The sequence below is a fragment of the Hesperophylax consimilis genome, chromosome 16 (assembly GCF_061612785.1).
Source record: "Hesperophylax consimilis isolate HC1 chromosome 16, BYU_Hcon_1.0, whole genome shotgun sequence".
NCBI lineage: Eukaryota > Metazoa > Arthropoda > Insecta > Trichoptera > Limnephilidae > Hesperophylax > Hesperophylax consimilis.
In genome coordinates, this window is record NC_142851.1 from 10,554,051 (window position 1) to 10,698,229 (window position 144,179).

Genomic DNA, 144,179 nt, shown 5'->3' on the forward strand with positions numbered 1-144,179 from the left:
TTAAATCTTCCACATATTTTAACGGTATATTATTAGTGAAAATACCCCATTGAATAGAAAACAGAGTACTTGTTAAGTTACAATATAGTAAAATTAATATTGAAGTAAATAGAGAGCCTTCCAAATAGTATTAAGGCTAACTTTTGATATTATCTGTGGTCAAATTTCGATGTATAATAACATTTCTCAGAAGAACTGTAAATTCTCTTTAAATCATCATGATTTTCATGAAAAGGGTTTTATTCAAAATGTATTCTGTATTCTTTGCATAGCAACAACTAGAATCGTGGGGTTTCTTTTGATTGTACATGCACAGTCGACCTTCGTTCCCCGTATTTATAAACGGTGAGACATGGCGATCACGTAGTTCGTATGCACCCCTAATGAAGTTGTAGCAGTTTTAATGGCAGCGATCCCCTTTGACGATTGTCATAAAGCAGAGATTTAACGACAAACTTAATTGTGTAACCTTTCCGTGGCCTTAATACAAATAAAAGGCCGATTCACGCCCTAATAGTCCGCTTTCGAACCAGGGACAACGGTGATTGAACGATTGCCTAGAGCGTTCAGTCAACAAATGTACTCCGACCTTACTACGATTTTGTGATTTTGGAATCAATAAAACATTATTGCCTTCTTTCTAAACGACGCGAAATAATTTGCTTTTTTATTTGATCGGAAAGTATTAAAAAAGATTTCTCGCGTGTAACGAGGTAATGTGATTTATTTGTTTTTATACGGTTATTTGTTGTACATGTTAAATAAAATTAACGACAGAAATTGTGAAATGATAAAACAATCTTAGGAATTATTTTTATACGTATTTAATCTAAAACTACATATATGTATATAATTATGTATGTATATAATTACATTTAAATTGGTTTAATATTTTCTTTATATTTTCAACAAATTATTTTATTTCAAACACGACTCATTTAATAACCCTGCATAAAACATTTGAGTAAAAATCTTCATCAATCACCATAAATTAAAATCGTTCACACGCACCTAGATATATGAATATGATAAAAAATTATATGAATTCGTTATTTTTAATATCGTAAGTATTGTTTTCCATATCAAATCGGCGTGCAAACTTTCGAATGAATAAATACTGAAAATATTAAGCATACATCAATCTCATTATAAAACGCATTAGAACTTGGGCATATTATAGAAAAATGCCCGATCATCCATTCAATATTCGAAACCAAACACTCGCCGCTTTTTTTAAATACCCGCCATCTCAGCATTTGCAAACGAGCGTTCAATCCGCGCTCTCATTACTTGAATGTATTTGGCAACATCGAACGAATATTACGGCTTGCCCGTTAGTCCGTTAGCCCGTTAGAGCGGCGGAGGCTCCGCCGCAACGGCCGTTAGCCGCTAGCTTAACGGCCGCTAGCAAAGTCCAACTATGACGATACATCATGCGCCAGCTGAATGGATTCAGGAACAGGCAGCTACCGTTGTTGGCATGCCATGACTAAAAGGACGCTGTACGGAATTGTTCTAGATGTAAAGCACTTTGGCTGAACGAACTTTTATTCGAGTTTTTGCTGCCCTTGATAATGAGGAGCTTGGGTTTTTTGTGCTGGGTTTTAATGGATGCGGGTCACTTGAGACGAGATGCTGCTGTAACGAAACGAAGCTTACTAGGGAGTTTATTCAAAGTTCACTGAAACTATATACCCCTTTTTGCCATTATTTTTGGAATTGCCGTGCAAGAATTTATCCACATTTATTAATTTATTGACCGCCCGCGGGGCTTTTATAAACACACTACAAGTCGAATTTTGTACATAATGCAAAAATAACATATATATGTACCTATAATACGTGATTAATCAGTAAGAACAATAAATTATATGGTATTATGCTATAAACACAAAACAGAATTATATTACCAGTTTTATTTAAAAAGCAATTAATTTTGCGTTAATGCTTGACGGAGATGTTTTGAACATACCAAAAAGCTCTGTATATGTATTGGAAGTTCGACAAAATCGCGCTAGTGGTGAGTGATATTAATAGTTGTGCTTTTTTTTTTCATAGTGGAAAAGGTGGTGGAGTTCAGTAGATTTAACAGGGACACCGATATTTATAACACTTAACGTTTGAGGGCAATCTGTGAAGTTATTCAGTAATTCATAAAGTATAAGAATATCATTAATCGTTCTACAAATAGAAAGTCATGGGAAATGGACGAAGCAATCGTAAGCTTTATACGCAGTCTACAATTGGACATTAATGTTTTGTAACATATATCAATCACAAGTTGTTTTAACTTGTATTGAACATATCTTAGAAACTTCCTTTGTACTTTCTCCAAACGGTTTAAGTTACAAGTATTAATAAGTGACCACACAGAACATTCAAAGCTAATGCTCCTTGTGATCATCGTGAAACTTTAAACACTTTACTCCTTTCTATTTCCTACTATTTTCTGCCTCATAACATACCCCAATGGGGATGCCTTAATCTCACTGGCGCAGACCGGAGCAGTTAGGTATGGTAATCACATTAAAAATTATAATTTATTCTCAAATTAAAAGCGGTTTCGTCTATCATTGGTTAATTGTTTCATAAGTCCGTGGTGCTACGAATAAAACAAATTGGAGTGATTAATAATGCTCTGGAAAGTAAATATTGTTTTAACTCAAATACGATATAAGTCAGACAATGTGTGATAATTTCATAATATTCGGTTTAGTTAAGAAAAAATATTAGACGTACTCCCATTTGAGCTTTGATGCCAGGAAAATTGATTTGTAGGGAAGCCGGATTTAGGTCAAGGATCACACAATTCCATCGGGTAATTTCTCATTTAACCAATATCTTGCGGTTGGTAATCACAATCACTTGTTTGTCCGTCCGAATCGGTCTGCAAAACAATCGTCTAGTTTCCCACAGGGGTTGGGGCTAATCCTCACTTTACTCAGCAGATTTCATCCTAAGATTAAACCTAACCAAGTTGAGGCCTAATTGTGACAGGGTAGGCCCGAACTTCCTTCATTAATATTTAGTAGTTTTGCCCGAGTTACAAGGGAAATTAGCTGCTGGTAATAAGACACTTTCCCAACTGGAGTGTTTGTATAATGGACTATATTAAGTAGAGTAAAACAGAACAAAACATTTAGCCGCAGAGATTCAACTTAATGAATGACTGTATTGAGAAAGTGACCCCTAAATGCTTGGCAAAAAACCAATCCGTTTCTGTTATCGAAGGATGAATTTGCCGCGAAATTAATTGTGAGGTTGAATATTGAAATATTATTTTACATTATTTGACTATTATCTATGATCTCATTTAGGGGGAAGAACAGAACTTATAAAATACATCATGGTTGTTTTATCATTATCTTTCTCCTAGACTACCTACTTTAATGTTATAAGATTTTCTTAACCTTAAGCCCCCGCACACCCAATTTCTACTGATTTATAACAATTTTCTCGTTAACCTTTTATGTTTTAAGTTCGAAAATAAAAAAATGTCGTTTTTGAAGACAATATCCATACATTTGTTATATGCCGAAACCTAAATTATATGAAATTCCATCGATAGAAAAAAATCGCAAAGTAAGCTCCGAAAATTATTTAAAACTCGTTTTGTTCTGTTATTTAATATGTTATAGGCATGAAAAAAAAACACAGTGTATCTTTTAATGGAACTAAAGTATTTATCAAGAGATTATTGCTCTATTTCAAACGAGTAGTGTTTTATTAAATATTTTCACTATTTTCGCTTCATTAAAATCGTTTTTTTTACTTTTAGCACGTTCCCTCAACATTCGTATTTACAGTACTCCCTTTCAAACTCCCTTTCAAACCATCTTTGAACACTTACTACGGATGCACCGCGTCGAATCGGGTCGTTAACAATAACAATCATTATATAGATAGTGATAAGGTATAAATTCCCGTTCAACACCAGCCATGATTTAAGCAAGAAAAAAACTCCGCCAAAAATTGATATCGCGTGATGCGAAGTTCAGGCACAAATATTTTAATGATTTACTAAAATCTTCAATACATACAATAAAACCGTAACCGAAAATGGGTTCGTTCGTAGGAGATTTTCATATTTAAAGCAGTTTTGATAGGCCTGTTCCCTTATTTTTTTCTAAGCTTATGAAAAGGTTTAGCAAAAAGATCATTTAAAAGGCCAGGGTGCGTTATATTCGTACTTGTAGTATTTAATTAAAACATCTAAAATATTTCCAAACGATCAAATTTTCTAACCAAAAACACATGATTTTGCATTACTGCCGAGTGCTTCGCCTTAAACCCTTTTAAATATAATTTATATCTTACCAATGCCAGCATAGTAAAAATAATAATAATATCTTTATTTAGGAAAATTTACACATTACAACTATACATACATATTATGGTGTACATGGATTTGTAACTTTTATATATAAGGTTATACAGAAAAATACAGACATAATATTGTGAAGATAAAAAGAAAATAAAAGTACAGTTGAGGTTTCTCAAATACCGCCTCACTAGGCTAGCCTGTGTTGAGGCAGAATTTTTCGTGTTAGTTCCTAATACCTTTGAATATACCAATACTTGTATTAAGATGTATTCGCTCAATAATGTGGTGACTTCAATAACTACGAATTCGGGTGAATGCACCTGTGAAGTCCCTATTCTTATTTATGATCCAAATTTTTACATTATCTTTGAAATTTTTTTGTGAATCATATTGTTTTATGCTGTCTGGAAGAATATTTTAGAGTCTTGTCGCAAAGTATTTAAAGTTTCGTTGACCAAACGTAGTATGTGTTATCGGTATTTGTAGTAAGTTTTTGTTGTTGCTACGAGTACATCGTGTATTTGAACTTTTTTCGTAGTGATTATGTATATTTGAGTATAGTATAGCATGGAATGTAATCATAAAAATATGAATTTGTAATGACTGTCAATTGTAAATGTAATTAATTATTTCAATCGAAAGAGTCTAGTTTTAAGCCATAATTTTAAGGCATGTTATTGCAGTATTGTTTATTATTACTCGGTCATAAACTTATGTTTTTTTTTTATTTATCTTAGAAGAAAAATCCTGTCAGGCCCATCTTTGGGCATGCTGTGCGTAGGGTCTTCTTAGGGAATGTTCTGGGAAAGATAAAGGTATGAAGGGTGGGCAGTAATCTGAGGCTCAATGTCTACGGGAATGACGAACGTATGAATCTTATCCTTCCACCGCAGCATGAGGCGAAGGGTCGAAGGAAGGGAGAGGTCTAAAGGTCTCTCTCAACCAGCCTCTCCTGATCTAACCCGCCACGCCTTGGGTGGGCAAACGAATCCACCGATAAGACCTAGACAAACCTGCTAAGTCACTAAACGTAGCAAACCACTTGAGGTGACTTATGGCAGGGGTGTTGGTTATCCAATTAATGGTTCCTGGGGCAGCGGTACCCATACCAACGGTAACCATACACTGATTATTAATCTTAATTGTAAGTCATTCATAATAAGTCTTAACTTTAAAAAGTTATAGTTATACGTCTAATTAACAGTGTGTAGGTTGTATACATAAATGAATCTGTGAGTTTCCCTTGATGTTATTTCCTTGCAAAAAAGGGCGCTATAAAAATGAACCATATTAAATATTATTATAATTACAGATATTTATGATGTTAGACTTCAAATAACTCGATCCTTTAAAAATAACCCTTTACTGCAACGGAATTAACAAATAAACTTATACTTTGTCCATATGTCTATATTATTTAAAAATTACATAGGTAGGTATATCAAATAAATAAACATTGTTAAAATAGACAAAACATGGAACAGTACAGGAAAAAAAATTAAAAGATAACGTTCATAACTCCGAATCGAACCCACGTTTTCTTGTCTTACCGCGGCAGGTGTCTTAAACTACTCGACCATTGGGACCTATTTATTAAAAAATCAGAATTAACAATATCATCTTGCAACTAAGATCCTGGGTTCGATTCTTAGTTGTGACTGTTATCTTTTTATTTTTCTGTGTCTTGTTCTGTTTCATGTTTCATTTGGATTTGTTAGTATTATCTTCTTCTTCAATGATATTATAATGACAGATTTAACCTTCAAAATTAGTTTAAAAGAATAAATTGTTCATAAACAATCATTAGATTCAATCGTTTTATGTTCAAACGTGTACGTATAAATGTACAAAGACAATGAGTTAATGACATATTATTTATTAGTTAAGCAGATGGTTGCCAAAGCTTATTTTTAATTACTAAAAGTTTTACTTCAACAACTGCAGTGGCTACAGAGTTTTGTCGAAATTTAGTAATGAGAAACTCCAGTAAACAAGTTTTCTTTTTTTAACAAAATTTATCTCTAACTAAAGCTCGAATTTAAAATTCATTTTCAAATCACATTTTCATAAAAGTAATTTCCATATATTTTAAAATAATTTAAAGTTTTCATTCATCATAGAGAGGGGCACGATATGCATAGCTATCTGCAATTTTAAACCCATAATATCATGACGATTTTCAATTTTGCCGATCTTTAGTGTAATTTCAGATAATTGCGGGAGTAAAAATAACAATTTAAAAATATAAAACTGTGTGTTAAAAAAGACTACCTATCAATTTATGCTGCTTATAAAAACTGTCCTCATTGTTCAACAGCTCGACTGTACAATTATGTGCCAGCCTCTGTGTTTCCTCCCCCCCACACCATGGGTCTCTTTAATACCCAGGCTCACATCTTCCTTTTCATCGTCACGATATCTTCAAACTTTCCTGAGAGAACTTTTTTTCCTCCGGGCCTCCTGCGTGGAGTTAACATAGCAAAACAAATAAATGAAAAAAATTCAGAATTAAAAATCATAATGAGCAATTGAGCATGCATTTTATTTTATTGCAATTGGCTTTGCCTTTGAACCTACGGGTCCCGGGTTCAGCGAGATAGTCCGGGGCCACCCCTTGTCAGATGAGTAATGCAGCCAGTTCCGTTTCCACATCTCGTATCCCACCTTCCCCCTGCTTCTCTCTCAACCTTTTCCGCTTCCCGGCTTGCTTTTTTCTGCGCTGAGCCTGCAACCATCAGGGGTGCCCGATCTTTTATTTTTCGTTAATTCAAAATTATTAATTTGTATGTAGAAGTCCACAAATAACTTACAGCAGTGAAGCATTAGAGAAGTTAAATCACAACTTTGTATTTAATAATATAACAGTTAAAATTTATGGCTAATAATTTGAAGTTAATTTTTACGTGGATTAGTTGCAAAATTAGTGGGTAAACACTGTAATTTTTAACATCTATTTAAATATCTCTGATAATTGGATGATGTCACAGCAGTTAAAATACAAAAATAATGTTGATGCTACCCGATCGGTATTTGGCTAAGTTAGTAGAGTTGTTGACTCCAGTTCCTGGGTAGTAAGGTACAATCCTCAATGAAACCAATTTTTTTTATAGTTTTAAAATAGACGTATAATAGTAAAAAAAAATTATACATTGATGTTTTGATTCGAGCCCCTGGAGAAGAATCAGTTAAAAAAATGTTTTTTTCTCTTTTAAATTGACCACTTTCTGGCTCAAACAAGTTTGAAATAGAAAATAGATGTATTATAGTAAAAAAAACTTTGTTTTTTACAGTTTCATTTTTTATCTTTTGTAGACGCAATCAAGCGATTAATTACGATTAATTACGATTTTTTTCGAAAGGCAGAACAGCCGTAACGCTAAAGAATGAATAATGAAGCAGAAAATATCGTTGATTTTTACTGAGAAACCATTTTATCTCTTTTTATAAAACTTGTAAAGACTTAATGAAATCTTTACGAAACTTAAAGAAATCTTCAAAAACAATTAATTAGAAAGATTGTACAATATTACTTTATCGTGTAAGTCATCTTGGCACGCCAATGGCGCATAGCCCCCAACTCCCCAACCCCCCTGACCCCACGAACAACTCCACCTCCCCAACTATTTCACCTTTATTGCTCACTTATTTTTCTTTTACATTTGCGGTGAATTGCCAACTTGTTACCGGTATAACGTGTGGCCCAATTTAAAGCGCAGTTTTTAATGTTTCACGATCTCGCAGTGGTATTGTTGCACTGTATTCGAGTGCCTTGTACCTATTATGCTGTACTCTTTTCACCGGATTTAAAAGTGAAGTGGGAATAAGTGGCGCACTATTGTGGAAATTGTATAAGTGCTCTTTCGATTCACTCAGGTGGTACTATGAATGTTTTCTCGAACATTTGATAGCCAATTAGGTTATCCTTAAAATGTTGAGAAAACTCGTATATGTAGTTCTTCATATTTAGTCGAAAGAATTTTCCTAGACATTGTTAGAATGGACAAAATATTGTTAGAATGAACCAAATAATGTACAAATAGCTTAGCAGAGAGCAGTTGGGATTATTGTGCGGTATTCATAAAAAAATAATACCTCCTTCATCATCAGTTTACCAGATGCACATCTGTGCTTTTAGTTGGTAGTCATAATATGGAGGAAAGACAAATCTGCAAGTTTTTCTATTTTTTTATGTTTCTTTTACAAAAGTTATAAAATTTTCTATCTCGATTGTGCAAAAGGATAAACTCGTATCTATCTATCTAGCAGTAGTCTACATTAAAAGTTCGAGAAATCCATCTGCGATTGACTGAATTATCAATGTGGCAGAAAAACGTGCCGATTCTAACTTCTGCTATTAAAATAGATTCTTATTTTTCCATTGACGTAGATACTTATTTTAAACACATATAAAATGTCAAATAAACATTTTATTAGTTATATTAAAATAAGAATAATTTCCGTCTTTATTTTTATTTTTAAAATTGTTAATGGAATTATAGACACCCCTGTTTTATTAAGCAAAATCTCGTTCAACATACCAACTAGAACGATTTGATCGAAAATTCTTTTTAATTCAAATACCAATATCAGTACGAAGCCATTTAGATACTCGCTTACTTACTTAGATTAAGCAGTTGGTAATAATTTCATGGAAATAGTAGATGTGTTCAACTGTATGGAATATAGATACAAGAAGGCTATAATAACATGCCTCAATAAAATTCATAATCAAGCTTAACAAAATACTATTCTTCGGCATTGAATTTATATATAACTTTTTTAAAAAATTTTTAGAAAATTTTTTTTCTTTATTACTGTTGCACTAAACACGTATATCAAATATTTTTTAAAACCCATATAAGAGTAAACTATTAATGTATCTTTGCGAACGGTGCTTGAGGCAAAACGTGACATTTGAAATATCAACACGAAAACAAAACGGCAAAAGAATCAATTTACAATATTTTAATAAAAATCAACACCTTCAGAGCTACATTTTTGATTACAACGAAAAAATTCACCAAATATATCGGTCGGAGGACTCGATCGAAATCTTATTTTTGCTTTCCTGAACAATTTCGAAATTAACAGATAGGCCCTTTCGTCATATTTCCAATGACATTGACAGGCTGACTGACCTCCACCAAACTCCACCACACAAAGAATAAAATAAAAGAACATTATTAACTTGAACTAGAAGTGTGTATATTTTTTTACTTCGTACTTGGGAAGCGGAATTCTTGTAAAATAATTTATGGCAAAAAACTGCAAAAACAATTAGTTTCACAGCACCAAACAAATTATCGTGCTCAATAAATCATCCGCCACGGGATCACGCCGGCACCGGCCAACGCGCAATATAAATATCATATAAAATCCTTAAGCAACCCTCGGATATCGGCGGCCTCACGTGGACCATTAGCCCGGGCAATTAGGTGAATGTTCTATTATTATACTTATAAAATGATAAATAACCCGGGAGCGTTAACCATTTTATTTTCTAGTTCTTGTTCGCCACTTTTCTCTGTTAAGTGTTGCGAACAGTTGTGTGGAGATTCCACGAATGGTCAGAGCACGAAAAGTAAACTGTTTTTCACGCGATTCGGGTAGATCTAAGTGATTGATACATTTTCATTTGAATTATAAAACTACATTCGAAATCTAGCTGCGGTTTATTACTGTTAACTCTTTGAAGTACTGTGGTTTCAAAATTCGGCCACCTTGAAAATAAATAATTATGCTAAAACGGCCATCTATTGACAAGTTTTTTAAATGCCATGTGAGACATAGATTATCTACTATTTAGTTTCCAATAGCGATAATAGGTGGCTTTGCACGGTTTGGTTATGTGTTTGACAATTGCCAGCGAATTGTGGTTTTTTGTGATCTCCGACTTTAAAGTGAAATATAACGGTATGTATTTCGAATTTTTGTCCATTTCTTATGAATTCTAGTGCCCTTGTATTTCATTTGTTGAATTATCAATAAGAAATGTCTATAAATATAGTATTTTTTTGTGAAATCGAAATTTTTTGGTGGTTTTGCTTTTCGACCACCGTACTTGATGTAATTTTTTTAGTCTTACAACATGGTTATTCTGATTTTATAATTTTACAGATACACCATGCCGAAGAAAGGTCTTCGCCAAGAAGAAATCGCAGGAATACTTTTAGAAGAGATACCTTCTGATGATGACAGTTGTTATGGGTGCTCAGACAATGAGGAAGAGGATCTACAGGAGGAGCATCTAGCAAATGTCACAGTTAGGGCCTCTTCGGACGATGATGATGATGATGAACTGCCTCTATCTTGTGTGAGGAATCAAATCCCGGCGTCTTCTTCATCTACCACACTCGATGACCCTATAGCAGGCACATCCAGCCCTTCTGGTTCACAATCACCATCTACTTTTGATGTTCATCTTTCGCGTACGCGTAACCGACCAGTATCGTCTTCTCCATCTGCCCAGTATAGTCCTAATATCTCAATGTCCGTTTTGTCATCCACCGCTGCTGTTCCAGGCACAACTGCATCTACACCTGTCATACCTGCGATTATAGTCGTGCCTAAATGGAGCCGTACGTTCAATACCGCCTTCCCTGGTGAATTCCGTGAAGAAACAGGACTACATAATGACTTTCTTACGATGGAAAATCCCACACCTTTGGAAATTTTTCTGAAATTTTGGACTCCTAGTTTGATTGAAAATATCTGCTTCCAGACCAATCTATACGCACAACAAGTCGGGAAAAATCACCAACCTACAACCGTTCAGGAAATTAAAAAATTCATTGCACTAAATTTAGTAATGGGAATTAAAAAATCCCCCAGTTATAGAGACTATTGGTCATCGTCCCCTGATTTACACGACCCCTATATTTCAAGATTTATGACAGTCCATAGGTTTGGCTGGCTGTTGTCAAACCTTCATCTCAACGACAATTCATTGATGCCTGCTAGAGGTCAACTTAATTTCGATAAATTATATAAAATAAGGCCTTTGTTGAACTGCTTGTCAGACACCTTTGATCGAAATTACAAGCCATCACCTACTTTGGCAATTGACGAGAGCATGGTCAAATTCAAAGGCCGCAGCACATTGAAGCAATACATGCCCAAAAAACCCATTAAAAGAGGCTATAAGATCTGGATGATGTGTGCAGAAAATGGATACAACTTAAAATTTGAAATATACACAGGAAAAATTGGTGACTACGCTGAGTCTAACTTAGGGCCAAGAGTTGTCTTAAATTTTTGTCAATCTATTCAAGGTCGTAACTACACAGTTTACTTTGATAATTATTTTAATTGCTACCCCCTACAAAAACAGCTGAAAGATATGAATATTCGCTCATGTGGAACTGTCCAATCAACCAGAAAATATTTGCCTAAGATGAAGGATGATAAAAACCTAAAAAGAGGTGAATATGACTGGTACGTGAGTGATACAGGAATTTCCATGATAAAATGGAGAGATAGAAGAGCTGTACACCTCCTTTCAAACTTTCACAACCCAAAGGATGCCATGCATGTCAACCGTAAAGAGAAAACTGGTGAGATCACAAGGGTGCCATGTCCGTTGGCTCTAAATAATTATAACAACTGCATGAATTATGTGGACAAGTTTGATCAAAAGAAGGCGGTTTACTCGATAAACAGAAAGTCTAAAAAATGGTGGCATGGTTTATTTTTCCACTTTTTAGATGCAACAATTGTAAATTCTTACATTGTTTACACAGAGCTCTGCAAGTTGGGTAAGGCTGACAAAGACAATCCATTGAGGCTCAAAGATTTCAGGAGGCAAGTTTACAGAGGACTTTTGGCTGAAGAGGAGCTGAAATGCACCAAAAAGCGTGGGTCCACATCGGAGATGGTGGAAATTAAGAGACATAAGCCTTACGTGGACCCTGAAATACGTCTGAAAAATAGCGCCCACCGGCCAGAACATACTACTTCACGTCGTTGTGCGAATTGTAGTACAAAAGACAGGCCCATACGTTCCAACTGGATATGTTGTGTTTGCAAAGTACCCCTTTGTGTAAAAAAAGATAAAAACTGTTTTGAAAATTTCCACAATTAGTCATATAAAATGGCCTTTTTTTATTTCTAATAAACTTTTGATTTGAACCTAATATTTTTTTCCCATGTGTACTGTGGTATAAAATTTTGACCACCTCATTCCTGAAAAGCCTTCAGTCCAATTTTTTTAAAAATATTTTTTCCTCGTTATTATAAGTGACATCAATTGATTAAAAAAAAAAAAGGTAAAAAATAAGAAAAAAAAGTTCGTACCTCAAGGAGTTAACTGGGTAAAACTAGAATGTAATTGTCATTTTATTTATCCAAAATATATATTATAGTAAAATAACTTTAATTTACAAAAAATTGTATATCACGAGTTATTGTGAAAATTTTCAAGTTTCCGGGAGGAGCATTTGAGGCAAAACACTTTTATTTTTATGTATGCATTTTTTGATGCCTGATGATTAAGCCTTGATCATTTGACTTGAATTAAATAGCACATAACTGTTTCAATCAATATAGAATTAAAAATAATTTATATTTTACATTATCTCCACTTACGAAGAAAATAATTTCTCCCCTGGCCTGTGACATCTTAAGAAATGATGTGTGGATGGTCTTTTATAGTAAAGGAAAGAGAGGAAGTAGTGGGAAGCAAAAAGGTATAAGGCTGGCCGCATACATACGTTTTCCGTATTCGATTTCCGAATTCGTTTTCCGTATTCGGACATCCGAATGCACGGAATCAGTAGAAAACACATTAACTGCCGCACACGTTCGTTTTAGTTCCGAACGGAACAAATTCCTTACGCACGTTCCGAATGCAAACCGGCGCGTTCGGAGAAACCGAATGGAAAAAACCTAATGACGTCATGTGGAACGCAGCTCTTGCATACATTTTGCTTGTGTGAACGCAAACGTTCGGAAATTTCCGTTCAGTAATTCAGTGTTGCCAACGGATCTTGACCTAATGTCGCCGTTTCTCATACATAAGGTAGCGTAAAGTAGCCGAATTTGCTGTTAAGTGGGACATGTTTAAAATTGATGTTTTTGAAGTAGCTTAATTGGCGACCAGTCGCCTTTTAGATTTTTTCGGCGCCGATTCTCACTCTGAGTAGCCTAAATGGCGATGTATCGCCCTTGTTGGCAACACTGGTACTGACGTTTATGCATTCCGAATGAAGAAAAACGAACGTTTGCGCTAGTCTCACGGAATTCCGAATACGGAAAACGAATTCGGAAATCGAATACGGAAAACGTATTTATGCGGCCAGCCTAAAGGGTGGTTTTTATGAATCTATCTCTTCCACTAAGGTGCAAGGCGATGGGTTGTGAGAGTTCTGCTAGATAAGTTAAAGGCCCGCCAAGCAGCAAGTGGGCGGACGCATCCGCCGCCAAGAACTAGGCAAACTTCAACTCATGAACACGGGCACCCCTGCTAAGTCACCATACGTAGCGAAACACTTGGAGTGACCTACGGCAGAGGTGTTACAGGCTGAGAGCATGCTACAACATTATAAACAAAATGACGACTAATATAATCCTCACTTACGACAGTTAAAAATAACAGTGGTTAAATCAAAATCCGACTTAATCACAATTTGAAATAATTTAACATTCAAGTAGCAATTTACAAAAGCATCAATTCGTATTTAATAATAAATAAAACATTTTCTCCAGAACGCTACATAACAACAATGGTACAAAAATAGTTTTGTCAAAAAGATTCTGCAAAATAAATTAATGTTAAAATCGATTGGTTGTTAAATCCTGCAAACAATTCATTTAAAGTTGAAGCATTGTTTTGATATAAAAACAATATTTTATACGGAAATCCTTTGCTGCAAAAATATTTTTAATATTTAGTGTAAAGTAAATTATTATTTTTTATGTGAATACCGCACAAGAATCCCAAATGCTCTCAGCCATCTGGAGTCAGTGAGACTATTGCATCCTCAATAGGGGTATGTTGTGAGGCTGAAGGTAGTAAGGAGGGGAAGGAGATTGGAAAAAGGAAATTGGGAGAGTACCTAGCTATTTAGGTCTGGTCACCAAACACGGCTAAAGCCATTTCAAGCAGAGTTTCTATTCTAAATGGTGGTCTTACACCAAGACAATGCCCAGACCATTTTTCACTCTTACTTACAGTATACTATACATTATTTTAAATGAATAAATTGTGATATAACATGAATAAAAATTACTTGCGCACGACGGGATTTAAGCCCGTGACTTTCGACTTGCTAGTCGAGAGCCTTACCCCTCAACCACGTAGGCCGACAAAAATTTTGAAATTTGTCCGTTGAATTTTTGAAAATATAATTTCAACAAATTCCAGGAATTTTCACTCTCCTGTTTTGTATGTGGATACCCACTAAGTACTGGCTCCTACTAACTATTGCTCACACTTCCCGGGTCTCCAGCGGCGCAGTCCTATTTTTGCTATTTTTCCCAAAACGAGTTTTGAGAGGCGAACATTTCCTATTTTAAGTTTTTTCACACACTCACCCTGTTCTCATTATCTTGCTGGTGCTACGTCATGTTCACAAAGAAATACAAATAAGCGTTGTATTATTTAAAATGCACATTTTTGTAAGCTTCCCGTTATTTTACTTTCAAACGTAACCGTGCCTTGTACCTACTGTCCATTTAAATTATGCAGGGCAAATATTGATTTTAAAAAACAAAAAGGATTAAATAACCAAAATTACGTGATTTCCACAAACGAATTATGCTTATTTGTTTAATGTATCACCTCAGAAGAGTTACTTTCTAATTTCTGTATAGTGTAAAGGCATGGTAACTATATCTCAACCCCGTTGGGCAGCATTGCGAAGCGGTTTAAGGTAGGGGATGTAAGAATGGTTTTATTAATGCTGGTCTTGAAGAGGCTTTTATTTTAAAATACTAGCAGATTTGCACAAAAATGAATCGAAGGAATGATCCGTTCTAATTAAACCAACATCGGCTGAGAACGGGTGTTCCACTTGCGTTCGTCGAGTTTCGCGTACGAACATCGGTATAGAGAGTGAATTTTGCTAGCTTCTTAGAGCAAGCTCCATTCATGTAACTGTATAATAGACTCAGCATGCCTACATTGCGCCTTTGCATTGGATATGGCATTCGATCTATTAATAAAAGGTTGTCAATCAGACAGACAACGATCCTTTGCACAGAATCAAGTCGGTATTTTGGGGTTCAGTCTAGAAGTGGTTCTCAAACTCAATAGTTGGACGTACTTAGATGTGTATAGAGATAGCAGCTGGTCGCTGTAGAGGCCAGATTAACTCGAGCTTCGAGATCGATACTTGAGCCTTTTAATCGTATCGTTAAATTATTACCTACTGTTTTTATCGTGTTGTGGATTCATCTTCATTATGATTATTGATCAACCATTATTATCGTATTGTCTTATTCGGGTCAGAGATTTATCCTTTCTGCAAGGCGCCTTCAGATGTCTCTGACCTATGCTACGTCAGCGGCCTAAGTTCATTGAGGGCCCTATCCTTGCACAGCCTATGCAGTCGCTTTCCCCAGCTTTCTCCGGGAGGCACCAGGTGAAGTGTTTCGAAAGAGAACAATAAACATTAATTGAAATGTTTTTTTCATTGATTGATCATTTCCATAACTGTTCAAACAAAAGACTTATCATTTACGCAACCAATGAATTGCTCGAGTTGCGTAAAACACTACTTAAAATCAGAAAGAATCGCACGTCATGCTGAATGCTCCCCGAATATCTCCAGCCTCGCTCAAGTGTGCAGTATGTATAAAATGTGTTTGAGCAGCCATATTTCAAAGTCAATATTGACGCGGAACAAATCTATCGCTGCCTGGAGACTGCGTCGGCACATTTTAGGAATACCACCACCCATTCCTCCCCGTTCAGGGCCAATTACAACTCCTAACGCATTCCCCGTGGCACGGAGCGCGTGTCTCTAGCAAACCTTCACTAGCTGAATGCCTGTTCTCTGTCCCTGCTCCCTTTCACCAAATTATGTCAACTGGCGATCGGATTCCTGGAAATGTTTGCCTTTGATTAAACATACAGATTTTCAACGATTTGCGGTTATCGTTTATCTAAATAAAACAAAACATTGTAAAAACGAAAAATTATAAGCGACGCCTAGATAATTTTGATTTTGATTTCTTAACCTCTAAGAGAGTATGGCCTCACCGTTGGCGTCCGAAATAAAATCTGCTCAAAGGAGTATGGACGCCCATGGTGTGTCGGTGCTTGTAGAAATCATTCTATCGAATTTATTCATAAAAAGGACATGCTAGTGACATCTCTTGACGAATTCCATAAATATGCCGAAGAAATATGTAGATTCCGTCTATTTATAACGGATCTACAGCGTTTTGAAAATACACGTGGTAATGGCGCGTCAGTTGCGTTGATTGTAAACATTTTATTGACAGTTCGCGAGCGTAAACGACATTTTTACCGATTTTGTTAGAGGTATTTGCATTGTTTTCGTGACACAAACACTTGAATGTTTCTGTGTTGTTATTACGTGTTAAATATGCGTATTATATCGCGAAATTAACAAATAATTTTGTGCGTTTGTGACATTACTGTGAATTGTGGATTTTTTAGTTGGTTTTGTGTATTGTGGGTCCTATTTTCGTGTATTGACGACAAGTTTCTTTTCCGTGAGATATTCTCTAACATTCTGTTTTAGTTTTGGATAATTTTGAGTGTTTTTATATATTATACTTTTCACATTGAAAGGTTGTGTGTTTTGTGGGTCCTATTTTCGTGCATTGACGACACATTTTTTTTCGTGTGATATTCTATAACAGACTTTTTTAGTGTTGGATAATTTTGTGTGTTTATATACTTTTCAAACTTTTCACATTGAATATGTCATTGAATATCACACCGAAAGGCCACCAGCATCTGAAGGAAGACGAGTAACAGATTGTCCTACTCGTCTAACTGAACGACATTTTATCAACCCGCTTCCACAAACAGAGACTCAGGGAAGGAAAACACGAAGGAAGTGCCATGTTTGTGGTCACACAGCCGTTCAGCCAAGGAAAAGAACAGAAACAAGATACATGTGTATTCAATGTAATGTGGCTTTGTGCTTATTTCCCTGTTTTGAGATATATCACACAAAAAAACAGTATTAGATTGTAGTTCTTCAGTGTAAAATGAAAATGTGAAAAATAGTTTTAGATGACATTTTTTAGTTTCTTTTGTGTAAAAAAGTAAGGTGTAAAAAGTTTATCCCATAAAAATTTAAAAAAAATTGAAAAAAAAAATTGTGTAAATAAAACTTTTTTTTTAGTGTAAATAAAACAAGTTCTATAGTGAAAACAACATTCGGATGAGGAAATATGGAAGTACAAAATAAAACTGAAATAAAAATTGGTAAGTAAATTTATGTTCTAGGTTGTACATTTTACGTGAACCGATGGTTGACAAAACATGAATCACATATTTTTTGTTATCGGATTAATTCGGTTATTTTGATATTTCTATATGTATTTCTTTAGCAAAGTTTGATTTTTATAACACATGCTATGAATATAATTTATAAAAAAATCAAATTTTGAAGGTAAAAAAAACTCACTCTACTGAACACTTTTTGCTCTCAGAAACTCACTCCCTTAGAGGTTAAACAAGAGAAAATAAGACGCACATTTTTTTGGACGCGAGGTCTACTGTTCACAGAACTATCAATTTTTATTTAGAATGCGTATTAGCTGCACGAATAACATGTACTATCCTTCCCTAAACACGAGTTATGCTCAATTAGGGAGGTATTAATTAAGAGGGTGAAATATATATATCATATACAAACCCTTATGCAGATCATTACAAATATCATACAGTTGTACACCGTCATTGGAAGGTTGGTATATATACTCGTACTATGTAATTTTCTTAATAATAAACCTCTGTCTGCTGTATACTTACTGATATTCTTTCTTACTTTAATCAATATGTATTATTCGTTATCATTCTGTTAATAAAAAAAATTAAAAACATTGTGCAAATAAAAAATAAAATAAATGTGTTCAAAAATTAGATTTTATAAGTTGTTTAGCGAAATTAAATTAAATCAGGGAAATCTTTTAAAAGTGCATTTGCGTTAGAATTAGCAAAACCTTTTTCTCAATTAAGCTTAGGTTTTCGGATGAACCTAAGATTTTGCAAAACTTTTTACTAGAATTCAGTCGCATTGGCTAACACATTACATTATAGACTACGTTTGTTAGGTGTATTGTGAGAATGAAATAGAAGGTATACTGCTTCTGCAGCTTATGCCAAATGCTTCAAAAGCGGCGGTGACCACTTGGAATCTCCCGTAGTCTTTGTGAGCTTACTGTCGATTTTCTCGAGTCTCGAGCTAATCCCTGCTGACGCTTTGCTCAACTTCAAGCTTATGGTTTGAATCCGTCCCTGGCCTCCACAGCGCCCCTCTTGCAATGTTCATTAAGAGAAAACATCAATAATAATAATATAATTATGGGTTTTCCAATAAGAGGTGTTATTTTGAATAGCCCGCTATTTCGGTAGATGTAACTTTTGAAGCTGTCATTTTTTGACATTTGACAATTAAAAACTACGCCATTAATAAAAATGGAACGATACATGCTTTAACGACGCAATGAAATTATTAAAATTCACTTGAGTGAATCAAATGCAAATCATCTTGAGTGATGAGGCCCATTTCCACCTCGGTGGCTTCGTTGACAAGCGAAATTGTCGCATCTGGGGCTTGGAAAACCCAAGAGTTATTGTTGAAAAGCCTGTATATCTTCAACGTGTGACTGTTTGGTGCGGTTTATGGTTTATGGTCCGGCGGAGTCATTGGGCTTTACCTTTTCGAAAATGAGGCTGGAGCAAAAGTTACGGTGAATGGATTGCGCTATCGAGAGATGATTAATGACTTTTTATAACCAGAATTAGATGGTATTGATTTGAACAATGTTTACTTTCAACAAAACGGCGCTATGTGCCACACAAGCAACGAAACCATTGATCTTTTACGATTGAATATCAAAATAACACCTCTTATTGGAAAACCCTGTATATTAATGTACACTCTTCTTCCAACCACAAACGCTTGTAATTAACATTCACGACGTTTTACGGCAGGGGTAGACAGATAGGACGGACCGCCAAACAACTCTATTATTCTCTCTTCTATTATTCTGACTCTTGACATGGCTCGACTCAAGTATCTGATTCATTTGATGGTGCCATGTCGGGCGTTCCCTATTTCTGCCACCATTCGCATTTGCGTCATATATTCTCCTCACACTCCTTTCTTCGCTCATTCGCTCTACATGCCCAAACCACCAAAGCGTCACCTTCTTAATCTTACTCATTACGCTTACATCAGCCTTGCACCTTTTGCGGATCTCCACATTTCTTATACGCTCATACATGGTTTTACCACACATACGCCTCAGGGATCTCATATCTACAGCATTCAGTCTACTTTCAAAAGTATAAAATAGATACTTTGGAATTTTTACTGAGAAACTTTTCTACAACTTTTTTGAAGGTTATAACCATCAATGTAATATATCACCGTAAAGATAACGGTCTCATCTGGTCTCATAATGGATTTATCTACTCGACCATTGAACCTAAATATTATGCGTCATATTTGTCGATTTAATACTTCAATTTCAGAATTAACAATCTTATAAATCATTGATCATTATTCCCACGAAGAAACAAAGTCAACATAAAAACAAGTAGAATGACTCTGTTGTTAGCAACTGGCACTTATATAAAATCTTATTATTTAAAGAAGGACAAGGATGAACAAAGTATTATGGCAATCTTCTGTCAATACACCAAGGAATTGAAAAACTTAATAGTTAACGTATCTCGAAGAATATTAAATATAAGTGGAGACTTATATTTAATCAAAAATATTTTAGTATGTACCGCCACGTAGTTCAATAATATAGAGCCAATATCTTACAAAGGTGCAACGGAAATCATACAATGATTTTTCTTTTTCTTTTAAGATCTTATTTTTATTTTATTTTATTAGGAACATTAACAGGTTTATAACATAACATGCATAGAGAGAGAGAAAAAATAAGTAAAAGAATTAGGTTACAACCCAATAACCAATGTTCACATCATGCAATAAAGATAAAGAAGGTTAAAAAGCAATAAACAAACAAAGAAAACAAAGAAAGGTTAAAAACAAAGAAATGTTAAAAACAAGGAAATAATAAGAGAAAATGTATATATATATATACACGTATAAACACGTACATACATATATATATACATACACATGCATATACACATATAAATACATACGTACACACATACATATACATAGTTGCATACATACATACGCATACATACATGCATACATACATACATACACACACGTACATTTGATATTAAATACAAATAATATGTAAGAGTGATAATGAATAAATGATGAATGTAATGTATTAAATTTAGAAAAGGGTTAATTATTACAATACTCTGTTAACAATTTTTTTAAAAGCTCCTAAGGTACACGACAGGATATCAGCATCAAAATAAGTTTTATTATAATGATTGCAAGTTCTTAGTTAGAAAGAATTTTGCCTGAGACTCGTTGAAGCAATTTCGATATGAAACAATGATTTGTCTCTAGTTTTCTTACTTGGGAATCTAATATTGATTGATGACAAAAGGGCTGGACAGTCAATATGACCACTCAAGACTTTGTGTAAGTAAATCATGTCCGCAGTGTCTCTCCTGCTTTTTAATGTTTTAAGTCCGTAGAGCTTGATAGAGCTTTCCATATCGTAATAACGTAATTGTCTCCTGAAGTTCAAGTGATGTACAAACTTTCTTTGAACAGCTTCAATGCGTTTTGTGTGAATGTTATAAAAAGCATTCCATATGGCAGAAGCGTACTCAAGATGACTACGGGCGTAGGAGTAATACAAAATTTTGAGTATATGGATATTGTTGAATTCCTTTCCAATACGGAATAAAAATCCTAACATGCTCAATGATTTCTTGACAATCTTATCCACATGTGCCTTGAATGAAAGTTTGTCGTCAATCAGTACACCGAGGTCTCGAATTTGTTTGACTTTTTTGAGTGGTTGACTGTTTGTAATATGGTAATTATATTCAATTTTATTTTTATTTTTTGTAAAGGTTATTACATAAAATTTGGCAGTATTCATGTGGAGATAGTTGACAGTACAATAATCATTAAGGCTATTAAGATCTTGTTGCAGTTTATGACATTCAGTAATAGAGTTAATAGAAAGAAATATTTTCATGTCATCAGCAAAAAGTAAAACTTTAGCATGGTTAAAGCATGACATTCTTGACGCCTATTTGATAATGTATTGTGGTAAGTGATAAAAATTAATTCTATATTACTTTCAATATTCTCGTTGTCTCTGTATCATGCAGTTATTCATCTATTTTAATAAAAATGTAGGTTTTGTTCGTTTGTTCAAAATTTTAAATCTCCGAAAGTTCTTCATCGAATGCATTGAAATTTTTACACAAAACGTTGCATTCGAATTCACGTGTGTTTTTATATACCTATATTATATAGATTCCACATGTGACAGGTAAAACAAGTGTTTTTATATACCTATATTATATAGATTCCACATGTGACAGGTAAAACAAGTGTTTTTATATACCTATATTATATAGATTCCACATGTGACAGGTAAAACAAGTGTTTTTATATACCTATATTATATAGATTCCACATGTGACAGGTAAAACAAGTGTTTTTATATACCTATATTATATAGATTCCACATGTGACAGGTAAAACAAGTGTTTTTATATACCTATATTATATAGATTCCACATGTGACAGGTAAAACAAGTGTTTTTATATACCTATATTATATAGATTCCACATGTGACAGGTAAAACAAGTGTTTTTATATACCTATATTATATAGATTCCACATGTGACAGGTAAAACAAGTGTTTTTATATACCTATATTATATAGATTCCACATGTGACAGGTAAAACAAGTGTTTTTATATACCTATATTATATAGATTCCACATGTGACAGGTAAAACAAGTGTTTTTATATACCTATATTATATAGATTCCACATGTGACAGGTAAAACAAGTGTTTTTATATACCTATATTATATAGATTCCACATGTGACAGGTAAAACAAGTGTTTTTATATACCTATATTATATAGATTCCACATGTGACAGGTAAAACAAGTGTTTTTATATACCTATATTATATAGATTCCACATGTGACAGGTAAAACAAGTGTTTTTATATACCTATATTATATAGATTCCACATGTGACAGGTAAAACAAGTGTTTTTATATACCTATATTATATAGATTCCACATGTGACAGGTAAAACAAGTTTTTTTAAACTGCACCATCTGTTGGACATACATGATTTTTTTGAAAAACAGCGACATTTGTTGGACCGAAAAGAAACATGCGCTATCGTTTCTCTATCTGCACATAATGAGCCACAGCAACGCTAATATAGCTAGTGCAAAATATAAAACTATGTAAAAGCCCATCAGGGCGTTTCCAATAATTAATTCAAAATAAAATATATTTTTCTAAGACGATTGATTATCTTGATCATTTGAATTCATAAAAGAATATTATGATTATGAGTCTAAAACTAGTCTATTTTCGACGCTTAATTGAAATATAAGTAGGTAAGAAATGAGTTATTATTTCAATTAAAAAAAAGGACAATGTCTCTGCTAGTATTTTGCTACCGACAAATCTCCAACGACAGAATTGCGCAGTGTTTTGATTTTCATTTGGAATAATAGCTCAGCGGTTTGTAAGAAATGTCGAACTATATTCTTAAAATTTCCAAAGCAGCTTTAGAAAATGAACTGAAATTGCTCAGCGCATTATAGCAATATTTGAAGCAATCCCTTCCAAGTCGAAGCAGATTACGTAGAACGAGATGCATTTTAAGCTTTTCGTCGTACCTTCTTACCGTCTGACTGCATTTTATTGCAGGGACGAGAAACTTATTTTCACTGCAGAGGATATTGGCAACTGTCGCAACTGACGAAACTTTCACGTTGGTATTCTGAATTGGTTGAAGGTCGAGCATCGTCGCGAGTTGTTTTAAATCGTGTTCCAAAGTCTACATCCATGAAGTCTAAAGTTCTATTCGAAAAACGAATTAAACTATACCATACAATGAAGGGTCACCATTATGATTCATTTGTATTAATTTTTAAGGGCAATCCTTCGTCTTAAAAAAATCCTTTTTAGATAGGGGAAAAGATACCAAAGCTTTTTGAGCACAAAAACGAGTCCTGAAAACAACTCGATCGAGGCTCCGTAGTAAGCGTTCAAAAAAAGAAGAAGATGGTTTGAAAGTAAATACGAATGTTAGAGGCAGTGCTCTAATATTGATAATCGATAATAAATGAGCGAAAATTATGAAAATATTTAATAAAATACAACTCGTTTAATACAGAACAAAAATCTCCCGACAAATGCCTAAGTTGCGCTTATTGATACACTCTGAATGTTTTCATAACTATAACATGTTAAATAAAAGAATAAAATGTGTTGTTAATAATTTTCGGAGCATACTTTGCAATTCTATCTGGGGAATTTCGTATAGTTACCGTTTCGACATTGCAAAAAGTATACTTTTTTTTGGAACTTAAGTGTTCAAGAGAAATATGTTTTAAATCGGTAGAAATTCGAAATGCGTGAGCTTAAGGATGCCTTCAGCGAGTCATAAGTGGACACACAACATTACAATATCAGATTGAAATGAATACTTCAATACTGACGGATAAATCAAAACATTACGAAATATGTTCCTTTGCAACTCGAATAATAAATATACCTTTAATTTTGAACAATTATACTGTCAAATTGGTATTCCTAATCTATTGCACCCTTAGGATGGCTATATGTGAAACAAAACAAATAAGTTTTTTTAAATTTTGAAATTAGAAGTTTTTTCTTAATGGATTGAATGAAGTGAGTGAATTGAATAAATCTTTAAAGTGGAAATCAACCCACTTCCCAACATCCGATCGAGCTGAAACTCGGCATAGACTGGTTTTCTATGAAAATGCATTATTGGTGGTACCAATGCACACACACGCATTTTTCTGAAATTGAATCACATTATATTTAATAAATAAAATTTTACAGCAGTTATTAAATGTAAAAACTGTCAGTAGATACTATTCAATTGGGATTTGGCTAAAGTTTTAGTGTTGTTTATTACACTCCCTGGGGAGTAAGGTTCAATCCTCAGTCAGGCCAAATAAAAATACATTTATTTTAGTAAAAAAACTTTTGTTTTTTATGTGTTGATTTTTTCATTTTCAATGCCAAAAATATGACAAATGTGAAAAGGATTCAATTATGTACATAAATCAAAATTTGCTCTAATATTTCTGCCGGAGGGTCTAGGTTTCGCAGTAAAACATAAAATCTTTTCGTTCTTTTACTAGCCAAACTTCCAGCACTTTACCAGGTACCTATATTTCTATTAATATTAATTCAAATGCCGAAGTTCAGAATGATTTTCGAAACCAACTGGGAGGGGCAAGAATCTTTATTTTTTAAAGTGAAATTGTCTAGATTCTGTATAATATTCCATTATAATTCGTCGTCTACATATTTTTCAAAGAAATTTTATTTGTGTTTATCGGTTTTCTACCTGCAGCAGTAAAGCCAAATTCGTAATACCTATCTAAAATCGGCATCACAACTTTTAGACCAGCAACGCCTTAAAAGACTGAAGTTAAATAACGGGAGCATTCCCTGGTTGGAAGATAACTAACAATTACACGGGTTCAATTAATAAATTTCTCTTATTAAGCAGCCCGTTGCGAATGAAAATAATATTTAAATTTAGTGTCAATTCCGCTCGAGTTTAAATTGGCTAATTTCTACTTGCCTTGCCAGGCAATCGAATCATTCAACTCCAGCCCGAATTTCCGATGAGATATTATTTGCAATATTAATGATCAAAATAATATTTCACCTTCCAACTTTGTAAGAAACGTCGGTAGGTACATATTAAGATGATCTCCGATTAGGAGTCGACTATATAACACTTTGTTTTAATTATATTAATTACTTTTAACGGACTGGTTAAGGACGTCAGTCATGAAATAGCTACCATTTTTAGTAAATATAATGGATTTAGGATTTTGTTATTTTGACATTTGAAAACCTCTTTGACAAATCTACACATGTAACTTCTTCAAAATTTATTTATACACACATTTTCTTCTTCTTGTTTGAAATATTGGTATATAGCCTATGAATATGAATAGTCCCTTACACAAAGAAAATTGAATTTGTGAAATTCACATTTATAAAAACCTTGTTAAACTACAAATTAACTTTAAACTCTAGTTAACATTACAGTAGATATTGTAAATTAGTTCATTTAGATTTAAAATATATTAAAAAAAAAATGTAAGTTATCTTTTTATTTTATTTACGCACACAATTATTTTTTTAGCGAATATAGGAAGGCATCTCCAACCAAATCGAGAATATGGATTTTATTAGAAACAGATCTATTTCTTAAAAACTGGGCTATCTAAATTGGGCTAATGGAATCTTCTTTATTGACCAACGATCCTTAACACATTATAAATATACATCCGAAAATTGTATGTAATGCTACTACATTGAAAAGTAACGCACTCCTTTTATAAACCAAGAAAAAATAAAATCTCTTTAAATGCTTTGGAGTGCAATATCTCTACTTACGAACATCTTTTTTGTCTGAACTTTACAAAATAAAATAAAATATAAAATTTAGTAGTATTATTGGTGCAGCGGGCATTTCTACCTTATCTCCATCTGCGTAAGGAGTGCGTGATTTCGCACGATTCCGAAAATTACACCCCAAGATGGATCGCCTTAACAGCTGTTAGCAGATCAATCGCCTTTAATACAGACGTGATGAAGGAATGTCTTTTTAGCGGGTATTAAAAAGGAGCCAGTACGAATGAAGTCGCCATAATCTTGGCGAACATGAGTAGAATACAGGTTCAAAGATAATTATTTGCAGTGGGCAGCACGAGTAAGAGTAGCTTCTCTGACGCATATTTTAGAAAACAGCCAACGATCAGTCAATTCTTAAAATGTAATCAGCATAATAGGATGGGGTGGTGCACCTGATACCTTTATTAAGCCCCTACAAATAATTCAAAAACACATAATTAAAGTCATATATAACAAAAATAAAACATTCTCGACCAACCTATTATACAAAGAATCTAAATTATTTAGCATTCGTAAATTATTTATATTACAAACAATGAAATATTTATTTAAAAACAAAAATAATTTCAAAATAAATGAAAACAGAATGAGCAAAAGAACAAATAATATATTTTACACCCCCCAAACAAATACTAAATTAATGCAGACACATAGCAGTTTCATCGGTCCTCGCACATTCAACCTTCTACCAATACAAACTCAAATGATAAATAAAACAATAGAATATGTTAAGGAGGTAAAATTATGGCTGAATGACGCAGATATTGAAACGCTTTTTATATAAATTTATTGATCCTTTCTACAACTCACTTGCTGAAACTTCATAAACTATTGTACATAATGTTTTCTTTTTACTTTTATAATAACTATAAACAAAAAAAAACTTTTTCTACTTTTATATATTATACTTAGGTACTTGAAATATAGTAATGGTTTTATATTACCCACACTCAGGCAGTGCCTTAGTGGGTTTTCATTTTTTGTGTATACAATTTTCTTAATATATATTATGTTATTATTTACTGTCTATTATTATGTATAATATATGTAAAGAAATGAAAATAAATAAAGTAAAAAAAAAAATCTAATTTAGAAGTTTTATTGTCGAAAAACTCTTCCTCCATTCCCTGAAGCTAAAGCTGAAGCTGGTAATGATATAGGTTTTCTAACTTTACTCGGTATATTCGGAGATACCGGGGGGAGTGGGAAAAGAGGATAAAAAACACACAATTCTATCATCTCACACTCCTTGCTTCGACTTACTTGTTAATACGATTCTTCATGTATCCTTGGTGCAGTACTTATTTGATTTATTCCATCGACCAATCTTTTCCATTAATATATCAAATGCATCTATGGAGTCATATATTTTAATCTCGGGCAGTTCTTTTATTTCTGAATATGAAATGGTTCTTGCTCATTGTTTTAGATGTCTTCATAATTCTATTAATATTTTTTTTATTTCAGACGTACCACCTTAGGTATCTCACATTCTTTTGCAAATTCTACCCCTCAATACCATAACATTAGGGTTGAGATCACATCTCCATTGCGCGATGCTTCATTTAAATACCAATACTATCTTACAAAATAAACACGTACACATAAATCATTTAAAAAAGACCCTGGTTTATGATAATGCTGAACTGAATGAATTAAAAAGACAGAAAAAAACATATCAATAAAAATGTCGAATTGATTCGCGAATCGAAATTTATGAACATTGCTACGCACCGAGTATCTTTGGGCATTTTCGAAGGAGAGGAGGTGTGCATAAATAAATTCAAAAATGTTTTCTTTAAAATGATTTGCTTGTAGAGACTACGGTGTCGTTGGAATGTATACTCTCCGAACATAATGTATGCCGTTGTCAGCTATGCATTATTTCCATAACGTCCGTGTTATGATAGAAGAGCCTAACCTCTAATTTTCGCAAGATTCAAGTATATTATTGTAGAATAAAACAAACTAATATTCAATAAATCTTTGTTAAATAGTAGTAAAACCTCTAAAAAAAGAACAATAGCAGTAGATTTTTTTTTTTAATTTACGCATTTTTCGAAAACTAAGGATTTTATTCCATGGGCTATATCATTTTAAATATATTGGAGACCATGCTGCTAAACTGCTCTCAGTCAATCACTGCAGAAGCTAGGTGGAAATTTGAGTGGCATTCGGTCGGCGACATGAGAAAATCCTATTACGTACGTGACCCAACTGAAAGACAGCTTGGGTACACACTGCCTCATGAACTGTGTTTCTCCATCAACAGGAAAAGGTGCTATCACAGCCACTGTGCCCACATGATGCATAAGTGGGGCGTTAAAAAATTGACTCGGTGTGATTGCGGTGCGAACCACCGAACATGTGGTTAACGAATACCTGGTCCATCAATTCCCTGATGGGATTGATGAGGTTCACAAAGCGACAACTAAGGCCTTAGATTAGTTCACAGTCCTAGATTTCTACCTCTGACCACCACAAATAGTTGTCATCTAACTAAATCAACTCCTGCAAACTTTTAACAATTGTTCACTTTAGAGTGTTCCACATTCATGGAAATATCATGTGTCCTTCGCTCTTTTGTTCATCTACTTCTTATTATAAAACTAATTGTATGAATTATTTTTATTATGGTAGCATTTGTTATTTATTTTATTTTTTTGCTAAAGATCTTTTTCTCTCTCTCAATTTTGAGTTCATTTGTCATGTGCGAACATGGAATTATGTTAGCACTTTTTAGATAATAACCTACATCCTACACCATCAATGATATCTTCTGTAGATAATTAGGTAACTGTCGTGTTCAGGTTTTAAACACTATTTTGCTGTTTGTTCTCTTTTGAACCCTGGACACTGACCTAAGCATTAAGTCAACAGATATTAGCCTTTGAAACGTGGTGATAATGTATATAGGCATATTCTCATCACACCATTAGCCAAAACCAATAATTTGTTGGGTTGTTCTTTATTAAATGAAGAATAGTAAATTGTACTAATTTTATAAATAAGAAAACTCCAACATGTTGTAGATACGACAAAGAAAGTAAAATACCATTGATAACCTGCACGGATGAAATTAACTGACTTAAAATACTGTTAATTTGTGAAAGATCTGTTCAAATTATTAGTTTCCAGTTTAAAACGGGACTGCAGGCCTTTAATGAATGTATTGACAGAGTTCTTTACAAAGTATCAGTTAAAAGCGAATGTTTTTTGAGGACGGTGGAATAAGTCACATAATTCAAATACTGTTATTGTTGCATTCCGTCATGATATTTGTTAGGAAAAGAATACATGCTCTAGATATACTCTGAATGACTATTTTTTTATCGGGAAATTGGCATGATATCAAGTTTTTAACAGTATCATTTTTTTCCATACAGTGGAAGATTGACGGAAGACGTATAAGAGAAATAATACGCCGTGTTTCATGACTTCTCGTGCTAGTGTAGTTACGCAGGGATTTCCTGATTTTTAAAAATGATTTATTTAATGAAATCCTACAGAGTAAAGATTGCCTTGATGCAAGCCAACCTAGGAGAGGGCATCTGGAGAAAAAAACACTCGAATATACTAACTAATTTAATATTTTATGCGATTACTCACAAACAAACTTAAAGGTTAATCATTTTAATAAAATGGGGATGACATTTACATCGTTAGTTTTTATTTAATTTTTACTTGGTCCTTTCCGTCTTCACACAGTTGAAATGACGTTGGTGCAGGGCTGTTCAACGTACAATGTGCATTTGTGCAGCCTTAGCTTTGCATTTCACGGTCGGCAAACCATGTCTGACCGCGTCCTTTATTTACTGCCGCACAAAGGAACCAGCAACACGGAATCTAGGATGCATTCTAATTTAATGCAACCGTAGATATATTTTATAAATGTATTATAAAATCACTTTTTTCGATAGAGTTACTTGCTGATTATGGGTATATTTCTGTAGCCGAAATAGAAGGTACTATAGGTGAAACTATTTATTTGTTTCTGAAAACATTGGTCAATTACCTACTGTTTTTTAGTGATTTCCGCACAGTATAGGCCCGGTAATCAGGCCGTATCGTCGCTATGTACGACTTTCCTCTCTCAATCTTTGCTAAACCGCTGAATAGTAAGACTTGTCAAATTTGACATTTACGTAAAAAATTGCTTACTTCCATCTTACTGAAATTAACGTAAATGCCTAATTTTATCAAAAATGACTATTTAAAACGAGTATCGTATATAGTCGATTAGTATGATGAACTTTATCAAAAAACAACCCATAAATTAACCCCGCCTAAAAGTAAACTACTGTCGTCGATATTTTGAAATATCGCGATAAAAATAAAAAGCATAGATATATCACTCACGTAGACAGTAATTTGATTTAATGAATTAAAAAGAAACATGTTCTTCCATTAATATTACAGACAATACATGTAATATTGGTGATATCTGGGCTAACGAACTGTATTTATTTATTACCCTATGCTTGCAATTTCAACCAAGCCGAGCTTAAAATCATCTGATATACTGGGCCATAGTCTCATCAGCCTTGAATTAATGCCATTTGGGTTATTTTGACAAGCTGAAAGGAAGGAGATATAGAAGAAGCTTAGTAAGTACCTGCTTATTCGAATCTGGTCACCAAACAAGCCAAAAGTCTCTTCAAACAATGCGTTATTTCAATCATTGAAATGTTTCGATTCTGAATAGCAGTCTTTCATCACGGCATTGCTGAGAGTTCTCTAAGAAAACTTACTGATGAAATTTCATTAATTTACTAAAAATCTGGTAAAATTAATTGTTTTTCTGTTACAAACGGGACTGAAAGCCTTTAACGAATGACCTCTCCAGCTGGTATCTCTCGATCCATTGTCTTACACCGCAGAGGAAGGGTTGGATTCATACGTCTGTCATGCACTCAATAAATATGTTATGAGGAATTCGAAAGGCGTGTTTTTAAAAATAATAATATTTTCGCATCTCTTCCATTATATTTATTCGGATAAAGCTACCTGCGTGAGCTCGTGTTCGGATATATTATGAATAACTATTTTTTTATAAGCAAATAGTTATGTAGTCACATTTTAACAGTATCTTGATTTTTAAAAAGCCGTAATCATATTATTTATCCGTGTAGGTAGATGTCATTATCAATTCTATTATCTTAGTATCTGCATTAAAACTTTTTGCGAAAACGATAGCGAAGTCATATAGGTATAACACGTTTCCAATACTTTTGTTATTTTTTTTTTGCCAACATTCAGAATTAGTATTTTCATACTGAACGTATTTTCAGTATTCAGTATTATCTGATAACCATACCCCGGTTATCAGAAAAACTTCAATGTTTTTTTTAACCTTCACCATACAACATCTCTCTGTTAACGACGCACGCTAGACGTGGCTTAAGGGTACGAAGCCCAAAATTGAGAAATATTTTGAGATTTCGCCCCGAGCAAGGCTAAGCCCCGTCAAATTCAAAGGGTTAAGGACCCAAGACCCAAACCTGCCTGAAACTTGAATCATCTTTCAGAGTTCCTGAAGAAAGGACCTTGAATATTCATTCCTGGCTGTATGCTTGATTTTGCGTACATTTTTATAGAAAGAGATCGTTAAATTCAGAACCTGAACTTTATTATGGAGTTAAAATTTCCTTTTTACATCATCACGTTAAAAACATAATAAATAAAATATAAAAAATGATTTGTTTAAAGTTTGAACACTGTCAATCGTTCTGATGGAACATTTCTTTGGGTGCAATCCAGAAATCAATCCAGCTGGTAAAATCAATATTTCCAATGCTTAAGAAACACCGAAGATTTTTAAAATTATAATTCTTGGGTTTTTCCCCGAGGGCAATTATTTTATTCAGAGCCTCCTGTGTGGAGCTAATCTATAAAAATGTCTTAAAAATAGTTAACACTTTCCAAAATCTTAACCGATACAGTACATTAAAAATAAACATAACCTCTTATTATTTCTCATTCAAGCCCTACCCTTTCCAAAAATGAACCCTTTCTCTATTTTTCCCTCTAGGGCATGTTACAGTTCAGTATATTTCAGTAAGTTTCTTTGCTGTGTCTACCCTATTTCTTCTTATATAACATATCAACGGCTATTATACGGACATTCATACGACAAACAAAATCCTAAGTGAACATAGCGACAGAAAATTAAAATCGTCAAAGAAAAACGTTGCTTTTTATTGTTAAAACAGAAAATTTATTTGCAGCGAAACATTTGAAGGCTTTGAACACATCTTTTGTCGTTTTAGTACTACGTTGAAGAAAACTCCCTACGGAACAACATCTAAAATAATGTTTAGAATTTCAATGTCTAATTTCTACAGATTCATAAGGAAAGTCTTCGCTTACATTTTCATTTGGATTCTGATTTTATTAATTAAGTTTACACAATGAATTGGGGTAGCTTATGAAAAGTTTTGTAAATCTAGGATATTTTTTTTACATTTTATTGGTATCTTCAAAGAGCGTCATTAAAACTACGTCATTAGCGACTCTCAAAAGAAAAATTGAAACATATAAAGTTTCTTCGCATCTTGGAATGCCATTGAATTTTTCTGATTTAAATTTTTGTTTGAAATTTGCTAATATTGTCTTCAATGATAAATTACAATTTGAGACTCTCATTTAGTTATTACAAAAATTAAATTATTGAATTACGCTTTAAAAAAATTACATTACGAAAATACTGACGAAAAAATTTTTTATTTCGTATTCGTCTCTTACAATTAAATTTTGATAATTTTCTTGTAAAAAAAATACAAACATCGTGGACTTTCTACAGTTTTAAACGATTTTTAAAAATTTAATTGAAAAATCTACAGGAAACACACCATGGCACGGTTTTAGGGAAATCAATAGAGCAAAAAAAAGTTGCTTCCGGTACCTACACGTGCGTACAATATACTACTGCCTCATTTCCAGCAAATACCCGGACCTTTCATTTACAGGCCGTCGCGCCTCTTTATTACTCTTGACGAATAGAAAATCTGATTTGCATCAATTGTATCACTCTCAACTCCTGACCCTCAACTTATCCGTGGCACCTCTTTCATATATATCTACGTAATGTAAGTCATATAGTATCTTATACTAGGGAAAGAGTAATATATCCATTTCGCAACAATAACTCCGTTAAGAAACATAAAAATTTGACGCATCGTAGCAAGCACTTGTCGAAATTAGGTCAAGATAGCTTTACACGCAACTGCCTTGATAATGGACACTGTAATGCTGTCCGAAACTTTGGTCAAATAAGGATGTAGTGCAGAACGGTGTAATACCCTTAAAATAAATCACTATAAAGATAGCTATTGTTTAATACCTACCTCTTTTTTAGTTAATACCGCACATATATACCAACAGTGCAGAGTCAATGAAACTATAGCATCACTTAATTTAACTTAATTAGGACTAGGTAACTAAGTATCTGTTCAAAAATCATAAATACTGAGACAAGTTTTAAAAATTCAAACTAAACAGTCATTTGTAGGGCACGCCGGGTATCGAACAAACAACCTCTGTTAAGTACCGAATACCGATAAATTATTTAACTTAAAGTTTGTAGTCTTTTTGCTTTGCGACACGTTAAAACATTTCCATCATATTTTTTAACATCGTTTCATTTATCATTTTAAAGATTTTCACTAAACATTCATTAAATTTATCATTATTTCCCATATTCAATACACCTTCGATGTCGGGAATTTTCATTGAGTAAGCTTTAACCATACGTTTTAAGAACCACTCAAACCAACGTGAACTTATTTCCCAAGAAATGGAGTTACATTATATGAACTTAATAATTAAAATCGTCAGAGCACTCCACTACTGCGATAAAATTAAATTCGCGTCGTCCACCTAACTATATAAAGCTCTAACAAGTTAGTAAATATCAAATCTTGGCTTTTAAAGAGCACACCGTCAGCAAACTTCTGATGCTAGTCCTCCTTTGGACTTATAAGTCTCGACGATTAAGAGAAACTTAAATCCGGCATGTCAACGCTTTGGAGTTGAAGCGCTCTGGAAAATCTCAGATTTATGAGTCCAGAGAGGCGACCCCTTTGGAGACAAAGCTCGGGCTAAAGGCAGATAAAGTCACACATTAAACTTTACTTTCCAGCTAAGTAAAACGTCATGTGATACGACTAGAAGAAACCGGTGACTGGAACAAAATACCTTGATGTGAAAATAACTGGACACAATGCTCTAAATACGTTTTTTATGTTAACATAACGTGTGATATAACTATGCAAGTACGCAATAGAATAAAACAAATAGAGTTGTTTTTAATTTCGTTGAAAGTTATGGTTATTTATATGGTTGCAATTTGTAATCATTTATAGTTAAGCCATAGCGCAGACATTTACAAAAAAAACAGTAAAGTTGTGATATTATGATTTTAAAGGGGATTTTAATTTTAAAATACATTAACAGTACACAAAAAAATATTTTAACGGGAACATTAAATTTACATTTGGTTGACAATGGTTCATAGATTTTGGTACAGACGTCACATGTTATTATAATAATACGACTATATTTTGATGTTTTTCGTCATTATACGCTAAATATTTTGATGGAGAAATAAAAGCAAGCAAATATCAGTTATTTGCAGTTCTTCCGTCTGAATTTGATTTAAATGTGAGAGATTTAAAAAATTAATAATAAATAACTTACTGTAGATACTTGGGTTCTTTAAGAACTAAATGCAAATGGCTGAAAGGCAATTTATGGTATATGGCGTATATACCAAAGTGTAAATTATTTTTTTCCGACAAGAGACAAATTCAATAATGATAAATACACCGGTTCTTTTGCTTATATGCCATGTTTGTTAATAAGATAACGTTTTCTTATGTAGGTATTCCAAAATAAATGGAATAAACCTTTGTTTTTTTCTTTAAATACTCACATGTCTGTTGGTACATAAGTCCAGGTTTCTCTGGACTGGAAACTTGACGACCTCCTAAAAGGTCACAGGTCATGACATATGAGCATTTGTGCCTACCCTCTACTAGAAATGTCTGACCTAAAAATGTCACGGGCTTAAAGTTTCCATTGTCCAGCATTGCTACAAAAGGTTATAAATACCAAAAGATTTCAATTTAACTTTCCACAAAGAGATTCTTCTTAGAATTATGGTTTTTTTGTATTTCGGTAGATTTCTTAAGGTTATTTAAAGTGATGACATCCAGTTTAAGTGAGGTTTTTAAAACTATAAATATTAAAATTCAAGTTTTTTCCACTTTGGTTGGACAGGATTCTATCTTCACTTAACCTCGTTCTGAGATATGAGGTGTCAAAGTTAGCGAAGAAGATTTTTCTCTATCTAACAATTCTGATTTTGAGGTGGAAGCTAGTGTTAAGTTTTCAGTTAATTATAAACGAAAAATATTTAAACAGGTCGAATACTAACCATTTTAGAACATAAACGTTCAGATAGAACACATACAACCGGGTAGGGCATAATAAGGTTTTAACTACGTTTTCCTAGTGCTATTCCAAGAAAGGGCCACGTTTTAAAAATTGTCTTTGCAAGCTTTGTCCCCTCAGAACATAGTAAGAAAATGTTAGAAACCTTATCAAAATAAAGTGGAAAACAACGCCTTTTAAAAAAAATCAGCTGTCAGATACAAACGCCAATTACAAAATGTTCAACGTGATTTTAGAACTTCGTCATAGAAATACAACACAGATAGAAACAAGCAAAAAAATGTTTTTATTTAAAGATCATTAGAATCTTGTTCAACTAAGGTAACGATTAATATGACACAGTCAAATTAAATCATACATTTGGTGAAGAAGAACAAACTTTTTTAAATATTGGAAATCTTCATAAAGCAGATAACTTTTAACACCTTTTTCATTTTTATTAAATATACATCAAATAAAATAAAGTTTTTATAAAGTTCTGCAAGTATTTTAGTTTTTTATTATTGTGGCAGCTGTTTCGGCGTTGAAAGTCATTTTCAAACTGCGGTTAGGCAACGCCAAGAAGAATTATTTATTATTAGGCGGGGATAAATAGAATCACATAATAAACAGAATAATAAAAAACTAAAATACTTGCAGAACTTTACAATAATAATGATAAATTTGATTTGTATTAAATAAATAAATGGAGTTCTACGAATTTAACACAAAAACAATTGATACATCCCACTTCTTTGTAATATCTGTTCAGTACTTTCGTGTTTTCAGTGTATATTATAATGTTCTCGTTTGGTGGGTTCGAGTGCGCAGGTGCAAATTCAAATTTAAAAAGTGAAAACGGATCCCTTACCCGGCGAGGATTACCCGACTTTGCCGGGCAATGTGTTCTCCCACGATTTCCCCCGGGTAATGCAAATAACAAAGAAGATATGTCGGCCATTACGGCCCGCGTATGTTCTCTGCCTTCCCCCGCGTGGAGAGGGGAAAGATGGGGAAATTTGGTTAGGATACCCGGGCCCCGGGTCCAACGGGACAATAGAATCGAAAATGTGACATTTTGATTAACTCTGTGAGCAAATTGAATATGTTTTTTAATGAGCCCTTACGCATCGGTAACGCTGGAGTCACCTCCTTAAAAAGGAGAGATTGTTTATTGAAACGATGAATTTGCCCGTTTGACTATTCCCCAATGGATTACTGATGGATTAGGCTTTCGATTCTTACGAAAAGCACCTGTTATCCAGGATTTAGTGGTACTTGGTTGCTTTATTATCTCGGCTCTGAAATAGCCTGATATAAAAAAGCAAAACTACAAGGGCGCCCACCAACGAGAGACTTTAGTCGCGGCGACAGTTCGAAACTATTCCAAAATTCATAAAAAAAGTGTGTAATTCTCCCTAGTTTATTTTCCCTTGTGTCGCGTCGCTCACGTGCGCATCTCCATATACCGTAATGGTTTGTATGCCAGCAACTATTGCAACGCATTCGTTGCCACGACTAAAGGCATACTTACATACAACTGCTTATATTATTCTTGTTAACGCAGAAAATATCCGGGATTTGCAACATTTAAGGGAGAGAATCCGCACTTCAATAATTGCAAGTGCTACTCCTGATATTCCCGATTCAGCGTATCGGGGATTTGATTCTCCAATCCAGATAGATTATCGCTTAGATTTTTGCCGTGTAACAGGGAAAACTTATCCAAATTGTCTAAGTATTATAAAAAAAAGATTTAATACACTTACTTATGTATTTCATTTTTAAATCACGGACACACTTTTGAATGACTCCGTAGATACATTATGTCGGTTTCCTTTGTCATATTACCTGGACAATATGTGTTCATAAATATACATCGTGGTATCCGAGCAATGCTCGGATAGCGTGCTTTTAGACACTTATTAAAAAGTAACTTTACATTATCCAAAAAAACACTGTTAATATTGACAGAAACACACTGATAGTGCAAATGGATACAAATTATTAAACTTGTTCCAACAGTGGTAGTAAAATTGTAGTAACGGATCATTGGTGCAAAAATGAACGCACAAATAATATGAAAGTAAAATAAAGTAAATAAAGCCGCGTAACTCTCTGTAAGTCAAATATTCTAAGAAATTCAAAACGTGTCGTTATAATGTTAACTGAGTACAAATATTACTAGTGATGAGCTGAAATAAGAGAGGAAAATTAAACTAAAACATGGGCTTTTATACAACCGCTCTGCTATCTGACTCGCTCTACATTGACAGTGTCAAGCATCTGACTTTATTGCCCCATAGGTATGATGAACCCTTTTGAAATCTACCTCTGAGAAATCGTTCGCAATAACCTTAAGGTATAACTGCTTACTTCTTAGCTTAATTTCATGAAACCAATCATAAATTCTAATAGTTTTAGGAACGACATTATTAAAATTAATGAATTATTACATTATTTGCAGGTTGACCCCTAACAGTGGAGTTGGGATGAATCTACAATCTGACCTTGATAAAGTTTGATAATTAAATATCTTATTATTAATGAATACTTGTCACGGGCAGACGCCGTGTTTGAAACGACCTTATACTATAGTTTAATATAATCGTTTTTACCCGAATAACCAGTGGGTTTGTGATTTATTGTGAAATGTGGGCAATATTAATCAATAATATAGGTTTATCTATAAGACGCTGTCTAGGATTGCATTTAGTTCGGGTTGAATCTTGCGATCATACATAAAGATAGTTGCCAATAAAAATGTGCGGTGAAAAAATGAAGACAACGTTGGTAGTTCTTATTCGAAGTATGATACAGTTAAAAGTGACCGATGAGGATAGGGTCCCATTAGCGCAGTTGGTAGAGCATTGTCCCGGAAAGACAAGGGTCCTGGGTTCGAGTCCCAGATGTGACCGTTTCCTTTTCTGATTTTTCTGTTTCAGATTTGCGTTTAAAAATCACTAATATTGTCTTCAATATTTAAAAATATTAATATGCTCTAGGATTGTAGTGAGAGGATTATAATTGATATAAGTCTTATTAACTTTATTGATATTCGTTATCCGGAAACGCTATTTTTACATTAGATAAAAATATCTTTTTATAGTTTTACTGCAACAAATTATTGAGTAAAACATCAAATTATAATATTTAATAACTGAGGAAAATATAAACGACTGAATCCGAAAGACTAAAGCCTTCGATGATTAAATTTGACAATTTGAGGTTTTACTCATTAAGTAGTTCTAAAAATAAAATAAAATAATATTCATCCTACACTTGTAAAAAAATCAATAGATGTCGCAAAATAAAATAAAAATGGATATATTTATCAAAAACACCATCTAAATTGAATCATTGCGATGCGAACGAAGATTTTCCTGATTTTTTTGTATCAAGAATTACTTATATATCCTCCAATTATTAAATATAAAAAAGATCACAGGCACACAATCTACAAAAATATTGCTTGATATAGAGACAAATATTTACTATTACATTTATTTATTTATTGGACTTTTACATACATAACATACATTTTTTTAAATAAAGTTCACGAGTGCCCAAAAGGCACAATAATCAAATAATTACAATAAAAAACATATACAGTTAAGTATTGTTGAATTTCTCCACTAATATTTGCTTTTTGGGGCAAGCAATGTCCCTGAAGTTAAATATGTCGACAGAGCAATTTTCATTTCTCTCACGAAACTATCTCTGAGAACAATAATTATACTTAAAACTAGTGCGAGAAGCACTACATTAAATGGAGTATAGAGCCTTATGGTGTATTTATTCGGTACGCGATAATTAATAGGTCAGGGCTGCCAAAACATAACAAATTTTTCTTCGCAGTGATAATTTGGGTAGTTGCAAACTGCATTAAATCATTAAAATTTATGAAATCAATTGGAATTAGTGATTTATACTTTTTGTGTCTTAAAAATTTATATTATGTTCTTTTTATTTTCACACGTAGGTTAATGAAAACTTACTTAATCCAAGTGATAGTATAAAATTTAATGATTTGATGCAATTACTTCAACTTTACGCACACTCAAGAATTGTACATTCATTGTCTCTGCGCACGAGATTCAAAATTTGTAATTTTTCTAAATATTAAAAAATGTTTGTAGCGTCTAATACTATTCTCAACTAAAACTAAAGATGGCGATGGAAATGCGAGCTTTAAATAGTTAGATTGACTTTGAATTTCCTAAAAGAAAAAGATTCCTAAAGATTTTTCTTAAAAATTAGAAAATTTAAAAATCGAAATTCATATGTCAAACGGCATATATTCTGATCTAGTAATGTGTAATTTCTATCACCTAAAAAATTCTAAAAATATAGTACTTAAAGATTCATATATCTTATACTGATTTATAAATGTGGAAATTCTAACTATACAATTGTAAATGTTCTCCAAAATGGCCTGGAAAGAATCTCAGACTTGTGATGTCCCGAAAGAAACCATTCATCTGTTCTGAATGCAATTATTAATGTTATCCAAATTGACCCTGGTAATAAATTACATCTTTGCGATTCTTTCAAGGATAAAGAAACCATCCTGTCACGTCGAATGCAATCAAAAATGTTCTCAAAACTTGTTTTGACAGCATCGCCATTCCATTGTAAGAATATTATGTACTAAATACACAATTTGGCTGTCTTGAAACGGGAATCCTTCCCAGTTGGACAAACAATATATATAAAAAGAAATAAAATGCTTGCAAATTCTATTAAATTTCCTAAGAAATGCTTTTTTGCTGATTGATTTAATATTGCTAACCGAAATTTTATAAGTTTTAAAAGAAAGTATTTTTATTTCCCTGTCCTTTTAAACTATTATTTTTGCTTTATTAGTCAAGAAGTACCAATGAATCACGTAGAGTCTATCGTTGTATCAAAAATATACTGTCTTTTATTAATTCAAATTACATTTTTCCGATCAAGGATATTTATTACATTTTGTATTTTTGGCGGAATTCTTCACACCTGTATATAGGCGGACTTTGACAGATTCAATGTATTTGAAGGGGTGTCAATACTGCCCGGGGCCAAGCCTTCCTGACGGCTATCAGTCTGTTATAAGGTTTAGGGTTAGGGTGATAAAAGGATGGCTCAGATAAATAACAAAGGCTGGAGAAGGGTGTACAAAAAGGATCACAACTGAATGGACGGAATGTCAAATGGAGTTCATGCATTGACATAAATATACAAGATTCGCCTACCACCCCAAAAAAGTTCGGACAGTACTGTTATTTTATCTATTCATTATATTATTATTTAGTCAACCATCACGTTTTGCCTATTATACCCGTGTAAATTATTAACATAATATTTTTTTGACTTCTGAATGCATTTTTTGATTCGGGAAATAAACAAAGAGAAGATTATCATCATTGTAAGAAGAGAACAGAAACATATTATGTAAAGTGTATTGTGAATGACTTATTATGAAATTATGGAGGCATTAGTTATATGCAAAAAAAATATTATTCGGAGGAAACCATGGTTCTATTATATTTATCTTATTATATTCGTTAATAACAAGATTCGAAAAATTCGTAAAACCTCCCAATCGTCTGGACCAAGTGAAACTATGGCATCACCCATTGGAGTATGTTGTATGACTGAAGTTTGTGGGGAGGGGAAGGAGATGGTAAAGTGGAAGGTGGGAGATTACCTGGCTATTCAGATCTGGTCACCAAAGCCATTTCAAGCAATGTTTCACTTCTGAATGGTGGTGTTACACCAGGGCGATACGTAGAGTATCGTCCACTCTGAAACGTGCCGGAAGTGTGCTATATATTATTTTAAATGAGTAAATTGTGAAATAACACAAAATGATCAAATAAAATTAAATTGTGCACGCAGGGATTTGAACCCGCGAATTTCGGCTTGCTATTCAAGAGCCTTACCCCTCGACCACGGAGGCCATCGAGTGGTAAAGCTATATATATATTCTGTAGGTATATGTAGAAAAAATGGGCACAATAATTGAAACGAAATGAATCTTATTTCCTTGGGTAACACCTAGCGCCATTTTATTCGTTGGGATTTAAGATTTCGTGATATGTGTGGATAGTGAGATTGATGGATCCACTATATATTACTTGCAAGACTTTTATAATCAAAATATTTTTCTTTATAGCCTTTTTATCAAAATGTATCTATATTATTTAGGTGGCAGCCGCCCGGCCTGTGATCGAGCGTCACCACCGATGGAATGCCTATCGACGTTTTATCTTTTAGCTATTTATACAAGTGTAGAGCTTATACAGGTTGTTAAGAGAACTCGTCAGAGTGATCAGTGACGACATGTGAGATAAATTTATTTTGAAAATATAAACTGCATAAAGTGTCACCGGATTACAAACTTTCGATGGCATTTTTTACTCCAAATAAAATCAGAAATCACTGGTTAACATACGATAAAGAAGAACACAAGAAATGCATTGTGGATGTGTTTCGTGGTCCAAATATTTGGCCAACCGAGCCATAAATTTCCAATACAAAACTGTTTTTCTCCATGATTACTAAATTCAAATGAGATGGAAATCTACTGCGTTAGGCGAGTTTAATGTAGACAGAGCGTTTACTCTCTACGGAAAATTTGTTTCCAATTAAATTTGTATGAAAAACCCTTCTATTTTTCTTCTTTATTCTATGCAGGTTAAAGTAAGTCAGGTATGTCTTTTAACACCCTGTATATTAATAATAAAGTGGCACTAGTAGATTGTAAGTTGTTAGCTTTTTTTGTCCGCGGCAAACATTGGTTACGCTCGTTTAAAAGTAATAATTCAGAGAAAAAAATCATGAATCAAATTCACTTATTTTATAAATAATTATTGTACGTATCACGCCATTACTCACCCCATTTTTAAAATGTTATAATTTATTGTTTACAATTCAATTTATTACTTTATTACCCCACTAGTTTTTCACTCAACTCTCACTACCTTTTTAGATTGAGATTATTATTATTTTGAAATCTAGTTCATTTTTATTTTTTACATTTTTATAGGGTATTTTTAAGTATTAGTTTGACATAACAAATATAGGTACCTACTAGTATTTAATTCAAAAACACGTGTGTAGAGGAAAATGACAAGAAACCTTTTGGAGTGAAATTCCACATGAATACGTTGCTCTTTGAACTGTGATAATAATAAATATGTGAGGGCAATTTCAAGTATAATATAACTCTGAAGTAGTTTGGTAAATTTTTTGTAGCAAAATATCCAACTGAATTTTTATTCATTTACTATAATTGATGTCAATTGTATAAAATGCTTATTTAATTCACCATTACCTGTAAAGCGGAAATTTGTTTTCTCAGGTAGGTTTTTTTTCTGTAAACCATAAACATTCTAAGGTTCATAAATGTCACAATATCAAATCATGAACCTTTGAAATATTTGAATATGTGTTTAAATTAAATTGCGAAGACGGTAAATTGTTAGTTTCATATTTTTCTTTTACTCTAAAAGATCTCAAAGTATGGCTTTATACAAACAGTATCAAAATACGACTGGAAAGTAAAATAAAACACGGAATCGAGTTCAATTTCAGAGTGGAAGTTACTCTCAGTATTGCCCTGGTAGACCAGCATTCGGAATTAAAACGTTGCTTAAAATGGCTTTGGCCGTGTTTGGTGACCAGATTTTAATAACCAGGTACATTCTTACCTTTCTCTTTCCCAACTCCTTCTCCTCCCATTTACTTTCAGTCTAACAACATACCCCAATTGGGGATTCCAGTCTGCTTGCTCCTAAGTGTCTAAGTGCCCACTGATACACTTTTCAATTTATTATTGTAAAGAGGATATCTACCAAAAAAATTGATTACCGGGCGAAACCGGTTAGTAATGAGAAGAAAAAATAATCATCAAAGTGCAAGATGTTGTCATAAAACAAATATGGCGAAATTGATATGGAAACAGAGGATTTATGCTTCCTTCCAAAAATTCAATTATCCATAAGCACCTTGGTTCTGATAAATTGACTTCAAATCTTGCCATCACAGTAGTTATTTGTCAGGGGGTCACCAGTGGGAAAGTTTTCTCATCCCCTTGTTCTGCAGTCTCCCCCCTAGAGCCTAAAGGCCCCCTGGGCCCGGCAATATACTGCCGAAGGGAGTAATATATTTCCACTAGAAAATACTGCGGTAGAATTTTCACAGTTCCGCGGAGCGCAGAGTTGTGTTTCTCCTTCGGTAACACGTTCTGCCCGGCTTTTTTAAATCAATGTATTTATTATTTATCTGCTAAAGGGTGGCTTGGCTTGATATTTCGTTTTTCGCACGTTTGGTGATTGGTAGGGTATTGAAGATTTATGGTCTGATTGTCACAGGAACCTACGTCATCTGCTGGCTTATTTATGTATTTATTTGATAGCATTTCTTACGATTATTGAAAACCTATTTTCACAATATTGATAAAATAATTATTATTATGATATATCGTCATCTTTCCCTTTCACAATCAAGTACAGTAATGTTTAAGTTGTTATAGTATCAATATTATTTCAAAACTTTTGTATCTGAGTCATCAAGGTGAATATGAATCTACGGCTATAGAACTATAGATTAATACGTTGTAGATACATAGGCATACAGGGTGATAATATAGTCTACTAAAATAGTTTTGAAATAACTCGGTAGGTGATAAAAATAAAAAAAAGTCATTCCAATATACACGCAGAATAATAATTACAGATAAATAAAATAATCGATTGATGTCTGTCAAAACGAACGGAAAAGTTATGAATTGTTAAAGGTAGTTAGTATTTATATGGATTCGATTTGAAAATATTATAAATACTACTTAATAGTCATTGAATAGCATGGACCTAAAAAGCTCCGGATATGGCATTAGTGCGATTTTGTATGAATGGCATTGAAGCCAAACCTAGGGTGAGGTGAAATTGGTTCCATGATAACTCAACATAGTGAAAATTCAACACACTTTTAAAAAATGATATAAAGTCATTAGAAACGATGAAAAAAACATTTAAAACTAACCTAACCTAACTTATTTAACCCAGTTAAAAAAGTTTTTGTTTCATCACTTTCCATGACTTTATATAACGTTTTAAAGCTGTGATCAATTATCATTTTGATGATTTATCCGGTCACCGGGGAAATTTCCTGCATGAAAAACTTTTGAAATTATTTGTAGGCAAAAAGGCGCATAATGAACGTTCATAATTTTATTTTTGTGTTTTTAATGCAGTTACAACAACTTATTATTTTTTATATATTTGATTAGACAAGAAATGGGATACGTCATTAAAAAATTTAAGTAGGTTTAATTTTTTTCGTACATCTTCCCTCTTCACACCGCAGCTTTAAATTGTTGACTAATAGCTCCGTCCAAAGCATTTTAGGTTCATACGAAATATGCGTTTTACTTAGCCTATGGATTATTGTTATTAATAAAAAGATACTTTTAATTTTGTGGTAGTAATGAAATGATCGGTTAAAGAAATGTGAAGCAATTACTTAATTGCTTGCACGAAAAAAATATAACACACTAATATGCTTTTTTCATTTTGTTGCAGTACCACCGCAGAAGATAATCCTCTCGGACGAGACAGGAGGCGAAAAGACTTCCGTAGTGGGTCCATTCCTGGAAGGAAGCAGACTAGTGTTGCGGTGTGACGTATATGGAGGTAAGCCGATATGTATTCTTATATGCGTATGTATGAGAAACCCATGGTTTTTCCTTTTTACCCTTTTATTTTTTATTTATTTATTTTTTTTTTTTTTTCATTTTTTTTTTAATAAATTTAAAATAAGTCAAATTTAATAATGTTATAATAATTATTAAGTTCTGCAAGTATTTCTGTTATTTTTACAGTTTTTAATGTGACAGCTGTTTTGGCTTTTGAGGCCATTATCAAACTTTTATTTTTCAGCCATATTTACGTAAGAGCCTTATTTATCGGCATTTTTTTAAATACGGTTATTTGTAGATAATAGAGACATCGAAGATTATTTAATCAAGCAAATAACAAAAAAAACTTTTATCACATAATATATTGAATTCCATAAAACGAAGATAAATAAAAACAGTTACGCTTTTGCTAAAAAAACATTGGCAAAAAAACTTTTTTTGAAGATGTAAAAAAAATTATCGTGATAGAGAATTTATTATTAACGTTGGTTTTAATAGCTAGTTCTTATTGCAAAGAGTAGACATAAATAACATTTCGGAGGGTTCTTTGTTTTAGATCGCGGGTAAAAAACGTCAGTTCCAGAAAGTACTTGATTATGTCCGCCCTGTTTGTTTCTGACAAGTTTATTTCCTTGTGTATCAAAAACAGTTGTTTGTCCGCAGGAATTAACTTTCAACCAATTCCTACATTTCGACTTTTCCTTACTGAAGGACTCTACATTGTAACTAAACCAATAACACATTTTAAACGTTTTTATTTTACTTTAAATAGTTTAATGAACATGTACAGTAGTAACATATGCGCGAATATAAAATAGCAATAAAAATAAGTACAATATAATAAAATACAGTGAACATAATATTTATTTTAAATATAAAAGCATTAAAATACATAACAATAAATATAAATACACAGACATAGGATTTGCCTTCGTGGATTTTTCGCAACACACCACTTTGTAATTTTATTTTTAAAACAACTGTTCATTATGTATCAAACTTTCAATAATGTTTATCATTATATTTTAATAGTAACAATTACATTTGTTACATTCTCGCAATAATTTTTTCTTTCCCTTTATTATGTTAATCAAAATATCGATACGTAATTTATGTAACTAGTTAAATTATTAATATTTTTATAAATACGTAAATAATGTCTTATCAAAACAAGTCATACTGTTAAATTGATTACTGAGAACAAACTTGTACGCGCTAAGCCAGCAAAGAGAATCAATCAATTATTTATTAATTTAATCTTGTGCTGAATTATTCAAAGTAAAATACACAGTAGGCTCTCATGCTGATTTATGGTCAAAGCGAATTTGTTAATCGGTAAACATGTCGTCAGGAATTAATCCGTGTGTCAATTACTATGACAAAAAGCAAACTGAACCATTTGCATTTGATAATTAATATTTGTGGATGCTTGGGACATTAATTTACATAGTAAACTTATATTTATACTTTTTACCTTTATATATATATATATATATAACGTATATATATATACCTTTTTTATAAAATATTTTCGCTAACCAACACATTTTGATAGATAGTCGAAGTGTTGCCCTGGTGAAAGACCATTGTAACGAGAATCGAAAAGTTGATTGAAACGAATTTGAACGTATAAAGGAAAATGAGTATTGCTGATTTATTAAATAATCTCGTCAAATTCATTCCTATTTTACTTTAAAAAAATAAACCTTTCTATTCATTCGTTAAAGGCCTGCAATACCGTTTTTAAAATGATTGCGAATAATTTGAAGGGATTCTTAATATATCAGGTTTACTATTTTTTTCCGTGCGCGACTAGTGACCGAACCTAAATAGTCAGGTACTTACCGACCTTCTTATTTTCCTTCCAGCCTCCCGAATTACCCCACTTGGGTATACCGTTGCCCCATTGACACAGAATAGCTGGAAGCAGTTGGGACTCTTGTAAAGTCATCATATAAAAGCCTGTTTGATTGCGACCAATCGATCCCTTCGACTGATTGACTGTTTCTTATTGCGTAATGCGTATTTTTTCCAATAACAATTTTTAGAAATATTTTATCGTATCTAACACAACGTCACAAATGTGGTCATATGAGAAGTAATTATTATCACATAAAGTCCTTGACTTTTTTTATTTCTTCCATTGTCAGACACTTAGAAGACTAAAGTGTTTTGCCTTCGGTATATTTATTTCCAGGCACAGTATTTGAGACCAAGAAATTATGACTTACGGTTTGTACGATATGTTTGTACGCGAAGATAATTTTTTCTTCCCAGTGTTTACGGCAAAACACATGTCTGCTGTTTATAGAATATTTAAGTATTTCTATTTTCATAAGAGGTTTTAATAATTAGTTAAGCTTTTGTTGAAATATGGCTATTTATTTCACTTCAGCAATTAAATGTTCATAAAAACAGTGAAATTGAAGGTAAAAAATATTCCAGGAAAAGCTCTAGGGGCAAAAATTGAAAGGGCTTGAACCATTACGTTTAAATTCCTTGAAATTTTAAATATTTTGTGTAATATTATGTAAAAAATGTAGTTCTACCCTAATTTTAAATAAAACTGAGTGGGATGTATTCCGGATAAGACAAAGAGCAGCAAAAACTTGATAATAAAATAAAATAGGTGGGAACATTTGTATTTTTAGCACTATACTTAACAAGTCATGTAAATAATGAACCTAAAGTAAGCAAATAAAATAAAATATTAATTATTTTCAATTTATCCGTTAAATGTTTTTCGTAAATGTCAAGTTGTCCTTTTTATATTTACAATATCATGATTATACAGTTTACAAAAAAACGTATATTTATAAATACAAGTTCTGCTATGTAATTATTATAATGATGTTAATATTCAAAGCTTTTAAAGCCAGTAAAGCACTTTACATCAGTAAAACATAAGGTATGTTCATTTTCATGTTTTGCTTTGTGTTTAGTATAAAATTGTGAACAGATTTTATATAATTCACAAGTATTAATTGCCTGTTCAGAATTATTAAATTGTAGTTCTATGAGTTCTGTAAATAGTAGACTTCGCCTCCAAAAAAGTGTATTTCTGTTTTTCTCTAATTTAATAGATATAAACTAAAGTTATTTTTTTACCCACAAGAGGCCAAGAAGAGCATAATTTCCATGAGTACCCATACCCGCCTCACAAATTAAAAATTGAAATGGAACAAACGGAAAAATTGACAGATGAAAGGCGAAACAGTCAAGTTATCTATCTATGATACAAATAACCACTCTATTTACTCTCGTTAAAACAGAATTTCTGATTTATTATTTTCTTCTTAACGCATAACCATCGATTCATTTATTTCAGTGTTCGGATTCAACGTGTATTGCCAAGAGCCCAGTTACCAAGAATACTCGGAAAGTGTTTGCTAAGCCACTTCATTTTAACTACACTTCTTAAATAAAAATGGGTTCGGTCGCATCTTGTAATCGAACCCAGCATTTTTGTCTACCTTGATAGTGCCTGTACTCGGCCATTGAGACCTATTTTTTAACATTTTTGTCGATATCATGTTATTTCGAGACATATATTTATATTGTGAGACAGAGATAATGGGATCGATTCCCCGTTGCGACCGTTACTTCTTTTATTTTCTGTGTATTTTACTGTTTCATCTCTCGTTTAAATTCATTAGTATTTTCTTTTTCTTTAATGATTAAATATTACCTTGATGGGTGTAAGTTATTCCGATTAAATCAAAAACAAGTATTTGTTTATGATTCAGCGTTTTTTTGACTACAGACTTCTCTACACAAAGTTTTGGGTACGTAAACAATAAACATTAAACACACTGTATTTAGTTTATTAAATATGATAATCTAATACGATTATGTATGGGTTTTCTTATCTTAACCAAGACATATTCCAACATATTCGGACCAAGTTCTTGTTCTAGAAAGTTTCCAGAATTTGGATGTGTTCTTTCCGTCGTAGCAAAGCTCCCTCTAAGCACACTTAGCTTAGCCAAGTTCCTAACCCTCTACGCTTCCACTGGAGCTGGTGTATTTGCTCTGCATCCCTTTGCCCGAGTAAGGGATTACTTTGGAATGAGTTGGCAAACAGGTTGTATGTTGAAGAAATTACGCTTTCAAGGTTCCCAAGTAATTTCAGACTTGATATTGTAAATATTTGTTTATGAAATTAAACAATTATTACTTTGTTTTAAAGAACCATTTTTAAATTATCGTTTTAAAATTTGTATCTACATTGAACAAAGAAGTCCTTGTTTAATTATCTTCAACAAAGGCAAGGACATTTATCGGACGACTTCATTGTTTTTATTAAACTTCTTTAATGTAAATGGCAAAACAAAAATGGACAAGACATTTAAAAAGTTTTTAAAGAAAGGTAAGCGTTGCTGACACATATATTTGTTTTCATCTTTTTTTTATAAATTACATAACTACACAGATTTGGAAGAGTTAACGTAAATTACTATAATAAATGTTAGTATGTCATGGAAACTAAAATTGCATGATTTCATTTCATATCAAAAAGTGGTGTTACAACCATTCAAAACATATTTGTACCAATATTCAAATTGAATTTTTTATAGCTTCATTAAAATGATGTTTTTTATAAAATAAATGCCTAATTCACATATATCCAAGAAATAAAAGTCTTAAGATGTGCAAGTAATGCGTTCAAAATTTAAAAGCAACTTAATTTTTTTTTGTTGAACAAATAAAAAGTGAAGTGACGTTTTTCGTGCGAATTTCTTAAATAAAACTACTGTCATTTTTTGTTTCATAATTCAGTGATTCACGTTTCGATAAAACATGTTTGTTGTAAGCTTTTTTTCAATTAATTAATATTGTTTGCAGAAAAGTCAACAGATGTCGCACATTAAAAATAAAAAATAAGATAGGTTTATCTAAAAAGACGCTGTCTGGATTGCATTTAGTTCGGGTTGAATCTTGCGATCATACATAAAGATAGTTGCCAATAAAAATGTGCGGTGTGAAAAAATGAAGACAATGTTAGTGGTTCTTATTCGAAGTATGGTACAGTTAAAAGTGACCGAGGGGAATAGGGTCCCATTAGCTCAGTTGGTAGAGCACTGTCCCGGAAAGACAAAGGTCCTGGGTTCGAGTCCCAGATGTGACCGTTTCCTTTTCTGATTTTTCTGTTTCAGATTTTCGTTTAGAAATCACTAATATTGTCTTGAATATTTAAATATTACAAATAAATATGATGAACATTTAAAATATCTTGGAAAAAATCCTAAGTTCGATGCGAAATTATTATTATTTCACAACAGAAACAACCTTCTTTGGCTGGTAAGCAATTTATATATCTTTCCAAGAAATACATTGTTAGTTTCTATATTACTAAGGTTATCACATCCACAGTCATTTATGAATAAAGCTTTCACCACGTTTATAATTAAGGCAGAAAATCAATAACTCTCCCTTTAATAGTCATTTAAAAAAACAATCTATTGATTGTGTTATTTGTACATTTAGCAAAGCAATCGCTGCAGAGTTTCTTGAAGCACTGCAGCGATGTTGGTATTCGAATAGACAGAAGTGGTATTTGGTAATTACCATCAAATACAAGAGTTTTATATCTGAAGAGAACAAGAAAATGTTGGAAAGCAGAATAACATTATTTTATATAACGCTTAATGAATGCCGCTCACCCATTATGCATTTAAAAAAATACACGGAATGGAACCACATGGGAAGTTAAGCCTTTCTTTATTATTCGAGATGTGTTTGTTGAAAATTCAGAGTTATTTGAGACAACCCGTATGTGGACAAGGTGAAGTTTTTAGAAGAAAAAAAATCCACCTTTGGGTTTCTAAGAAAGTTTTAAAATATATCTGAACTTGTTCAAGTTATTCATGAAACGATTTTTCTGTCGTTTTTCTTTTTCTAACTTGAAAGTTTTTTTTGATTGAGTTGAATTACTGAGAATTTTTTTGGGGGGGAACTTTGTCGATGGATCCCTTTTAAAAAGTCCATGATTTTTCGAAGAAGGTTAACGTTTTTTTTACTAAATTTATAATCGTATTATTTTACCCAGCTCTTTATTGATACAATGTTGGAAATAAATTCTCAGGCCTCCGGCATATTTTGTCAGAGTATTTTCTCTTTGTAATAAAATCCAAATATGTAGTTTTTAATATATAAAAATTTATAATGCAAACAAAAAAAATACGAAAGTTTTTACCTAACTAAAATGACCGATAAAATAAAAACACATACACGTGTTATTATAAAAATGTATTATAAGCGTTAACTTACTTTCTTGTTCTTTCATGTAAAAATAATTATTAAAAAATTCACTTATAATTTACACAATCACAAGTTAGAATTTTTGTTTCGTCGAGGTGTACATTTGAATTATTCTGTGGTTACTTTTAGATTTGAATTAAAATTGCGGTGTTTTCTCTTTTTAACACTATTCAGATCAGATTTTTCGCTATGCTAGTAAAAAAGACAAACCAATGTCTACGAGACCAATAGGTATGTCTATGAGCTGTTCCCAAAAGCGAAAAAATTAGTCTGAAGGGTTAACTTTCTTCTGTAAACGCTATCGCTCCTATGGGTTTTGTGATGTGGTTTGTCCAATTATATATAATTCTACACATTTTGTTAAATTTACAACAAACAACCAAAATATGTACTAACCGTACATAATAAGGCAATTACACCGATGCAGTTTAATAAAAAGGCAATCACACCGATGCAGTTTAAATGACATTTTGATAAATTAATTATTCGTTAACTAATTTTCTGTCTTCACTTACAGCGGTCGAGAAATCTTTAAAATTATAATATTCTTAACTGTGTGATATTAAAATAAGGTCAGTAAAAAAATGCTGTAAAATAGAATAGAGAAATAGTTTTAATACTAGTATTTTCAAATTTATTAGTGAGAAAGCTTTTTGGGTTTTAGTAAAAACTTAGGCAAATAATATCGTCAAATCGATGCAATAGCGTGGGAGCGAGTAATAATGTTGTAGTCGACTCGAGCTATTACGAGTCATTGATTAAGAATTTTCAATCAAATAAACTTGGGAGAGAGAAAGTATGAAAACATGCTTCATTTCTGAATCTAATTATTTTATCGTGTCAAATAAAAGAGTTTATTAAGAGAGTCGATTTTTTAGTATGACATTGGACCATTTCTTTTAGGATTCGAAAGATAAACCGATTTTGAGACTAAATCGCAAAATACATTTTACCCACCCACGGATATTCCAATAATATAATATTAGTTATTATTGTGATCTCTCAAAAATAACGTTTTTTCCTTAAAACTTTAAGTTGAACCACGTAATCACACAAAAGTCAAATATAGATTAAAGGCCAAAATACCCAACAACAAAATCACATAAAGTTTTTATTAGGATTTGAGGCCAAAATACCCAACCATGTCATTACACAAAACTTAAATTTGGATTTGAGGTCAGAATACCCAACTTAAATATTGAATTTAAATAATCATACAAAACTTAAATTTGGATTTGAGGCCAAAATACCCAACTATGTAATCACACAAAACTTAAATTTGGATTTGAGGCCAAAATACCCAACTATGTAATCACACAAAACTTAAATTTGGATTTGAGGCCAAAATACCCAACTATGTAATCACACAAAACTTAAATTTGGATTTGAGGCCAAAATACCCAACTATGTAATCACACAAAACTTAAATTTGGATTTGAGACCAAGATACCCAGCAACGTAATCACACAAAACTTAAATTTGGATTTGAGGCCAATATACCCATATATACCTAAGACTACGTAATTATTTTTTTAATCAAAAGATACAGAAATGTCTAGTGTGGATAAATGCTACTTTATTTATTTATGTTTTAAATCATAAAATTAAAATTATCATGATTTTTATGACAATTCTTTAAATAATTGTTAAGATAATCGTTTAAATAATGGTTTAAAATAAGAAAATATGAAAAATAACATTTTAATGTGCATAAATTCAAATGACTAACGATCGATTACCTTTGGAAAAAAAATTGTTGTATGTAATTTAAAATTTTCACACAAAAACCGCTTTTTTATTTTACTTTTTTTCATTATAGGACAAGTATATTTTTTTAGTTAATTTCAGTTCAACTCGCAAAAATTTTCAAAATTGCTTCTAAAATTATAAAATTTTAATTTTTACCATCATAATATAAAACACAAATTAAAAAAATCGTATATATCCACACTGGATAATTGCTAAACTTTAATAAAAAAATAATTATTCAGTTTTTTTTTGACATAAAATCCAAATTTAATTTTTGGATAAAAAAGGCAGCCGTAGCTCTTTACGACTCGTAGTTGGTTAAACAAAGCTTGCTTATTATATCTAAACCCTAACTAGAATAATAAACATTATTTGAGAAGCCCATAATTCACCCGAATATTATATTCAATTTTAGACAAGAATAATAAATTCGACCGATATTATCCTAGATTTCAATAAAACAAGATTACCTCTATTGAATTTCTAATATCACTAACGTCAAAAATATCAGCCCATGTGATCCTGAGGTCGTTCAAAGTAACAAATTTCCCCGTGATTTTCATTTCGGAATTCCTGCCAATATATAATATTATTATTGAAAAAGCCGTCGGCCCTGCTTTACCGAGTATTTCATAAGTCTCTTTTTGGTTTGGATGATGCAAGATGGCAAAAACATTCTTACTAATAATTGATTCTTTGCAAATATCATATTAAGTCTGAAATAATACGTAATAAAGGAATATAGGTGATAATTTTAAATGTGTTCATATATATAATGTTTTTAACATCATCTTTTTGAATATCCTCATCCTTAAGAAGTTAAATAAAGTCATTAAAAGTGACAAAACAAAAACTTACTTAAGTACGTTCCGTAGGTAAGGTTTATAGGTGTGTTGAATTGTCTTTATGTTGATTTATGATGGAAACTATTTGGCAGATATACTCGTTGTCGATGGCAATGCATTCTTTCAACAGGTGTCAATCACATACACACACGTGTATGAATTTTCTCTGAAATCGGACTACGTTACAAAAGGTAATATACGAAATAAATGGCGATCGGGTAGTGTAGTTAACTCTGGACCTTGAGAAGGAAAATTCAATCCTCAGCCAAACCAATTTAATTTATTTTATTTTCTTACATTTTTAAAATACGTTTAAAAAAAGATGTATTATAATAAAACTAATTTTGTTTTTTTCTGTTTGATTTTTTACATCTTTAGTATGCTTTGAGTTCCGAACCATTGATTCTGAAAAATGTTTCAGAATCAATTTATCATCAAATCATTAATATAGTGCTCAACCTTGGAAAAGAGTAAGATTATCATTTTGTTACAATTTTATGTGATCATTATAAAAAAAACATCATATTGATATCATTTGGGTATCTTTGTATCTATAATATTAATCTAAAGTCCCTACTTGACGGGTGAATATTGGTTGAAATAGGTTTATGAAAGAAAGCAAAATCAGAAACCCGTTAAAAAATTATATTTTAAGTTTTCTCAGTATTGCGTTAGTTTGCTTACAATTAAAAGACCCGTCTAGTTAATTAAATACCAATGGTTCCCCTTATCAGATACCTTACCTGTCCTCGTGGGCTACAATCCCCTAGCAAATATTTTAATAACTCCGGGGAAAAATGCTCCTCTTCTTGTTAAAGCGTCATGGAAAGGAATTATGAGGGTGTTTTTCTCCGGCCATATTATCGACAAATACGACAAACAACATGGTACCCGTGTATTTCCTATTTGTATTGAATTTTGTGTTGATTCAATATATTTTTTTAAATTTCTTTATGTTATTCTGTGTCGTCTTCATTATGAGTCTTCTGGTGTCCGCTTTAGATACAACATTTGATATTACATTATATAATTAATAAGTATTAGTGCTGTCTAAAAAATTATCGTTAAATTGTCTGCAATTGACTGGGCCCCTCTTAGCGCATTCAGTTTGAAAATTATTTTGTGTTAATACCAATTTTTGGGCTTACAAAACTGTCAATCACCGGACGCTCACACAAAGCATGAGCAATGTAGGGTGTCTGCGAGGAGGTTAAGTACACCCGTTCAGAACTGTTAATTATTGAAGTATCTTCCCTTTTCAAAATAAAGGGCTAAGTTTGCTAACCACTGGAATGTTCTGCTATATAATCAATTTCAGCCTTGAGCACTCGGAAATGTCAAAGTGTTTGCTTTGAAAATTTCTCACCCTCTTTCAAAAAATTAAATCCCCAATTAAATATGGAAACATATGAAATGCTTATTGTGCTAAAGAGCCCATTAAATTCGCCTACATTTAATATTTTTAGGATTCATGAAAAAGTTATTAAAAAATCTTTGAATTTATAAAGCGTAAATTCTGATTATTATTCAATTTAAAATTGCCGTTTGTTGTACTTGGTGCAATTATAAATATTATGACTTATTTGTATTGTCTATGGCCTGATTGATACGTATTATTATAAAATTTAAATTCTAACACGCATTTTTTAAATGTACACATAAGATCAGTGATTTGTAAGAAACACTATATTGAAGTGAAACTTCTTTAGGCGCGTAATGAATTTTCGGGGACGGAGTAAAACCGAGTCAGGATCGACACGAAAATGCGGGTACCCCCACCACCGCTCACCGTTCACTGTCCCTCTCTCACCATATGCGCTTGTTGAGGTGGGGGAGCCGCTCACGAACGTTCTCTCCCGACACGGGACAACAATCGATGCAGTTTTTGCACGATTCATTAAGGATTTAAGTGCTCATGTATATATCTCGCACTTTAGTTACCATAACCCAATTATCACGACATTAGGAAATGATATTCATGAAATTGACAATGAAAATGGCACATGATTGGTAAATTGTCATTGTAATTTCTTTGTAATTTTTAATTGTAATATTGTTATTTATGTAATATTGTATACTTGTGAATAAATTGAAAATTTTTGGAACTATACATTAATCGAACGTCATTCATCTATAAGAAAATATTAGAAAAAGCAAATCCATGCTTCGTCGTTGAATTATTTAACCTCTAATTTTCAAACTAACCTAAGAGAGAAAATAGAGATGATGAAATGAAAATAGAGAGAGAGGAATACTAGAAGTTTCACTTCTGTCTTGCGTAGGCTTGACACACCCACTTTTTCAATAATTTCGGTTCATGGAGTGTCAATAACAAATAAGTCGAAAGAGATGCGTATCATATTTTGTTATAGTGCAAAACTGCTAAGTTATTTTTGTGATTTATCGAAGATTCTAACGCGCTGGAGCTTACAAAATAATGCCAATAAATGTTTTAAAATATCTCTCCAAATTGCCCACATTCTGTCCAGCATGAGCGCGCGGGCGTTTGCAGATTGAACAAAATGTGGCCAAATAAGGTCCAGTAGGGCGACTTACCCAAATCTTCTTCTTACCATATAAGTTTTTAAAACATACAATCTAGAAGATTGAAATCAAACCTAAGGACAATAAATAATAACTGTAACTTGATGTTTTGAATAGCAAACCTTTTGAGTGATTTTTTAGTAGTTCCACCAAAACGAGAAACTTAAAATCTAAATCAAAGTATTTTTTTTAAATGCAAATTAATAGCGTAATAAAGTATTTTAAGGTCATTAATTTAATCCGCGCGACGTCATGTTTTAATGTTAAGTTATTTTCTAGCATTTTAATGCTCCCTTCTGGTGATATTTCACAAAAATGTCGCCATAATTTTTTCGTTGTTTTTAATTGCATAATATATCACATTACACCAGCACTTCATAACATCATATAATCCAAGTAAGTTGGAAAAAAACGCATTCTGGGATCACATTATGGTAAAAGATTTAAAAATTCGAATAAAAGCCAAAAAATAATAATGCAGTACCCATACACGGTGTCCGGAAACTCATAGTACAAGCGGAAAACTGATCTGAAAATCACATCTGAAGTCGACCTTTAAAAAGCATTTAGTTTGACTATTTTATATCGGCTTTTGTTTTTGAGTAAATCGAATCCAAAATTGGACTATTTTTTTAAAAAAAAGTTGGTCGCTATGTCAGATGTTTAATGTCTTTTAAAATGCGTAGAAAAGCATACCTGGTCCAAAAGCTTTTGTTTAATTTTTTTTTGGTTTGCCAAAAATAATGTGAAACCGCTACGAGTCCCAAACTGCTCAACAGTCTGGTCAGTGAGACTAAGGCATCCTCAATTGGGATATGTTGTGAGACTGAAGGTAGTGGGGAGGAGAATAAGATGGGGAAGAGGAATTTGGGAAGTACCTGGAAATTCAGATCTGATCTGATTTGACCAAATACGGCCAAAGCCATTTTTGAATTGTGGTTTTACACCAGGGTGATACTGAGAGTATCTTCCGCTCTGGAACGTGCCACAAATACAATATATATATAATTAAATTGAGTAATTTGTGCCTTACCCCTCGACAACGGAGGCCGTCAAAATATTTCAAAAAATGTGAAAATGATCAGTAAGAAAAAAAAGTTTTGTTTATGCCTCTCCGTGAAATGTGTGTATATTCACCAGTTTTCCGATTTTAATACGAATTTCTAGACACGGTGTATAATGTGTACATTCATGAAATAATAATGAGTTCATAAACTGTTATTCTGACGGAATTTTAATTAAAAACTTAATTGATTAGTTGGCAGGTGAAATAAATAATATTAATAATGGAAACAGCGACTAAATATGTATCTTATGACTAATATTGTAATCATTTTTAAAGTTTTTTGAGTAAGATAAGAAAGTAATGCTTTCAACATTTCCATGCTGTGGAAGTCGAAAACTAGGGAAAGAAAAAAAATAATAATTTGAAATTACCCCACATACCCAGTTTTGAATTTGCAGACAACCCTCGAGTAGGAATGTCATATACATAATTTATCCCGGCCTTCAGCTAAATCCTATCCAGTTCGCCCCAAGTCACCCAGATTCTCGATTTTACCATCTTACTAGCTACTCGTACCATCGACATAGAATAACTTTGACACAAATTCGACATTTTTAACCCAGTTTAAAAACTTGATGATGAAAAGTTATGATTTTTCTAAACCTCCGGTTGTAATAGGGGAGAGAAAGTATTCGTAATAGCTTCCGCTGCTGAGCAATAAAGACAAACTTCCTACAGTTTTTTCCACGGAATCTAACCAGGAAGTGCTTTAAAAGTTTTCAAATCTTGTTTAATTTTTTTTATTGTGTATGTCATTGTCATTGTCTCGGACAATTGAAGAAAGAACTAACCCAATTATTTTATTTGAATTCGAGATAAAAAGTTTACCAAATTGAAACTCGAAAGAATTTAAAAAAAAAATGGACCCTTGAAAGTGTGTTTGAATTTGAAATATTTACTGAATTAACCTTAATGATAATCTAGGGGAGAAATAATGAAAACATGATTAAGGAAGCAGCTACAATCAGAAGAAGTAAAATAAAAATAATAATGAATAAATGGACTCGGCCCTTTCCCTGTCAGACCGAGCTCCATTTAAACGAGCCAATTGGGACTCTTATGTAGTATTCGCAAAAAAAGGTGAATTGATTGGTATGACCGTATTAACTTTACCATGATTTCGCCGATGTTCGGCAATATGAGCGTAAAAATATGTCCGTTTTTATATATAGGCCCAATATGGCTCTTAGGATCATGGGGATATTTTGTATTAAAAATCATTTAATATATAATGGAACTTCACCAGGCTTTGTACTTGAAACTGCACTACATAAAACCGACGACAAATAACGTGATCTCATCCATACGGACAGCAAAATTCACAGGGGACCAGTTAAATTCAATATATTATTTGGAGGGCGGAATTTCATCTGGTGCGTTTCCCGCCAGTGGTATATAAACATTACTTAAACTTCGTCGATTCGTAATATCTTATTCTTTTCTCGTTTTGATATCTGATGTCACGTCCCGGGGGCGAGATTTATCGCCAGTTTCCTTGCAGCTCTCGAAAAACAACGAATATCTTAAGGAAAATAATATATTACTTTATTGCTGTTGTCTCTTCTTATGTTAAACTGTTAAATATTTATCACTTCAATGGGAAGAATAATATGTAATATATGGAACCTATAAATATATAAAAAATGTTTTTTGTTTGTTTATCCCCTGTAGACTGAATTGAATGGTAGAAGAAGTTGGGGACCCCCGAGAAAGACTTCGTTTTATCTCTGCACTGTAACACATATTTAGAAAAGATATAATGTAGTTTTTTAGTAGTATCAATGTGGTATAGAGAATGGTGCAAGTCGAGCACGTCCGAGAAAGACGTGGCACGGTCAAATGAAAAAAAAAACTTAAAAAAATTAAGCTTTTAAATTCATTATAATAATACTCAAAAATAGACCCATTTTTCAGATACACTATAATTCACAAACTCAAAACTTTACTCTAAACGATTCATAAACCTCAAGCAACGCCACGTACAGTGTACACGTCAGCTAGTAATATATAAGCCTCAAGCAATGCCGCGTACACGTCAGTTAGTACCTAGTATATAAACCTCAAGCAACCCCGGGTACACGTTAGCTAGTAGTATATAAACCTCAAGCAACGCCGGGTACACGTTAGCTAGTAGTATTTAAACCTCAAGCAACGCCGGGTACACGTTAGCTAGTAGTATTTAAACCTCAAGCAACGCCGGGTACACGTTAGCTAGTAATATATAAACCTCAAGCAATGCCGGGTACACGTTAGCTAGTAATATATAAACCTCAAGCAACGCCGGGTACACGTTAGCTAGTAGTATTTAAACCTCAAGCAACGCCGGGTACACGTTAGCTAGTAGTATTTAAACCTCAAGCAACGCCGGGTACACGTTAGCTAGTAATATATAAACCTCAAGCAATGCCGCGTACATGTTAGCTAGTAATATATAAACCTCAAGCAATGCCGCGTACACGTTAGCTAGTAATATATAAACCTCAAGCAATGCCGCGTACACGTTAGCTAGTAGTATTTAAACCTCAAGCAACGCCGGGTACACGTTAGCTAGTAGTATTTAAACCTCAAGCAACGCCGGGTACACGTTAGCTAGTAGTATTTAAACCTCAAGCAACGCCGGGTACACGTTAGCTAGTAATATATAAACCTCAAGCAACGCCGCGTACACGTTAGCTAGTAGTATTTAAAGCTCAAGCAACGCCGGGTACACGTTAGCTAGTAGTATTTAAACCTCAAGCAACGCCGGGTACACGTTAGCTAGTAGTATTTAAACCTCAAGCAACGCCGGGTACACGTTAGCTAGTAATATATAAACCTCAAGCAACGCCGCGTACACGTTAGCTAGTAGTATTTAAACCTCAAGCAATGCCGCGTACACGTTAGCTAGTAGTATTTAAACCTCAAGCAACGCCGGGTACACGTTAGCTAGTAATATATAAACCTCAAGCAATGCCGCGTACACGTTAGCTAGTAGTATTTAAACCTCAAGCAACGCCGGGTACACGTTAGCTAGTAGTATTTAAACCTCAAGCAACGCCGAGTACACGTTAGCTAGTAGTATTTAAACTTCAAGCAACGCCGGGTACACGTTAGCTAGTAGTATTTAAACCTCAAGCAACGCCGGGTACACGTTAGCTAGTAATATATAAACCTCAAGCAATGACGCGTACACGTTAGCTAGTAGTATTTAAACCTCAAACAACGCCGGGTACACGTTAGCTAGTAGTATTTAAACCTCAAGCAACGCCGGGTACACGTTAGCTAGTAGTATTTAAACCTCAAGCAACGCCGGGTACACGTTAGCTAGTAGTATTTAAACCTCAAGCAACGCCGGGTACACGTTAGCTAGTAGTATTTAAACCTCAAGCAACGCCGGGTACACGTTAGCTAGTAGTATTTAAACCTCAAGCAACGCCGGGTACACGTTAGCTAGTAGTATTTAAACCTCAAGCAACGCCGGGTACACGTTAGCTAGTAATATTTAAACCTCAAGCAACGCCGGGTACACGTTAGCTAGTAATATATAAACCTCAAGCAATGCCGCGTACACGTCAGCTAGTACCTAGTATATAAACCTCAAGCAACGCCGGGTACAGGTCAGCTAGTAATATATAAACCTCAAGCACGCCACAATATATAATAAAAAAACTCTTTTAACCATTTCATGTATCCAATAAAAAAAGCTCTATGGGCGTATTCTTAAGTCGGTCTCTCATTGGTAATGATCGTTTGGAGTATTTTCGTGGTGAATAAGGATCCTCCACTCCTTGTGGTCGTGCGTTACGTGGAGAGACAAGGACACCGACGTACCGGACGCCAGTGATACTTAGTCTTGGAGCTCCAGCGCATTGGGGACTTTCCTCTGATTCTTCTGCCTTCCACATTGCCAGTGACTATTAGTTTCTCCAAGTTAGACTCCGCTAGAGTTTGGCAATCAATGTGTCGAAAGCATCTCATAACATACTTTGCAGGCAGACCAGATGAAAGCCAATTGTCCACGGAGAAAACTTGCTGATATTAAATATTGCTAATTTATTAAAAATCTGTTCAAACTATTATTTTTTATGTTAAAAGCGGGACTGCAACACTATCAAAAATATTTAGCAAAAATCTCTAGACAAATACTTTAGTTGCATTTAAAGATACAATGAATTTTTTCATGACTATAACATATTAAATAATTGAAAAAAACGTATTTTCAATAATTTTCGGAGCTTAATTAGACATTTTTTTTTATTTCGGCTTTGCAAATGTACAGATATTATCTTCAAAAATAACTTGTTTTTTATTGGAATTTAAAAAATTAAAGAGTTAGCGAGAAATTTATAACAATAAATCGGTAGAAATAGGGTATGCGGGAGTTAAAAAGGAATATTAATTTTCTCAAATAATTATAAAGATCATTTTTACGCCAGACCATAGTTATATTTTATGTAAAACAATTGGTACCTACATACGACGAATCGAAAATATTTTTTTATGCCTTATAATTCTTTTTCTTCGGAATCTGAATTCCGTGATAAATTTATTTCGTTTTCTGTTTTAATCATTTTCTTACATAGCCAGAAAATATATATATATATATATATCGTTATTTTATTGAAATCCTTAAAAAGGACGCATTGAAAATAAAATTGCGTTCCTACCGAGAAGCAGATTGTGATGAGTTTATCTCACCGGATTACAGAGAGAAGCTGGCTTTCCTAGTATTTATGATTGTGATTGCTCGTAAAACGGTAATCTCAGTGGTTATATATATATATTTAATATGAAGGTACGGATTATATTATACGCAGCGCTTTATACCTGTACAATTTATTAAATTCGTTCTCTACTTTTACTTTCAAGATAACTTTATATTAAAACATCAAAATACCATTATAACTAATTTTTTTTTTTGCAAAATGGCAAGGTACTTTCAAAATTTTCATCGGAATTAAAACTATGTTTTAAAAAGCATAAAAATCGTAAGCAATATTTATTAGCTCTATTGAATGTGATTTTTTCTTAAAACTACCTTTGTTACTTATTCCCTTTTATTCAAGATTTCTTGCCTCAAGAAATAGGTCGATGAATCAAGAAATGTTTATAAATTGCCATCATTCCCGAGCATGACTGAGATCGCCAACGAACAAACGTCAGCTTACAATGACTAAATGTTTTTTTTTTAATTTATTCAACGTCAACTCTATTTGTACGCTAGCGATCTTTAGTCGTGCAAGGGAAATCTGACAAGTTATCGACGTTTTAGCTAGTTACCCAGTAGTCCGTATTAATTTTCAGTTAATTCCTATCCTGCATACATCCCTTATAGGATATCAATTCTTCTCTAGTATGCTATTGTCTGACAGGCTCTGGATAGGTGAACTCCTGCGTTGTGTAAATTAAATATCACTTGAAGAAGTCCGCCATAATATGAATGTTCCGTAGTGTTAAGTTTCAACTTTCCGGAATCTAACAATGGAGGTAGTTACCTTTAATAAAATTTCGTCGTTAAAAATTGCATGTTCTGGCCACTGGCCACTTTTGGAATTTAAGATTTATGAAGTATTCATTCGAGAGATTTCCCAAAAAATGACACGCAAGCGTACGCGATATTTTACCACTTTACTGTCAAGTTCCTAATTTCCTAGACGATATTCCCGAGACTCCAAGGACTTCTTGAAGCAGAAGAGACCACAATATGCAGCGATATGATCACCAGAATTTCGGCGAAAAGTTTTGGAGTGTCCTCCGCTATGAAGGTTTTCTCGTACCACGGTGGAATTTCGCTCCATGAATAATTCAACGAGACACTTGTTGCCACTGGTTTCTTCGCTTTCGTCGTCTTCAATCTTCATTTCGAGTGCTCTGTTTACTCTCATTAGGTCCATTGAAGATGCTGCAAACTATCAGTACTCGTCAAGTACTTTTGAAGAACCCAGAAGGACTTTGTTTTATGGGAGGAGGACAATTTTCGGATACACGATTTTGAAACTTAATTGAAACCTTAAAAAGGTGCAATTGACTTTAATTAAGTTTACCGCACAAAGATTTACTCGAACGTTTCTAAGACACGAAATCTTTAATGTGAAGTGGATAAAGGCCCTCCACACCAGCAACCATATTCTAATCCAAAAAATGTAAAACCCTTTTCCCAAAAAAGTCGACAGAGCAGTTCTGTTACCTTAATATAAATACCATTTTCTATGTTTCGATTTTTTAAACAAGAATAACTCAATACGTTTTCAAGAATTTGGTCGCTGGTGTGGAGAGCATTTGAAAATAAGTGAAAATGGTTTGAAAAGGAGACGTGTTAATGATAGAGAGAGCGTGCTAAAATTAAAAAAAACGATAGTAATTAAGCAAAAAAAATAGAGCAACAATCTCTTGACAAATGCCTAAACTGCATTTACAGATACACTGTGCATTTTTTATAACAATAACAAGTAGAATAAGATAAAAAACTTTTTTTTAATAATTTTCAAAGAAACCTTTGCAATTTTTTTATCAAGGTAACGTTCCGGCTTTTATGTATACATTTTTAAATTTAATAGATATCATATATTAATCGGAACACCAAAACAACTATGCTTTTAGGAACTAAAAAACTTGTTAAATATCGGTAGGAATTTGGAATGCGGGGGCTTAGTATAGGGCATCAAATATGATATATGGAAAATCATTGCATATTTACCAAATAATTAAAAACCTTTGCAATCAGTCAGAAGCTTTGATTCCTTTCAAAATGGCTTTTTGAATGTCTAGTTGAGTGCCTTAGAACCCTCAATACACTATAATAAATACGGTATTATTGTGAAAAGGTGAACAGTATAATATCATAATACTCAATCCTCAATATCGATATAAGTGTTCAGTGGCTAATATAATTAATCCATCTGTAACTAATAACCATTAACCATGCTAACTCTTTCAGTGCAATTATGCACAGTAAGCAAGAGGTATCATTTATGTAAAAGATATTTAAAAAATCTATCACAATCTCTAACTACGTTATTTCTTATCTTTGACTATTATTTGAGAAAAACCTTTTTTTACTTGTAAAAGTGATACTCAAATCAACAACGCCTAAATTCGTTTGGTAAAATATGCAGATTATTGCAGTTATGTATTAATAAATAGAATGAAAATATTGGAGACTACGAGTGTCACAGAGCCCCGCAACATTGACAAATTAACGTGATTATAGTTCCATACGTGATTCTGGTATCGAGCCAACCACTTCTGCTGTTTGTGTACGATGAAAATGACATTTCGTTCCGTCGCTTTCCATTTTCCGTTTCCAATCATTTTAGTTTTCCCTTTCTTCGGACAATCTTCTCAATAGATCATTTTCCATCGGACGTAAATTTATCAGCGGATACACAGCCGTTATTTGAACATATTTTTTGCGAAGGATCATTTGTTATTCAAAGCAGACTTGTCCCAAGACGACTATAAAAGCCTGGACTTATTCTTCTACGTGATATCCTGCTATCCTTGTTGCCAGTACTAGGGGTTTCACGATCATTCTTGCCTGGAACGTGTTCCGGCTATGGGTCATTACATCCCAAGAAAAATATATATAAATTAATCACAATCTACTACCCTAATTTCAACCCTTTTGGTAACTCTCGTAAATGTCTAAATCCGATTGTTTCACCGACGTTTCAACTCACCGACCGAAATTCGGTAGAAATATCGACGTCCGCAGATACAAAATATATTTTGATGCGTAAAAAGGAGGGAGAGAGTTCCAAGAAGTTTTAGAACCTAACTTTTTTAACTTTAAAAAAAATATATAGTTCTGGATAAATACAATTTGAAATTGTTTTGACTGCCCAACTAGAAAGAATAGTCGTTTTAGTACAGGCAAAATTTAGATAAATTAGTATACACATATTGAAATTGAAAAACTAAAAATTGAAAAAAGAAAAGAAAGTTATAAAAAGAATAAACAAAATGAATATAGATAAATATATATATTTTTTTTAAACTTTTGTTTACCATACTTGTTAAAATAATAATATTAATAAAATAAAGGATAAACACATAAAGATTGTAAACTGATGGTTGCGTTGCATATTAGATAGACATAATAAACAATATGAATAAAGATAAAAACATAGTTAAAACAAGTTAGTTGATGTTTGTTTACCATATTTATTAAATAATAATAATAAAATAGAGGATTTAAACATAAAGATTGTTAGCTGGTGGTTGCATTGGATATTATAGTCCTATACTAGCTGACGTGTGCCCGGACATTTCTCTACTTTCTATAAATATAATATGCATGTATTATATATAATGATTCCAACTCCCGACAGTCAACCCTTAGGTCAGCAACGTCATCAGCTATCGGAAGGTTGAAGGAACCAAAGCGCACACCAGATACTAAGTTCGGTGAGCGTGCTTTTGCCGTGTCAGGACCTAAAGCCTGGAATGGACTGCCACATGATTTGAGAATGATCGCAGACTCGACAGAATTTAGGTCTAAACTTAAAACGTACCTTTTCAGACAGTCGTATCCATAATTTCAGAAACCTAAACTTTCACAGTTGACGGCAATTTAAATTTAAATTAACAAAATGTAAAAAATACTAAAAATAAAATAAAATAAATAAAAATAATAATTAAAAATAAATAAATAAAAATGATAACAATTTGTAGGCTTTTAAGACAGTTAAAATACATTTAAATTAAAATAAAAAAACTATAGCAGACTTAAGATCATGCGACGATCAGTGTTTTTTGATATAGTGTCCTCTGCGTGCAGTTCTATCTTTTATAAGCATAAACTTTTTAATATAAGTGTGTTTGTTGGAAGTGACTTGCCAGGTAAGTATGTTTTGGTATCATTTCTAAATAACAAATGTAGATCCTAGGAAATAAATTGTACAGCGCCCTTGAGGTGATTTTTCACAAAAACGGCGCTCTACAAATTATCCAATTATTATTATTATTATTATTATTATAAACCTTCCGGAAAAAAATTCCTAAGTGATAGTGAAAACCCAATCAAAATACTTTGCGTAGTTTAGAATAAATAAGTGCACAAACAGACAGACGCGGATAGCGACTTTATTATAGTATAATGAAGATGAATGTATTGTAGAACAAAAAAACATTAGTTCTTTATACATATTTTGTAAAAAGAATAACATTTTATAGCAAAATATGATGTGTTTTTTTCTGTCATATGTTGCTACAAACTATTTTGTATAAAAAGAGGAAAAAGGAGAAAAAATAGATCAGAACATAAAATTATCTGTCGTTTATTCAGCATGTTTATGAAAACAGTATGTTGGTGCATTTACTTAATGACAATACTTTGACATTGCTAATTACATTAAAAAAACATTCAAGCAATGTCCACTTGAATTATGGAATAACTTTAATAAGTAAAATATACCTACATTATTGACAGTAACAACTCACGAAATACAAATTACACGAAATAAAAATTGCAACTTCTTTTTCTATTGCAACACACCCGTCGCACCTACATATTTACAGATTGAGTACTCACCGTGCTCTGATTAAGAATAATAAGTCGGTAATTATGAAATTCATTACTTGTTCATTTAAGACTCATTTCATAATTTTCAATAGGATAATGAATAAGCAATGTGATGTATTCTATATTTACCTACCACCCTTAGCTGTTGTTATCACATATAATTTGTCATTAGGTAATAACATACAAATAACAACTGTGCATATACCTGAAAAAAAAAATTTTCATTGCAAATACCTACGCACTATTTTGGCCACATCACTGTGTATTTCAAATGTTTTTGTATGTATTTATTTTATGTCAACATATTCTTTGCAACATCTTTACAACTTAAGTACGCTCCATGCTCTGAGCTATATTTTTTTGTTAATATCATTTAATAATTGTTGTTTTGTTAATATCATAAAATCATTGCAAATACCTGCGCACTATTTTAGTCACATTCTGTGTATTTCTAATGTTATTGAATGTATTTGTCATTTTAGTTGCGTTCTTGATGCTAACTTATTTATCTTACCAATCTATTACCACCAAAAGATCTACTACCACTCTATAACCACTTTTATTGCTATTATTCACTTTATTATAAATATTTACTTTAAGATTGATAATTATGTAAACATAATTTCCTTCGTTTGTACCTTCACGGGATATACCTACATTTTCGACAAGTTTTCACGGGCTCAAATTAATATACACCCATTATTATTCTTATTATTATTATTAATTACATCGCATATTATTTGCTTATGTTTTATGAGTCACACCACCAACAGCAACATGTATAAAAAAGTATTAATATGGATTCTATATTCGATGAAGAACTAAATGACGACAAGGAAATCAATATCAACATAGATGACCCATCAGTATGTAATGAATTTCTTAACCATTCTGCTCTCTCTATATATTGTATGAATATAAGATGCATAAAAAAAAATTTCGATGATACTATAGCTGTTCTCGACGCAATACAACATAGATTTGGCATTATCGTGTTTAGTGAGGCTTGGTTGAAAGATTCAATCTATATCCCAAGTATTATTGGATATTCATCACATAGCACCAAAATAAATTATTTACAAAATGATGGAGTTGTCGTTTACACTCGGAATGATGTCATAGTTTCTGTTGAAGAAATAACTATTCCACATGCCAACTGTCTTAAATTACAACTACCTTATAATGTATGTGTTTTAGCAGTTTATAGATCTCCTTCTCAAGCACACATTGATACCTTTCTTGACCACCTAAATGACTTACTACGTTCTGTATCAACACATAACCATGAAGTGATTTTATGTGGTGATATAAATATAAATATTCTGGATATGAACAGCATAAAAAGTGAACAATATCTTTCACTTTTGATTTACCACGGTCTAAAACCATTAATTATTTCACCGACTAGAGTAACATCAAGTACTGAGAGTTGTATTGATCACATTATGGTTAAGTCAAAAGACGATCCTCAGAGTGCTGTATTCAGGACCAGTATTACAGACCATTTTGCTACATTATTGAAATATCCTAAATCCAGAGTAACAAAATCAAAAAAAATAGACGTAAAGCTTAGACTAACTGTGGATAATGACCTACTAAATTCGACACTGAAAGAGGAAACATGGGATACAGTCTTATCCACCAGTGATGTCAATACTGCAGCTGATAATTTCATAAGACGTCTAAAATTACATATTGGAAATTGCTCATATACTAAGAGAATCCATTGTAATAAAAAGCACTTGAAACCATGGATAACTTCTGGAATTGTTAACTGCCTCATTAAACGTGACAAATTACACAAGAGTTGTCGTAAAGAACCAAATAATATCGAACTGTTTGCACATTATAAAAGATACAGAAATTGGTGTTCTAAAATTATAAAAACGACCAAACAGACATATTATAAAGGGAAGCTTCACGAGGTAAAAGGAAACATAAAGCAAGAATGGAAAATAATAAAACAAGCATTGGATTTGCAAAAGGAATCAGTGCCCATAAATAAACTGAAAGTAAATAATAACATTGTATCCATAAATGATAATCCAACAGTCATTACTAACCATGTGAATAATTTTTTTAGTGATATAGGTCAAAATTTTGCTAATCTTTTGTGTAGTGCAAATAACACCAGTGAAGAATCTTTAGTAAAAAATTATAATCCAACACAATCTATGCAAAATGCCTGCTTTGAATTCAAACCAACGAATTGTAATGAAGTTTTAAATGTGATTAATGAGCTAAAATCAGGTTTTTCGAGTGGAAATGACAATATAAGTGCAATGGTCTACAAACAAAATGCTTCTGAACTAGTAATACCTATTACACACATTGTAAATGTTAGTTTTGAGAATGGCTTGTTCCCTAATCATTGCAAAAATTCCAAAGTTATTCCTTTATTTAAAGGAGGAGATAACAAAGATGTAAATAACTATCGACCTATCTCCTTGCTAAATACGTTATCAAAAATAATAGAGAAATTAGCTAAAATTAGGTTGATGTCTTATGTAAAAAGATATGAAATTCTCTCAGATAATCAATTTGGCTTCCGAGAGAACATGGGAACAAGTGATGCTGCATTAAAAATGATCACCACAATCGTAGAAGCTCTTGATACTGGCAAGAAAGCAATGGCCGTCTTTTTAGACTTGTCTAAGGCATTTGATACCGTATCCCACGGTTTACTCTTAAAAAAACTCAGTTCAATGGGTATTGTTAGTAAATCTTTAGATTGGTTCAGATCATATCTTGAAAATAGAACACAGAGAGTAATAATTAATGATCACATTAGCTCAAATAAATCAATTGTATATGGTGTTCCTCAAGGTAGTGTTCTGGGTCCAATTCTATTTTTGTTATACATTAACGACCTCTGTAAACTGAAATTTTCTGGATCTTCAATTGTATTTGCAGATGACACTGTCTTGGTGTTTGCTGCTGACACGTGGAACGAAACGTATGCTAAGTGCGAGGCAGGATTAAGGGCAGTCAAAAATTGGCTTGATCAAAACTTGTTAACCTTAAACATGAACAAAACTAAATATATTACTTTTAGCATTTCCTCTGTAAATCAACCATCTTTGGAACGTTCATTAAAAATACATTGTTGTGTGCAGGAGTGTAACTGTCAATCTTTGGAAAGAGTAGACAACATCAAATACCTGGGTTTAATTATTGATAAAAATTTAAAATGGAACAATCACATTACTACATTAAGAAACAAAATAAGAAGGCTAGCCTACATTTTCAAAAATCTAAGAAACATATTGGACAAAGTTACATTAAAAACTGTATATTATGCTCTAGTTCAATCAATGCTTTCATATAATGTTGTCTGTTGGGGTTCTTGTAACAAGACTACCTTAGAGCCTTTGAATGTTGCGCAAAAATTAATTTTAAAAATAATGTATAGGAGAAATTTTATGTATCCATCAAAGTTATTATATAGTGAAAGCAAAATTATGACAATAAGGCAGTTGTACATAATACAGGTTCTCTGTAAATTTTTCAACAACACTATTACTGCTAAAAGATCTCAACAAGTGCGCAGCACTAGAATGGGTTCTTCTTTAATGTATCAGCCGGTGTATACCAGAACATCCTTCGGACAAAGGAGTTTTTCATATAAAGCTCCGTTGCTATATAATATGCTTGGAGAAAATATAAAAACTATAGGTTCGTTAAATTCATTCAAGAAAATGGTCAAAATCTCCGTACTAGCTGAGAATGATGATTTTGGATCACCCATGTTGTCGCTTATATCATAATTCCTTGTGGAAGCTCTGTTTCGATACAATCCTTATTTACTTACTGCGCATGCACTTATTTACTTCTAAAATAACTTTTGGTTATTTATTATTATGTTACTTATTATTATTATTATCTACTTAATTATCGTATTAATATTTACTTTAATTATTGTCTAGCTAAAATATTTACTTACTTACTTTTTATTATAATATTATCTACTTACCTATCGGTTATTATTTACCTTTTTTTATTTAGTTATGTTTATTTTTTCTTATAATCTATTATTCATACTATCCATGTTGTAATTGTTAGTATGGTTACCCTATGCTTGTGTCTGATAAGCCAGCACAGGTACCTTGTACTTTAGTTAACAGAAGAATATTATTGTTGCCAACTTACTTAATAATGCTTCTTTTGTTGACTTTTTTTGTTTTTTGTTTTTATTTTTTTCATACATTTTTTTCATACATTTGTTAATAAAATTTTGTTTATTTTTGTCTACCGGTCTCGAAACGTCCGTGTCATAATCTTTTCTTTTTTTGTTTAAATTTAATTTAATGTTGTTATTATTTTAAATTTACATATATGTATTTTTTTAAATGATTTTATTGTAAAGCTGCACATCTTGATACAGGAATGCCCTAGTGAGATGTGCAGAGTATGCTTTTTATGTAAAAACTGTTTTTTGAATTAAATAAATAAATAAATAAATAAAATAAAAAAAATAAATAAAACAGAGTGAAATTCTTTGTTTTTTGCACAGCGATATAATCATTTGTTTTCTCGCAATTAAACTCTACTGTACAATAGTAATCAATACACGCATTTTAGTTAAGTTGAATATTCTTCCATAGTCGACCATTTTCTGTTAATTCTTTTATTAGTGTTATATGGTTGACCACCATTTTATTTTTTCAAGTAACTCAAATTTTATTTATGTTTTTGATAACACCGAAACAGCTGTCACAATTAAAATAAATTACAATACTTCTAGAACTTAATAATAACATTATTAAATTTTATTTAAGGCGATGCCATACGTAGTAATGCAAAATCATGTGTTTTTGGTTTGAAAATTTGGACGCCTAGAAATGTTTCAGATGCTTTAATTAAATACTTCGAGTAGAATATTTTTTATTTTATTTTATTTATTTATTTATTAAAAGTATACAATACAGAATATAGTATATTATATAAAGCATTGTACTCCCAGGAGTTAATAAACTCATTGCGGGAATTATACGCATTACATGAAACATATAGTTGTATGTATTAAATGGACATATAATGGGACATACACAACATTATTATTTCAGATAGTCATTAATAAGTTGAAGTTTGAGCATGTTAGTTTGGGTCTTTTTACATTGACATGCACATTTGATCTCGTTGGGTAGTTGATTATATTTTGTGTGAGCTATGTATTCTAGGGATCATAGTCCATATTTTGTTGATTTGATTTTTGGTATATGAAGTTTGTTGTGATTTCTTGTGTTGTGTTGGTGTACGTCGCAATTATAATAGAGTGTAGTGTTGGAATGTGCCGAGTGTTGAATTACTTGTAATATAGTTTTCGTTATTTCAAAAGTGGGAATGGTATTAAAAGGAAGTATTTGGGTGTTTCTGTAGATGTCTTTGACATGTGTGTCCCAAGGTAAACTGAAAATATTTCGCAGGGCTCTATTTTGGACGACTTGGACTTCTGAAATCATTTTTTTTGTAGCAAATCCCCAGATTCCGGCGAGATATATTAGATGTGAGTGAATCATAGCATGGTAAATCGATTTTAATAGAGAGGGAGGAAGTAACCCGCGAAGTATATATAAAACACCCGTTATAGGAGTAATTTTGGATAGAACATGTTTAAATTGGTGATTCCATGTGAGTTGTGAATCAATGAAAAGGCCAAGATATTTTGTAACATCAGCCCTTTCAAGGCGGTTATTATCAAGACTTATTTATTTATTTATTTATTTATTTACGGACAAATAGTCCATTAACGACATATTAATTACACGAATAAGTTTTATAAACAGAGATGACAGTGAAAGGAGAGCATATATAAATGAGGAGCGAAGACAATAACAATGACAATAATTATATAAAAGTAAGAATGGGAGATAATAATAAGTCAAAGCATGAAGATGGTTCAAAGTGCATTAGAAATTAGACATTTCGTATTGACTGTCGAAAGTCATTTAGGCATATACCACAAAATTCAATGCTTTGACTTGACAGTGAGTTGACAAGTCTCGACATTCTGGACAAAGGAGAATGGTATCCATAATTGGTAGAATGTTGATTGACGAACAGCAATTCATTATTTCGGAGTCTACGGGAAGGGATGTTGAATTGGATAAGTTGCAACAAAGCAGGTGAGTCTGTAATACCATTGATAATCTTGAATATGCAAATCAGATCAGTGTCCCTTCTACGTTTCTCCAAAGAAGAAATGTTTAAAGTTTGTTCAACTTCATCATATGAGTACTCTCCTCTTTCAAGACCCAACCTCCAAGCGATTCCTCGTAGGAAGCGATGTTGTACGGATTCTATGTGACAGATGTGGACAGCATAGAAAGGAGACCAAATAACACTAGCGTATTCAAGGTGAGGGCGAACTAACGAGCAGTAAAGAGTTTTAAGGGTACTTATATGTTTAAAGTCAGAGGTTATTCTATGAACGAAGCCAAGTAGTTTAAGTGATTTGTTAACAATGTTGTTAATGTGCTCACGGAAAGAAAGTTTGCAGTCTAGAGTGACCCCAAGATCAATGTTTAAGAAGTTTATTTATTAAGACTTACATTTTTATTTATTATTTTATTTATTATTTATTTTTGTTTATTAAGACTTACATTTTTTTTATTTGCAAACAGTATGTAATGTGTTTTTTTATGTTTAGGCTAAGTTTGTTTAATCGCAGCCAGTTTGCCAGGCAAGCTACATCCCTTTCCATTTCCCTTTCAAGTTCGTTTAAATCATTATTGTGATAAAGAATCACTGTGTCATCTGCATAGAGTTGTATTGTACCCTTAAGTCCCCATTTAGCAATATCATTTATATATATTAAAAATAGTAATGGTCCAAGTACGGAGCCCTGTGGCACGCCACATTTTATCGTTCCCATGCTGCTTGCCCCCTTTCCAACAAAGGTCTGACAGTGTCGGTTAGAGAGGTAGCTACACAGTAACTTCAGGGGAGTGCCTACTATGCCTAGGTGTTCTAGCTTCTTTAGTAGTATCCCATGGTCAACCGTATCGAATGCCTTTTTTAAATCTATAAATAAGCCTGCAGCATGCTTACCCTGGTCTATATGCTTTTGGAGGGCGTATACAAAATCGAAGGCAGCACATTTTGTGTTAGATTGGTTTCTGAATCCATACTGTTGGGATGCGAGTAAATTGTTTGATAAGAGATATTTAGTGAGCCTAAGCTTAATAACCTTTTCAAAAACTTTAGAAACAACAGAGAGGATGGATATAGGACGATAATTAGAAGGATTTTTTTTGCAATCATCTTTGTAAATCGGAATTATTTTTGCTATCTTTAGTTGATCTGGGAAGATTCCACTACCCAGGGATTGATTTATAAGAAAAACAAGGTGGTCAGCTAATATATCTTTGCAAAAGTTCAGGTACACTGGTGTAATTCCATCTAAACCTGGAGATGCATTAGACTTTAGTTGAGAGATGATACTGAGAACTTCTGTTTTATTTGTTTTGGCCATGTATTAGGACTGGATTGCTTTTTGATCCGTGTTTATAGTGATAGAATCATCTGGATATGATTCAATTGTGGCTGCTAAGTTTTCCCCAACTGATATAAAGAAGTTGTTAAAAGTTGAAGCTATCTGTGTTGGGCATGTTATTTCTTCATTCTTAATGAGAAGACATTCAATTTCATCTTTCTGGGGTGTCGAGCTATTTGTTAGAATTGCATTTATTATTTTCTTTAAATATAGTTGTGTAGTATTTGGTTTTAGCATATCTTCTATAGTTGGTAACTTTATTTCTTGTTTTATTTCTCAGTGCTGTGAGTATATCACTTTGCTGATTTTTTTTCCAGAGTTTAAACGCATTGTTGCGCTGTTTGATAAGTGCATTTAATTTTGCATCAAACCATGGAGTATTACCCCTCCGTTGGTCTCCTATGCGTAACTCAGATGTATGTTGGGATGATTTTATTGCTGTTTTGATGTATTCATTAAAATTATTATAGTTTTCATTGGCATTACTGGTGATTTCGTGTGGAAAGTTGTGGGATTCTAAATATGTTTTTAACATGTTTTTATCGGTTTTGGAGTTGTTTGAAAAAGAATGTATTCTATTATTAGTGTGATGTTTCAAGCTGTTTTGGTAATCTAATATCAAAATGTTATGATCGCTTAGGTAGGCATCTATATTTGCAGTAGTTGAGGAAATATTTTGTCTGTTTGAGATGATATGGTCTATTAGAGAAGTAGAGGTATCTGTTACTCGTGTAGGATAGGATGTGTTACATATGAAACAGTTGTATGAGTCTAGCGTGTTGATGTACTTAAGAGATGTATTATTTTTTTGAAGAATGTCAATGTTGAAGTCACCAAAGATAAGGGTATCATTTCTACAGTTATTTAAAATAGATTCAAGATACATTAAGAATTCGTTAATGTTTGAGGTAGGCTTTCTGTATATAACATAAATATTTAACGGTTTAAAATTTCTATTACGGATATTAATTCCTAAGAAAGAATTTTCACTACAATGTTTTTGGATAGTTGTAGCATTTAGTGAATGGTGTGTGTAGAGAATCACCCCTCCTCCTCTTTCATTGGTGCGAGACGCAAATGTACTTTGGTAGCCGTCGATGTTGAAGAAGCACTCCTCACCATCTTCCAACCAGGTTTCGGATATTGCAAGTACGTGTACAGTGGGTTTGATGCTCTTTAAAGTTTCTTCAATCTCGTCAATTTTATTTCTGATACTTCTCGCGTTAAGATACATTATTCGAAGGCTATTTTTTATTGGCTTATAGTCTTCAATTTTCTCATATTTGTATTCATTTATACTGGCCTAGGTCCCGGATGCTGTAGTTACAGTTGAGTTAGCCATAGTCAACTCTCAAGAATACATCTTGGCCTTTGAAATAATCGAGTATTTTTAGATAAGTTTTTTTATAAGCCCAGAAAAAAATAATGCAAAGGCCTATGAAAACTGCTTTAAAGTTCAAAATCTCCTACTTACGAACCCATTTTCGGTTATGATTTTATTGTATAATGTGGCAAATTAAGTTATTTAAAAAATTATCGAAAAAAAATTTAATATTTATGCCTGAAAATCCACAAAATAAAATAAAAGGCACTTTTTGGCCATGTTCTTTTCTTGCATAAATCAAAACAGGCGGATGGTGTTAAGCGGGAATTTAAACCTTATCGCCATCTACGTAAGGGTTATTATTGATAGCAATTTAAAATATTACACGACTTAGTGCATCGCCTTAATGGAAAAACAGTTTTGAGGTTTTCTGTTTTAACACTCATAATTTTTGTGAAATATAATAATTGAAGCAAATACTTTAAAGTTTGCTTTAGTACATTTTTTCAGGGATATAACTAATTACGATGTCTTCTTAGATTTCAACATAATTTTATCAAACCATTTCGTCTTGAAACATATGAAAAGCGTAAACTAAACAAAATAGCATCTTGTCCTTTGTTCATCTGGTAACTTAAAACCCAAAAAAGCTATTCGAATTTCACGATACGAATTTAAAAGTTGTCGTCCGCGACTAACAAATATAACAAGAATTTTGAATTATTAAAACATTTTTGATGAATTTTTCGAATTACTTTCTCCCTAACTCTTTTCAATTCAACTCACGTAAAGTTACAAAGCAAATGCTCAGAAAATAGAACTGCACGGCACAAAGAAACACCGAACAATCATTAACTATCTAAAACAAGCTGTTAATAACAAGTAGAAAGAAAAATAAACATGCTGGTCTATACTATCCGAACTGAAATCGATTGAACGAATACTCCTTCACCGTGGAAAGAATTGTAAATCAAATAGACGAGACCAAATCGGTTCATACAAAACTTCAAACGTTTAAAGATTTGATTCTTCTATCGTGTGTGGAGAGATTGGGCGACATTGCGCGGATTCCTGATATTAGAGCCGATTCCGCAGCTCCTCAAAGCAGATTTTCTGGAACTGGAACTTATTCGTATCTAAGGCTTCATAGAAGTTGATATTATTTTATCATTATAGCTTTAATAACCAGTCACCGTAGATGTTTTGTAAGTGCATAAGTATGCAAAACATGTAATAACAGAATACATATTACTGCAGGTGACTAAGATTTTCTAATGGGTGATTTTGTGAATTGGAAGCAAATTTTAATTTTTCACTAAAACCTACTATTAAAAAGTCCTTTCACATATTTGAACCTCCTTGATTTTTTTGAATTGAATTTTTTTTACAATTTTTGAAACCCCCTAGAGATTAAAATGATCACTTTAATACTGCATCATAAAAATTATTATTTTATTTTAATTTGGGAGGCGAGTACTGACCCCCCGGGAACCATTTATTGGATAACTAGCACCCCTTCCATGGGTCACCCCAAGTTGTTCGCTGTTTAGTGTCCGAATTCATTAAGGTCTTTCTATAAATATTTATATATATTTGACTGTTGGAAAACCAATAGTTTTTTTACATCTTTAAATAATAAACTAAAAACAATACAAATAATACCCAATGACATGTTTTCATTTAGACATAAAATTTTAACAACAAACTAAAGGTCCAGTACCCGTGGGCCAAAAATAGTTACAAAATTGTAGATATTAAATAAAATTAAAATAACAGATATAAGAACACAAATAAATAACAATATATCAATTTTACCCTCACTGACAACACGAATAATCACTAATATATGTATAAAGATACATCAACAGAAATACAAAATAAAATTCAAAGGCACTTTAAAACCAGCCAATTAGGAATATGCATCGAAGGCATTAAAAAAATCTCCCAAAATCGAATTGTAATCGATTGTGTTAATAAAGAAGATGCTAAAAATCTACAAACTTTAATTTCTAAAGATCTACATGATATTGACTGCTAAGAATTAACAAAGAAAAAACCAACAATGATATTCAAGGGAATTTTCAACGACTTCATCAAAGAAGATTTTACTGACGATATCTTGGACAAAAATGAGGATATCAAAATTGTAACGCAAAATACAGAAAAAAATTCTATTTTCAACATAAAAAAAACAATACCTTCAACTAAACTGAACAAATATTTATAAAATGAATCACATGCAACTGGACATGGTTCATATCAACAATATGATAACTTGCAGTATGTTATTATTAATTATTTAATAATAGCAAAAGTATATTTTTAAATTTTCCTAAACTACACGAAAATATGTCAAAATAATTAAAATTGTTATTATATAAGGTACACGCTCTGAATATAAAAGCGTTTTGTCTGAGATTAGTATAACATTTTTGAAGATGAAAAAGTGATTTGTCTATAGTTCTAAAGCTTGGGACTCTAAAATTAATCTAAAAAAAAGGGGAGAACAATCAATAGGGCCATTAATAATTTTATGGAGATATATTATTTCTGCGGAGTCTCTCTTCTAGTTTTTAATACATTACATAATATTCTATCGAGCTGTTAATGTCGTGGTTACCAACATTCATCTTAGAATTTAAATTATTAACACTTTTTTTTGGGTGGCTTCAATGCGCTTTACATATGCGATCGGGAGAAACTGGTTAGGGAAGACCTTTTGACCTCTCCAGTCGGACTCTCTCGACCCATCGCCTTGCACCGCAGTGGGAGGGTGGATTCATACATCCGTCACCCTTGGGCACATTGACCCAAAGATTCCCACCCTTCCCTCATGCATTTTTCCTTCCCAGAACTTTATCTCATTCCTGTCCCTAAAAAACCCTCCACACAGCATCTCCAAAGATGACATAGGCGGTGAGGGATTTTTGAATATAATATTCAACTCTAGACGTATTTTAAGTTACAAAAATTTAAGTTTTTTTATGTGACCTCACAAGTGTTCCAAGTTTGCAACTGCTCTTAACTGTTGGGAGCCGGTAGGACTATGGCATCCCCACTTGGTTTGTGTGGAAGAAAAGGAGATGGGGAAGAAGAAAGAAAATACCTAGCTACCTATTCAGATATTGCCATAAAACCTGTTAAAAAATATATCAAACAACGTCTCGATTTTGATTGAAGGTGTTTGATAGTAGGTACCGACCAAAGATATCATCATTTTACTGACAAATATCGTCACACAATTTAATATTTATACCACTATAAATCTTAGCTGAATACTGACACCTTGTGATTACTACATCTTTCGAATCGTTTAACCCTTGACAAAACACTACTTGATCGTCTATTGCTCGGATCTCACCGGGTCCAAATTACCCCAGCAGACTAACCCCTCGATGGTGGAGAATACTCGAGATTTTACTCTAGTTAAATGACATTAGAGTCAAGGACCACCGCGCGCACCTCGGACGATGCTGTACTCACTCCATGTGTACCTACAGTCTAACCCATTTGAACACTAGGTGGGTACTTAGGTTCCTAACTAAATGCAGTAAATCAAGGCCATGTGGGTTTACCAATTTACAAGCTAAACGATAAACTAAACCCGGAAAATCGATAAATAAATTAAATGAAATTTAACAGAAACTGTTCAATCGGTAAGTGAATGAAATTTCAATGTACAGTATTGTGGAATCATTTTTAAGATTTTATAATGTGAATACCGCACAAGACTTGCCTGGAGGCAGTGAGACTATGGCGTCCCCATGTCGGGTATGTTGTACGAGAAAGTGAGGAAAAACCTGGATAGATTGGGTGGTTTTACACCAGGGCGACGATTCACCTTATATTATTTGAAATGATTATATTTTGAAATAATAAAATTCAATAAAATATAATTTAATTACGAACACCGGGCATGAACCCGTCACCTTCGGATTGCTAGTCGAGAGCCTTACCTCTCGACCACAGAGGTGTGTGATAAGAATATTATGTATTTATTTTTTAGATAGTAAAAAATACGATTACAGAATAGTGATTCTTCGACTGTCCAACTGGGAAGGTTTCTCGTTTCAGGACAATCAAATATTTAAGTTTAGTTTATATGAAGTAGGTAATGTGTGTAAGTATTTTGAGATATTTGCTGTTAAAATTTAAGTGTTCTCTTTAAATGAACGTATGAAATTTTTCTTAACTTCTCAGACCTCAGCCATATTTTAACAGAAGGTCGGAATTTTTCCATTTTGCAATATAATCTAAATATGTCGAATATTTATGAACGTATTCGAAAACTTAAAACTCCTTTTGAAAGATGGTAAAATACGCTCTCAAATTTTATTACTTTTATAAATAAATATGTAAATGTTCGTTTGTTCAAAATCTTAAGGTTCTTCACCGATTGCTTTGAATTTTTCATACAACGTTGTATGTGTGTGTCATTTAGATGTCACTTGTGTGAGGTAAAAGTATGCTTTTTTTGAAAACAGTAAATGCAACACGCGCTATTATTTTTCTATCTGAACGCGTGGCGGGGTACATCTAGTTATAAATAAAAGTGTTATTTTCAGGCAAATGTTTTACAAACGTCATTGTCACCTCATTTTTTTTTGTTTCATACAAAAATATTTAATAAAAAATTCAATGGGTTTAATTTTTTTTTCAACTTGTGTTCGAAAACTTTTTTTTCATAAAAGTGCACATTTACATTATTCCAATACTGTCCAATTTGAGAAGATATTTTAATTGTAATCTTTGATTAATCATTAAGCTAATTTTGTAGATTTACACTTTAACAAAAGATGTCTCGCATCTTTTTTTTATTATTGACATTCCATGAACCTAAATAATAGAAAATTTTTTCTTACAAATCATTGATCATGTGTTTACATACTAAAAAAATGCACGTTAAAATTTTAATTTATCGCAGCGCTTATCAACTAGGCTATAGACAACAAACAGAAATCATAATATTTAATATTTCTTCGATTAGGTACAATAAAAGAAAATTTTAAAGCTAAAAAAAGCAGAATTCACGCTTTATAAATTTAACTGATTTTTAATAATTTTATCATGAATTCTTATAATAAGCGATAAACATTCAAACATAGGTGCATTACATGTCACTCTTCAGCACTTGAAGCACTTTATATGTCTTCATATTAAAATTCGGAGATATAGTTTTTTGAGAGAGGACGTGAAAGTTCTAAGCTGAAATTGATTACATATCAGAACTCTACAGTGAAAACTCTACAGAAAACTACCTATTCAGATATTGCCATAAAACCTGTTAAAAAATATATCAAACAACGTCTCGATTTTGATTGATGGTGTTTGATAGTAGGTACCGACCAAAGTTATCATCATTTTACTGACAAATATCGACACACATTTTAATATTTATACCACTATAAATCTTAGCTGAATACTGACACTTGTGATTACTACATCTTTCGAATCGTTTAACCCTTGACAAAACACTACTTGATCGTCTATTGCTCGGACCTCACCGGGTCCAAATTACCCCAGCAGACTAACCCCTCGATGGCGGAGAATACTCGAGATTTTACTCTCGTTAAATGACAATAGAGTCAAGGACCACCGCGCGCACCTCGGACGATGTTGTACTCACTGTATGTGTACCTACAGTCTAACCCATTTTAACACTAGGTGGGCACTTAGGTACCTAACTAAATGTAAAGAAATAAAAAAGGCACTAAATCAAGCAGGCACATATCGATCAATATGATATGTTTATGTTATGTTCATAGTATGTTTGTGTTATGTTTATCCTTATGTTTTATAATCACATTTGTTTACTCCCATATGCTGTGTTTGTTTATAAGATTGCCAATTTCATAATTCTATTTTTAAAAAACGCTACTAATTTTAGAAAAATCTTTGGTTTAATAACGAAAAGCGCCCACTTATATTGTACACAGGTTCCTATTTTTATAATTTTGTGATAATCTACTGTTACCAGCTCTGTACCGTTTATGTTAAGTATGTTATGTTTATGTTATGTTATGCTTATGTTATGTTTATGTTATGTTATATTTATGTTATGTTATGTTTATGTTGTGTTTGGTTTATTTATGTTACGTTATGTTATGTTATGTTGTTTTATCAATGTTGTTTTGTCAATCATGTCAATTTTATCCTGTAATTTGTTGTATTTATTAATAAGAAAAATGTTGTAATGTATGGCCAAGATCACTCTTAATGGGTGAAAGCCAAAATAAAGAATAAAAAATAAAAAAAAACTCTACAGTGGATAATTATCTTAAGTAAAAAATGGTGGGAAAATGTAAATCTAATGACTATTTTTCTAGAATTATTTAATGTCGCATTCTGGAAGGAACAATCATACTGAATCAAATGAATAAAGAATAAAATCTTATAAGTTGTTGCCAAAATGCTGACTTCTAACAAATGACAATCCGAGAAGATTAAAGTGAGCATGTGAGAATTTGATATGATGTTGATATTTTTGCTTTTAGTGGCATATTAGGTTGACAACGTAGAGTGACTATTTATTGTGCGGTGATAGCTAAGGCATGTAGTTTACCAAATATGCATCGGACGGATATACAACCTAAAGTAGTTTAAGTCGTTTTCGAACTGTGTCCTCAATTTCGATTATTTTACGAGACACCCTGTACCGTAAGTACGTAGTAAAAATCTTTGCTACTTTATAGCTTAATATGTGAACTTTCCGCCGAACCATTACAGATCCAGTGCTAATGTTCGGCTCAGCGGAGCTCAGCTCTGGTTCACTAAATGATCTACATCTTTAAAGTGCTTACCGAATTCTTCCTGTAATAATTCAAAGGTCAACAATTACTACTACGAATGCGTAAATTTTTTCACGAATATTTTTCAATTTTCCTTTGTTTTCAATTGGATCCGTGAGCTATTCGGGCTGTAATAGTAAAATTCACGTTAAAAACAGCACATATATCTTTTTGAGACAAAAACAGCACAGTTTTATTTGAATTCTGCACGATAAGGTTCGGAGCTAGTAGGACCAAGTCATTTCCTATTTGAGTATGTTGTGAGCATAAAATAACAATATAGATTTCAAGAAATAAGGAGAGAGAGAGTTTCGTGTTCTAAAAGTGTGGTAATGGGCCATACATTTTTAAAATAACACTGTGTCTCGTGATCATCATTAAATAAAAAAAATTGTAAGTCCGGTGTCTCACAAATCTTTTTAATAAAAACTCCGGGTTCAACAAAACTGTTTGGACTTTTATTTAGTGATAGATTATAGTCAAGTTTGGTTGGCTTATTTAGCAGGCAGTAGAAATGGTTCTGGTTTCAGAAATAGTATGTATCTATGTCTCCATCCTTGCGTAATTGACAACTCTACTGTTATCTAGGAGTATCCTCTAAAACTAATATCTAGGATGTCCAAAATAGAGATGGCGATGTATGTGAAAGCGAGAAAGAGCGCGAACTAAACGTGATAGAACCAAAAGGTTATAAGAGGAACGGCTGAGCGATCTTTTTCAAATAAAACTTAATTTTAGATTTGAGACCAAAACACACGATCAAATTGAATGATGTTGGTAATTTAGCCTCAAATCCAAAATTAAATTATGTTGAAATAGGCCACGCAGCCGTTCCTCTTAAGTCGGTCGTCAAAATGGTTTCCATTCAAATCTACATGAAAAGCATTTCTAGTGTGAATTATCGATTCAGTTGTTGTGAGGCTTAAGAAGAGGGTAGAAAAGAAACTATAGATAGTTTGAACATGTAGACCTATGTTTAAAAATGCACAACAATAAAATTCTAGATAGGCAGTATTGGACACAGCCACAGTTTTCGTGAAAACTTCAATCGTGTATAGTCTAGGTCAACGTTTACAGTATATTAAATTTTTATGAAATATTTTTTTAAATTATTTAATTCATTTTCAAAATTTGTTGAATACAGAGACAGGATTCATTATGGCCTTGATATTATTTTAATACCTCTTGCAAATGTCAAATCCATTCATTTTTACCCTTTTTTTACTGGCATTTTTTTGATACATACAGGTACATATATAATTTTACAAAATATAAGTCAGGAACCAAAAAATCCCACAAAGGCGAAACCTGTGCGTGGGAATTATAAGGAATGTATTCAAAACAGTGGTGGTTACATTATCTATGGTTTAAATGAAAAAAGAAATATGAATAAAGAAAAAAATAGATACGATACATAAAATATAAAGTTAGTTTAATATGATTTTACTGGAGTTTTTCTGTATTTAATAATGGTTGCATGGTTGTTTGTCTAAATCGTTTATTAATTCTAGTAGAATTTCTGAACGTACGCATGAAAGAGTAGGTGTTTTGGGTTCAGGTCCATCGTTTACGGTTTCAATCTCTGTTGAACTTCAAATTAAAAGTCTTGTTTTTTTTAGTATTGTAATACATACAACTCAATTGTAACTTATCATACACTTTTCCTTGAAACAATACTTAGCACATTCGGATGCCTCGAAGATTTGATCTTGTTTATGAGCACGTGTTGAATCCGGAAAGTCGAAAATCATGGGTACACAGTGCCCGTGCGCAGTTCGCGACATCCGGCCGCCACAACCGTCGGAGCAATACTGGGACAAATGCTTTTCCTTCTGAAATGAAAAAATAATATGTATTTATGTATAAAATATTTTTTGGTAATGTGAGCCTCACTGGTTGTTTACCCGCGCTGAGGTCGCGAGATGGTGACGCCATGTTTATTTATAGGAGTCTAAGGAGTGCGCTGAAATAAAAAAAAAGGACTATAAAAATCTGCATAAGGTAGGCGACCAATGGGAATGTATTGTAAACGATATGCTGAAATAGGTTAAGCCGCAAAAATGTAGCACGTTTATAGCGTGGTCCATCACAAACTTAACATACTTAGTAGGTACTTGAATATCTTGAGGTTTTTAGTTCTATGGTATCCGTAAATTTGGTGATTTTACATTTTTAATGTGCCTAAAACCTCTTTACTTTTTTGCTTTCAAAATAATGAACCCTTAAACTTTTATAATTTGACCCAGTTCATTTTTAACACGATTATTATTGGAGTAACGATACAGAATCAGTTCAACATTTTGATGGTATTTCATAAACTCTAACTTTTTATATCAGTTTTTATAATGGTCTCTTGTCGTCCAAAACCAAATAGTGCTGGCTAATCAGTAGCCAAAATCTGATACATGTAAATTTAATCTTCTCGGAATAAATAATCCAATTGATGATTTTAACATATCCAAATTTCTAACATATAATAATAATAATCTATTCAATACTACTTGTTTATGTACGGGGTGACATATTTTAACGATTTCAGTGGTCAAGCGGTTAAGTTCCTGCTTTACGAATTCAGAGATCGCATATGTTGCAAATAGATATTATTTTCTTGATATATGTTGCAGATAGATATTATTTTCTTGATATATGTTGCAGATAGATATTATTTTTTTGATATATGTTGCAGATAGATATTATTTTCTTGATATATGTTGCAGATAGATATTATTTTCTTGATATATGTTGCAGATAGATATTATTTTCTTGATATATGTTGCAGATAGATATTATTTTCTTGATATATGTTGCAGATGGATATTATTTTCTTGATATATGTTGCAGATAGATATTATTTTCTTGATATATGTTGCAGATAGATTTTATTTTCTTGAATTGAACGTTCATGTTGACCTCTAGAGCCTCTATATGTTGCAACGTATTTCTCGCGAACTATCAAAACATGTAAAATCATTACATTCGATCTCTTTGAGCGTGAACAAAAAATACTGTTGTTTAAGGCAAATGAAAGACTTTTTAAAATTTTAATATCGCAAACCGACAAACGCAGTTAAGAATATTACAAATGCACGCATACATAGATAAAGTCGCTTACCGATGGGTTTCATCGGGTAAACCGTATTTACCACTTTAGACGAAACGTATTTGATTGAAAAAAGGTATTATAAAAGATATATTCCTTTAACACTATTTTCGTTCCATATCTCCAATCTATAAATAGTATAAAACAAAGTTGATACCCGCGTCTGTCTGTTTTTGTGCTTAGTTCATCGAAACAACGCAACGGATTTTGATAGAGTTTTTACTATCATTTAGAGAATTTCTTCCGGATGGCTTATATATGTAAAACATGCGAATTATGTTTATATAAAGTAGAGAAAAGTCGATGTTTTGTAAAAAAATGTTTTCTGGGGTTTACATTACTAACGCTGGCTAAGCCTTATGAGATTCATCAAAATAATGTACTACAGAATTGTATATCTTAAAAGGCCTACAGAAAAGTGGGCGATGGTGTATGTCTATCTCCTTATCATCGATCATTTACAGACAAGTTCCCACTAAAAAACTCAACACATAAATACGCTACAAGGCTCACAGAAAACTTACTAATACCAAAAGCAAACAAAACAATATTCCAAAAAGGACCATACTACATGGCCATTAAAGTATTTAACAACCTTCCACATAACATTAAACAAATACAAGATACACACAAATTCAAATCATTACTAAACACTTTCCTTGTTAATAAATGTCACTACACGTTGAGTGAATACCTTACGTAAATGAAACGCCTATTTTTATTGGTATATATCAAGTATATATATACTCGTATTTGTATTTTTTTTTTCATTGGTATATTGTTATTTTATCTGTATTAACATTGTAATTATTATAATAAAACAAATAATATTATATTAACATTGTAATTAAATAAATGTGGTTAGCTGGAAGAAATGGGGTCTACCCATATCTACGCCTTTTGTAATTTTTATTTTACAGTAAATAATTTTTGATTTGATTTAAGGATAACCCTCAGGTATACGTCGGCTAATAAAAAATTATTACTAAAAATTTTCAAACCTTCTCAAATATCTTTGAAATGAAATGAAATGTTGCTTCGGAGAATTATTTCAAATGTTTCAATGAAATGAGTATCATGGTAAACTTTTAAATCTGAATATGTAGCGTGATGCTCTTTCTTTCGTAAACTATATGAACTAAAACGTTCATGTAACCGTAATACAAAATGAGATAGCATGACTTTTATGAGTCCGTTTTGTGCTTCGAGAATCTACGGGTGTTTGACGTTTGGGAGAAATATCTCCAAAAATTATTACTCCAAGTGATGATGAACATTTTTTTATGAAATTTGTAAGAAATTTTGTAAAAATATGTAATTTATAAGACATAATTTTATTTAATATGATTTTTATTATTACTCTGGCTTACTCTACTAAAAAAACTTTTTTTCCTATATTTTTTTAAAGTATAAATATAAGACATCTAGAAATTTAAAGCACATTTAAATTCAATTGTAAAACATTTTAGTTCATTAAAGTTTTATCTAAAATATCAGACGGTTTCAGAAAGCACTTCGAAATCGAACATTTCCAAGAATAATAATAAGACGTTTTATTAAGAGTTCGTTGATTTATTATTAAAACTACAAATCTCATACTAACATCGCTTCATTTAACTTTCACTTAAACTTTCAAATTTATTTCTTTTCTGTGAAATTCAGATTTTTTTTTAATTGTCGATTTTTAAATATTGTAAGTATTTCACTGTAAAAATACTTATTTCATTTTATTTAGTTTCTGTCACTAACTAAATATACACTACCATAATAATCATCATCATCATCATCATCTTAGGATAAGCCTAGCTGCCTTTGCAAAATTACAAAAGCGCATCCCTCAATACTCCTTCATCATGCATGCTTTTTATTATAGAAAATTCTCTTTATTGATCGGCTAACATCCATCCTAGCTATGGATCCTCTTATTCTTCTACCATTATAATAACGTTATTAATATTGATAAGGAGGCTGCGGGAGAGAAGGTTGTAATCGCTTTTGCAAGCACTTAGGCAATGCGCCTATTGTTCTACCTCCGATGTTAACCTTGTTAGAAAATCTAATTCACTTATTTATAGTGCCAATTTCTAGCCTTGTTGGTAAGAATGCATAGATAATATCTAATTGGGAAGACATGTTGTGGAACAAGGAGACATGACCAGTTACCTAATGAAAAACCTGGTGAACTTTAACAGTATTAAATCCAATGATTTATCTACATATAAATAAGCTAGTCATCCGTTTGGCTCAGTAATGTTAAGGATTCGATAAAAACCGAAGACCCTACGCAGAAAAGTAAAAATTCACTACGGTTCGCAGCGCAGACATTGTAGGACATTTATGCATAGGGTCTCCGGTTTTTATTGATTCCTTACCATTACCGAGTCAGTAGGGCGGTAAATAATTCATTCCATTTGATACTCTTAAAGTTCAACATAGTTGTCATTGAGTAATCGGCCATGTCTCCTAGTTCTACATCGTGTCTTTATTTATTATTCATCGGGCTTATTATAGAGGAAATTGACAATTTATGTATGTACGTGTAACATAATACATGGTCAATAGCACATCTATACACAAAAAAAAATAAAAATCAAATGCTTAAACTAAGATTAACATCAAATCCAAATAATTACACCAGGAGTTGTAAATAAAGCAGTTTCAAATATAAAGTAAGTATGTACATTATTCATGTTATTATTCATGTTAATTATTCATGTCTGTTGCAACCAGTAAGACTGAAAACAGGAAAATAATTTACTCGTGAGGTATATATACAAAAAAATATATATATAACATGCTAATATGTATTATACTATTATACAGTCATTAATATGCGTGTAAAAAAGCAAATAAACTAAGGAGTATGTGATTTAAACGTTGGAAGATACACAGAGAAGACTTTTTTTAAGCTAATAAATAATACAATCTAATAACTAGCAAGTAGGTCGGAAATTCGTTGCCTTTTGAAAATCGCGAAATGATTAACAATAAATATATCAATAAGTGCACAGTGTTTGTTTGCAAGGTGATGAATTCTTGGAATTGGTAAATAAATAGAGTAGTTAGTATTGAGGTTATTGTTACATTTAAAAGTGTCTTTGCTTCGATTTTGTCTGGCAGGTAAATTAATTTAAATTAATTCCAATAATTTAGGTCAACCTAAGTAGTCATCAACAAGTACCAACAAGTCTTAAAATAGGCTCTATATATAGGTGAATTAAAGTTTCTTCATTCTCTTAAAATTTTCTAAACCTATATGGCGCTTAACACCTCCAACGGCTGCAAGTGTCAACTGAGGCGACATAGCACCTTACATATAAGATGTTAGGTTAGCTGGAAGAAATAGGATGTAACCTATAAGCTATACCCTATAAGCAAGTGTCAACTGAGGCGACATAGCACCTTACATATAAGATGTTAGGTTAGCTGGAAGAAATAGGATGTAACCTATAAGCTATACCCTTTGTACTCTTTTTGTGCAATAAATGTTTTTTTGAATTTGATGCTTACTTAAAATTCTATGTACGATGAGTGATTGCGTTCCGAATTTGAACCGTTTATGAGCACTTGAACTGTTTTCCTGCGGGCAAGTAAAATTTATTTGATTCATTTGTGTTATTTCACAATTTATGCATCTGTAATAAGTAGTATAAAACAAAAGTCATTTTCCGCGTATGTCTGTTTGTGCGCTTAGTTCTTCTAAACTACGATAGGGTTTTCACTATCATATAGAGAATTTCTTCCGAAAGGATTATATGTTTAATACATGTTTATTTTATTTATAGAAAATAGAGAAAATGCGATGTTTTGAAATCAAGACGAAAACAAGATATTTTTGGCCGCTTTCATTGCTAACGCTGACTAAACCTTACGAGATAAATCAAAATAATGTACTATAAAATTAAATATCTTAATAAGGCCTACAGAAAAGCCCGCGATGGCATATATCTGTATTCTAAGGATAACCAGCTAGTTAAAAATAATATACAGTGTTCTTCCGGCACAAAAATAATCAAAATAATATAAAAATAGTGAATTTTTTATAAATATATAGTGTACTTTCGGCAAATAAGACAACCATTTAGAATTGAAACCTTGCTTCAAATGGTCACCATCTTCCTATCGTCATTTAATTTCCCCCCCAATCACCTTTAGCCTCAAAACACATCCCAATTGGGGATGCCATAGTCTTACTGGCTCCAGACGGCTGGGGGCAGTTGGTACTCTTGTGCGGTACTTACATTAAAAATTATAAGAAAAAATGCTGGAATTTGACCCGCCTATGTATTACTTTTTATGTTAGATCATGTTAACCATCGAAAGAGATTCACATGAATGATGGCACTAATGATGATTTTTCTTATTTTCCCAGGTAAACCCAAGCCATGGGTGAAGTGGTTCCGTAACGAAGAGGAGCTGGAAGCCAAACTGGAGGACGATCCGGAGTCCAGCGAGGATAAGGCCGGAGGCGGAAGTGCGGGCTCGCGCGTGCGCAGTACCATCGAGATCAACGACCTTGGCCGGAAGGACGTGCACTCGGAACTGACGTGCCAGGCCGGAAATAACAACAGATCAGCGCCACTGAGCAACACGGTCCACGTGGATATGCACTGTAAGTTAATTATTACATTACTGTTTGTGAAAAGGCGATAAGTCAAATGATTTGAAATGCTTAAGCCGTTCAAAACGCTGTTGAATTTTTTCAAGATTTTTTACGTTCGAATCTATTTATTTACATCAAAATATTGTAAAGGTATTTATTTTATTGCTGTAGAAAAGTACTTTACTTTTTGATATTGATTAAATATTGAAATGGCAAGACAAAACATATTGATTGACAGCCTGCAGTAAATTCCTTGCTTATTGAACATTTCGTTCTGGAAAATTATAATATATCTGGTCAATGGGTTCGCCATTGACTCCACTTAAACATATATGATATAATATTTTCGCGAAATTTGCTAAATACGATGTATTATATCAACACAACCAAACCACGGTATTTAGTATCTTTTGGCAACCTAGTGATTCCAATCGGCAAGTCATATTTTGGCGTACTCCGCGCTTTGCACAGTTAATTTACGTTGATTGTACATAAATTAACTTACCATGCAATTCTGACATCATACTTACTACTATATGTTTTGTCTTGCTAGAGTGAACCATATAGATCATTATTATTTATTTATTTATTTTGAATTTCACTCACAGCAGGGCTTTTACAAGTACTTATAAATAAGCATCACATAACAAAAACAAATACTTCATCATTCAAGGAGGAAAAATAATAGAGATTTAGACTATAAATTCTACTGAGACCTGATCATATTGGGTGATTGATACGTTGAATGTGTCAGCAACATCCTTATAATCACTACCCAAATTTATTATACGGCGAACGGGATATAAAACATATTTTTTAAAGAAGTTTTTTTTAATAAAATTTTTACAGTTGATGCATTTTTAGTGTTATTTCACCGGCCATGAAGTTTACGGATTGGGATATTTTATAAAGTTATTAAATTATACAATTCAGATTTAGTTATAAATATTTTGTATGATAATTTTATTAAAAAAAGTGGATAAGGAATTAAAAAATTTTTAAGGGGAGATTAGGTGGTTAGAGTGAAAAATGTATGGGTGTTATGATTGAAATGTATTGCAGATGTAAGGATCCATAAAGGTATTTATATTTTGAAAGATTAGATTATTACATTTGGGTTTCAGTTTTTAGGTAATCAGGTAGGAGGTCGAAGATTTTTGGAGATAGGTAGATGAATTGTCTTTGTATTGATGTAGTATGAAGTTGATGCACATTTTAGTGTCGGTTGGTTGTATTTCTGCTGATGTGATTGTGTTGTAAGACTTTTCTTTATTATATTTGTACAAGAAACGTGTAAGCATACATTTTAGATGGATTTTAAAAGTAAAGCAGATAGTAATTTTGTTCATATTTATCTTAAAATTAAACAGTTTTCATAACAAATTATTATAAACAAAAATCATTTGTCTGAAAGCCAATAAAATTGAAAAAATCTTGCAAGAAATAAAAACAGAAACCAGTTTACATAAGTTTATTTATTCGATTCTCTGTTTTCAAGCTATCGGTAAGGTGGTTGTAAATGTGTATACCTTCATGGCCTATGCTTCTTTCACCACTTTCAGTCTTTACTGTATTAGTGTACAATTTATTAAGTTGTCTTGTAAAGTGTTCGTATTAAATACGATATTATTTTACAGTATAACCATGTGTTAATTATTGTAGGGTCCTTTTAAATTAAACACCATTATTTTGAGAACAATCTAAAAAACTTTATTTACAATGAATAGACACTTTTTCAGAAAAAAATGGATAGACACTTTTTCAGACAAAATGAAAAGACACTTTTTACAGGTAAAATACACTAGATACAGGCCAGTTCCTGTGGTTCTTTAGAAAAGGTGAAACCTTTGGTTGTTTAGGAGCAAGAGAGGGTTTAAGGAAACCTAGTCTTTTATATGAAAAACTGTTGACAAATACATTGACACTTCAAATTCAACAGGCAGCAATACAGGAACTGTTCTTACCGGCGCGACTTAACAACAAATAATTAGCAGAGGCGAGAACCTATCAGAATTAATATAAACTAAACTTCACAGGTGGCACTAATGGTATATAATTGATTCAATGTACTGCGATCAAAATAATATACTTACCTAGGAATACTTTCGCATTTCTAATATTTACATTGTAATATAATTTATTATTATAATTACATATATGTTTTTGTTGCAACCCCTTTTGCATAAAAACCAGTGGCAGTTTTCCCATAAATATAAGGAAGAAAGACAAAATTGTATTATAATTTTACCAAACAGCACACTCATTCGAGTTCCATGCTAGAAAATCCGTCCAAAATATATTCTTACTGCCCAATACCGAGTCCGAAATGAATTCCAAATTCCATAGGTGCGTTATGAATATCAGCACCTATGGGATGCTCCGTCATATTACAAAACATACTAGCGGCACAAGAGCGGTAGACCTGCAAACCTTAGGAATTTACTAGTGCGCAGCACCTATTAGATTTTTCAACAGCAGCTTTGTACTGAGATTATCGTGTTTTAGGTTGTTATTAAAATAAGTTAATTGCTGAAGATTTTACTTTTTATGATTAAAAAACAAACAGATCATCAAACAACTATGATTTTCATGATTAAAACAATTTTTGTAACCTACATCATTATATTCTTCAGCCACAGATATCTCAACTAATCTGGGAATTGTATATTGTTGCTAGGTAGCTAATCGCTGGTGTAATAATGGAATTAAATACTTTTAGATATAACTAACGATTTAACAACATGGAAATAGGACTTCTATATCTGAAGGAATTTTTTTCTTACTTTTCAGGATTTCGTATAATTTATTTTTTTATTCACAGTAAAAGTTTTTCTATAATATTTTTTACATACTTTTCGACTACCACACGGGGCATATGCCTGTTTTATGTTGTAAATAATTACATACATTTAATCTCCTGTTTTTTCTTAAATATTAAATTCAATTCCCAACTCCCAAAAACCCTAGAAATAAATGGTTAATATATTATGTATATCAATCTCTCTATCCACATACTACGACCTTCCCCCGAGATATAAAACAAATGGAAAAGTTTAATGAGTACAAATCTAGAATAAAAATCTCGTTAAAAGAGGTCATGGAGAAAACGACATAGAATACAAATAAAATAGTGAGTAGGACTATGTAATACAATTACTATACTTAAATTATGTATGTAAAATAATTTGTATAAAATAAAATACCACTATATTGTATATATGAAACCAGCCGGCTTCGGTTCACCGTGAATCTTCATCAGGGTTGTAGAGGGTAAACCGAAACCGTATGGTTTTATATATTAAAAATATATACAATAAAGTGGTATTAAAAACAAGGTTATTTTATTCTAATTTTTATAATTATATCCACAAAGTGTTTGCCACGTGTGAAAATTTAAAAACTTGACATTACTTATTTTCTAATGTACATTATGGTTGTTTGTTACAGTTGGACCCTTAAACGTTCACATCCTCGGTGCCAACCAGCCGCTTTCAGCAGGCCGGAGGTACGACCTCCTTTGCCAGTCCTCTGGCTCCAGACCTCCAGCCTCCATCACCTGGTGGAAAAATGGACAGAGACTCGACAAGTCCAAAGAAACGGTCAGTGTTATTAAGTATCTTATAATAATTCATTCACATTAAAATATAAATCAGCAAATTTATATCATTTGTCACACACTAACTTCTGTTATTGATGCATGGGTAAATAATCCAAGTGAAATAATCTAGCGTAACATTATCCGATAAAGTTCAATCAACTTTAATCTTCAAAATTGGAACCACTTACTACAAAATTAGAACTACCCAAATTTGGTACCAACATTATTTTGTGAACTAATAATTCTTTCGAAAGGCGTACCTATTCTATTTTTTAAAATGCCTGACGTAATATGCTTGTATGAAAATATATTGAAGATATGTTACTAAGGACGGGTTGTTTCGGAGAATTTGAACAATTCATCAAATTTCAACGTTCGTTTTCGGGTTCTGTGAAAGTTTTATTGAAGTTCTGTTATTATATAATTATAGGCTTGTTGCTTGACAGAACTGAAATAAAAACAGAACTTGAAAACATCTTTCACAGAACTTGAAAATGAACATTGAAATTTGATGAATTGTTCAAATTTTCCGAAAAAATCCGTCCTAAGACAATGCCCTGAGTGAATATAACTCGTTTTCTATTTTTCTAATGTCATTGGATAGATTTAGTAATTTTACAAGTTTTAACATTCCCGAGGAAAAGTTTTTTTTAATATTTTTAGTTCACAAATTCTGCAATTTTTGCACGGGTCTGAGCTAGTGCAAAATACAATCTGTGACTCACTTTAATTTTAATTTTCATCCTTTACGTGACGTTTTTTATTTACATTATGTGCCTAAACTATTTTTTTCCTTTTAATATCTTGTGATACGTTGATTGATCTTGTTTATCTTCGATTTTTTAATGTTACAGTTATCTACGTATTAAATACATTAATATAATTTACACTACTGAATTACGTTAAAGCCTTAAGGGCGTAAATAAATATAATAACGTCTCCCTACTCGAGTGACCAAATTGTAGCTAAATTATTGCTAAATATGCAAAAATAAAATTGCAAACCCAACATCCTATCATAGATAGCAACACTTCTCCATCGATTTTCTAACCTTATGTTCTTCGTGATTGCCCAACAATAAGCCACACTAAACATAAACACAACATGAAATTAAATACAAAAGTTTAAAAACTACAGGCCGCCTCAGAACAGGAAACCCTAGTGAGGAAGACTGAAAAAATCGAATTTATACTTACATTATACTTTATAAAAACATCATTTACAAACTTTTGCAATTGCAACTAATAAAAAAAACAATTTATAAAATCTAACCTGATCTAACAAAATAGATACAGTCTTCAATCCATTTCCGTGTGTCAAATTCTAATTTTACAAAATAGCTATGTCACCATCGCACCATTTCTTTGCATGAGTGAACAGAGGATCGCCAACCAACTCTGTGCTATAATCTGTTACTCCTTGCGTCATTCTCAATAATACACATCACTAACTTACTCATATATTTTTCTGTCTCCGACATGTTTCGACTCGAGCATTTTTAATTATTCAATTTCGCGTCATATAATACTATCGTTATACTCATCGTCCTAAATTATGTTAACATCATATAAATAACACATTGACTTTACACAGTTACTTAAGTACGAATAATGAGCTAAGATTTTTAATAATACATGAATAATATAAATATAATGGGAATATATGTCGCAAATTTGAATGGTAAAAGAAATCGGGGACACCCTAGAAAGACATGATCCAGTGAATCAAATGCTTCAGTCGGGCTTTGTCGAGAGGCAGAATAACATGTATAATATGTATGAGACGGTATATGAATGTGATTGAGGCAATGGTATGTGCCAAAACTGGGTTGTTTGGCGTTCTGTCCTCTACTGTCCTCCGCTGTGGAAACAAAATTATGGTTAGTTGGTTTTTAACTTAAATTATAATCTACATGTTTATAGGTGATGTTAATTAATTTATTTTATTAAAAAACAATTTTCGTATTATTTCTTTACAATATTAAAAGAAATTATTTATTTGCGCCTGTACAGACGCAATGTGAATATGAATAAATAGTTTTTTTCTTTTAAGAACGCATTTTTTTTCGACAAATGCATACAAATACAATATTGTACCGATTATCCAATCCATTATTTTATTTGTATGCTTTTTTTATCAAAATTCAATTCAATTTTAAAGCATTACTTGCAAAACGTGTATTTAAGTGAAATAATTACTCGTAAATTAGCGCCATCTATGAAAGAGTAGATTATTAATTATTTTAAGTTTACGCTTATTTAAAATTCGCAACTATTTTACGTAGAACTTACGCTCGCGTAAAGGGCCGTTACGGAAAATTAGGTTTCTAGAACTCGAGTATATAAGTCAAAATGAAGGGTATTTTGTGAATTCCAAAGAAGCGCTTATTGATTGAAGAGTGTAATTTATTGTATTTTATTATAATTTGATTTATCTTCAGAGGGACGGAGACAGTGCTGGTGATATAATGATTGATGACCGATTGATTGATCGGTGATTGATGAAATTTCAAATTGGTACTTGAAAATAATGGACTGTTATTTCCTACGGTTTTGGTGGCAAAAATAGGTATCTTCCCACTTTACGTAATATATATATATTATCCACAAAAAATATTTTTATTTTATTAAATAAATCTACAAAAAAATGTGAAACGGTATAATCATTTATTAATAAATGCCTTTAATAGTTTAACTAGGGGGACGTTATATACTCACTTCTCCGGCAGGTAAATATATTAGTGATTTTTTGTGAATCGGTCATGCTGTGCTTTTTCAAAACGTTAACAGCTAAGGTACCCAAGGAATCCAATAAATACAGAAATCTCTCCATAATCCCTTACTGACTTAGCATAGCGAAGTCCTGTTTTAACTGGACCGTTTTGCATTTTTTCTGTCTGTAAATTTGTTTGTACTTTCCGTTTCAGTTGGTGACCATTTTAATAAGTCAGTAAAAAATATTCTTTCAAATTCAAAATGATCGTGTTTATCTGGTCTTTTGTATTCGCATTTTGTCAATGATATGATGCATACCTGCCTGAAGAAAGGTTTGAAAAATAATTGTCATTGAGATAGTTGCGTCCCCTTGGACAAATTTTAAATTTCCTTATTTAAAATTAAAAAAATCATAAAACATATGGTTTATAATAAGCTACCCAGTAGTTATACCTAGGTAGTTAAGTACTTACTTACAAATTTTATGATTTCAGAGGAAACATGGTTTTTCCATTTATTAAATAAGAGAACATTCAAACTAACTAATTCCACGAACGCGAGGTTAGGAACTACTAATTTGTAGTAAGGTAGGTAGGTACTATGTAAATGTACCATATATTCTCTGTAAGTTATGTAACGGGAAGCAATCCTGACAGGAACCAAATGACACTTCAGCGGGGGCAGAACGGGCGGAATTGTCGTGTCAAAAATCACAAAAAAACATTACAAAAAGATCGAAGAGCAATAATGTTCCGATTTTGGCTCGGTCTCAACGTAACAGCGCAATCTGATTGGTTGGAAATACAGCTGGCGGCAAGCCAACGCTATGGGGATAGCCCACCGCCCATCACCGATACTATTGACGCCATAAGTGCCACGTTAAACAATATACGTGCCATTTTAATTGATTTTGCGTTCAGTGCGATGATTTTCAATTAACGTTTTTTTTTGCAATTGATGTTCAATTTGGTTGTTTGCGTTTTAGCGTATTTTTTATGACATCGATTGAATTGCAATAATCGTTGTCGTTTTAACGGATTAAATAAATTAAGCCGGGGAAGTGGAAGCCTCCATCAAATTTCACCTTTTAATCAAAAATGTCCTAGTTTGGAACACTCTTTTTGTTAATTTATCAATTTTCACGGTAACATAATAAAAAAATGTGTCAAATTTTTTAACATTATGTAAGATTCTTAAATTTTTCTCTCATCGTTCAAAATAGCTATATAAATGCCCATTCTCAATTTTACAGCAATAACATTTTTTTACACGCAAAAAAAGTACGTCTTTTTTATTTTTTCACTAGCTCCACGCAAGAGGCCATGAGGAAAATAATTTCTCACTTGGCCTTTGTCACCTTTGGGGATGCTGTGTATAGGGTAATTTTTAGAAAATAAAGAAGAGGAAGTTTTGGAAAAGAAATAGGTCCTTTATTTATTTATATAATTTGTACATTTATTTATAACAATTACAGGTAATATAGCCCAAGACGTTATAATTGTAACATTTATGCAGTGTATATGCAATGCCAAAAATCTCGCAAATGCGCTATAGGAAACAAAAAATAAATCTATTTTTTTTATTTATTTTTTTAAGGGTAGACCTTTTGACCTCTCCAGCAGAACTAAGTGAATAAGAGTATACAATTGTGATTTCGTTTTGGATTTGTCACAATAAACCGTTAGATATTGCATATAAATATGTTGGTTTGCGAGGTATGTGAAAATAAAAGCAAGTATAAAAGTTCAGGGCTATCAATGATTGAGCTGTCGACCATATCGCTTTGCACCAGCTTGTAAGGGATGGATTCGTACGCTCGACACTCCTGGACACCGTCAGATATTCTGGAAAGGTAAATGTATGACCTACCGCTCATACATTTACGTTTCCAGAACTTCCTATATTTCCTTTCCTTAAAAAAACTCTCCACACAACATCTCTAAAAATGACGTAAGACCTGAGAGAAATTATTTTACGTCGGGGCCTCCTGCGTTACCTCACCAACTTCCATTGGTGTTGGTGTGAGCACTCCCTTAAGGACTCCTAGCCTTGCTTCCTTTACAAATTTTAGTGGCGAATAGGTACGCTGCCTTTACTTCATTATAGGTATATCTCACATTCACACATACATTACTTGGTCACAAGGCACAATATCTCTAGTCTTTCCATGATCTCATGAACTTACTTGCCAAATACAAAAATTCAATTGCCTCATGCTAATTTTTTCGTGGACTAAGAAAGTTTATTTTATTTGTTCACAGACATCGACCGATGGTAATACCACCACCTCCACAGTTTCCATCTACGCCACTCAGGATGATGCTGGGAAATATCTGGCCTGCAAGGCTGAGAATCCTGTACTCAATACCGAGCCAATCGAAGATGGTTGGAGACTTGACATTCAATGTAAGCTCAAAACTGATAAATTTTTTTCAAAGGTTTTAATTTCATAGGCAATCCGTACCATAAAATGTTTGATAAATAATATTACATGTCAAAATATGTAAAACTGGGATAATAGAAAATTAAGTTTAACAACTTCACTGTTGAAATAATTTATTTTTTTACTGTACGACAGATTATTTATCCAGTTATACTACAAAATATCCCGTTTTACAAACAATGACGCCTTATTATCTACCTTACTATTAAAAACTAGGTATGAATCAGCAATGGATGTCATCATGATTTTCAGAAAGTGACGAAGAGCACATCAAGGAAAAGGAATTGTTTCGAGAATCAACAATATTATTCCTTTTTAAATCTCTCTTCAGTGAGTCTCGTCAACATTTTCAGCAACAATATACCGTCTCCACTTACAGAACTATCTGCAGGTTTATCCTACAGGCGGCAAGATAAAACAGTCTATGTCGATGTTGTCTTTAATAGTCATCAGGAACGTAGAGACTTAGAGAGATCTCAAAACAACCCTTCGTATTCTGAGTGACTTTATACCCTTCTATTTTGAACTGCAAGGAGTTAAATCCAAGCATGCCCTGGGGGGAAGTTCGTTGGATAAATCCACAGATAGTGACCTAACTTCTTTCTCTACAGCAATATTTAAAACTGAATCAAACTTTTAATCTATGTTATATGGAGCTTTTTAAACTCTAAATAACTGCATACAATAACTGTTTACCAAAATTTAAACAGCCATAGAAGTGCATCTTAAAAGACTTTTTAGTCCATTTTTCCGGTCACACATATTTTGATTAATTGCAGTGTAATTACAGAAAATCGAAAAGTTATCTAAAATTTTCCGTAAAAATAAACAAAATTACTTTTGCGAAAGAGATTTGTATATCTCAATTTAAAATTTAAACCTGTTTTTTCCCTTTTTTATATTGGCGAAAAGAGGCAAAGGGTGATTAATGGGATCGGTTAAAAGATTATTTGCATAATAAATCTCTTTCTTTCAGATATTCCCGAGACCAAGGTTCGCCTAGGGACCAATTTGAATCCTGAAAATATAAAGGAGGGATCAGACGTGTACTTTGACTGCATCATCAGGGCACATCCTTACGTCTACAAGGTGGAGTGGAGACACAATGTAAGATCACAAAACTTAATGTCTCTTATTAGATATTCCACAGAGTTCTTTGTTTGAAATGTGTTGATATCGATAATTTTAGAAAGTACTTCGACGGTGTGAGATTACGGACTAGTTTCGGTAGTGTTTTCAAAATTACTAGCTATCGGTATAGTAATCGGGTTTTGTATTTCGTAACGCTTGTAATCGTTCGATTATATTTAGTGTCGATATATTTTTACATGTCGATTATTTGTTAATGCCACTTTCTGTATCCTATTGTTAAAATCTAACTATATCAGTCTAATATAGATACCGATAGATGTATGATCTGTACCGATTTGAAATAAAACAGACTTTAAATCAGACTTTTCACCACATGGACCAGAATAAGAGATGTGAATTAATTTTTTTTTCAAGAATAAAAACATTTCCGGGCTACAAATAACCTGACAATATTTAAAAACCATCTACTACCACCACACTAAGCGGAAAATGTTGCTTGTGTTGTGAGCTTGGGGTGGGACCCAAACGCGATGCCAATTCAGCTACTGACAGCTACACTGCAAAATAATTTATAAAAATACAATCAGTGATGTCTACAATACTGGCTTAGATATTTTCTGCATTGAAAAGCCAAATAAATGTATCAATGGAAAAGCACTAAGAGATTATACTAAGATTCTTGTGATAAAGCGATAGTAGTAAGAAGTCATACTAAGAAATTTATTTGTATGTGTGAATCTATGGAAATCGTCCGCATTTGTATTTTATCTGTGTATAAAGTTTTAGAAAACTGATTTCATGTGTAGAAAATGTAAATTTATTATTTTCTCCTCAATAATTTTTCAGCGGAAGGTCTATTAGTGCTCTTAGTTTTTTTTTTCAAAATCAACATGAAATTGCATTTATTTTACAGTGAAATTTGCCCTAATCTATTATCAAAAGAAACAGCCTGTATTTTGAATACATAACTTCTGATGATTCTCGATAGAAAAGTAAAAATTCCACACAAACTTTCAAAATCAGTTATCTAGAAAGGAGTTTTGCCTTAATGCTTTTCTGCACTACAACTGTAGGCGAAATTATGTTTAGGAAAGAATTTCGATATTTGAAAATGCTCAATGGAATTCACCCGATCGCGATGTGAGATAAAATTGACCTTACTTCGGTCACACAAAAATGCTCATCAAATACTTCTAACGTTTTATCTCTTCGATAATTTTGTGTAGTACCATTTGGGATGCTGGTATGGGTACCGTCGCCCGGGAATTTATTGGATAACCAACATCTCAGCCATAGGTTACCCCTAGTGGTTCGCTACGTTTGGTGCCTAAGCAGGAGTGCCCAGGTTCATCAAGTGAGGTGTGTTCAGGATGCTCTTGCCTATCAGCTGTGTGGCGTACTAGATGGTTTTGGGGAGACCCTTTGACTTCTGATCCATAGATTCCTACCAAGCCCTCATACTCTTTACCATCGCAAAACTAGCATACCCAAAGGTGACGTAGACCTCGAGAAAAATAATTTCCCTCAGAACCTATGTCATCTTTGGGAATGTTGTGGGGAGCAAATGTTTCAAAAATTAGTTAATTCACTGTTTTCGTGTTAGAATCGTTGAATTTTTCGCACTATTTACTTGTATTACTGTTTGCGATAACCTTCTACTACTATTTAATAAGCCTAGATTGTGCAGCAATAAATAAATTAACAATCATTCTTGTATTCAGCTAGAGTTCAGATACTGTTGAATTATTATCTGCCACCTAATCTCTTTACCAGTAAAACGATATTCTCTACAGTTAAATTGTTAGATAGTATGTATTTTCCACGAATTTAAATGGATGTAGCTTTCGAGGTGGTTGTTGTATAAATTAAACTCCGGATTAACTAAATCACGAATACAAAGTTTTAATCAGTTTCCTAAAATTCATGCGAACATAATATTTTGTAAACGGGACAAAACTATTTGATTCCGATATACTTCGTAATTAAGTTTAAAAATTATCTAGTGGTCGTGTTTCGTTACTCATTTTAGGCGTATCAATTTTTAAGAACTTAAAACGGCACGAGCATTTCTATTCAGACGAAGATTAATGCCAAATCTCTATTTTGATTAATCTTTATAACGAATTGGTGTACATTATGAAAAGCAAAAAGATGCTTTAGATAAATTGAAGGTTTTCCTATCGCTTCGCTTGAGTGGAATACAAATAAAAATATAAATTACTCAATAAAAAATATAAATGCAAACTACTAAAAAAAATTTTTTTTCCATAGAAATGTATGAAAACAACTTTTAAAGAATACAGTATTATAGCTAAGATTATCTGTGACACTTGACTAACGTTTTTGCTTTCTTATAAAATTATTTAGAAAATAAATAAAACCAGTTTTTTGCTTGAAATCGAACGTTTCCAGACTCCGTTTGTCAAGCGATTTTAATGCCTATTACCTACGATATAAGGTATACCAAGAATATAAACATTTTTGACTTATAGCTTCCTCTTAACTAATATTAATCCTTTAGGCTTTTGGGAACAATTAATATGGTCTCAGAAATCGTTCTATCTTACTGTCGTGGTGAGAAATATGATCTAAACGGTGTTAGAAAGAGAAAACACCACGCTTTATATTCAAATCTAGAAAATAACCATGGAGGAATTAAAATGTTTACCTTTGAGAAACCAAAGATACCGAGAATAATTTTAAAAAAAATAAGCTTTGCTAGTTTTTCACGTGAAATAACAAGAAAAATTTGTCCAATAAAATGGGTGTGTTTCTGTATATATTTTTTCGGTATCAGTAATTTTAGATAGGTAAGGTGAGCGATTAAATTTTTTTTCATGTTCGCTTTGACAATTTTCCTCACGGCCTATGTCGTCTTTGGGGATGCTGTGTAAGGGGTATTTTTTAAGGAAAGTAGGGATAGGATGTTTTGAGAAGGTAAAAGGTAAGAAGGTTTGGTAAGGATCTAGGGATCAGTTTATCCAGGAGTATATGAACATATCCCTCCTACTGCGGCGCAAGACGGCGGGTCGATAGATGTCATAGGATCGCCCAAAACCCATCTCGCACGCCACGCAACTGGTGGGTAGGCGCATTCTAAACAACCTCACCCGATTAATTTGGGCTTCCCTGCTAAGCCACCAAACGAAGTGAACCACTCGGGATGACCTATGGCAGATGTGTTGGTTATCTTCCCGCCTCCCAAATTGAAATTAAATCCTTACCGCATCAATAAAATTATCACAGAGTCAAAACAATTTTTTATTATTATTTTTAATTATTTATTTATTTAACGCCCGTTGGTCTTTTACAGGCATAATACAGAAAACAAATAAAATTATAAATTATGAATTTAATACTTAAGCTCACATAGTAAATATCATTAGACGCAGTAAATAATTTAGAATAACAAGCAACAGAACAGGTACCTACCTATACCTATGAACGAGAAATAATTATAAATTAATTCATATTTCAAATATTGCCGCAATTTTTTATAATATTTTTATTCCAGTGCGTGTATCACAATTATACTTCAACGCGAATTAATTTTGTTAATTCAAAATTGCCTTACAACTTTCCAAGATAATTATAATTCTGCGCGGATAAAATTGCATCATTCTTCCTCCGATAATATTTGTACTTTTCGTCCTTCAGGGGAGGTCGCTCAACCACAACGTTGGACTTGGAATAATCGTGAGCAACCAGTCTTTGGTCCTTCAAGGAGTCGGCAGAAGGACGGCAGGTAACTACACCTGTGTGGGATTCAACACAGAAGGAGATGGAGAGAGTCAACCTTTTCACCTGAACGTCATGTGTAAGTTAAAAACTTTTAAATATGCAATAAGTCTTTTTTACAGTAACGACTTTTTCGCAAACATTTTCTAAAAAAAAATTCGAAAAATGTGAAAATGACACTTTATATTCGCGGTATATGTTGTTGCTGTTTTTTTAATAATTATCTTTCAATACAATAATGACAACTGGCTGTAGGAGTCAGAATTGTGATAAATCTGCAACTTGAGATCATTCTGCACGATCGGCAGAATGATATATTTTTATTACAAACAAACATGTATATGGGGTTGTGGATTTTGTAGATCTATCTGTCACATGATTGAACTTTGTGATCGGCCAACACAAATAATACCACAAATATTTATGAGTCAATTAATTCTATATGAGCATTAAAGAAAATTTGTATTGACAAAAATCATAACACCGTAATATTAAAAATTCTATTATATAGGTACATCCATATCAAAATATTTGAAAATTATGTTACTGTGGTTTGAAAACCAGTGAACGCATTTTCGTAAATTTTTCATAAAATTCCAGTGCGTATTTAATTTAGAACTTAAAAGCTTGCAGTGGAAGAACCTTTTCACTGCAAGCCTTTTACATTTTACTAACAACCCGTGTGGAATTTACAAATAAATCATTCTTAGAATTTCATGCATTCGCAAACTGCAAAGTGTGTATATTTGAGTACCTACCGACCGAAAAAATATACAGGGTGTCCGGGGGGTATAATTCGCTGACTTGATGGTAGAAATACGAAAGAAAAATAACTTTTTTCGAAATTCCAATATTAATTTTCCTGTACAAACAATTTTTATCCTAAAAACTATCTTAAACCATTGGAGTTTCAACAATTTTTTTTTTTTTTTACTTCCAAGATCATGTAGAATTACCCCCTGGAGTTGGCGCACTTTACCCCCGCACAGCCTGTATAAGGGTTCAAAGAAGACATTTAATCCGTGAAATTTATTTACAATTTCTACAAAATAAATATATTTAGGTTTTTTTATGTAATAATGAGTACAACCAAAGATATTAGAAGAACGAGATATGCTATGAGCAGTTCGTACTGAGTGGAATTGTTTTGCCGAGTGTCGCCGGTTTTGTTCACCAATACTACTGCACACCTTCGCTTGCGCTAAGGTATCCGCACTAATACATAGAACAGATTTCTGTGCGTACACGTCCCGATACCGTTCAAAGTACCCTAATTAGGTAGTACTCCGGCTACGGTCCGGCGGCCAACATAGCATATCTCTTTCTTCTAATATCTTTGAATACAACCTTAAATTGAAATATTCAATCATTGATAATATTAGCAAATCTGAAACAAAAATTTGAAACAGAAAATTCAGAAAAAGATTCGGTGGAATCTAAAAATTGAATCCAGAACCTCAAGCCTTACTGGGTATTTGCTCTTTGCTGAATCTTTTTTTGATTTCTGTGTTTCAGATGTTCGTTTGAGAGTGTCATATATTATTTTCAATGATTAAAGATTAATTTTATTTAATGATTAATTATAGGGGTATTGTGCACGGACAGCATTACAGTGTCCATTATCAGGGCAAGTGTGACAGAAAACATCTGCCCTGGCGATGGATACTGTAACGCTGTGAAATGGCTGGAGAAAGCTAAAGGTTGGGTAATATCTATACTATAACCCCAAAAATAAATAATGTTAATACTTTTGGCCGTGAAAATGTCCAATCGTGTATGACTTTGTGTATTACGCTTTTGGAAAAATAGCACCGTTACCTTAAAAGTTTGATTAAAGAATTTATTTTTCAAGGTTAAATTGTAACAAAATCACAAATAATGCCATTAATTGTAACAAATAATACTTATTTTCCTGTGGAGAACAGATGGGAAAGGTTAAGGATATTAGTGAAGGTCCTAAAAGCTAGCGTACAATTGATTAATTGAGCAGAAACCAATCAAAGAGTTATTTTGTTGACTTTATTTAAATTGTTAGCACAAAAAAAACACTTGATTTATTTAAATTTTGTATTGCCTTCGTCATTGATTTCTAAGACCTCTTGAAGTAATTGCTTCGAATAAGATACTTTTACTGATTGACTTCGTTTGCTTTTCAATTTTATATTTGTTTTGACATAAAAATGCAAATTCTTGTTTTATTCTACTGCCGTATGATATCTCTTGTTGTATTTATGTCCTTCCACAAACACAGCCGACTTCTCTTTTCAAATTAAAACAGAATTATGCTGCTCGCATTTTGTTTTTGAGATGGGAGCTCGGTATGAAAATTAATTGGACACCTTGACAAAGGAATTTTTAAATGTAGATTGTCTCCAACAAGCCATGTTCTGAAATGTTTTAAGCAAAAAATAATAAGGATCCTACGGAATGTAAAATGTTAAGTGTCTTTCTGGGTTCATTATATGGCCTTTGAAGGGTTGATTTCAGTTTCTCGGTGGAATAAAAAACAGATGGTTAATTTTTTATCTTCCAAATTGACAACACTTAGAAACGGCTGTAAGTTATTGGATAAAAGCTATTTTTAGGAAGTTTATTTAAATGAAAGTAGGTATTCCAGAGTTCAAGTTCATCATTTAAAGATTTAAAAAAATTATGATGCAGGGAATATTTATCCGAACTCTTTGTTCGGATAAAATTTTTTTATGCATGAGGCAATTGAAATCAAAAAGTCACACAGCTGCAGTATCGTTAGGTAAACAGTTGATATTGGGAAATAATCTGATTTAATTTATTTACCTTTTGCTTTTTATGAGAATCATTATTATGTAACTGAGTTGATAATTGCATGAATTTCCGCAATAGACTGTTGTTGCAGTCATTCAGGTATGTATTCCAATACTGTCAGACAAGGACAGGTAATGTACAATAGGTCGGATGGGGGATGAAGGAATTTATATTACGTTAAAGCGATATGCATATAAAGGGTTTTATCAATATGTAGATATGACAATTTTTTGAAGAATTTTAGGTTAGGTAAACAAATAATTATTTAAAAATGTATGATTATTGAGGTTAAACAACTGTGTAGTTGTTATAGTGAATGCGGTAAAGGGAATTAAAGCGAGTCTCAAAGCTATTAATTTATTTTCAAATTGAATTAAATTCTTAACTAAGGTAGGTACAGCGAATTAGTCTACGGGGAAAACTTGTGCTTGCAATTTAAGCATTCTTATTCACACGTGAACATTTACATTAAACTCTATCGCTTTTTGTTTGTTTTGTGACTGTTTTTTTGTTGCTTTAATTCCAAAGACCCTTTACTTATTCATTACGCTTGCATATTTTCTTTGCGGATCATTTCTCACATAACCATTGTTCGGGTATTTATACCGACAGATATTTTCAACTATTATTTCCTACCTACCTCTCCTTGTAACCCTGTCACCAGGAGAAGAAAGGTTCGACAGACTAATTTCTACACCGCCTCTGTAAGGTTTTTTTTTTATGTATATTTTATTTAGTTATAAGAGTTTACATCTTATTTATTTATTTATTTATTTATTTACACATATACGGCACAACACGTGCCATTAACATAATTGACATACTTATAATAGTACAACAACATGAAGAATAACAGTATAAATGTTAGTAAAATTTAAGAAAATACGTAAAAAGTAAGGTAATAAGTAGTGTATAAAAACTATAATGTATAAAAGTAAATTGTAAAGTGAATAGTTTAAAATATAAAGTATTAAAGTACAAACCATAATTTATTAGGAAAAAGTAAAAATAAAAATAAAAATTTAAAGATTGAAATAAAACAATAAAATGTACCAATAAGATACCTATCTCAAGGTACCGACAATGATTTAAATATAAAAAGTAATAAATCCTGGATTATGTTAACCGATATGATAAGTTTTACAAGTACTTATGATTTCTAGTGCATTAATAGTTTTAGAAGTACTGGTAGGCATATTATGTTTACATGATGTATTTACGTGGTACTAGCAAACAAATTTAGTTTAACGCATCTTTTGTATGAAGACAGATTACCGGCAGCGTGATAAATATTAGCATATTCATTGCCTAAAATATGCAAGCGATTTATGGTTGAGTTTTGTTCTGCTTTCGTCATAGTATTGTCACAGTGGAAAGGTTTTTTGAGTCGAGTCGGTCTACTAGGTACATGGTAATTTATTAATGAGACCAATTATATTATTATATAATATTTATTCTTATACCTAATATATTATTTTCTACGACTACTACAATATTATTTACTACTTACATACTAAAATTTAGATTTCACAACATTGAGACATAATCCACGAAAAACTGCAAGACTTTTAGCTTCCTTAACAATTACCGGGAGTTCAACATTTTAAAACCTTTATAATAAATATTCTTTTGTGTTCCCGATAAATGTGTTTTAGGAAGCCTAAAATCGTTGCAGTTTCTCGTAGGATATAAATGAACTGCACTATTAATTATAACATTCTTTGACATATAGTCAGGTAACATTTTATTTTTTAGCTTATAAATAAACACTAAGGTATTATTAACTAATCGTTGCCACACACTTAAAAGATTGAGTTGAAGTTGCATGGTTTTTATTCTGGTGTACCTGCTACAACACAGTATTGACCTCATGCCTCTGTTCTGGATTACTTCCATTCTCTTAATTTGGGTTTTATTACTTAGAAATATTACACTTGTACAATAATTCAGATGGGATGCTACAATGGTATTGTAGACCAATATCCTTGTTTTAATGTCCAATTTTCCTTTTATCCTACATAAGAAATTAACCTTTTTCGCAATTTTTTTAATTTAAAATTTCAAAGTTAGTGTTAAATTTTAACTTGTTATCTATTATGATTCCCAAAATTTCTTTTACTTCTTCAATATTTTGATTGTCTATATTTAAGACAGTATGTACGTTTAGTTTTTTCCCTAATACCATGAATTTACTTTTAGTTACATTTAATTTCAATTTATTTATGTTTAACCAATAATTCATTAAGTTCATTTTGTATTTTTGACAACGCATCTTCAATATTATTTGCCATAATATATAAAAGTGTGTCATCTGCAAAAAGTTTGATGGAACAGTACTTTAAGCACTTCACTATATCATTAATATATAAAATAAATAGGAGCGGTCCCAAAACAGATCCTTGAGGAACTCCAATGTTGATTTCTCGTTCTTCAGAGATAGTATCTCCAATTTTGGTTTTTTGTTTTCTATTTTTTAAGTAATCAATAAACCACTGCAATTCGTTAGCACGAATTCCTATGTCCTTAAATTTCATTATTAATCTTTCTCTGTCTATCGTTTCAAAAGCACGTCTAAAATCCAAGAACACTGCTATTGTGATTTTCTTCTGATCCATAGCTGTTTTCCATTCATTTATCACATAATTTATTGCTGTTTCACAGGAATATTTATTTCTAAACCCAGATTGTTCTTTTACTAGAATGTTATTTTTTTCTATAAATTTACGCATCTGTTTTTTCACAATGCATTCTAGTAATTTTTCATATTTAGGCAATCCATTTATTAGTCTGAAGTCTTCGAAATTTTTAGCATTTATTATTTTTGGCACTGGTGTTATTATGGAGGTTTTCCATGACTGCGGAAAAATTCGCTTAGTCAGAGATTCATTTATTAGTGCAACTAATCTGTCTCCTATAACTGGCACTGCATCTTTGATTATGCTTATAGTAATTCCATCCGGCGATGATTTTGGTTTCATTGTTTTAATGATTTTCATTAAATACTCATTATCAATTTTACTAAACCAGAAAATATTTTTATTCTCTCTTTTTTCCGATGATTGAGAAGAGGTATCTGCGACTAATGGAATACTCTTATTTATGTTTTCGACACTAAGTACAAAATTTGTGTTAAATTTTTGGGCTATTTTAAGTGTATCATCTTCAACTCCATCTGGAAACCGAACTTCCTTAATGTTTTCCCTCTGTTTGCCGCTAATAATTTCTTTAAGTGTAGTCCACATTTTTCTTGAGTCACTTTGAGAGGTAATAATTTTTTGCCTGATATACGAATTTTTGGTATGTTTTATTTCTGTACTTTACATGTTTCTAAGTTTCTTATAGGTTTCCCACCTTTCTTCAGTGAATTGGATTTTACAGGCTTTATAGACTGTATCCTTTTGTTTTTGTAGAATATGTAGGGATTTCGTATACCATTTATTTGTATCTTTTAATATAATATTAGTTAAAGGCATTAGCTCATTTACTACTGTTTTCAAATGTCCTACTAGTTCATCGGCTTTTCCGTCTAAATTTCCTTGGTTATCGCAGATCCATTTTTTGTTTTGTAATGCTATACACAATGTATCCTTATTATAGTTATTTTTTCCTATACGTTATATTTCGTATTCCCTGTGGCTTCGGACTTTTATATTTTATTTTAGTAGCAATAGTTTCGTGATCAGATATTTTGAGTTCTTCTACAGCATTAACTTCCGCATAAAAGTCATTTGAAATGACTAAATCAATCATTGTTTTAGAGTTTATTCCCATTCTTGTATAAGTGTTGACCAGTTGCTTCCAACCTAGGCAATTTATGATGCTTTGTAATCTCGTGCTTTTTGTATTGGATTTCATCATATCAATATTAAAATCTCCACAGATAATTATTAAGTCTTTTGTATTTATTTGTTTGCGACACCATTCTTCAAAAAAATCTAAAAACTTTGTAACATTTTGATTTGGGGAATGATAAATATTTGGTTATATATTAGGTTGCATTCAAAGTTTAGTGCAATTTCACCGTGGAGTTTCTTTACTGGCCAAGAGGAATATTGAGGACACCATAACCAAGGTAGGACTTTTATTATTCTGGTGGCATCCTCTTATAGATCCCGTTCGTTCCGCTTTCGCTATACCATATTCAAGGAAGAAATTCGCGGCCGGAAATATATCCGATAATTTCCAAGAGTTATCGAACCAATTATACATGGTTTGAACATACATGCGCCTTAGGGATCGCATTTCTATAGCATTCACCACATCAAAATTTCTCACACGATCATGTACGGTTGTATTATATGAAAAATTGTAAAAAAAGGTTTAAATGTCTTGATTCAATATCAATAATAATTCTTGATATCCAAAATCATTTTTCCAGTTTGACATAGGCGCTTTGAATCAGTGCAATTTGTGCTTTACCTTTTAAAATAAATTGTGTTAATAATAACTATTATTTCCACAAAAAAACGGTCGAGTCTTTTAAAGATCGAAAAGGTGGGGGCTTGTTGAATGTTATACAATTTGCCATTTGCCAATACCCACGAGTCAATGAATTGGGTCGAAGTCAATGGGTGACCGCGTTTGTTGATTGGGGTTCTAGTGCCAGGAGAATAGAAGGCTAGGGAATGTTATACGTAGCTAATAGCTACCAGGAGCACAGGGAGTGGGAAGATAGTAGGACTTGCCAGTCATTCACTCATCAACAGCCACAGTACTGCGGAATTCTGTATTGAGTGGAGAATAGTGTAAGTACGTAGGTATGTAAAATATACATACACGTATCGGAGTAGCTATGAATAGTTTATCTACGTAAATATTATTTTTGTCGGACCTAAATAGTTTTTTATTTTATTTCTTTTCTCTCTATAAAAAATAATAAATAAAAATCTTAAATGTCACGTAATGTACAGACTTGATATGAAACCTATATATAAGCACATCGATTCAATCAAGTGTTCAGTAATCTACAATTGTAATTTTATATTTCGCATTAGTCAGAAAATCCATAATATAAACCATACATAATATGTATAAATGTATATATTATATAGTGTATCACGTATTCAAAATAAATTTATAAAATATCTTACTTCCAAATTCCACAATAACTTTTAATGTTCATTTCAATATTTGCAGAAAAAGCGAGTGGTAACTGAATTAACATTTATACATATTTTAAACAACAACATCGACTGTACCAAACTTCAGTCCCTAGTTAATTTTAACATACCTTTGAGACATGCGCGATAAAGAGTTTAATTACAAAACAATTGCAGCATATAATTCAACAAATAAACCGTGTTTTCGTAAATTCAATAATACTTCTCTAAATTCTAGCATCAACATTGTTTCGGATTCCTTGTCCAAATTTAAAATAGGCATTATGTCAATAATATTATAAACTGTTAATAAAAATAAATACGCATAGGTACATATACCCAGAAACACCTACGCAATATACACTTTACCCGGTAATTAATGAACATACATACCACATATATCGTCACCTTAAAGCAATAGTGGGATATCTTCGAAAAATACACTTTTGAGATAAGTATGCAGTTCGATGTAAAATTTTGAGCTCTACATGATGCATTACTGGGATATTTTGTAAAAAAAAAATTGCCAGTGTTACAAGTAAAATCTCAGTATTGAAATGTTCGGTCACTCAGAGCAACACTGAGATATTGATGTTGTCCCACTGTTGCTTTCAAAAGGTCGTTTAAAATACTGAAATAAATTTATTGTCTCACTGTAGCTCTATAGTTTTCAACAAGTTGGGTGATCTTGGAAGAGAAACATAAATAAACTGAAGGTGAATACTGGTCAGGAGTATGTAGCAAAGTCAGGAAAAATACGCAGAGCAAAACAAATTAAGCCTGTACTGTGTACTAATTGTAAATACAAATGTTCTGAATCTGTTTTGGAAGTTGATCGATTAAAATATTTTAATATTTATGATTCCATGAATGCTAGCTAATAGTGGTTATTATTTTGAGAGAGATGGACATAACATACGTATGTGTAAGATTTTTTTATGGCAACCTTAGATATAAGCAATAATACCATAAGCACTGCATTAAAAAAGAAAACAGACAGCTTCCTGCAAAAGGATGATTTAGTTGATGGTGTTATGAATCACATCAACAGCTTTAGTAGAGTGGAATCGCACTATTATCGTGCAGGATCATCTCGGATCTCCAAATATCCAAAAGATGTACAATTTGTACAAATAGAAGTGTGTCTCGGTAGGTAATCTCTATGTTACACACTCTACATACAATTCAATACCAAATTCAATATATATTTTTTTTAACCAAAAAAGAACCATTGTGGATTTTGTGTATAATACATCTGTAGTACTGCAAATGAGATATTAGAAAAAATAATAATATTCTGAACACATTCAGAATGTAAAGCTATCTCGACAAGAAAAAGATAAAAACATTACCAAGACCACTGATGATACTGTAGTTGCCATTTATGACTTTCAAGCTGTTATGCCGTTGCCAAATGGCAATATATCTATTTTTTTATAAGAGCAAGTTAAACGTTATAACTTCTGTATTTACAATACCAAACACGACAGGGGCATTGTTACATGCGGCATGAGGGTGTAGCTAAAAGATGCGCAATTGAAATATCTACCTGCGTGTACACATTTTTAAAAGACCTTTGCCAAGGAAAACGGGAAGTGATCTTTTATTCTGATAACTGTGTGGCACAGAATAAAAACAATTTTATTTATTTTCTATGTACATGCATGCACTATGAACACTTGATATTCAAATCATTACCCATATATACCTAATTGTTGGGCACTCAGAGAACAAAGGAGACTCCATTCATTATTGCATCGACAGAGAAAAGGTCAGGATTTTAAAACAAGGCCTAATATTTATTCCAACGGAGTTAGCGATGATCATAAAGTGTTCCAAGAAGAATGAACCTCGTTATAAGTTAACAGAAATTGAAACAACGGACTTCATTGACTGGAAGAAGGTATGTGAGAATACTGGAAAAAATTTCTCAATAAACATGGACAAAAATAAATGTATTTGGAATAAAGTTAAGATTTAACAGATCACTAAAGACGAATCGTTAGTTATCAAATACAAAAGCACCTACACCGAGGATCCATTTAATCAGAGCATTAATGTGAGAGAGCGACTAAAGAATGTTCGGAATGAGAATAGTATAATTCTAGGACCAGCTTATACAGTTCCACCTACAATTCCACCGAATAAAAATAGTGATTTCTTATTTGTTTGCCAAAGTGGTGTTATACCAAAAAAACCTCATAATTTGTTTTGAATTAATTAATACTGCTAATACAGACTGCGATGTACAAGAAGAAAATAACGATGAAGGTTCATTGTAGGTTTCCAGGGAATCAACACATATTCGTTTTATTTTTTGTTCTTAAAGTTTTCTGTAAAAAAAATTACATACCTTTATTCTAAAGGTTTTCTGTTATTTTTGATACATACCTACTTTTTATTCTTGGTTTTCTGTTAATTTTGTTACATACTTTTATCCTTAAGGTTTTTCTGTTATTTTTGTTACATACATTATATAACGCTTCTCATAAATAAATTTATAAGCACAAATATATATTTTTTTCATTTTTATTCCACCTTACTATCGTCAACTGTCGTATTGACAAACTATAGGAGTAGGTGGGTGTGTACTGTTGAAAATGTATTTATGATTATAACAACATCATGGAAAAACATGCAGAAATAAGAATCATTAATTATTTTAAACAAATATTAATTATTTAAAGCAATTACTAGCCTGAAACAGTCGTACACATTGAAAAAATCTCCCGAGGAACAATTATTAATTCATTTATCCATCTAAACTCGTAATATTATTACTATGCTACACTGAGATAATTTGAGATGATTACCAAACACTCCACGCAACAGTGAGATATTTCCAGATTTACGTATACTTTGTCAAAATTAGTATGAAAAAATTAATTATTTTTCTATTATTACAATTTTGTGTTGATGTTATATAATTTACCTCTCTTATACTAGATCATTAATCTGCAAGATTAGTTAATTTGATGCTGCTAGAGCTCACGCAAACCTAAAAGTCCTATTATCTCAGAACAGCATTTTTCAAGATATCCCACTATTGCTTTAAGGTGACGATATATATATATATGAGACATAAGGGAAACATAAATATCATACATAGGTACCCACCTTGAAGTATTTAATATCTGTAAATTGTTTCATCACTATAATCAATGTACTGTTTGTTTCTATTATATGAAATAAATACATGTTTCTTTGTTCGTCTCTTATAGACTCTGGACCGCTTCAAGACCGATTACGCTGAAAATCTCAATGCTTGTTAATATTAGTATCAGGAGTGTTTAGATAGTCGGGGACACCCGATAAAGACTTTACGCATTACCTCTGCACTAGAATGAGATATGAAGTCGAATAAAAGATTAAATAAATAAGTTATTTAAGTTATATATTATTTGGGTACCCTTATGGATTCATTCGTCATCGCTCCTGCACCCACTGACCCCAAAGATTCCTGTCCACCCCTCCTACCTATTTTCTTGAAGAGACCTTCCACTCAGCATCCCCAAAGATGAAATTGGTCCTGAGGGAAATTCTCTCTGAAGTCTCTGCTACTAACCAGCAGTCCTTGACAAACTTACTATATTAACATTTATAATATTATTTTGTGTTATTTTTAATGATTGCGATGCATGTAAAAAAAAGACTTTAAGTTTCGTTTTTATATGGTCAATTCATTTAAAATTTGTGATTGACATTTGGGTAATAGCAAATTGCTATTTTTCACAATTTCTGTCGCTTTTTGTAGTTTTTATCCTGTATAAACCTGTTAATGATAAAATGACGGCACACGGTGCCCACAGGAAAAAAACACAACCTCGAAGTATTAATATCTCTTCTCGCTCATAAATTTACTGGGGATATAAAAAAAAAAAACTGAAATGGAACTGAAAACGAGCGGGTCGAACGGATGGAACTGAAAACATGCGGGTCCTTTGACACAACTATTACTGACAGTTTTTGCGTTGCATGCAAAAGGGATAAACCGTATCTAGAATAAAATATTTGTGATGGCATTATTTGTGAAAAAATAAATAATAATTTTTCTTTGACAAATAATGTTAGAGAATTTCGGAAAGAGCTGTCAAAAACAACTTTGTACTGGATAAAAGTAGGAACAAACGTGCGAACTGTTTTTTTATATGTGCAGAACTCAGATTTGTGACGCCACCAATTGCAAAGTTTTTTATTCTTTTTTTTAAATTTGAATACTGCACAAGAGTCTCAATGATCCCAACCATCTGAAGCCAGTGAAACTATGGTATCCCCAACTGGCGTAGGTCGTGAGGCTAAAGGGTAGGGGAGGGAAAGTAGATGGGGAAGAGGAAGGTGGGGGAGTACCTGGTTATTCAGATCTGGTCACCAAATACGAATGAAGCCATTTCAAACGATGTTTAAAATCTGAAAGGTGATTTTACACCAGGGCGATACTGACAGTATCTTCCACTCTGTAACGTGCCGCAAGTATACTATATATTATTTTATATGAATAAATTATGAAATAACACAAATTAATCAAATAAAATTTACTTGCGCACGCCAGGATTTGAACACGCGACCTTCGGCTTGTTAGTTGAGAGCTTTGCCCCTCGACCACGGAGGCCAAACTGGAAAAATATAGAATTATTTATCTCTCATAAAAAAGACGATAAATGTACATAGGTAGTATTTTTTACCATTGTTAGGTTAAATAGAAATATTTATATGTTTTATTTCGAAATTGACGATTTTTTGCACTCTTGACCTTCAAAACAAGAGGAAAGTAATTCTGTACATCGGATTTCAAAAAACTCGCCAGGAGCTATTTTTTTTAATAAACATAATAACCGTTCAATTGAAAATATCCTTTACTGAAGGATCGCACCTAATAAAAATGTATAATTGAAGGGTCATTGTTTACACAAGAATACGAAAAATAACCGCCATCCCATTGTCTCACCTCATAAAGAAGAGTTTTGATACTTCTTGGTGAATTTTATACACTTTAAGATGAGATGACAATAAATTACGGTCTTATCTACAGATTCCAACGCAGTTACTAGTCGACACGATAAAAAAGTGTTAGAAAGTCATAAAGGTGCTTTTATCTTATAATGATATCATGTATCTTCTCTAACTAATGAATATAATTGACAGTAGCAATACTTTGTTTCAGTTGCCCCTACCTGTAAGCCGAACCAAGTTCGTGTTCACGGAGTGGCTAAACAAGAGAAAGCGCAGATCATGTGTCAGGTTGATGCCAACCCCCCGGAGGTCCAGGTAAGCCACCCTTAGACAATGATTATCATATTTATACTAATGATCCTTGTTACTCTTCGACTTTGTAAGTAATTGTACTTCTTCAGATGCTTATGTCTCTCTCCACTATGCCATTATGTTAGCCATTGGATATACGATACAAATCGCCAAAAGATGTTCATCGTGAGTTTCTCATTTCACTACTAGAATTACACATTATACATGAACGAAATTAAACAAGAAGAGAATTGCACTTATATTATTCCTACTGGAATTACACAAATAAAACAATTTTTAACCTCTAAGGACCACGCCCGAGTATACTCGGGCGGCCAGAATTCGGAATTCATACTAAAGAAATTTTTGAATTATTTTTTCACATGCACCACAAAATCAATATTCAGTTCCATTTTGGGCCCGAAATGGCTTTCATATGAGGATATATATTTTAAGTAAATAAAATTAATTGATAAAAAAAGGTGTTTTAAAAAAAGAGATTTCAATTTTCAATTTTTAAATGTTTACTAAAGGGGTTAATAAGCTTACATTTTTAGTGTGCTTAAGTGCTGCTAAATAAATTTTATTTAAAAAAAAATAGTTCGGGTTTGAATAACGTGTGAATTTCGAGTGGGTGTAACTTCCTTACAGCTGTGGGAGGTAATTGTGATAAATAAATAAATAAATAAAAGCATCAGGTTCTCTTCTTGCTATGGCAATAAATGAAACTCGCGAATGAATTTAACCCCTCAGGTCTCGGGCATATTGACCGTTATATTTCTTAAAGATGCTGTCAGGAAGTCCGAGTATTTGTGTGTATTTCGGCTTCGCAATAAAATCCAAATAAATGTATTCATTTTTAAACATATCCCAAAACTAAAACATTTTGAAATCAAAAGTTTTGCTCTAATCTTGTCACTAGTGCCGAAGGCTAAACGCACTTAGTCACAAAATATAATTTTTATTGAAATCAAAAAGATGTTGACTTGTTATAAGGTAAAATTGCTTTAAATATTTTAACACTTGTCATCGCAAAACGTACATTGGCAAACTGGTGAACCGCTTTAAACGGTCTGAGCTAAACCATCGAAGAAATAAGGTATGACATGACACCATGGGCCACAGGTCTGAGTGCTTACGAGATTTATTCAGACCTTCGTCTTCTCAAATTCAACTATTCAATAATTGTACCAAATAGTAAGGTAGAATCACTATCATTAGATGTAGGTACCATGAAATACTAATATACTTTTTCGGTTATTGTTAACCCGACTATTTCAAAGATGTTTTTTGGTTCAGAAAGGCTTGTATTTTTTTTTTTATTTGACCATAGTAAATTTCTTATTTTTATCAAAACATGGATATCAGGTATACGCTACACTACAACATACACTGTTATCACCACTCGAGCGATTTTCGGCATATTAAGCCAAGTTTTCAAAAACGTTTTGAGCGATCCCTTGCCACAATGTGCCAAATTTATAGAATCTTAAAATAGTGGATGTACGGTGAAATCTAGGTGAATTTATTGGCTTTAAGCCGCAGTAAGCATTTTCATCCGTTTCCCTTATTAATCTTTTGAAGAATGGTATTAATTAAGTAATATGGAAATTCTATATATGACACCAATCGCTCGTTAGTATGCAACAAATGCCGTGGCACCTTTTACTAGATCACCGAGGGGTTTCACGTATTCACCATTTCACGAATCTAGTCTTTTTGAGTCCTAATTGATTCATTAATTAAAAAGAGATTATTTAATATTGTGCAAAGGTGAATAATTGTAGAATAGGTCAAGAACGTCCGATGAAGATATGGTACAATCGTTTGAAACAAATACTTGAGTGAAAAACAGCAAGCATGGATGAGACGATGCAGTGAATACAAAAGGCCCTTAGGTCAATATTTTCCCTTCGGGCCTATATCATCTTTAGGGATGTTGTGAGAAGGGTATTTTTGAGGAGAGGAAGGAGTGAACATAGGTCTTGAAGATAGTTATGTTGTAGGAGAGAGGAAACACATTGTCCAGCTAATCTTTCCATAGCTGAGTTGTTAAACTCATGATAGAATCGTAGAAACGACCCGTTCTTATGTGATAAATGTCAACCGTGTACGTCGGGCGCGCGATTGGCATTTGAAAACCGAAGAAATTGACAAATCAGCCACTGACCAGTGATCAAACTATTTATTTTTTTCTAGTTCCGTTGGACCTTCAACAACACTGCGGAGAGCATGGAGGTCAGCACTGGACACATAGCACGGTCCGGCACGTCCAGCGTGGTGTCCTATACCCCAATGACTGAGCTGGACTATGGCACCCTTTTGTGCTGGGCCACCAACAGAATTGGCCACCAGAGGGTGCCATGCGTCTATCACATTATTGCTGCCGGTGAGTCCAAAAACTTATATAATTGCTATTATTTCAGGCGTTTTGATCCGAACAAGTTGTTTGAGAGATCTCCGTGTTCTTTTGATGGAAAATTTACCTTCGAGCACCAATGTCAAAATGTCGTATGAGGAACGGCTGCACGGCCTTTTTCCAAAACTTTAATTGAGATTTGAGGCCAAAATACCCAACCAAACTATTTTTTAATATGACAAATATCTGGTATGGGTACGTGCTACAATATTTATTAGTGTTGGCGCAGAGCGAAAATTTAGCGACAGCACACGACGGGTTGATAGAGTGAAGATACTGTGCTGAGACAACGCGTGTCGTTTTACTGAACTAGATCCAGTGGACATTCTTTAGCGGTCCTTTCATGTACATATTTCATTCGTACACACATATTCTTACAATGACTATCCTCTAAATAAGCGTGCCTCATTTTTTGTTCGATTCATAAGACTAAAATGCGTCTTGAGTTTTTATAATTTCATTGTATAAGTGTAGTAATTTTTCAAGTTTGAGTACCTTCTCACATTAAAAAGATAAATTTCTTCTTTCAAAAGTGAATTATTCTGAAGCAAATATATTTATTTATAAATACTTTCAGCTTCACAGATCCTACAACTATAATATCCCGTGATCTTGAACGAGTCTGTGCTAGCATTTAATAATTCTAAATAACCTTTCCCACGTATATCATAAATTAATGCATGAAATTATTAATTCAGAACTCATTACTACGTAATAATGCTTCGAACCCATTTTTGTTGACTCTGAATTTTCTCAATGATTAAGCGGATTTTGCAAAAACTTATTCCGAATTTTATTTTTTTAATGGTAATACCGTGGGACGCGAAATGAGGTTATAATTTAGATTATAAGCTACTATTATATTTTACGCTGGAATAAATTAAGCTTAACGTTTATATTGTATGCCTCGTTAATGTGAATTACTGCCAGATGTTATAATGAATTGTCTGAATTCCTACAGAAGTGTACATTTAGCATTTGCATTATGAAACTCTGAATGTATTTTAGACTCGATTTACATAGTAGGAACAAAATAGGACTTTAGTTACATTGATGAAAGTAATACAGAGATTGACTCCACTGTATTAGTAGGTGTTAGAAGGGGCTGCAGGAATAAGCCCTATGCAACACACCTGAAGAACCAGTCCCAGGACTAACTGCAATTAATTGCAATGTTAATTGCAATTGTGTTATTTGTGACAATCTATTTTTACGCATCCGCTAAAAATAATGGACAGTATTCCTGAATGTTTTAAATCTAAGCTTCTGGAACGTAAGATAAGCCCAGATTGGAGTAAAAAAAGGAACTCACCCGTCACAGTTGGTGCAACAAAGTCTATTTCTGGATGCGTATTTTGCATCTTGCAACAATTATACCAGTCATATTAATTATAAATTTGTGGATGGGCATATTGGGTAGGTAGGACAATTGCAGGATTTGATGTTGAGTTTTCCTATCCACCAAGTCTTTTCGAATGTATACGAACCAATCCTATACAATCCCATACATATTGCATGAACACAATTTACAGATATTAAATATTTCGTAATGGGTACCTTTGATGTGTTTCCTTGTAATCTCTTATCTGGTATATTTAGTAATTGCCGGGTGACGTGTTTAGTGTATAAGTAGGTGTGTATGTTTGTGTGAGTATGTTTGTGGGTGTGAGAAGTGGAGATCTGTGAAGGGATACGTATGGCGCATTCAACAGTTTATAGCATAATGCTCATTTTGAATGTGAGCAGTGAATAAAATTAAATGTCGATTTTCTTAGGTTCAGTCAAAATCACGTAGACAACATGCTGATATGAATTACTGTTAAATTAGTAAAAATATTCGTTTTCTTGCTAAAAATGGGACTGCATCCCTTTGACGAATGAATTAACAGAGTTCTCAACAAAGTATTAGTTGAGAACTAATGTTTTACGAGGACGGAGGAACATGTGTTCACACAAATATTGATATTGATATTGACATACTGATATTGTCGAAAATTCGAACATTTTTCTTCGTGTATTATTGAATGTATGAATAGCACTGTGAATTAGCGAATTTGCTGCTGCATTTGTTTTGCAAGTAAGCGTGTGAAATAGTGTATGGCATGTACTGTACGTCATAGGTATATGATAATTCATTAGGGAGAGATGTTTGTATGGCGTATACGTCTAACAGGTATGTCATTTTTTTATTTTTTTATTTTATTCTATATCATAGAAACAATCAATACATGATATACAGAGATGAAACAGTATACAAATATGTCTGCTAAGTGGTATGTTTATTCCTTAATTACCAGGAGACGTGAGTAGTATATAAGGGTGTGTGTGTGTGTGTGTGTGTGTGTGTGACGTGTGTAATGTATGTGTGAGTGTTTGTGTGTGTGTGTGTGTTTGTATGTATGCGCATCGTACAGTTTATATTATTGACATGATTCCACGTTTGAATTTGGGCAGTGAATCCGAAAAAAATGTCAATGTTAGAGTTAAGACAAATATTATTTAGAGTATGAAGAGCTCGGTAAATTGGCGAATTAAATGCTGCATTTGTTTCATTATGTCATAATTAATTAGGTCCGGAATTTTGGTATGTTGCAAAAAATTTACATGCATTCAAAGTTATTGGTAAATTTGAAGATAAGATATTTTTTTAAATTTTGTTTTGAGCTCGTTCTATTCTATCGATGTACAGTTTATACGTGGTTTCAAATTGGCGAAGCATACTGCTGTGTACTTTTGACTAATATAAAGTTACATGGAGAAAAACGAGTAATGCTAATTCATTAATAATCTCTTCAAATTATGGGTAATCTATATAAAAACCGAATTGCTGGTCGTTTCCTGTTAAACTTTTAGTAAATTCCTTTTATATCGAAGCACGAGTTCATGCACCTGCTTGTCTTGATAATATAATATAAAGACAAAATGCGAAAATATAAGAATTTTCATGAACACGTGTTCTGATATCGTGATAATGCATACTTATTCTACTAATAGTTTACCACTAATACTTTATAGAAACTTATAAATTCATCGGTTAAAGGCCTGCAATCCGTTTTCGGATTACGAATAATTTGAAGAGATTCTTAATAAATTAGCAATACTATTTTTTTTTTCTTGTACTGAGGAGAAAATGAAACATAGATTATTGCTGTGTATATACATTTCACCAACAGTACTATGATTATTATTAGAAATCACTATTGTTCACATCACAAAAGTGAGTTCGATGGACCTCGGCGTGTAACATTCGGAATCTACGAAACCATGCACTTCTTAGGCAGGTAATAATGATAAGGTTGACCTACTGCATGTTTTGAATTATGAAAAAATATTGCCAAAAATTTTTAAAATATTTTCTTATCATAATCTAAGGAACTTAATTTTTCACACTATTCATAAAAACATTTTCGAAAAGGGGGTTTGTATGAAGGATATTTTGCACTTCAAAACATTTTTAATACTCCCGGTACTTTTACAAAACGACTTACCAAAAAACTGTTCGATTACAGCAAAGGTTAAGGATGCATTCGACTCGCAGTACGTATTCAATTAAACCATCAATAATATTTCTAAGACACAATTTTCAAACCAAAAACATGATTTTGCATTAATCGAAGTACATCACCTTCTAATATCACTAGTTAAATACATACAATTCAAATTATTAAATTTACTCTAACTATTAGTTTGAAATACGCGGGACATATTATAATATTATTAGAAAAAAATAAGTGTTTAAATAACACCTTCAATCCTATTCATGGTAAAAAAAACGGTATAATTTTATTATTTAGAAAAAGGTTTGGAGTCCATAAGAACCCTTCATATTTCAGAATAAGGCTAATATTTGAAAGCTCCAGTCGTTAAGCCGATATCGATATCCAATATCGTATAAAACGATGACAAAAGTGCACGTCTATTCCCCTATGTCACGACACCAATATTTTAGGGTCTCCGCTTATCCACTCTAAATATATTATATTGTGCGGGCGGCTATTGGTATTAAATAAACGTTGCTCGCGATATTCACACGGAGACGGTTTTATGTTTAATTTATCGTATCAAAAATGCTTTCTCGAAGGAACACATTAAGACTCGATACATATTGATCATTAAGGGTATAAAAAATGTGTTTATTTTTTTGTATGGTAGTGATTTTTTACTGTGTACGTGAATTTATTTATAAGGCCTGCTTTACCACACCAACGTTGAACATGCTTGTAAGATTCTAATTAGTAAGATGGCATAAAAGTATATACGTTAAAACTGCGATATAAAATTCCATATTATTGTGACGATGAACTATCATATTTTACTCTCCCAATTTTACTTTGTGATTAATTTTATAGCTGGGACGACAATTCATATGTTCACGCAATAAAGAAAAAAAGGAAACTGTATTTATTTGGGTACCGTAAAATACCCTCTCTAAATAACGTGTCCACATAATAAACATTCACATGGGTAGTAGACGATTTAATTTATTAGCTGCTTTCATTTAATCCAAACGACGTCCGATAAGATTCAACTGGAAGATAATTTTCGTAACGACCCCGTTAATGTTGTACTCTCTAACAAGTTAGAATTCAATACAAAATTTCCAGACAAGAAAGAACTATTTTACTGCCGTGGTATACTAAATCCTCGGATAAACAATAAGCACTGGCCATAAAGAGCAAACAAAGGAACGATAATTCATTGTTTTAATTAACAGCAGATGTTGTTTATTGGGCACTAATAAACATTACTTTCTGCAAATCGGAAACCCAGACCAGATCGTTTGCAAAAGTAGGCCACCTTTGTTATAGATTTTTAATTAATGGTAATAATCATATATTTGTATAATTTGGTTTGTGGGGAAGGTAGTGCGATATCACCCCTTCTTTATAGGGTAAACATGTTTTTAAGGCAACACGATAAATCAACTGAAACGTCTTTCTTCGGTATGAAACGTTGCCTTTTTGCTAAGGACTTCCCACTCTCATGAGCATGTGCTGCTTTTAGAGTAGGTACTGGATGCCAGCGATATTATTTAATCTGTAGAACGTATCGGTGATCTTCCTATGCTTCTACTGCCTTCCACCTTGTCAGTAGTCATGAGATTCTTCAGGTTTTGGAAGCAACCTTATCCGAATTGTCTTGTTATACGTTGAAGGCTGACAGTTGGTAGCCTATTTTGGGTACCTACTCCAGAATGGATAGCGGTCAAAATGAATACTTATCATTTTAGATACAGTGTAATTAATAATTAGAGCCTGTCGAATTATAGAATAGATATATACTCTACATTATTTTGCGACCATGTACAACATGTGAATGTATAAAAATATTATTGTGTTTTTTTTTTTAAGTATAACAATGGTCTTTCTTAGTCCTCCTCGTAGAGGCGGACTAAAGCTAGGTATATAATTTCATTTAATTGGGTGCATCTTTTTTTCGTTTTTTTTTCATTGAACTTTTTGAGCGAGATTATTATTCTTGAATTATACTTATTCATAAGCTCTGGAAATAAATAAAAAATCCCTTAAAACAAATAAAACCAATTTACTAAATGAACAATTAGACTTGTTATTTTTTTTTGCCCAAATTTAAACTTAATCCCCTCCCCTCCACCTCCCCTTCGCCCCATACCAAAGTTCTATCTCCCTCTTCTATCTAACCTATAAATACACTCTAACTCTGTTATTGATTTAATAAGTTTTTATATAATTCTAATGAAAGTTCAGTCTGAAATATATACAATAAAGTGGTATTATAAACAAAATTATTTTATTCTACTTAAATTACTGCTCTTACTCTAAAGCCACACGCGCACTGTGATTGTATTTCGCGCGGTTTTTTAATAACAGTAGTTAGCAGTGGAACATGTCGTTGGTGCTATCTCAAACACAAATCTCGCTAACGCGATTTGAAAATAGTGACTGCAAAATCCAAATAAACTTTATTTTAGCAGCTGCGAGGTTGTTAAAAACTAAAATGTGCCATTTGGACGAGTATGAATGTCAGCAGCGAGGCTGAAACTGCACAAAATTACACTTTTTGAACGTTTTGATAGATTACCAAAAATTTAATATTTCAATGGAGTATTTATTAAAAAAGTTGACAGTTTAATAGAATACTTATCAAAAAATTGATGGTTGAATAGAGTAGCTATCAAAAAAATTGATAGTTGAACAGAAATATAGATTAAAATTATTGGTGGTTTGATTATTCCTTCAGAAAGCGAATCAGAAAGAAAGAGCGTAAAGAAAGTGAAACGCGTAAGAATAATTACACACCAGAACTTGTTTTTAAAAATAACAAAAATTATAAATTGATTAATAATATAATTGAATATATAAAATCAAGACCTATAATTGAAATGGAGTTCTACGTATTAATAAGCTTGATAATAATAAATATAGAAATAAAAAATATATAAAATATAAAATATAAAAACAAACAACAAAAATAGAAATATTTGGTTTTGAAATGAGAATATGGTTGATTCCTACAGGCATGTAATATACCTATTTCTCACCTCTACCTCTATAATACGGGAAAATCGGGATGTTCGAATGTTGTTGTATATGAAATCGGAAGAAGGATTCAGTGTATCTTGGAAGCAAGTTGTTAGATTGTTCGTGTATATAATCTCGTTTTTAAGTAAGAAGGAGTCGGACTATCTTGGAAGTAAGTTGTTGGCGTTGTTAAGGTATACAATCTCGTTTTAAGTAAGAAGAAAGAGTTGGACTGTCTTGGAAGCACGTTGTTGGTGTTGTTCGGGTTTATAATCTCGTTTTAAGTAAGAAGAAGAAGTTGGACTGAATAAGAAGCAAGTTGTTGGCATTTTTAAGGTATACAATCTCGTTTTAAGAAAGAAGAAAGAGTTGGACTGTCTTAGAGGAAGCACGTTTTTGGTGTTTTTCGGGTTTATAATCTCGTTTTAAGTAAGAAGAAGGAGTTGGACTGAATTAGAAGCAAGTTGTTGGCGTTGTTAAGGTATACAATCTCGTTTTAAGTAAGAAGAAAGAGTTGGACTGTCTTGGAAGCACGTTGTTGGTGTTGTTCGGGTTTATAATCTCGTTTTAAGTAAGAAGAAGAAGTTGGACTGAATAAGAAGCAAGTTGTTGGCGTTTTTAAGGTATACAATCTCGTTTTAAGAAAGAAGAAAGAGTTGGACTGTCTTGGAGGAAGCACGTTTTTGGTGTTTTTCGGGTTTATAATCTCGTTTTAAGTAAGAATAAGGAGTTGGACTGAATTAGAAGCAAGTTGTTGGCGTTGTTAAGGTATACAATCTCGTTTTAAGTAAGAAGAAAGAGTTGGACTGTCTTGGAAGCAAGTTGTTGGTATTGTTCAGGTATACAATCTCGTTTTATGTAAGAAGAAGGAGTTGGACTGTTTTGAAAGCCAGTCGTTGGTGTTGTTTTGGTATATAATCGCGTTTTAAGTAATGAGAAGGAGTTGCACTATCGTGAAAGCAAGTTATTGGGGTTGTTAATATGTATAATATCGTTTTTCGTATTCGTTCATTGAATTACCTCGCGGTATCGCGGTGGAACTTATTATATTGTGTTTGTGTTGTGTGCTTCTTCGCAGAGATACACTGGTAAGTGATTGATGATCCCGTTTTCGTTCCGTAATTTTTTTTTCCAACACATTTCATCTAAGTATTTACAATCCACTTTCCGGTGCATCAGTGATAAGCTAAAAAGTTGTTAGCCAATTATTTTGATCTTTTTAAAGAGTCTATAGTCGAACTGTTAAATAATAATAAATTATAATATGACATTAATTAGGTTCTGAATGAAACAACGTGCTTGGCTAGGCTGATAAAACGGAAGAGGTTTTATTTCGTATCATAGACAAGTTTACACCGTCAGAGACAAGTACCTAAAGGCATGGTTTTTTGAGCATATTACACGAACAAATCTGTAACTGAACATGCGAATGTTGAACAAAATTCATATTACACGCTGACCTCCATGGCCGAGCAGTTAAGATGTGAGATACTGTCAGTTTCGCCGTAGTGAAAGACGACCATTTAGCATTAAAATGTTGCTTGAAAAAATTTGAGTAAAAATTTGTGAACCGATCTGAATAGCCAGGAACCTCCCAACTTTCCTCTTTCATATTTCTATCGCTTTTTCATACCCTTGAACCACACAAGAAACCCCACTGGGAGTGCCATAGTCCCATTGGCCTCGTACGATTTCAAGTTTCGTGCAATTTTCATATAAAAAAAGAAAAACAGTTACTTTTCCACAATTCTTTCACCAATTCATAGACCTTAAAATCCCCGATTGGAGAGGCCATAGTCAACCTGGCTCTATGAAACTTAAAGCCTTAATCTTATAACTTTCAAGAATATTTTAATGTTGTTCAGTATTAAAAAATGCGGTTAATTTTTCTCCTGACACATAACCTTTTACTCTCTCTGTGTTTTTTTATCGAGGGTTAAAAAGCATTTCGTTTTGCTGGCTGTAACATTTACGCTGAAACAAATATTGTTGTTCGATATTCAAATTCGAAATCCTTTCAGAATCGATGTGTTTCCATGGGAAAGGGGCGCGTGCTCCTTCCATTATACCATGAAATTATAAACAAAGAAAACCTGTTACATTGAAAAAATATATTAAAATCATCGAAGGCCGACATTTTGTGGAATTCTTTCGCGACTGAATATTAACATTTACTTTTATAATAAACAATAATCCTGGTTTGCGATAATACAACTACGGAAATATTACGAAAAACACACAGATCAAACGAAACGGTGATCTACTTTTATTTTACATATAAAAGTTTTTTAAAAACAATTTTTCGTTCACGTGTTGTTCATTTTTTGGTTTTATGCTTTGGCTGAAATTGATACGACATTTCCATAAAGAGTATTAAGGGACGTTCTTTACCAGTGATATCTGATATTATTTAGAGTAATAAAAGTTAATGAAATTTTGGAATCCGGGGACTTTTTTTTTTTTGAAACCGAGCAAAAAGATTCTTCCACATGTCGTTACTAGAAGTTTTTTTATATTTTCCACAAAAGGTTAAATAAAGTAATAAATTACCGCAAAATTTACTTTATAACATAACGGGTTGAAAATAAGTAGGTATATCGTAAAAATTGTGTTTTAAATTTTTGAATAATTTTAATCAAAATTTTTTACACTTTATGCATCCAACCCAGTGTCATAATCCTACGTACATCGTAACCGAAGTTCTCGCAATATATCAAGGAAGGCTTTCAATACCGGAAATATATATCTACGTTCCCTGGTTTGTACCTCTCTTTCTATCTCCTGTCATTTTACTCTCCCATTTAGCAAGGAAACGAACCCATGAAAAGAAAACATAGATGTATATTTCTATATCACTGGGGAAAGAATGAGAACGTGAAAAAATGTAAGGAATTATGAAAAAAAATACTGCTTAACTTTTAACGGAGCGTTTATACATCCTACGCATTATGAAAAGGTTGTTTAAAAAATACAACGACAAGCAAGTGATAAGTGGTTATTTAGGGGTTGAAAAATATTTCTCCTTTCATTCATCTATTGGATGCTTTTTTGTCATAAATCTTACCTACCTGTATTTGTGGATTATTTAAGCTCAAATGCCCACCTTGAGTTTATATTATGACAATTTCAATGTCAGTCGGAGGCGGACACAACCTGAGGTCAAATAAATCATGTATCATATAAATAAAGATTTTTTTACCCATAAACGGTAAAAAAATCACTCTTGTGTCGGTGTTGACACTGTGTTGTTTTGAAATACATGATTAAGGGGGTTTTTCACCATCCTCTCGATAACTATCCATTGTAATAAATAAATACTCATAATTGGTAGACAACTAGGTGAATCCTATATTATATATCCAAATACCAAATAGTAAGCTCGGACTCTTTAAATAAAATAATTTAAAAAATAGTTTATTTGAATAGTTCTTATGGAGAGGATGGTGAAACATGAACCATCAATAATGAATCTAATCCTCACTAACGGTCAAAAAAAACTTCGTGAGTTTGATTTCTGCGTAAAAGCAATGTTTTTCTCCACATTATTTCAATTCATAATAAACCTATGTGTGTACACCTACACATATAGGTTTATTATGAAGTTTCAATTATTCCTATTATATATACGTATTGAATAATGTTATTCTATTTTCCTTATAATTAGTGTAACTCGCTCACCACAAGAACCAGTTTCTTCTTTGTTGAGATTGCGATTATAAATATATTTTGTACCTATATGTAATTTATATAACACAAATGTACCTAAACATTTAATATATTTTTACAACATTGATAATCAAAAAAATATATTCTGAGAAATTTAATTTTAAATCTTTTCAAATGATGTCAGAATGGTTTTCACGAACCAAATTTCAAAATAATTCACAAATCAAAAGTGAAAAATCTGCTTAGAAATATCATTCGCTGTCAATAATTAAAATCTAAATGGACCCTTTCAGGTGTATTCCTGTTCGTGATTTATTCCAATATCAGTGCCGTGCCATGTAGGAGACAGCATGAAATATGACGTACGCCGCTGCGAAATATTTATGTCTGATTGAAAAAAACTCCAGCATTGTTTTCTTGTTCAATGGCGTGTGTCCGTATTTCCAATATCCATAGAGGGAAAATAAGACTGGATGCCACCACGAGTTATAATATATTAAGTATTGTAGTGTTGACGTACAGTATTCTTTGTTTATTTGACGTACGTTCCGAGAGAATAAATTGGATTAAACAATTAAATCATTTAATTTATCCCTCAACTTGGCAATGGGCATGCTAATAACTACCGCGTCTAGAGATTGTTAACAATAGAACAGCCGGGTACTGCTACATACCTATAAAGACCGTGACCGTCAAATTGACGGCTGATCACATGAGTGTAATTTTTGGTATAATATCAAATAAATAATGAAAGGCTTACTTTATTCAATTAGGTACACATTTGGTAGAATATAACCTACAGAAAACAGAAAAGAAACAAATATTTGGTGACTTGAAATACGTGCGCAGAGATTGTTAACACTAGAACGAACGGGTACTGTTCCATACCTTTAAAGACCGCGACCGTCAATTTGACGGCTGATCTCATGTGAGTGTAATTTTTGGTATAATATCAAATAAATAATGAAACGCTTATTTTATTTAATTAGATACACATTTGGTAGAATGTAACCTACAAAAAACAAAAAAAATACTCGGTGCCTTGAAATACGTGCGCAGAGATCAACATGAGATAGAATTCTAACAATTGACACCAAAAGACAGGGACCAATCAACGTACAGATCGAGTTCGAATGATATGCGATGCAGAAAGAGACAAACAGATTAGTAGGTACTATCATTTTGCGAGGTGGAATGCGGAGTGGAATAGCGGAGGTCTTTGAATGTATAAATCATTATATTTCAAAAATTAAAAAAGATACGTAACTGTTTTTTCATTAAAGTCGTTAAAACAAGAATTGTGAAAAGTAAAAAAAAATAAATCGATAAAATCATATAATAAGCAAAATATCGACATATTACATCGGGCAGCCGTCAAAATGACGCCTACGGTATTTTAGATTTAAACATAAGTGTGAACCTAATAAGTTATCCTTTACATATTTATTTAGTTCGCGAAGAATTAAAGTGTGTTAAAAACAATTCTTCTCTAGTTAAATAATTACAAATTCACACTGTGGCGTCATTTTAATTTAAATAAAATTATTTATTAATGTGTATCATTATTTAATCAAAAAAATCATTATTTTTCAAAACCAATGGTTTCCTCGTCAAGATAAACGTAAAGTGATGATTAACAATATTTAGAATAGCAAATACAAGTGTGGACAAATACGTACCTATAGACAAAAATATTGCATTTCTCCGTAATTAATTGTTATTATTATAAAATACATTGAAAAATAAACATAACCATGATAAAATAGGTAATTATTGCATTTACGTATGTAACAAACTTTTATAAACTAATAAATTTATGCAAAAACTCTTATAAATTGAAACAACAGAAAAATAACAACTACAAAAAAAATATATTATATATATATATATGTCAAAAACCCTATCAAACTCAGTTGCATAGTTTAGAAGAACTAATCGCACAAACAGACAGATGCGGGTAGTGACTTTGTTTTATACTATGTAGAGATTATTTATTTTTACCTTCTACTTCAAGGATTATTATTATATTCAAAAGTTATTCTAGTAAAAATGTTTTATCAATAATTCAAGCCCTATATAAAAAGAGTATGAAACCCGTTTCTTCTTTTAATCAATACTTTTCATTATGTACTTTCTTCCCATGTCCAGTTCAGCTTTCCCTTGACACGTGAATATTTGATTGCGCACGTGGGTCCAGAGGCTCGTAACTCAGCGGCCGTGTTTGTCACCGTCTCCTGCGTCTCTAGTTACTGCCGGCACGTGTGACCACGTCTCGGCGCAGTTTCTCTCCTGCCCCCTTCGCATGTGACTATCTGAGCGTAATGGCACTTTAAAAGTGTGACTAGGCAGAGTTAGAAGGGGGGGGGGGTGATTTTTAAAATGATTCTCCTTGATATTACGCGTGTTTTAATCTTAAAAATAGCTAAATACATGTTATGTTTAGTATTAGTTCCACACACGAGGCCCTGGGAAATATAATTTCCCTAGCTGCCTATGTCATCTTTGACTATTTTTAAGGAAAAAAGGAGAGGCAGTTCTGGGAACGAAACACGTATGAGAAATGGGTAGGTATCTTTGTGCAGGAGTGACGGACGTACGAATCCATTTCTCCCAATAAGGTGCAGGGCGATGGGTCGATGGAGTCCTGTTGGAAAGGTCGAAGGATCTCCCTCAGCCAGTTTCTCCTGATTGAAGGTGCCACGCAGTAGGTGGGCAGAAGTATACGTCGCTAAGTAAGCCCGGGCACCCCTGCTAAGTTACTAAACGGTGCGAAGGCAGAGGTATAGGTAATCCAATAAATGGTTCCCGTGGTGGCGGTACCCATACCCGCCTCCAAAATTGAAATGATCATGAACGTGTACCTCTTTAAATATAAATCTTGAAGGAAGTAATTTTGGATTTTTTGCAGAATTTAACATGGTTGATCAAATAACGAATTAATTTGATTTTAAGTTTTTATTCTAGATAAAAGAAAATGACATTTTCACTTATTTTACTAGAAATAACTAATACATTACATAACGATATTATTCACTTTCATTGTTTTGTTGATTGAGCTTAAAAGTGAACTTTTTTTTTCAAAAGTACGTAATGATATTATTCACTTTCATTGTTTTGTCGATTGAACATAAAAGTGAACAATTCTTTGTTAAATTTACCTACACTTTTTTCATTTTTAATTTTTTCTGGAAAGCAATTACATACATGTTGCTCCCCTCGTAACCACTGGAGTGCTTGCCATAATGAGTATGTTTTTTTTTTTTTTTTTTTTTTTATTGTTTGGTGTTTAAATGTATTTTATCGTAATGTATGAGTTTATTATTTATTTATTTATTTATTTAAACGCCATAAAATGGCTTTTACAATAGAGTGATACAATAGAGTAATTACAGAATAAGTAATGTGTACACAAAAATATTGTTGCAAGTGATACAGTTGTTAATAGAAGTGCAGTTAAACAATACATAATTAAAAGAAATATCTACTAGTATAGAAATAGTTTAATGAATACTAGGTTTGTATAAAACCTGACATAAATCGAGGTATGAGGTGTTTCTGATAATGAGTAAATTCTATTAAAGCCTAGAATGTTATAATAACAGAGAATATTTTAAATATTGAAGACAATATTAGTGATTTCTAAACGAAAATCTGAAACAGAAAAATCAGAAAAGGAAACGGTCACATCTGGGACTCGAACCCAGGAGTTGATTTGAATTGAGTTGAGTTGAATCCTGGGTTCGAGTCCCAGATGTGACTGTTTCCTTTTCTGATTTTTCTGTTTCAGATTTTCGTTTAGAAATCACTAATATTGTCTTCAATATTTAAATATTACAATTTGAGGTTTTACTCAATAAAGTTATTCCGAAAAATAAAGAGAATATTTTATTTGAACAGAATATTAATATGTATAAAAAAGTGACTTTTTCACATGTATACTCTAGCAAAATATTATAATAGAGTAATTAGTAGTGAGTTATATGTATATTAGGAGACATGTATTATTTCTTCAAATTTCGCAATTTCACTTTGTGGCACCATTTTACTAATAAAATAATTAAAACACTTTGTTTTTACCACAATAATCTTTATTTTTTATATAAAGTCAACATGTTTCGAGAACGATGTTCTCTTCATCAGGACAATTAATGTACTAAATACTAAATTGTCAAGTATTAAGAGACAGGTGTGGGTAGAAAAGGAAGTAGTGTGGGGGGGGGTGAGGGGAGGGGTGAGAGGTGGAAAAGGGAGGTGCTTAGAAGATCAAAGACAAAAAATTACAATGGAAATATGTTTAAGACAGGGTTATTCACAAAATTAGTTTGATTATTAATAATATTTAAATTTCTATTGACATTTTTCCTAATTTCTAATATTTCTAAAAGGTCTAACTGAAAACCACTAACATTAGTGTGTAAAATTTTAAAACCAGTATTTATGTCAAATAAATGGTTGAATTCAATTAGATGGTTAGCAAATTCCGAATAATTATTGCTATTTAGACATCTCAAATGTTCCTTAACAGGATTTAACAGGAAACAAGGATTAAGGAACATTTGAGATGTCTAAATAGCAATAATTATTCGGAATTTGCTAACCATCTAATTGAATTCAACCATTTATTTGACATAAATACTGGTTTTAAAATTTTACACACTAATGTTAGTGGTTTTCAGTTAGACCTTTTAGAAATATTAGAAATTAGGAAAAATGTCAATAGAAATTTAAATATTATTAATAATCAAACTAATTTTGTGAATAACCCTGTCTTAAACATATTTCCATTGTAATTTTTTGTCTTTGATCTTCTAAGCACCTCCCCTTTCCACCTCTCACCCCTCCCCCCAACCCCCCCCCCCACACTACTTCCTTTTCTACCCACACCTGTCTCTATATACTTGACAATTTAGTTTTTAGTACATTAATTGTCCTGATGAAGAGAACATCGTTCTCGAAACATGTTGACTTTATATAAAAAATAAAGATTATTGTGGTAAAAACAAAGTGTTTTAATTATTTTATTAATTGACATGTATTATATTCATTTAATTTCCTTATGTTAAAAGTTTTGTTTTCATATATATATATTTTGTGGATGTTCTAGGTTTGAAGTGAAATAGCTTTTTGACTACTTTGTTTTGTGTTACCTGTAGTTCATTTATATGTGTTTCATATACATTTCCCCAGTTTTCAATCAAGCAGTTTAAATGTGAATGTACGCGGCTATAATAAAGACCCTTTTAAATATTATTTGGTAACAGATATGATATCCGGCTAAATACGCTAATTAAGGGGGTGATTTTATCTTTAATATCTTCAATATACTGTTTAAAAGTTAGGTGTTTATCAATGCACAACCCAAGACATTTCTCTTGTATCAGAATTTGCAGGTTGTTATATTCAATTTTTTAGGGTACATGAGAAGGAATAATTTTAAGGGTTGAGCTTAAAATCATATATCCTGTTTTTTAACACTCATTGTAAAGATATTTGATTGGAGCCAACTGTTAATTTTTAAGTATTTCTGTGCATTTTCTAGTAAGATTTTCAAATGTTAATTGATTCTTAAAGGTTATATTACCGTCAAACTGTTTTTTTTAGTAAAAAATTTTATAAATCTATAATTTGTAGAACAAAAAACACAGATTACGAGTGTTGGTCGCAACACAATATATTTTTTCTTTTGTTTTGCCTTGTTTTCTTAAATTTCAAGTTCTCTGAAAAATTACTGAAATGGATTCAATAATGTTTTTAAATTTCACAATACAGTGGGAAGCTTTGATTAGTTAATTCTGATATTAAATAAAGCTTTTTAATTTACGACTAATTAGTAAAACTACCTTACATCACTGCACAACTATCTTACGAAAACATGAAGTCACAATATGGACCAGAACCACTTAATAATAACCTCAAAGTAACAAGATTGAATTTATTAAACACAACATCATATAATTATTGTAAATATTTTAAGAAACCGACTGCTTAAGGCTGATGAAAACGTACAAAGTGACACCGTTAAATCTCTTTTCATCTCCTCCAAACCATCATAATACATTGGCTTAGTTCTAACTTTCGAGCTCAACAAAATAATGTTCTACTTCGAAAAAACTGAGATCCTTTATGATCCTGATTCGAAGGACTTGAAAAGAAGACCGAGTGTCTTTGTCCTATGTCTTTAGCCCATTTTCCCGAAGGCTCGGTGACAAAAGCTCCCGCCACAGCCTCTCCGAAAGACAAATTTAAAAAAGGGTGTAATAATTAATATTCCCTTTTGAAAAGCCACGATCCTTAGAATGGCGAACAAAAGAAACACTCACGTTACGCTAAGAAGAAACCGAAAGCTTTTTTAAAAGTTTAAATAAGGTGGCGTCGAGAAACGGTAGGTACTCTTTTTATACACGAGTATGAAGTTTGTTATAAAAAAAATTCTTTGTGAAAGACGTAATATTTTTTTAACACGCTGGCGGTCGCTTTATCACGGTTGTACGAAAAAAATAAAGCCTTAATAATTTTGTGAGCATTTATCTTTCATTAAATATTTGCACGTAAACACGTTTATGAAGCAAAACCTACTTACTACCCTTAAACTAGTGTAATAGAATCAAATGCATAAGGTCCAATTAGCTCAGTGATCAGAGCACTTCCCCGGCAAGGAAAAGGTTTTGGGTTCAATTCGTAGATTCGACTGTTTCACATTTTTCGTTAGAGAGTTAATATTGTCTTCAATGATAAAATTAAAATCTATGTTTGAATACTATCCAAGCATTGAAAATGATTTCCGATGATGGTAAAAGAATTGAATTTGTACATGTTTATTAACAATTGTACTACATTTTTTAAAAGTATAATATGAAACTTTTACAGATTCGAACTTGAAAATTAATTGGATATGTTACAAACCTTTTCTATTTCGGATTTGCCTGGAAACTAATTTGAACCCACGAAAGAGAATGCAGATATTTTTGCTTTACGATTCCCCTGTGTGCCACATTTGCTAAAACAAGTTGCAGGATGGAAAGTGTCAGTCTATTTTAATCCTGAAAAAGAACTGCTGTATCCGGAAAGGCAATTTTCCCGCTGAAAAATGAGAAACCCCGTATCCGGTGCAATTATATCCGGTTCCGAAGTCGCGCACTGCCGGAGACCGGGTTGGCAAGTAGGGCTGCCAGACTATAAAACCAAGGATATAGTTTTTTTTTTTTTTTTTATTTATTGTTTTTATTTTAGTAATTTGTACATTTAAGTTTACAAATGACTAATTAATTATTACATACAAATATACTATGTTTTTTTTTTCTTGCTTGATGTGGCTCCTACACAACATCTTGAACTTTTCAATTGGGGCAGACTTAAGGTTTTCCGGCAGCGCGTTATAGTATTTCATCCCTTTATATAATATAGTATTCTGGGTATTCGCTTTGTCCTTCTTTGGTAGCCTAATTTGATTGTACGTCCTAGTTTTATGTTTGTGTATGTCCTTGTTGTATACAATTTTATTCGAAAAATATTTGGGTAGCAGGTTGTTTACAATTTTGTGTAAAAATATCATCGTGTTCAAGGTCAACATCTGTTTCACCGTTAGCCAATTTAGTTCGTTTAACATTTTATTTATTTTTGAATACCTATTTCGTCTGAGTATTGTTCTCATTGCCCTATTTTGGAGAATTTGAAATTTATTTTGCTCTCGGTCGTTACACAGGAAAAGGATAGTTGAGCAGTAATTAAAATGTGGAGCAATAATGGAGTTATAAATGGTGATTGCAGTTTTTTCGGACAGTTTTTGGCGAATTCTTCCCAATAAAGATATTTTTTTACCAATTTTCTTTTGGGTATATTCCGCATGTTTGTTGAAGTTCAGTTTGGAATCTATTATAACTCCCAAGTATTTTATATTGGTAACATTTTCAATAATTTCACCATCAATTTTGATTTTGCTTTCACTGGATGTCTTCTTATAACCAATTACCATACATTTTGTTTTTTTTGTATTTAATTTAAGCTTATTTATTTTTAGCCATCTTGATACATTATCTAGTTCATTATTTAAAATATGTATTAGTTCTTCATAGTTTTCTCCAATTATATATATAAGTGTATCATCGGCAAATAGTCGTACTTTGCATTTTGAAAATATTTTCACCATGTCATTAATATAGAGTATGAACAATAGAGGTCCAAGGACTGATCCTTGTGGTACTCCTAATTTATTTTCCATTGGTTTTGAAAATTGATTATTAATTTTTGTTACCTGTATTCGGTCTTTCAAATACTCTTTTATTAATTTAATGGCTAGAGTTGAGAAACCAATTTCTTTAAGCTTTCTTATCAATATTTCTCGATCTATGGTTTCGAATGCCCTTTGAAAATCCAAGAATATTGCTAAGATAAATTTATTACTATTCATTCCTTCTTTCCATTCTTCAACGATTACATTTAACGCTGTTTCACAAGAATTATTACATCTGAATCCCGATTGTTCTTGGTATAAAATATTGTGTTCATCTAAGTATTGCAATATTTGTTCTTTTATTATCACTTCAAGTATCTGTTCATATTTCGGTAAGGTGTTTATTGGTCGAAATTCTTCACATTTTCTGGTATTTTTAACCTTTGGGACCGGTATAATGGTAGACAGTTTCCATGACTGTGGAAATTTTCCCTCTTCAATTGTCTGATTAATAATATTTAATAGAGTAGATCCAATTACTGGAAAAGCATCTTTTATCAGACTAATAGTTAATCCATCTGAACTATTTTTTGATTTAATTTTGTTTAAAATGTTAAATAAATATTCTGCAGTTATTTTTCTGAAGACCAATAATTCTTTGTTTGAGTTGTTATTATCATTTGTGGGGTTGAAAACAATGTTGGGTATTAATTTGTTAATTTGAGTGATGCTTTCTATAAAATATTTATTAAAGCTATTAGCCATGTTTTCTTCGTTTATATCTTTTGGGAAGTTAACTATTTTTATGTCGTTTTTGTTATCGCCATGTACTAATTCTTTAATGCTTTTCCAAATTTTTTTGGGATCCCCTTCTTCCGAGTTTATTTTATTTTTTATGTACTCATTATGCGTTCTTTTTATGTCTTTAGAGTATTTATTTCTCATTTTTTTGTAGTTATTCCAATCCATAGTACTATTAGTAAGGAGTGCTCTCTTGTAAAATGTATCTCTATCGTGCTGCATTGTGCGTAGTTCTTTTGTGAACCATTTATTATTGTTTCCTTTACTTATCTTCTGTTCTGGAACTACTTCATCAATGGATTTTTTAATGTTTAATATCATCTGGTCAGCTTTTTTGTTATATTCCATTTGATTTATTTCATTCCAATCAATAGTCTCTAAGGTCTGAATGAAGAGTTCTTTATTGTATCTTTTGTAATTTTTAAATGTTATTACTTGTGTTTCTTTAATGGAGTTGTAGTTTTCTCTGTCATTTAATAGAATTTGAATCATATTATGGTCGGTAATTTTAGGTTTATCTAATACATTAACACATAGGTTAAATTTATTTGAGATAACCAGATCAATCAATGTTTTAGAGGTATTAGTAATTCGTGTGAAATCTTTAACTAATTGTTTCATACCTGCAGTTTGAATAATAGATTTCAGTTTATTTGTGTATATGTCTGCATTTGCTTTAACATTTATATTAAAATCTCCAACTATGATATTAATATTTTCATCTTGCAAATTTTCTATGCTCCATCTTTGAAAATATGTTAAGAAGTCGCATTTACTTGTGTTTGGTGATCTATAAATAACAGTGTATACACCTTTCTTGATTCCTGATTTAATGCTGATGGCTAAAATCCAACAATTTTTTTCATATTGGTGATTTGATTTCACTTCATATGGAACTTTATTACTTAAGAGAATCATCACTCCTCCTGTATGTCTGCTATGCGAGTCACAACGGATGGTATTATAATGATCAAATATAATTTCACTATCTTGGATATCTTCAGTCACATGTGTTTCACTCATCATAAGCATAAAAGGTTTCTTCTCTTCTAAAAGTATTTTGACCTCTTCGTAATGAGCTATGATGCTTTGTATGTTCAAGTATATAATTTCATATTTCTCGTAACTTTTGTTTATAAAAAAGAAATTCTGCTCATTTTTGCTTCTAGTTTTCTTTTATAAATTGGGCATTCCTTACTCATGGCTGAGTGACTACAATTTAGTTTCAGTCCTAATCTTTTACTCGTCATTATACAATTGATGCACTGAATATCCTCATCCATGCAATCTTTTACGTCATGATTTTTTGCGCATTTTGGACAAGATTTTAGGTTTCTGCAATCTATAGCCTTGTGGTTGAACCCATTACATTTAAAACATCTCATGATATTTAAATTGTCAAAGACCCTGCATCTGTCCCATCCAATGTTTATTTTTTCTGTATTTAACATTCTGTCGTAAGTCTTTCCGTCTACGTCGGCATATATAGTAAAAGTTGTTTGATTTCTTTGGTTTTTTAGTTCTTTCATATATGTCACCTTTATTTTTGAGTTTTGTTCACAGATGGTCTCATTTTGAGTTTTTATTTTTCTCTCTATTTCTTCAAAACTGTATTTTTCAGATAAACCAATAATTTTGACGGATGGGTTTTTTGTTTGAGGAATCTTTACCTCATATTTATCTCCCAGTTTGGCTATCACCTCATCATGAACCTTATTAATATCTGTGGCATTTTTAAATTCTACTATAACCCCTCCATCCTTAAAATTTCTCATGCCGGTAACTCCAAAATTTGCTGGGTCAATATTGTCTTTTATTTCACTCTTTGTTTCATTATTTTCCTGATCCTTCTTTTTTGGTTTTATGATAACAACTGGTTCGTGTTTTTTTACCTTTTCTGCATATGTTTCAGGTAAGATTATTTTTTTAATATCATGTTTAATGTTTTCTAAATTACTGATATATTTTCTGTCACTGTTGATTATATTTTCTTGTAATCTGATGATTTTGTCTTGTAATGAAAGATTTTCTGATTTAATTGCATCTTCTAACTTCGTTATTATGAGTTCTATAGTATTTTTTGTTTTTTGATCCTTGACTGTTTGAATTTTTGAAACTTCATTTTTAAGTTCATCTAGATAGTTCGCTACCGTCATCGTAGTATTTTTGTTTGTACGGTTTTGCAGAATTAAATCGGACGTACTGTGCACATTTCTCACTAGATGGCGTTATACGTTGAAAGTTAGCGAGTTGGTCGTCTTATTATAATTTAATAAAAAATAATAACAATTGCTTTCACTGAGAAGCGAACTCAGCTCCTTGAGAACTCTGACCGCTACCGGAACGGGCAACGCTATCGACGTTATTCTCTAGGCCACGGCCCACTTATCAGCGAGCGTGATAATGTTCGTATATTAAGTGCTACCAGTTTTTAAACAGACAGGTATGGTATTCTGTTAGTTATTTTGCGACAATAACTAGCATTGATCACTGCACAGATTTTAATCATAGCACAAAAAAAAAAAAAATATTGATACGGGCGGAAAGCCCGTAAAAAACTGCACCTGGTGGCGCTTAAGGGGTTGTGGGATTATGGAATTTAACCGAGATATGGAAAGATAATTGCGGAGCAAGATTAGTATGCGCTCTTACCACGGAGGCAAGAACTAACAGTTGCATTGTACTGCAAAATTATTAATTGATATTATATAGTTATGGGAATTTTGTCTTACTCATCTCAGTAGACAGAATGCATTAGATCTATTAACTGAATAAAATGAAAATTATTAGTGATTGGTATAAATATGTAGGATATAAGCGAATAATCATTTATTGGCTGATAAGAATAAATCTTTGGGATTGTACTAATGTTAGAAGTTATTAAATTGTACGCAAAATAATGAATAAAACATAATAGATTCTAGTCGCATAATAGTTGTGAAGACAGAAATCAAAATATGATCGATTAACCAACTAAATAACCATCAAGCCGTTTCCCCGCAGGGGTGGGCAGAGAGGACGGACCGCCAAACAACTCGGTCTTGGCACACACTCCTTGCCTCATTCACATTCATCATATCAAATACTTGAGACATTTCTTGATGTGGCTCTAGCTCTTATTCTGGAGCCAGTTTGGTGGAAACCTATGTATGAATATGAATGAAGCAAGTACGGTTGTCTCGAGGTTAATCTTGTCTACCTTCCTCCATAGTAATCAACATGATAATTAGAAAGTTAGATACTTTGAATGCATCCAATTGAAACACCAATCTGCCGAATAAAACTAGACGGATATTAGACATTTTTCGGATCGTCTTCGGATAATGCGATTTGACATGGAATCGGCATATACTTGTCCCAAGAAAAGATCACATGCCCGTCATTGACGATCATACTAAATGCCATTCATAAAAATCTTTCTTCTCAAACGTCTTGTGTGAAAACGAAAATAAAAGAAAATTCTAGAATATTCCTGAAAGCATTTCGCCAACGTATGCTTCTTTCAAATTGTTTAACTATTGTGGTAATGCCAAATATGAAAAAGCTTTATTTTGTAAATCGCATATAATGGTAATAAATTTCGCACATGATAAAGTAACTAAGCGTACTTATTATTTAATAATTTTACGGTAAAAAAATTAAAATAAGTATATTTATTTATTTAATATCAACGGTATAAATATACCATAAACAATGATAACATGTCACAGTTAAAAACGTAGAAATATTTAAAAAAAAAAGAATTACAAATATATGTGGCATTTGATTGTAAATATAAGTATATAATTTCTTATAAAAATAAGTATACAATTTCTCATTTAGGATGTTATTGACCATATTTGCATTATAGCCATTATTAATCGCGATTTGTTTAATCGTCGCTTATTCTAATAAGAAGTTGAAATTTGATAACGGGATGGTAACTAATCTATGGATCATGGAATGGAAAGCAGAATGTTTGTGGGAGATGGGATGGTTAGATGAATTCATCTAACCATCCCATAATATTGTCAATAACATCCTAAATAAGAAATTAAAAAGATTATCAACAAGTAAATTTCTATTTAACAGCTCCCCTCATAATAATAATATTTCAACTAATAATAATCAACCTCGACAATGGCGTAGAATTTTGTACATCAATAATTTCTCTCAAAAAGCCTAAAAAACCTCCCACCAGATATCAAACTAACTTTTTACACTGACAATAGTATAGGTAAATTTTTGATGAACGTTAAGGACAAAGAACATCGGTTAAATCACTCAGGTATTTACTCACTGCAATGTAGTGACTGTCCTGCGTTTTACATAGGCAAAACAGCGCGTAATATCAACACGCGAGACAAAGAACTCCTAAGATGCTTAAACAGTAATGGGTTCTCTGAATTTGCAAATCATCTCATAACAACCAACCATACGTTTGAAAAAAATACTGGCGTCAGTCTATTACATAAAAACGGAATAGGTCTTAGGTTGGATAACTTAGAGGCACTAGAGTTAAGGAAAGCCAAAAACGTCAATAGTAAAGTCATCAACAACCAAATAAACCAAAATAAAAGTCCTATACTTAGATTGTTCCCTATTGACAAAGAGCACTCGCCTCTCAATCTCCCACCTATCCCTACCTCTTCCACTGTAGCTCAGACTGTCCACTCACCGTGATATCAACACATGTTAATTTAGATTTTAGATGTTTAGTAATAAACTGCCCTGATGAAGCTACGGTTGTAGCGAAACCCGGTCGGCATTAAGTATTTACCTATAAGTGATGTTTACAAAGTTATTGTTTAATTTAAAAAAAATAATGATTAAGTTATTTTTATTCATTTGACACCCTTGGAGAAAGCGTAACAAGATTGTTCTGTCCCTTGCTTTCAACCGTTAAAAGTTGATGGACAAGTGCTTACTGTGCATACTGTGATGAAAGCTGTAAAACATGTTACGATTTTTTTTAAATACGTAAGAAAAACTTGACATTTTATGTGCTTCAGAAACTTTATGGTGTTTGGATGTTGCCAAATTGTCTTTTTTCTCACACTGCATTAATGGATTTATTTCGTAGATGTTTGAAATACAGAAACATAATACACACCATCTAACTTAAAACGTTTTACCACTTGAATAACATTTACAGCTAAAGTAAATAAACTCATTTACTGTCCACTATCAGAATATTCGTGGTGCATTTGTACTTAAGGTTAAACGCGACGCTCGATATATTCTACGAGTTCATAGATGGCGTTAATTTATTTTTAAGGCGATGTACTACGTGGTCTAATATTTTAAATTGAGCCGCTATCAATAACAACCCTTACGTAGATGGCGATAAGGTTTAAATTCCCGCTTAACACCATCCCCCTGTTTTGATTTATTTTATTTTGTCTTTTATTTTATTTTGTGGATGTTCATACATAAATATTTT

At 32.4% G+C, this 144,179-nt stretch overlaps 1 protein-coding gene across 1 annotated transcript; it reads left to right on the plus strand.

Annotated features, from left to right (window-relative positions):
• The first annotated feature begins 10,448 nt into the window (after positions 1–10,448).
• LOC149416686 (hemicentin-1-like) lies at positions 10,449–120,777 on the plus strand. Its single transcript, XM_089641297.1, has 11 exons — positions 10,449–10,902; positions 12,064–12,240; positions 45,100–45,210; positions 90,262–90,501; positions 93,940–94,091; positions 99,066–99,210; positions 100,224–100,354; positions 103,997–104,156; positions 117,122–117,225; positions 119,401–119,590; positions 120,713–120,777. Exons 1-11 carry the CDS (start codon positions 10,449–10,451, stop codon positions 120,775–120,777), a joined length of 1,929 nt encoding a protein of 642 aa, XP_089497423.1.
• Positions 120,778–144,179: the final 23,402 nt, after the last annotated feature.

Bases quoted from the DNA above. Each gene is read 5' to 3' on its own strand.
- LOC149416686 (XM_089641297.1), top strand. From the start codon at position 10,449: ATGCCGAAGAAAGGTCTTCGCCAAGAAGAAATCGCAGGAATACTTTTA. The intron at 100,355-103,996 runs GTAAGATCACAA...TTCGTCCTTCAG, and splicing joins AGGTGGAGTGGAGACACAAT to GGGAGGTCGCTCAACCACAA. The intron at 104,157-117,121 runs GTAAGTTAAAAA...ACTTTGTTTCAG, and splicing joins TTTTCACCTGAACGTCATGT to TTGCCCCTACCTGTAAGCCG.